Source organism: Bufo bufo, chromosome 3 (assembly GCF_905171765.1).
Source record: "Bufo bufo chromosome 3, aBufBuf1.1, whole genome shotgun sequence".
Taxonomy (NCBI): domain Eukaryota; kingdom Metazoa; phylum Chordata; class Amphibia; order Anura; family Bufonidae; genus Bufo; species Bufo bufo.
This window is the reverse complement of record NC_053391.1, coordinates 414,212,845-414,338,264: the sequence shown is the minus strand read 5'-3', so window position 1 is coordinate 414,338,264 and position 125,420 is coordinate 414,212,845. Positions and strand designations below refer to the sequence as shown.

Sequence of the window (125,420 nt, the reverse complement as noted above, 5' to 3'; positions counted from 1 at the left end):
AACTCACAGCATTATAAAGATTTATGATGCTGCGAGTTCCTGCCTGACCGTGGGTCTACTGAGCTATGCTCTTAGCATTATGTGACTACAGTTCAGTAGACCCACAGACAGGCTGGAACTCACTGCATCATTATAATGCTGCGAGTTCATGTCAGAGGAGCAGTGTTCAGTCTGGGAAATACAGCATGTTTCCTAGACTGAACATGCTCATGTGAAAATGGCCTTACGATGGATTCACACATAGCAAAACACTTTTTCAATGGGTGATAGGATTGTTCTGGCACCAAAATTCTTTTTGTGCTGTCTCAACACTCTGCTGCTGGCAAACCTCGGACAAGCAATGGCATTGACGATCGCTTCCCCCCATACCTTGGAGGAGATCGCTGCATGTAAATTTACTGACGAGCAGGAAAGAAAACTTCTTGGCAGCCCTAATGATCAGTTTCAAGGGAAGCCTGTCTCATTGAAAACGCAGTGCAAGCTGCATGCCGTATGTTATCGAGCAGAAGGAGCTGAGCAGATTGATATATAGTTTTGAGGGAAATGGGTCAGCAAAACTTGTTTTTTTTTTTTTCTTTTTTACATTTTTTTACACATTTTATTTAATAACTGTAACGGATCACCTCGTACACCGACCGGGTACCTCCGTTGAATGAATGCTCCTAGTGCTTTCCGAGGACTCCAAGCACTCCACTTGACGCCGTACGCACTGCAGACCCCACGAACCGCCGAAGCTTGGTTGAGGTCTCACCGTCTCCTACCCACCCTGGACCTACGACAAGGCTCCAGGCTCCAGTGGGTGGACCTCTCCTAAAACCAGAGATCAGGAACAGCCCTTAAAAGAGCTAGTAGTTATAGCCAGGGGAGTATACACGTATAGCAATCCCCACACACATGAGACGAGGCTCTATGTTGAAGGTGAAACAGGAACTGACTGTACTTCACGTACAGCCTCTTTTATTCACAAACCAAAAACATAGTACTGCCCACAGGGGTTTGAAATACAACCAATCAGTAATTAACAACACATACAATGCAACTACAGCAACCAATCGTTCACGCCCCCAGAGGACCAGAATGAAGACTGGGACATAGGACAACATATCCCCACAATGCATCATGGTCTCCTCCCCTCTGTCTGGAGACAACCTGAGGAGCAATCCAATTATCTCTCAGAACAAAGGGAGATCGCCAATACACATGTAGATACAACAGGACAGACATCACCATTTAAACACACAATGGGACAATGGCACAATAGAAACACACCCAGCATTTTCCTCCCAAGCTGACAAGTTACAATTATTATAGATTGTTACAACTTTGTGAGTTTACATTGGCCATACATATAACTTACATTAATTCAAACAGTATAACGTGGGGACAAACCTATCCAAAATTCACTTGAATCGGTTCAGGGGTTTAAAAGTTAGTATGGGCCATAATCCTGGGGCAAGAGGCCAGCAGCCAGTCCTCTCCAAAACCCAGTGGCGAGGTCGGTTTCGCCACACATCTCCCCCTCCCAGGGAAGACTAACCAGATACCTGACCTCACGGTCAGTACCTGAGTTAGTCTGGCAGTCCAACCACAACCCAATACTGGACCTGTTGAATCTTGGGGCCTGTTCTGTATGTCCCCAGCTGTTGAGTGGGCATCTGCTACTCCTCGCTTCCTTGTGGTTCTCCAGCTTGGAGCTGTAGGTACTTGGTGGGCAGAGGCCGACTGCGCTCTGCCCAGATGCCAGCTCTTCCGCTGGGGTAGCCTGTGGGAAGTCCGGCTCTGGAGAAGAGGATAGGGGAGGGCAGAGGCCGACTGCGCTCTGCCCAGATGCCAGCGCTTCCACTGGGGTAGCCTGTGGAAAGTCAGCCTCTGGAGAAGAGGATATAGGAGGGCAGAGGCCGACTGCGCTCTGCCCAGATGCCAGCTCTTCCGCTGGGATGTGGTCAGGGAATCCTATCCCGAGGACCTTGTTGCAGATCGGCTGTGGAGAGGAGGAATCGCTTACCTCCTCCTCCTGGCATTCCTGCAGGGTTGGTGGGGGATATGAACCAGCCGTCCAGCATCCCGGTAGGCCTGGTGCAGAGACCACGGTCCCATCTGCACCATCAGGGTTAGGGGTGCTGTCCCCCTGTGGTTGGGGAGAGAGATCAGTGGGTATCGCAGGCTCATCCCCTGCCCCCAGAACTCGGTTGGGAAGTACCTGGGAAGGGGAGGGCTCGCTTACCTCCTCCTCCTGGTATCCCTGCGGAGATGGCTGGAGATCTGGACCGACCGTCCAGCATCTCTGTAGGACTGGTAGAGAGACCTCGGTCCCATCTCCACCTGCCATCTGTGGATCCTTCCAGGACCAGTCTGTGAGGTCCCTCAACATTTGCGAGTAAGGACCACCTGCGTCCACACCTGGCAACTCCGGCTGCTGTTGAGGGTCTGGGCCAGCTGCCCAGCATCCCGGTGGAGAGACCTCGGTTCCGTCTCCACCTGCCTGTTGTGGTTCCTCACAGGACCAGTCTATGAGGACTCCTACCTCTGTAGCTGGTACTGAAGCAGGGGATACTTCAGTCGGGTCTTCCCAGCTGTAGGGTTTTAGGTCTGGGACTGCCACCCAGCTCTCTGGCAGTGTATATTGGGACCGAATTGAGCTGAAGAAGTATTGGTAGTCCTGCTCCAGCTCCCACTCCTTTGTCACTAGAGATGCCAGGTCTTGTCTCACCTCTCTCGCTGTAGCCCAATCATGCATAGCCTCCCTGTAGTCATAGATATCCCAGAACCGGGACCCTCTAGCATCTCCGAACTCCGGTTCTGCGAAGGCCTCAAACAACAGGCCAGGGCCATCATAATTCTCACCCTCGGGTCTGTCGTGCTCAGCCATCCAGGGGGAGTGCCGAATCACATACCACCAGAGTGCCTGGTAGGCGTCATCTAGCCAAAGCTCCTTCCATACCAGGCTCTCCAGTTTTGTCACCCACTCATTCAGGGGTTTCTCTCCCAGAAGGGGCATTCGCAGGGCCACTCGCATCCGCAACTGCTGTTCCTCACTGGGGAGACACTCGCCCCGCCGCCGCTGGGCATTTTCCAGGGCATCATACCAGACGCCTTTCCGGACTGCATCCCTCCAGTCCGGGTCATCCTCATCCTCGTAGTGGAACGCTGTTCGAAGACTAGCCGATTCCATCCTGCTGTAGCCAGGGGCGCTGTACGGATACTAGCGTTACCCTCAATTTAGTAAATCCACGAACGGTGTCTCCGAGCTGCTTCTCCTCACACTAGGACGCCATCCCACTGCTGCCACCAATGTAACGGATCACCTCGTACACCGACCGGGTACCTCCGTTGAATGAATGCTCCTAGTGCTTTCCGAGGACTCCAAGCACTCCACTTGACGCCGTACGCACTGCAGACCCCACGAACCGCCGAAGCTTGGTTGAGGTCTCACCGTCTCCTACCCACCCTGGACCTACGACAAGGCTCCAGGCTCCAGTGGGTGGACCTCTCCTAAAACCAGAGATCAGGAACAGCCCTTAAAAGAGCTAGTAGTTATAGCCAGGGGAGTATACACGTATAGCAATCCCCACACACATGAGACGAGGCTCTATGTTGAAGGTGAAACAGGAACTGACTGTACTTCACGTACAGCCTCTTTTATTCACAAACCAAAAACATAGTACTGCCCACAGGGGTTTGAAATACAACCAATCAGTAATTAACAACACATACAATGCAACTACAGCAACCAATCGTTCACGCCCCCAGAGGACCAGAATGAAGACTGGGACATAGGACAACATATCCCCACAATGCATCATGGTCTCCTCCCCTCTGTCTGGAGACAACCTGAGGAGCAATCCAATTATCTCTCAGAACAAAGGGAGATCGCCAATACACATGTAGATACAACAGGACAGACATCACCATTTAAACACACAATGGGACAATGGCACAATAGAAACACACCCAGCATTTTCCTCCCAAGCTGACAAGTTACAATTATTATAGATTGTTACAACTTTGTGAGTTTACATTGGCCATACATATAACTTACATTAATTCAAACAGTATAACGTGGGGACAAACCTATCCAAAATTCACTTGAATCGGTTCAGGGGTTTAAAAGTTAGTATGGGCCATAATCCTGGGGCAAGAGGCCAGCAGCCAGTCCTCTCCAAAACCCAGTGGCGAGGTCGGTTTCGCCACAATAACTATTTCCCCCCTTAGGGGCTAGAACCTGGGATTTTTTTCATCCCTTGTCCTCTTTACCCTAACAGAGCTCTATCAGGGTGAATAGGACTTTACACTGTCCCTGCTGCTCTGTGCACACAGCATCAGGGATGTTACCATGGCAGCCAGGGCTTCAGTAGCGTCCTGGCTGCCATGGTAACCGATCGGAGCCCCAGGATTACACAGCTGGGGCTCCGATCAGAAGCTGCCACTGCACCACCAATGAGGGGGAAGGGACCCTGTGGCCACTGCCACCAATGATTTTAATACTGGGGGGGGGGGGGTTCAGAGGGGTTGGCGCACTGTGCCACCAATGATTTTAATAGGGTGGGGGGAGAGGGCGCACTGCGCCACCAATGATAATTACCCTTTAATACAGGAGGCGGGTACTGGCAGATCAGCGGCAGTTAACGCACCTAAGGGGTTAACTGCCGCTGATCGCAGCTATGCGATTCTGCTGCCGGCACCTGCCTCCTGTATTATGTGTTAAAGACTACTTTTCCTGGGTCCAGACTTTAAGTATTAGGCTACACAGAGCGGCGCCCAGCGATGTCCCAGCACTCACCATTATTCCTGGGCGCCGCTCCGTTCATCCGCTGTGCCCCATTACTGTCTCCTCTCCTGCTCCATATGCTAATTACTATCGGAGCAATGGGGAGGAGACATCAGCTTCTCTAGTGGGCGTTCCTTCTCCCTGGCTGTGGCGCTGTCCAAACGCAGCTCAGCACAGGGGGGAGGGAGGACAGCTTCCTTCTCCACTGTGCTGCTCAGGGAACATGAGCGCGCTCATGTTCAGAGATACTAGACTGCGCAGCAGCGCAGCCCAGTATCGAAAAAATGGAAATCCCAGTATAGTATCAATACCGGGACAAAAGTATCGATTGGGTATCGAAATTTCGATACCCGCAACAACCCTATGTGCAAGAAATAAAAAGGGCACAGTTCAAGTTAGCTGCTAAATTCAGGTAAAGCAGAGGATGTCTAGTCTCTGGCTTATGTGGGTCAGAAGTTGCAAACCTATTTGCTTGAGGACAAACTGGGGTGCATGGCGTAAACTCCGATTTTCCATAGCATTATCCTTCCACAACTAATGTCCAAACTATTTGACCATTCATAGAGTACACCAATATTAAAGGGGTTCTTGTGGAAACTGTCCTAGAATGTGAGCAGGACTGGTTGCCTCCACTTGCAGAGCTGATCAGGCGGGTGAGGAGACAGGGCCTCACTGCACACTGGCATTTGCATATAGTAAACATTGCAGAGCGCTCCTGTCAGGCTGCTCAGCCATTAAACAAGGAGTTGACACCTGCATTCCATAGATAATTTTGGTGCCCGTGGAAGGCCAAAGCCACACCTGAAGAGAAAAAGTACCACGGCACTCCTTATGCGTCAAAGAATAGCTGTATTAATATACTGTATATTTGATCAGGTCCAGATGAATTGATTGTATTATATCAAGTAATGCTCATATATCACAGAATGTTTCAATCAACCTCTGACCTTCTTCAAGCATATGCATCTTAGAGAAGGAGCATGGATATATGAGGATTACTTGATCTGGATCTGATGAAACATACATGGATATATACATGAATAAATCTATTATTTGATGTATAAAGAGTACATAGGTACTTCCCTTTAAGGCTGCTCAGCTGTGATGGAATATCGTAGACAGGATCACATCATTATCATCTATTGTAGAGCAGTGTATTGTATAGTTAGGCCCTGCCCCTAGGCAGCTCCGCAAGTGATGGCAACGAGTCCTGCTCACATTCTAGGACAGGTTGCTGGTGGACATTTTAAATCATTCCTGGAGAACCCCATTAACCCTTATGATACCGGAACTTCGTTTTTGCATTTTCATTTTTCTTACCCATCTTCCTTGAGCCATAACTTTATTTTTCACATAGCTGTATGAGGGCTTATTTTCTGCGGGACAAGTTGTACTTTCTAATGACACAATTTAATATGGCATACAATGTAGTGGGAAGTGGAAAAAAAAATTACAAATGGGGTGGAAAAAAAAGGAATTCCTCCACCTTTTTATGGGTTTTGTTCCCACGGCATTCCAGTTTGCACCAAAACTGACTTTTGCCCTTCATTCTCTTGGTCAGTACGATTACAACGATACCACATATGTATAGTTTTTTTTTTTATGTCTAAATAATGTAAAAATAAATTTTAACTTTGAAAAAAACACCATATTCTGACCCCCATAACTTTTTTTATAGTTATATCTACTGAGCTGTGTGGGGGGCTCATTTTTTTGCGGGATTATCTGTAGTTTTAATTGATACCATTTTGGAGTGTGTGAGACTTTGTAATCACATTTTATGAAATCTTTTTGGGTAAGAGAAACAATGAAAAAATGGCAAATTGGCCATTTTGACCCTTTTTTTTTCGTCACGCCATTCGCTGTATAGGAAAAATATTTTATATTTTAATAGTACTGGCGTTTTTGGTCACGGTGATGCCCATGATGTTTATATTTTTTATTTATGTATTTTCTTTTTCTACGGAAAGGGTGGGTGATTTAAACTTTTATTTTTTTTGATCCTACAAAATCCATAATTTTTTTTAAATTCTGAACAATCATGGGTCTTTTAGACACATGACACATTATTTGAGCAGAATTGCTAATTTATGTTGGCCTGCCATCTGATGGCCAAAATAAAAATTGCAGCTTCAATACCCTGGGTCTCTTCAGAGAGACCCAGTGCATTGAAATCGATTACCGGTATCCTCATTGGCCGCAGAGGATGCCGGTAAGAAGCCCGGAATGCACCCTTTAGATGCCGTGATCTAAAGGCTTTAATGACCATCACGACAATAATACCGATCGCAGTCATTAGCCACGGGCCTCTGCTGTTTTAAACAGCGGTGACCCGCTGGCCATGACACCTGCTGCACTCACGAGCAGGCGCCATGTTTGCACTTCGCTCTAGCGCCGTACATGTATAGCAATGGTAGTAAAGGGGTTAGTAATAATAACCAAAAATAATGGTGGAGGTTTGCGCCTAAAAAGTGCAGTTAAAAAGTTTTTTTTAAATTGACGCATCTCCCACTTTTTCACCGTCCTCAACACTTTTTGGAAAGGGGGTGTGGCTAGCTGCCCTGACAAATTTATCTTCTTTTATGATAGTCTTGATAAATCCCCCCATGTCTGTTATGTTCATGAAATAAGCATTTCCATCTCTGAAATAATACATTTGAAGGCTATATAAAAACCACACAACAATCTGAAGGTCTGTTATACAGTTATTGAAACATTTTATTACCATTTCAAATAGTTTAAGAAATCTACACAGAGCTTGACTGGGAACAAAATAAGATCATCACAGCCGTATAAAACATTAGTTCATTGTGATTTAATAAATAGAAGTTCAATTTTGGAGCACAGCATTGGGATGGGTACATTATCAAACACACAATGCTTCAATGCAGCAAAGAGGTTCAATGCTTTTGGTCTCAGAACTGGAATTTATATCTAATGTTTGGAAAAAGAAGTGGATAAAAAAAAAAAAAAAAAATGAAGAAAAAAATATATATACTGGTCTGGGAATTTCTGGAACACTGCGTTTTATGGCACAACCACAGCACAAGTGACAAAGTTAAAAGCAAATTTAAAAAAAAGCAAAAAAATAAAAAACATTTACTGGAACACTGTATAATTTATAAAATATTTTTTATGCAGTCCAGACACCTATTTATTAATTTTTTAAAATCTAATCACAGGTTTACTACAGTACAGTTGATTTAAAGGATGAAATAATTGTGGGTGCGACACACATATGCAGACAAATCAATGATATAAGTGGTTTTATACACTAAAGCAAAATATTGCAACAGAGCAAAGAGGTTTTCTATTTTGGTATTCAAACGCTTATAAGGTGCAAACATTTCCCAGGAGGGATTTTAACTACACGTCTTGATGACACTGCTGTGAAGATGATCATGTGTATGGCAATATTGCGGTATTTCCATACAAGCCCTGTTTATTACAGTTTCCACAGAGCAGGAGTAACCATGGTGTCCCCCATACACGGGATAAAAACCCACAAGATGCATTGCGAGATCAGTTACGGGTTTGCAATCCTAGGAGAAATCGAAGGGTATGTCCATACAGGCTTTAAAATAGGTGGAAAGAAGATCTGCGAGGAATCTGCAGCAAAATACATGCAGTTACATGCAGATCTGCTACAGGTTTTACTCCAGATTTCACCTTATGCAAGGGTGAAATTCACAGTTAAAGGCCACAACATAAATTGAGATGTTGTAGATTTAAAGGGGTTGTCCCATGAATATTATTCTACAGTTTTCAAACCAGCACCCACGATCTGAATACTTTTGTAAATGCATGTCCTAAATTTTTTTATTATAGCTACTGAGTTATTCAATGAAATCTATCTGTATAGCGCCACCTGCTGCTTGCTCTTTTTCTAATTTCTCTGTCCAGCTCACTGAGCACATGCTCAGTTCCATCCGTCAACTAATGCTAGCTGCAGAAAGGACATGCTCCCTAAGATGCCAGCTTGAAATAAATCTAGAATAACAATTGGAGCAATGAATGGGGAGATCTCTGGATCCATGTGAGGTGCAGGGCTGGTACCAGCTTTGCTAGAAAGAGACTGGTCATGTACTAGATTACATATGATTTTCATGGGATAACCCCTTTAAAAGCTGCACCACAGATTTGTTTAAACAGGGTGTGAATGAGTTTTGGTAAAGCCATTTACTACTGTAATAAGCTGTGATCCACTTACTACTGTACTGTGGATTCAGACCCAAATCCAGATGGAAAATCTGCAGCGCATGTGCCCTGTGTGAACATACTCTTACAGTCTTGCCAGCTCTGGGATAAAATATTAGAGACTTGGATATGCTCTATTTATATACAAACATACAAATCAGGAAATGTTGGAGTGAAATGTTAAGAAGTTGTGCTAATATTTATTACCTGATTATACCAATGCCTTGTCTAAAGATTCAGTGCATTAGCGAACAGAACTACTGAAACTCACTTACTCAGAGCCATCAATGGCCAATATCTTAAAAACTAACTAAAGCTTTGCAGGATTTCTGCTACTTAGTGCCTAGAAGCTTAAAAATTAAGCAATATCTACAAAAGTTTCAAAAAACAGTCACTACACTACTCTAAGGGAAAGCCACTTAGGTTTAGTAACTCAGTAATTCACATATAAAATAGGATATTTTCTCTCCTGTTTTAAGAAAAAAGGTACCATAGTCATACAGAAATATCTAGAAGCAGTATTGAAATGTTACTTGGGGCAATCTGACAAAAATAGAGATATCTAAGGGAATCACGGGAAGGAGTATTTCATAACCATTGTTAATGTGCAGGACCAAAAATAAACTAATACAATTCTGAATTCCATCTTCTTTTAATTCCTGAAGTGCCATACCTCAAGTAATAACACACTGATCTAACACTTAGTGCCAAGTAGTAGTGCCGATGCTATGTTGGTTTAAAGCTGGCAGCTTCAAGCTGTTTTAACTGGTGTGCCACGTTTAAATATACTAGGTGGTGACGAGCAACATTGAAGTGTACTGCCAAAGACAAGTTTGCCATAAGAAACTTCTAACTGGTAGCAGAAGGGAGCGGGTGGTCTTGTTGCCTAGGCAACCACAAGATGTCGGAAACCTCTCCTGAAAAGACTTCTGGGGTCCTACAGTTGCCTTCTTCTTGGACATGCAGTCCAGTCTTTGTGTAGCATGTTATAGAACAAAAGGAGCTGAGCAGATTGATATATAGTTTTAAGGGAAAAGCTTCCGTAGGACTTCTAATTCATGGATTTAAACCCCTGCTCATTCTGGGCTTTGATGTCCAGTGGGCAGTCCTATTGGACACCGCTGTCACTCAGTGAATAGGACCACCCACTGGATGCCTAAGCTCAGAAAAAGCAGGGATTTTGATGAATGAGTTAGAAGATATAGTGAATATTTCCCCACAAAACGATATATCCGTCTTCTCAGCTCCTTCTGCTCTATAGCATGCTATCCAGAAATCGGACTGCATGTTCAATGTGAAAGACTCCCTTTAAAGTATAAAGAAAACCTGGTTAAACCAATATTACACAGATTGTTAAACACTGCATCGACATTGACCTCAACCTGATAAATGTAAATTTAAACTGGTTATACTAAGAGTAAATCAACCAAACAGAATACTTTGTGTGAAAAGTGCCCCCCTGGCAGTGCTATTTTGCTAGTACCCAGTCAGGTGTACAGCTGCTGTCATATGATCGGGATCTTGGAGCCAAGTTCCAGACACGATTCACATCTAATTATAGTTCCACATTTCAGCAACGGCATGACAGCTGCAATAGCTAAAAGCTAGGGACTAAACGAACGAAGAGCCATTCACCTGGGGGACACTGCGTTTAAGAAGATTTTCCTTCTGTGCAAGTTAATGATTTCCACTTTGCTGACCACACTATTGCATAAGACGACAGAATCCAGTAACTCCACCGTTAATCTAAGCTCAGGATCATCCTACATAGTTTTGAGGTACTGCTGAAAACCAACGAGCCAAACCCTAACCTTCTAAAGACAGCATGGAGTTGGAGGGCCACCTTCTGGACTATAGTAACATGACTAGAGGGTCTACTTAAAGCTAGGTATTTCATCGTCAGAAAAAAGGCAAACAAGTTATTGCTGTAACAGTACCCCCAAAGCTCAACATATCGGCATGGTACAGGTGAGAGGACAATGCTGGAATAAGGAAGCGGAGCTGTAAAAGGCTTTTCCTTAGAATATCTAGGCAGTGCTAGAACAATAAACTCAAATCTGGAAAACAACTTTATCAAGCAATTTTAGATACAGAAGACACTATTGTAGATTCCAATTTCAGTTGTGAAGTACATGATACAGTATATACATGACCACAATCTTTAAAATAATGGCTTTGTGTTGTCTAAACTAGGCTGAAGTGGGCTATCACATAAGAAAAGCCTTCTGTAACTGGAAGACATTCAGATGTCTGCTATAAAGTAACGTAGCTTTGGAGCCTTCATCCTTAATCTTATTGGGCTCTTCTAGCATATTAGGACCTTGCATAAATACCCCTTACTCTGTATTACACACAATAGAGACATAGAGGAGCATAGCACAATCACCTTCACCACAAGTGCCATATGAAGAAGCACTGGGCAAGGCCATGTAAAGAAGAAGACAACCCTACAGCTAGACGGGGCTGCACGACCCAGTGAGAGGAGCATAGGAGGGGGTAGAGGACTTGTCCTGACATGTCTGTTTCAGCAAAAAATTGCATTCTCCTCTTTGTTGTGGTGTTCCTCTATTATTCGTATCAGAAATTATGAATAAATGAACAGTTGGACATTACTATTCCTTATGTCAAAGGAGAATGTCCCTGGACAATGACAGTCTGTATAGGGACACATCCCAAAAACTGGTAACCTCCAGCTGTCAATTCATTCATATACCTCAAAGAGGATGAGCTCCAGCTTCCAAAAAAATGTTGCTTTTTTTTTGCCAAGTATGTAAAATCCAAATACAGAAGTCAAGCACCATCTACGCATTTAGAGTCACCACATTAGACCCTTACTCATGATGTATGCTGTATATGTCATGAGTAAGGATCTGATGTGGTGACCTGAAACACGTAGATGTTGCTTGTCTTATTTTATGGAAGCTGGAGTTCCTCTTTTTCACATGTTACCATATGCCTTTGGCCTCATGCACACGGTCGTTGCCCAGCCGTGGCCGTATTGCGGGGCACAAACAGCGGGTCCGCAATATGCAGGCACCGGCCGTGTGGTCCCCGTATCACGGATGCGGACGCATTTACTTGAATGGGTCTGCAATCCGGAGCTGTGGAGTGCTTCCGTGGTGTTTCTGTCTGTGCCTCCGCACCACAAAAAATAGAATATGTTCTATTTTTTTTAATGGTGCAGACGGATCACTGACCCATTCAAGTTGAATGAATTGCGGTCCCCAATCCACGGAACGGCCATGTGCATGAGACCTTAGCCTGATTCAAGCCAGTCCGTGCTTTAGTGTCTTTTGGTGAGCTGGACTGGTGCAGTTTATTATTTCAAAGAGGAAGAACACAATATAGGGTTATAAGAATAGGTTCCCCAGAATTTATATCATGGGAGCTACAATTACTTTGTAAAGCTGACAAGTCCGGAGAGGTGACAGTCCTGTTAGTAGAAACCATTATGGTATTCGTGTACAGTTACCAAACCTCCAGGCATGGCTAGGGCAGCTAGACAGAACCAGATTGTTTACTGCAGCCATCAGTAAGACACGCCAGTCCCTAAACTTCCTATGGGTTCCTATGGTAATTTTATATACGTTCACCACATGCAGTTCTTCAAAGCACATTGCTAAGGTGAGCCATACCGTGACATCTACATACCATAGTACAAGAAAGCTTTTTTGGGGTTTTCTGTATTTGTCACTACAACTCAACCTCTTGTTCTTTAAAGCCTTTTACAATGAAATTCATAGATGGAATGGAGAACACAAACTATAGACAAATACTGCTCCCCTTGTTACTTATGATGAGGCGCACATTCAGTGCTAGTGCATAGTTAAATGTGTTAGTGACCTGGCTAATAGGAATCCCTGATCTGGATGCACCGGTCATCACCCTATAGTACGGTACCAATTACCAGCGTGACTACTGAAATTGCATGACAGCTGCGTAATGCGCCGCAATCTTTAATACCGTCAGCTAGAAACAGCACACATAATAGCCATCAACTATTACGAAGGGTTAAAAACTCCAATTCAGTTTCAATATGCTTCGAAGTTGAAGGCTTAAAGTGACATGCACACCTATGTAAAACAGGAATTGGCAATGCTCACAAACATACATGTAAACCTTTCCTAATTTTACTACTGCCCCTTTGACGTAATGTCTACGTGCCACAGCCCGAGTAGTAAACTCTACTTACATGTATGTTTATGCTGGGATCCTATGTAAAATGCCGATTTGCATAGGATCACTTCATAGTTAGTTTTAGGACGCCTTCACATGTTCAAAGAAAGTTTTCTGCAACTGAAAGTCAGTTCCATTCACCTTCACCTGAACGGGGCTTGCAGAAATCCATGTGCTTGCCACAGCCCTGTTCAGATGAATGGTACTGATTTTCAGGTCTGCAAACTCTGTCGGATGTGAAGACACGCGTATTGTGTAGACAGACCTAATACTATCTATTAAGGCTTATCACTGGATGTGTGCATATGGGTGGCTGCTGTCAGTACATTATGGGTGGCATTTAGATGGCCTGTGTTTATGGCACGAGGATATGAAGCAGGGTCTATAGTCTACAGAAACCTAGAGAAGTGCAGAAGGCAAGGGTCGCAGACAAGACACACGGTACACCTGAGCCTACGGTTTATATCTTTTAAACTCAGTCTCAATATAAATGTAAGCATAAACTATTATATAAACCATTTTTTTGGAACGTAAATCTTCATTTACAAAAATGACCAAGCATGTCTATTATCTAGTGCAGTGCATCAGTATTTCATTTTTTTTCTTTTTTTAGTAACTATAATATGAAACTAGTATCACACTCTGCGTCACGGAGCTTCTCTATGGAGATAGAGCACTGACGGCTTCAGTCTTCATTCCATTGTTAGCCTCAGTAGAAAGCAGCAGTGAACCTAGCGCCATCTTTTTCCATCAGTAGGCCAAGAACAAGTTGAGCTTTAAGGATAAAACCCAAGCTTTCAGCTTCTGGCTTCAAGTGAAACTCTCATCTGCCCATCTCGTCCTCCATTTCATGGATAATTTTAGCCTTCCTAAGTAAGGCTCAAGGCTTTTCTTTAAATATGGAGTAAAATGTTGTCATAAAGTGAAGCTTCATTGGTCAGCGCAAGATATAAGCACAGCTGCCTGGGACATGTCTTTCTTCTGTCCATCTCTTGCATGGGTAGATCTAGGACTTCTGAAGAAAGATAAAAAAACATGCTCAGTGTACATCCCACGCATGTTCTGAACAGTACCCCAGCATGGTGCAACTGCTGCCAAGCCTTAAAGGGGTATTTCCATCACAGACAATGGGGGCATATCACTAGGATATGCCCCCCTTGTCTGATAGATGCGGGTCCCAGAGGTGGCCGAGAACGGAGCAGGGAGAGTGGTGGCTGGTGGAAGTGAATGGGGGCGCACCGCGCTTGCTCAGCCACCGCTCCCATTCATTTCTATGGGGCCGACGGAAAATTTTTCAGTGGCCCCATATAAATAAAATAGAGGGTAGCTGTACACGTGCAGTGTGCCCTCCACCACTTTCCCCGCTCCGTTCTCGGTGTAGGTCCCAGAGGTGGGACCCAAACCTTTCAGTCAATGGGGGCATATCCTAGCAATATGCCCCCATTGTCTGTAATGAGAATACCACTTTAAGTCCCTTTCTTTGCTGCCAGATACAAGCTGGACAGTTGCCAGGTTGGACAGTCTGGTTGCTAAAGTTTACTGCCTAAGGCCTCATAAACACATCCGTAAGCATTTTGCGGTCTGCAAATTGCTGATCTGCAAAATACGGAAGCGCTCCATGCGCCGTCTGCATTTTTTTATGGACTTAAATTGGTCTGCATCTTGCGGACAAGTATAGGACACATTCTATCTTTTGTGGAATGGACATACAGATGTGGAAAGCACAGTGATTGATTCTGTGTGCTTTCTACGTCTGTATGTCCACTCCGAAAAAGACTATACATGTCCTATAAATGCGGACCATGGAAGGCAATGGGTCTGCTAAAAAATATACGGACTGCACCTGCACAGCTTATGTATTTTGCTGCAGACTGCTAAATGTTTACGGATGAGTGCATGAGGCCTTATCACCAGTTGGGTCATCAGGCAGTGGGGTACATTTACTAAGATGGCTTTTTACTCCAGTCTTATTTTCCTCCTTGTGCTGCCATTAGATTGGTCTAATTAATGATAATTTAGATTTGAAATCCAAGACTTACTGGGGGAGATTTATCAAACTGGTGTAAAAGGAAAACTGGCTTACTTACCCATAGCAACCAATCACAATCCACCTTTCATTTTCCAGAGGAGCTCTCAAAAATGAAAGGTGGAAGCTGAATGGTTGCTATAGGGAATCTATTGTTTTCAATGGGACCCTACCCTTTTGTCTGTAGAGGTGCATTTTTTTCCATGTGGATTTAAAATCCATGTGAAGGAATGACGTCGCTTCATGACTCGGTTTAGGGTACGGCTATACGTGAACACTGGTGGTGCCACAGCTGTCGTGGCCAGGTTCACTGAGTAGTGGTGATCTCATAGAAATGAATGGGATCACCGCGGCCGTCACAAGAAATTCAGCAGTGTTTGAATCTTGCAACAGGCATGGGGATTCCATTCATTTCTATGGAATCACAGATACTCAGCAAACCTGGCCACAACGGCTGTGGCGTGACCAGCGTCACTGTGAAGCCGTACCCTTAGGCTCCATTCAGATGTCCGTAGTGCATTGCGGATCCGCAATACACCCGGCCAGCTCCATTGAATGGGACTAATCCCAGTGCAATCCCGCGGCAGTTCAAACTGCAACTCTGCAGCAGAAATACAAAGGTTGCTTTTAGATTTTTTGCCGTGGATTCTGCTTTGTATTTTTTCACATGTCGTGTAAACATAACTTTACTGCTGCTTCATGGATATTGTTGAAAGCGCATAGGAAAACATATGGAGACTGCAAAATTGAACTGCAGAGAAATAAAGAGAAAACTAACCTGTGAACATTTTCCATGGCTGCCACCTCAGCCAGAGCAGCCAGACTAAAGAAAGCAGACACAGTTGGTATGTCTTGGGTAATACTGCAGTTCTGGTCAACGCCTGCTTCCCCAGAGATTGTCAGCTCTGCTCTGCACGTTCCCTCCACACTGCAATTACTTTGATAACTATTTGGAGGATTATCATCTGGGAAGAAAACAGACATACTTATGAACATGTAAGACACACCGACCTGAAAAGGTAAACTTAATAGATAATATAACCTTTTTATTGCTTATATGCTTTTCATTCAATATGTAAAATATGCACGTGACTTCAGCTCGTTAATACATTTCTAATACATCCATTTGGGGTGCCTTCGCATGTGGCAGATTTTGTTGCAGAAATTTCTGTGACTGAAAGGCCCCTTGCAAACGACCATGTCCGGATGCGTTGCGAATGCATGCAGTGAAAAATGCGCAATTTGGCAGGCAAAGTCATTCAGTTTTGCCTGCGATCGCGTTCAGTTTTTGTCGCGCGGGTGCAATGCAATTTAATGCGTTTTGCACGCGCGTTCTAAAACACTGAAGGTATGCAAACAACATCTCCTAGCAACCATCCTTGAAAAACGCATCGCATCCGCACTTGCTTGTGATGCGATTTTCACGCAGCCCCATTCACTTCTATGGGGCCTGCATTGTGTGAAAATAGCTGAATATAGAACATGCTGCGATTTTCACGCAACGCACAAGTTATGTGTGAAAACCAATGCACATGTACACAGTCCCATTGTAATGAATGGGTCCAGATTCCGTGCGGGTGCAATGCATTCGCATCACGTATTGCACCCGCGTGGAATACTCGCTCATGTGAAAGGGGTCAACATCTGTTCCATACATCTGAATGGGGCTTGCAGAAACCCATGTGCTTCCCACCAAAACAAGTACATTTGAATGAATGGAACTGATTTACCATTGCAGAAGTTTCTGCAACAAAAAAAAATGAGCATTTGGAGGCTCCTTAACATACATTCAAGCCTTTATGAAATATAGTCTGCACCACACTGTGTGTGCACTGCAATAAACCTTTATTCTGTGCTGAAAGAGGAGGACCTGTCACGACAAAATGCAGTGCAATCTGCAGGCAGCGTGTCATAGGGTAAGAGAAGCAGAGCAGATTAATATACAGTTTTGTTGGAAAAGATTCAGTAAAACTTGTAATTTATACTTTTAACCCCTTAGTGACCACCCATAGGCCTTTTTACGGCAGCCCAGTCTAAGCGCTGAACAGGTCTCCCGTGCAGTGGGGACCCAGCTCTCACATGAGAGCCACAGACCTGCTCTAACGCTTGCAATGGCGCCCGCTGCATGTTCAACGCATGTTCAACGCTGACAGAGGGAGCAGACACCCTCTGTCTCCCATCGGCACCCGCAAATGCGATCGCGGGGTGCCGATGTGTGTAAAGGCAGGATGGGATCTTATGAAGGCCCCAACCCTCCGTTGAGTAGTTTCCAGCAGGCTGTGCCTCTCTGGTGCAGCCTGCTGGTCAATGTCAGTATAGCATTGACTTTAAAATGCAATGCACTATAGCACAGGTGGGGAAACTCCGGCCCGCAGGATCATTTCATTTCATGTGGCCCCCGGCCCTCTGCCAGAACATATTGTGAAAATGCTAATGACCGCTTCCATTATGGAAGCGGTCATTAGCATGCGGGAGGCACAGGAAGGTGAGATCAGCACATTGCTAGCTGTACTCACCTTCCCAGGTCGTCTTCCAGCCCCGCACTGTGTCCTGACATATACAGTGTGCTGTCAAGGAGACGTTATACTGTATGGGGGCAGCCACAAGGAGACGTTATACTGTATGGGGGCAGCTACAAGGAGACGTTATACTGTATGGGGGCAGCTACAAGGAGACGTTACACTGTATGGGGGCAGCCACAAGGAGACGTTATACTGTATGGGGGGCAGCCACAAGGAGACGTTACACTGTATGGGGGCAGCCACAAGGAGACGTTATACTGTATGGGGGCAGCCACAAGGAGACGTTGTGGCTGCCCCCATACAGTATAACGTCTCCTTGTGGCTGCCCCCATACAGTATAACGACTCCTTGTGGCTGCCCCCATACAGTATAACGTCTCCTTGTGGCTGCCCCCATACAGTATAACGTCTCCTTGTGGCTGCCCCCATTCAGTATAACGTCTCCTTGTGGCTGCCCCCATTCAGTATAACGTCTCCTTGTGGCTGCCCCCCATACAGTATAATGTCTCCTTGTGGCTGCCCCCATACAGTATAACGTCTCCTTGTGGCTGCCCCCATACAGTATAACGTCTCCTTGTGGCTGCCCCCATACAGTATAACGTCTCCTTGTGGCTGCCCCCATACAGTATAACGTCTCCTTGTGGCTGCCCCCATACAGTATAACGTCTCCTTGTGGCTGCCCCCATACAGTATAACGTCTCCTTGTGGCTGCCCCCATACAGTATAACGTCTCCTTGTGGCTGCCCCCATACAGTATAATGTCTCCTTGTGGCTGCCCCCCCATACAGTATAACGTCTCCTTGTGGCTGCCCCCCCATACAGTATAACGTCTCCTTGTGGCTGCCCCCATACAGTATAACGTCTCCTTGTGGCTGCCCCCCCATACAGTATAACGTCTCCTTGTGGCTGCCCCCATACAGTATAACGTCTCCTTGTGGCTGCCCCCCCATACAGTATAACGTCTCCTTGTGGCTGCCCCCCCATACAGTATAACGTCTCCTTGTGGCTGCCCCCATACAGTATAACGTCTCCTTGTGGCTGCCCCCCCATACAGTATAACGTCTCCTTGTGGCTGCCCCCCCCATACAGTATAACGTCTCCTTGTGGCTGCCCCCCCCATACAGTATAACGTCTCCTTGTGGCTGCCCCCCCATACAGTATAACGTCTCCTTGTGGCTGCCCCCATACAGTATAATGTCTCCTTGTGGCTGCCCCCATACAGTATAATCTCTCCTTCTGGCTTCCCCCATACAGTATAACGTCTCCTTGTGGCTGCCCCAAACAGTATAACATCTCCTTGTGGCTGCCCCATACAGTATAACCTCTTCTTGGGGCTGCCCCACACAGTATAACATCACGTCTCCTTGTGGCTGCCCCTATACAGTATAACGTCTCCTTGTGGCTGCCCCAAACAGTATAACATCTCCTTGTGGCTGCCCCATACAGTATAACCTCTTCTTTGGGCTGCCCCACACAGTATAACATCACGTCTCCTTGTGGCTGCCCCTGTCCCCATACAGTATAACGTCTCCTTGTGGCTGCTGCATACAGTATAATGTTTCCTTCTGGCTGCCCCCACACAGTATAATGTCAACTTGTGTTTTTTTTTTCTTTTAAAGGGGTCGTTGATCCAGGGAGTTATTCTGATTGCCTGATTGGAGTCGGGAAGGAATTTTTTATTCCCCTAAAGTGAGGAAAATTGGCTTCTACCTCACAGGTTTGCCTTCCTCTCGATCAACTTGCAGGATGACAGGTCGAACTGGATGGACAAATGTCTTTTTTCGGCCTTATGTACTATGTTACTATTTATCGTGATATAGATACAGTTATCGCGATAAATTTCTTAATATCGTTATCGTCTTAATATTTTTGATATCGCCCAACCCTAGTCTGATGGAGGTGTGATCTGAGGCAGGGGGGTCTGATGGGAGTCTGATGGAGGTGGGGGGGGGGGGGGAGATCTGTGGCTGAGCAAGGGACAAAGGCGGGGACAGTTATGAAGGAAGAGGCAGGGGCAGTGAAATCTGGCTGAACCCCTCTCTGGACCCCTCTGGGTTAAGCTTGGCTGCCATTAACCACTTCAGCCCCCCTAGCTTAAACACCCTTAATGACCAGACCACTTTTTACACTTCTGCACTACACTACTTTCACCATTTATTGCTTGGTCATGCAACTTACCACCCAAATGAATTTTACCTCCTTTTCTTCTCACTAATATAGCTTTCATTTGGTGGTATTTCATTGCTGCTGACATTTTTACTTTTTTTGTTATTAATCGAAATTTAACATTTTCACTTTCAGTTGTAAAATTTTGAAAAAAAAAAACGACATCCATATATAAATTTTTCTCTAAATTTATTGTTCTACATGTCTTTGATAAAAAAAAAAATGGTTTGGGTAAAAGTTATAGCGTTTACAAACTATGGTACAAAAATGTGAATTTCTGCTTTTTGAAGCAGCTCTGACTTTCTGAGCACCTGTCATGTTTCCTGAGGTTCTACAATGCCCAGACAGTACAAACACCCCACAAATGACCCCATTTCGGAAAGTAGATACCCTAAGGTATTCGCTGATGGGCATAGTGAGTTCATAGAACTTTTTATTTTTTGTCACAAGTTAGCGGAAAATGATGATTTCTTATTTTTTTTTTTTTCTTACAAAGTCTCATATTCCACAAACTTGTGACAAAAAATAAAAAATTCCATGAACTCACTATGCCCATCACGAAATACCTTGGGGTGTCTTCTTTCCAAAATAGTTTGAAATCAAAATCTGTAAGAAATGGCCGGTGAAATCCGAAAGGTGCTCTTTGGAATGTGGGCCCCTTTGCCCACCTAGGCTGGTATTGCCGTACTCAGGAGAAGTTGGGCAATGTGTTTTGGGGTGTCATTTTACATATACCCATGCTGGGTGAGATAAATATCTTGGTCAAATGCCAACTTTGTATAAAAAAAAATGGGAAAAGTTGTCTTTTGCCAAGATATTTATCTCACCCAGCATGGGTATATGTAAAATGACACCCCAAAACACATTGCCCAACTTCTCCTGAGTACGGCAATACCAGATGTGTGACACTTTTTTGCAGCCTAGGTGGGCAAAGGGGCCCACATTCCAAAGAGCACCTTTCGGATTTCACCGGCCATTTTTTACAGATTTTGATTTCAAACTACTCTGCACGCATTTGGGCCCCTAAAATGCCAGGGCAGTATAACTACCCCACAAGTGACCCCATTTTGGAAAGAAGACACCCCAAGGTATTTCGTGATGGGCATAGTGAGTTCATGGAAGTTTTTTTTTGTCACAAGTTAGTGGAATATGAGACTTTGTAAGAAAAAATAAATAAATAAATCATCATATTCCGCTAACTTGTGACAAAAAATAAAAAATTCTAGGAACTCGCCATGCCCCTCACGGAATACCTTGGGGTGTCTTCTTTCCAAAATGGGGTCACTTGTGGGGTAGTTATACTGCCCTGGCATTCTAGGGGCCCTAATGTGTGGTAAGTAGTTTGAAATCAAAATGTGTAAAAAATGACCTGTGAAATCCTAAAGGTGCTCTTTGGAATGTGGGCCCCTTTGCCCACCTAGGCTGCAAAAAAGTGTCACACATGTGGTATTGCCGTACTCAGGAGAAGTTGGGCAATGTGTTTTGGGGTGTCATTTTACATATACCCATGCTGGGTGAGATAAATATCTCGGCAAAAGACAACTTTTCCCATTTTTTTTATACAAAGTTGGCATTTGACCGAGATATTTCTCTCACCCAGCATGGGTATATGTAAAATGACACCCCAAAACACATTCCCCAACTTCTCCTGAGTACGGTGATACCAGATGTGTGACACTTTTTTGCAGCCTAGATGCGCAAAGGGGCCCACATTCCTTTTAGGAGGGCATTTTTAGACATTTGAATCCCAGGCTTCTTCTCACGCTTTAGGGCCCCTAAAATGCCAGGGCAGTATAAATACCCCACATGTGACCCCATTTTGGAAAGAAGACACCCAAAGGTATTCAATGAGGGGCATGGCGAGTTCATAGAAATTTTATTTTTTTTGCCACAAGTTAGCGGAAATTTATATTTTTTAGTTTTTTCTCACAAAGTCTCCCTTTCCGCTAACTTGGGACAAAAATTTCCATCTTTCATGGACTCAATATGCCCCTTAGCGAATACCTTGGGGTGTCTACTTTCCAAAATGGGGTCACATGTGGGGTATTTATACTGCCCTGGCATTTTTGGGGCCCTAAAGCGTGAGAAGAAGTCTGGAATATAAATGTCTAAAATTTTTTACGCATTTGGATTCCGTGAGGGGTATGGTGAGTTCATGTGAGATTTTATTTTTTGACACAAGTTAGTGGAATATGAGACTTTGTAAGAAAAATAAATACATTTTTGCTAACTTGGGCCAAAAAAATGTCTGAATGGAGCCTTACAGGGGGGTGATCAATGACAGGGGGGTGATCAGGGAGTCTATATGGGGTGATCACCCCCCTGTCATTGATCACCCCCCTGTAAGGCTCCATTCAGACGTCCGTATGTTTTTTACGGATCCACGGATACATGGATCGGATCCGCAAAACACATACGGACATCTGAATGGAGCCTTACAGGGGGGTGATCAATGACAAGGGGGTGATCACCCCATATAAACTCCCTGATCACCCCCCTGTCATTGATCACCCCCCTGTAAGGCTCCATTCAGATGTCCGTATGTTTTTTACGGATCCACGGATACATGGATCGGATCCGCAAAACACGTACGGACATCTGAATGGAGCCTTACAGGGGGGTGATCAATGACAGGGGGGTGATCACCCCCTTGTAAGGCTCCATTCAGATGTCCGTACGTGTTTTGCGGATCCGATCCATGTATCCGTGGATCCGTAAAAAACATACGGACATCTGAATGGAGCCTTACAGGGGGGTGATCAATGACAGGGGGGGTGATCAGGGAGTCTATATGGGGTGATCACCCCCGTCATTGATCACCCCCCCCTGTAAGGCTCCATTCAGACGTCCGTATGTGTTTTGCGGATCCGATCCATGTATCAGTGGATCCGTAAAAAACTTACGGATGTCTGAATGGAGCCTTACAAGCGGTTGATCAATGACAGGGGGGTGATCAGGGAGTCTATATGGGGTGATCAGGGGTGAATAAGGGGTTAATAAGTGACGGGGGGGTGTAGTGTAGTGCTTGGTGCTACTTATTACTGAGCTGCCTGTGTCCTCTGGTGGTCGATCCAAACAAAAGGGACCACCAGAGGACCAGGTAGCAGGTATATTAGACGCTGTTATCAAAACAGCGTCTAATATACCTGTTAGGGGTTAAAAAAATCGCATCTCCAGCCTGCCAGCGAACGATCGCCGCTGGCAGGCTGGAGATCCACTCGCTTACCTACCGATTCTGTGAACGCGCGCCTGTGTGCGCGCGCGTTCACAGGAAATCTCGCCTCTCGCGAGATGACGCGTATATGCGTCCACCCAGAATAGCAGGGCTGCCGCCAGGACGCAATCCTGCGTACGGCGGTCCTGAGGCGGTTAATGCCAAATAAAGAACTAAATATGTAATATTCTGAACTTCAAAATTAGACTGCTGTGTGTGGTCAAAATGGCACCTGTTTATAATATATAGTGCAGGCACCATTTTGTTCAGCAAAAATACAGCACTCTAGATTTTTTTTTTTATTATTAAAGCGCAATTTATGTAACTTACCCCTAAGACAGTTATATGTTTGACCAAATACAGCAGTCAAATGTTTAAAGGGTTTCTACCATCAGAATTACTGTTATGTAGCTGACTGACATTAGCGATGCGCCAATGTCAGCACTACATAACAGTATGTTTTTTACATTTCTTTTGCTAACGAGCCTCTATGTGCTATGTAGGCGTAAAATCAGCACCAAGAGGCTCCGTCTACTCACCCTTTATCCCGCCCAGGTCCCCTGTTCTGCCCGCCCCGCTCCTCTTGATTGATGTCACGCTTCGCTGACGAAATCCCGCGCCTTTGCCGTTCACTTCTGTATTCGGCGCAGGCTCAGTCAGTGAAGGCCGCTCTGCTGATGCCGGCTTCCCCGCTCTGAGAGATAGTCGGCGCACGTGCAGTGAGGAATCCGGCACCAGGAGCGCATCATTCACTCACTGCGTCGAATACAGAAGTGAACGGCGCAGGCGTGGGATTTAGTCAGCGAAGCTGTGAACCGTGACATCAATCAAGAGGAGCGGGGCGGGCCGAGTAGACGGAGCCTCTAGATGCTGATTTTTACGCCCACATAGCACCTAGAGGCTCATTAGCATATTATAAAAGTGCTTTTTTTTAATCAGAATGGCTGCAGGGAGAAATGTAAAAAACATACTGTTATGTAGTGCTGACAGCGCATCGCTAATGTCAGTGAGCTACATAACAGTATTTCTGGTGGTAAAAAGCCTTTAACCCCTTAAGGACTCAGCCCTATTTCACCTTAAGGACTTGGCCATTTTTTGCAATCCTGACCAGTGTCACTTTAAGTGCTGATAACTTTAAAACGCTTTGACTTATCCAGGCCATTCTGAGATAGTTTTTTCGTCACATATTGTACTTCATGACACTGGTAAAATGAAGTCCAAATTATAATTTTTTTAAAATAAAAAAATACCAAATTTACTAAAAATTAGTAAAAAATTGCAAATTTCCAAGTTTCAATTTCTCTACTTCTATAATACATAGTAATACCTCCAAAAATAGTTATTACTTTACATTCCCCATATGTCTACTTAATGTTTGGATCATTTTGGGAATGTTACAAGGCTTAGAAGTTTAGAAGCAAATCTTGAAATTTTTTAGAAATTTTGAAAAACCCAATTTTTAGGGTCCAGTTCAGGTCTGAAGTCACTTCGTGAGGTTTACATAATAGAAACCACCCAAAAATTACCCCATTCTAGAAACTACACTCCTCAAGGTATTCAAAACAGATTTTACAAACGTTGTTAACCCTTTAGGTGTTCCACAAGAATTAATGGAAAATAGAGATACAATTTCAAAATTTCACTTTTTTGGCAGATTTTCCATTTTAATAATTTTTTCCATTTACAAAGCAAAGGTTAACAGCCAAACTAAACTCAATATTTATGGCCCTGATTCTGTAGTTTACAGAAACACCCCATATGTGGTCGTAATCCGCTGTACGGGCACACGGCAGGGCGCAGAAGGAAAGGAATGCCATACGGTTTTTGGAAGGCAGGTTTTGCTGGACTGGTTTTCTTGACACCATGTCCCATTTGAAGCCCCCCTGATGCACCCCTAGAGTACAAACTCCAAAAAAGTGACCCCATTTTAGAAACTACGGGATAGGGTGGCAGTTTTGTTGGTACTAGTTTAGGGTACATATGATTTTTGGTTGCTCTATATTACACTTTTTGTGAGGCAAGGTAACAAGAAATAGCTGTTTTGGCACAGTTTTTTTTTTGTTATTTACAATATTCATCTGACAGGTTAGATCATGTGATATTTTCATAGACCAGGTTGTCACGGATGCGGCGATACCTAATATGTATAAGTTTTATTTATTTATGTAAGTTTTACACAATGATTTCATTTTTGAAACAAAAAAATAATCATATTTTAGTGTTTCCATAGTCTGAGAGCCATAATTTTTTCAGTTTTTGGGCGATTACTTTGGGTAGGGTATGATTTTTGCGGGATGAGATGGCGGTTTTATTGGCACTATTTTGGGGTGCATATGACTTTTTGATCGCTTGCTATTACACTTTTTGTGATGTAAGGTGACAAAAAATTGTTTATGTAGCACAGTTTTTATTTTTTATGGTGTTCATCTGAGGGGTTAGGTCATGAGATATGTTCATAGAGCCGGTCGATACGGACGCGGCGCTACCTAATATGTATACTTCCCCCCCCCCCTATTTTTTCCCAATTTTTTTTTATTTTATTTGGGGAAAATGAAGTTTTTGTTTATTTTTACTTGAAACTTTTAATTTTCTTTGGGGGGGGAAAACTTTATTTTTTACTTTATTTTTTGTCCCACTTTGGGACTTCAACTTTTGGGGGTCTAATCCCTTTTACAATGCATTCCAATACTTCTGTATTGGAATGCATTGGCTGTATGAGTAATACTGTGTGTATTACTCATACAGCTTCCAGCCTGTGAGAACCAGGGGGCTGGATCTCACAGGCTCGTCACCGGAAGGCAGCGCAGATGCCTAAGGAAGGCATTGCGCTGCCTTCCATGCCAATTGGGTCCCCCCTACAGCCGCATGGGGACCCGATGGCACCGCCGCCCGCCGGATAAGGTAAAAGCCACAAACCGCAGGTCTGAATTGACCTGCGGTTTGCGGCGATCGCCGACACGGATACCCGCTGAATACCCGACACGGATACCCGGTGTGACAGGATACCCGCTGAATTATTTCCGCGGACATCCTATTGCGATTAACCCCCGCCGCGCCGCAAATCGCGATATAAAGTTAGGACGTACCGGTACGCCCTGTGTCCTTAAGGGGTTAAATTGAGAATTTTGTATGGCCCGCTAATGATGCTACAAACATCCAAATGGCCCTTGGCATCAAAAAGGTTCCCCATCCCTGCAATATAGGGATAATGCACTGCATTTTAAAATCAATCAGAATATTGTCTGTTATATTCCGATTGTGGGACTGTTAAGTGGTAAAAAAAACAGTAAAAAAAACAAACACCTTTATTAAATAAAAATTAGCAGCGATAACAAGCAATCAAAAAGCGTAATTTGCTCCAAAATGATACCAATGAAAAATACAAGTCGTCCCGCAAAAATCAAGCCCTCACACAACTCCATAGAAAAAAAAAAAAAAAAGTTATAGGTCTTGGGATGTGGCAATAAAAAATAAATAATAAAAAATAAATAATAAAAGGTGTTTTATTGCAAGAAAGTAGTAAAACGCAAAAAAATATATGTATTTGGTATCATTGTAATCGTACTGACCCAGAAAATAAAGATAAGTTATTTATACCGGAAAATGAACGCCGCTAAATTTATAACATAAAAACGCAGGGTCAGTATTGCTGTTTTTCCCATTTCCCTTCCAGAAAGAGTTCATAAAAGTTAATCAGAAAGTTATGTGTACCCCAAAAGGGTGCCATTAAAAACTGCAACTTTTCCTGCAAACAAGCCTTCATACAGCTATATAGACTTTAAAATAAAAAAGTTATAGCTTTTGGAAGGCGAAGATGAAAAAAGGAAGAAAAACGCTTGGTCAGTAAGGCCCAAAACAGGCTGGTCACTAAGGGGTTAAATACATGTTATTCCTGGCTTCAGTTGTACACAGAGGAGGTGTTATCGGTGATTAATGGCATTCTCTGTGTAAGGGCTCATGTACACGGCCGTTCCTTGCATTGGGGACCAGAATTTGCGATACCCAATGCATGGGCAACATCCGTGCGGCTGCCGCAGATGGATCCAGACCCATTTAACTTGGATGGGTCCATGATCCATCCGCATTGCAAAAAATGTTATGTTCTATTTTATTGCCGTGTGGAGGCAAGGAGAGAAACCCCACCTAAGAACTCCTTAGTGATTCTGTGGGGTTCCGTGCCTTTGTTCCGCACCGCACCTTCTGGATTGTGGACCCATTCAAGTGAATGGGTCCACATCCGTGATGCAGTGCACAAACGGCTGGAACCAGTATATTGCGAACCCTCCGTTTGCCGGCCACAATACGGGCCCTGCCGGCACATGTTTGCGTGCATGAGCCCTAAGGGTGCATACATAGATAGCTGTTAGTCACTGATAGTTGTACACAGGGGAGGTGTTATCAGTGATTGATGGCATTCTCTGTGTAAGTGTAAATACACAGATAGCGGTCAGTCACTGATAGTTGTACACAGAGGAGGTGTTACCAGTGATTGATGGCATTCTGTGTGTATATACACAGATAGTTGTACATGGGGGAGGTGTTATCAGTGATTGATAGCATTCTCTGTGTAAGTGTGTATACATAGATAGCTGTCAGTCACTGATACCTGTACACGGGGTTGGTGTTACCAGTGATTGATAGTATTGTGTGTGTGTGTGTGTGTGTGTGTGTGTATGTATACGAAGATATCTGTACACAGGGGTGGTGTTATCAGTGATTGATAGAATTCTCTGTGTAAGGGTGTAAACATAGATAACCGTCAGTCACTGATAGTTGTACACAGAGGAGGTGTTACCAGTGATTGATAGTATTCTGTGTGTGTGTGTGTGTGTGTGTATACGAAGATAGCTGTACACAGGGGTGGTGTTATCACTGATTGATAGAATTCTCTGTGTAAGGGTGTAAACATAGATAGCTGTCAGTCACTGATAGTTGTACAGAGAGGAGGTGTTACCAGTGATTGATAGTATTCTGTGTGTGTGTGTGTGTGTATATATGAAGATAGCAGTACACAGGGGAGGAATTAGCAGTGATTGATAGCATTCTCTGTGTAAGTGTGTATACATAGATAGCCGTCAGTAACGGTTTGATGTACCCTGGGAAGGTGTTATCAATGACTGATAGCATTCTCTATGTAAGTGTGTATACACAGATAGCGGTCAGTTACTGTTAGATACATAGATAGCTGTCAGTCATTAATAGCTATACAAGGGGTGGTCTTAAGTTCAGAAAAGACATATACATTATCCCCACAGGATAGGGGATAAATATCAGATCAGTGGGGGTCCTGCCGCTGGGGCCCCGACCAATCACAAGAATTGGGGCCCCCATAACCTGTGGAGCCCCCCTGAAATGGATAGACAGGCCAGTCAGAAATGTGCACTGCCACTCCATTAATTTCTCTGGGAGTGCCGGAGATAGCCTAGTACAGCATAGAAATGAATGGAGCAGCGGTGCACATTTCTGACCAGCCGCTCTGTCCATTTCACGGGGCTCCACAGGGTATGGGACCCCGTTCTTATGATTTGTGGGGGTCCCAGTAACAGGACCGATCTGATAGTTATCCCTATCCTGTTGATAGGGGATAACTTGCTATAACCGGAATACATTTAACAAGAGCTCCACATGTTAGCTGAAGGTCTATTGGTAATATGAAGCTCAATTAGGTGGTGTTTTTGTCTTTCTTGCTACTTTTAATAGCATGCTGTAGCTCTTGCCCTTTCTTCAGGTGTTTTAACATCACCTTCTCTATAGAGAAAAACGCCATGAAGAAAGCGCTAGTGGTAAGACATTGTATGCAAAAATAAATAAAAAATCCACAAAAACGGCAGGTGGCCAGAAAATGTAAGTGATTATTCTCACATTTTTTTTTTTTCACTGGACTTTCAAATGTTTTTTTTTCCCTTTTACGGAGTTAAAATGTAAAAATAATAAAAATGATGGGCAATATTAGATAACACATACCTCTGCATACATACTATAATGAACTCTAGATGCATGTGATTTCTATGTACAATATATTAATGCTACAACTGGATAAAATACTGACAAAAAAAAACAATAAGTGTTTTATTCTTACCGAAACTTGGACTTAATGAAGAAGGCTGACAGTCCAAAGACCTAACTAGGTGTGTAATTTTAGTTTTTCTTGCTTTCCTCTTTTGACTTCCCACCAGAGGTTCCTGTGCGGCAGTGGGCTCTGGAATGGGAGGAACAGGATTTGAATTGCTCCTTGGTGGATTATCGGTGGTGTTCTGGTCTTCTACTATGGCTACACCAAAAACAAAATCCAAGTATTATGTAAAATAATATATCAACAGTACTATGATAACTCATAACTAAGGTGGTTGATGGATAAAAGCATAACGGTTATTCCATACATCTAGAAAAAGGTCATACATCTAGTAACTAGCAGCTATAGAGTCGTTCATAGCTGCTAACAATCATCACAGTGCTCCAGACTAAAAAAAATACCTAGTAGCCATTGGCTCCTGAACTGAAAAATTTAGGAGCCAAATCAAATTTTTAGTCGCCAAATCGAAACCGAATCAAAATTTTGATATCGTGACAACGCTACGCCGATCAGATCGGCGTAGGGTTGTTTTGATACCAAAATTTTGATTCGCTTTCGTCACCATAAAAAAAGTATTGCGATACTCAATACCGCGAAAAAAAAACACCAAAAAAAGCCGCGTGCATTTCGCATTTTATGAAACATTCGGCCCATAATAAAACAGTCCTATCCTATTTTTTGGGGCGACAAGGTGACTAAAAAATGGTGAATGCTCACCGCATAGGAGATATTTTTTAATAATTTAATCGTTTGGACAGCGCTATGTAATATGTTTATTTATTTATTGTTTATATATTTTATATGTAAATTTGGGAAAGGGGGGATTTAAACTTAATATTTTAGGGTACTTTCACACTAGCGTTATTCTTTTCCGGCATAGAGTTCCGTCCTAGGGGCTCTATACCAGAAAATAACTGATCAGGCATATCCCCATGCATTCTGAATGGAGAGCAATCCGTTCAGGATGCATCAGGATGTCTTCAGTTCAGTCATTTTAAATGATCAGGCAAAAGATAAAACCGCAGCATGCTACGGTTTTATCTCCGGCGAAAAAACTGAAGACTTGCCTGAATGCCGGATCCAGCATTTTTCCCCATAGGAACGTATTAGTGGCAGATCTGGCATTCAAAATACCGGAATGCACCCGCACTAAATCCGGACCCATTCGCTTCTATGGGGCTGTGCACATGAGCGGTGATTTTCACGCATCACTTGTGCGTTGCGTGAAAATCGCAGCATGCTCTATATTGTGCGTTTTTCACGCAACGCAGGCCCCATAGAAGTTAATGGGGCTGCGTGAAAATCGCAAGCAAGTGCGGATGCGGTGCGATTTTCACGCATGGTTGCTAGGATGAAAGTCTATTCACTGTATTATTTTCCCTTATAACATGGTTATAAGGGAAATAATAGCATTCTTAATACAGAATGCTTAGTAGAAGATCAATATAATAAACATTGGTGGCGCAGTGCACCCCCCCAACACCCCAGTATAATAAACATTGGTGGCGCAGTGCACCCCCCCCCAATATAATAAACATTGGTGGCGCAGTGCACCACCCCCAATATAATAAACATTGGTGGCACAGTGCGCCCCCCCAATATAATAAACATTGGTGGCACAGTGCACCCCCCCAACACCCCAGTATAATAAACATTGGTGGCGCAGTGCACCCCCCAACACCCCAGTATAATAAACATTGGTGGCGCAGTGCACCCCCCCAATATAATAAACATTGGTGGCGCAGTGCACCCCCCCAATATAATAAACATTGGTGGCGCAGTGCACCCCCCCAACACCCTAGTATAATAAACATTGGTGGCGCAGTGCACCCACCCAACACCCTAGTATAATAAACATTGGTGGTGCAGTGTGCCCCCCCCCCAATATAATAAACATTGGTGGCGCAGTGCGCCCCCCCAACACCCCAGTATAATAAACATTGGTGGCGCAGTGCGCCCCCCCAATATAATAAACATTGGTGGCGCAGTGCGCCCCCCAACACCCCAGTATAATAAACATTGGTGGCGCAGTGCGCCCCCCCAATATAATAAACATTGGTGGCGCAGTGCGCCCCCTCCCCACCTGACCTTTGTGACAGGGAGCTGCGATCAGCGACAGTTAACCCCTCAGGTACCGCACCTGAAGGGTTAACTCAACTGCAGCTGATCGCAGCTCCCTGTCACAAAGGTCGGGTGCCGGCTATTTGATTCCGGCACCCGCCTCCTGTATTTGTATTACAGGTCAGTTTTCTTCATTGGTGGCGCAGTGGCCACAGCCCCTCCCCTCCTCCTCCCGTCTCTCTTCTTATAGACAGCGGCGGCGGCAGCAGCACAGGGGGAGGGAGAGACTCCTTCTCCTCTGCGCTGCTGAGAAGAACATCGGCGGCGGGGCAGAGAACTATCATCACCTGTGCCCGCCGCTGTATTCAACTGCAGAGCTGCGGTGGCGGGTCTAGTCGCAAATGGCGACAAGACTAAAAAGTCTTGTCGCCATTTGTAAATTCTAAGTCGCATTGGCGACCATTTTGGTCGCCATCTGAAGCCCTGTCATATAAACAGAACATCTCCAAAGTAAGGCTACTTTCACATTAGCGTTTTTTGCGGATCCTTCATGAATCTGCAAAAACGCTTCCGTTACCATGATACAACCGTATGCATCCGTCATGAACGGATCCGGTTGTATTATGTCTTGTATAGCCAAGACGGATCCGTCATGAACACCATTGAAAGTCAATGGGGGACAGATGTGTTTTCTACTGTGCCAGATTGTGACATAGAAAATGGATCCGTCCCCATTGACTTTCTTGCAGCATTATTCTGTCCGCGATGGGTGCGCAACCAAACGGAACAGAATACATTTTGGTGCATTCCGTTTTGTTCAGTTCAGCTTTGTCCCCATTGACAATGAACGAAGACAAAACTGAAGCGTTTTGATCCAATATTGAGATTCTATGACGGATCTCAATAACGGAATTGAAACGCTAATGTGAAAACAATTACTCATATATAGTATAAATAATCACTAACTCCAAATAATTTTTAGGCAGTATTCCACATAAGTGTATTAAACACTGATACATACATGTGTTTTATTTGATTTTGTCAAGACAGATGACAGAAGTCCAGCAAAGAAGACCATAGTATAGCAAAAGACAGACAAGGTGGGACAGATTTATCAAATAATGCAATTGAAAACTGAATAAGTTGCCCATGGCATCTCATCATGTTGCGCCTTCAGTAAAATGCCTCTTAGGCTATGTTCACATCACCGTTCAGCCTTTCCGTTCTCCTTCTCCGTCTAGGAGCAGGAGAACGGAAAGGACGGAAAAGGCACATAACCGACACCAAACTGAGTCAAACGGAGCCCTTAGGACCCCATAGATTATAATGGGGTCCGTTATGTTTCCGCTCAGAAGATGATTTTTAAGCGGAGACAATAGTCCTGCATGCACAACTTTTGTCTCCGCTTAAAAATCATCTTCTGAGCGGAAACATAACGGACCCCATTATAGTCTATGGGGTCCTTAGGCTCCGTTTGACTCAGTTTGGCGTCAGTTATGTGCCTTTTCCGTCCTTTCCGTTCTCCTGCTCCTAGACGGAGCAGGAGAACGGAAAGCCAGAACGGTGATGTGAACGAAGCCTAAGGGATAAAATGGAATTGGTAGCTTTAGGAAGCGCCTCCAGTTTTTGTAAATAGTTTTTAAAAATCTTCCCCAGTGGTTGAAAGATATAGTAGTGGTCAATAAGATGACCTCAATACAGCTAGTGACGGTAACTGCAGATCACCCTTATGATGCAGGCCAAAAATGGACACCTAAAGGTGCCCATACACTTTCAAATAGCTGTTACTTGAATGCTCATTTGCTATAGGCTGTATTACACTTGCCGATATTTCAGCCGATAATCACCGTGTTGGTGTGAACGCTCGTTAGCGATCATCTTGCAGTGTAATACTGCCACCAATTCAGATTTTTAAGCATGCTTAAAACCACCACTAGACATTATGGGGACAAGTGATCGCTGCATGTAATAGCAGCAGTCTCCTCTGCTAGCTAGCAAGTTATTGCCAGGAGGGAACGCTTTCCTCCCGACAATTGCTTATTGATCTGCCTGTCTAATACAGGCTTTACTCTCCAGAATCCACTGGCTTATCTCCCGGGAAAACAAAGGGATCGGATTGTGACATTCAAGGCACCCAACTGTTCTCTCCTAGGACATTATCTGTTGAGGAGAGTCAGGAGCTTGCCAAAGGGCTCTTTCAGACGAGCGTGTCCCTTGTGGGAATCATGCTCCGTGTAAGAGAGGGATTGTGTGATTTGGACTACAAGACGAGTTACAAACTGGTACAGAAGGAGAGAGGTTCCTGCCCGTGAGGGCTTACAATCTACATGGTATGGGAGAAGGACACAGTAGGTGTGGGTGAAGTTGGTCATGGCGGTATAGAGGCAGCAGGGTCACTGGTTGTAGGCTTGTCTGAAGAGGTGGGTTTTTAGGTTTCTTTTGAAAGATTACACTGTAGGTGAGAGTCTGATATGTTGGGGTAGCGAGTTCCAGAGTATGGGGGATGCACGGGAGAAATCTTGGAGGCGATTGTGGGAAGAGGTGATAAGAGGAGAGAAGGAGGTCTTGTGAGGATCGGAGATTGCGTGTGGTGATGTATCGGGAAAGTAGTTCAGAGATGTAGGGAGAGGATAGGTTGTGGACAGCCTTGTATGTATTTGTTAGTATTTTAAACTGAATTCGCTGGGCAATGGGGAGCCAGTGAAAGGATTTGCAGAGGAGTAACAGGGTGAGAGGTGGATTAGTCGGGCAGCAGAGTTGAGGATGGATTGGACGGGTGCGAGAGTGCTAGATGGAAGGCCACAGAGGAGAATGTTGCAGTAGTCTACCCTGGAGATGATGAGGACATGTACAAGCATTTTCGCAGATTCAAAGTTGAGGAGAGCACAGATGCGGGAGATGTATTTGAGTTAGAGGCGGCAGGTGGTGGAAAGGGCTTGGATGTGAGGTCGGAAGAAGAGGGCAGAATCCAAGGTCACTCCAAGGCATCGGACTTGGTCGACCGGGGAGAGTGTGCAGCCATTGATTGTGATAGATAGGTCTGTTGGTTGGTTGAACAGGATGGGGGAAAGATGATGAATTCTGTTTTATCCATGTTAAGTTTTAGAAAGCGAGAGGAGAAGGAGGATATAGAAGATGGACATTGTGCGATTCTGGATAATAAGGTGGTGATGTAGATTTGTGTGTAGTCAGCATATAAGTGATACTGAAAGCCATGGGACTCTATGAGATGTCCCAGGCCGAAAGTATAAAATAGAGAAGAGCAGGGGTCCTAGGACAGAGCCTTGCGGGACACCAACAGAGAGGGAATGAGACAAGGAGGTTGTGTGAGAGTGGGAGACGCTAAACGTCCGGTCTGTGAGGTATGATGTGATCCAGAAGAGGGCCAGGCCGGTGATGCAAAGAGATGAGAGAGTTTGCAACAGAAGGGAGTGGTCGACAGTGTCAAAGGCAGAGGACAGGTCAAGGAGAAGGAGGACAGAGTAATGTTTTTTGGTTTTGGCTGTTAGTAGGTCATTGGTGACTTTGGTAAGGGCAGTCTCAGTCGAGTGGTGGGGTCAGAAGCCAGATTGTAGGCGGTCAAAGAGGGAGCAGGAGGAGAGGTGAGAGGACAGTTCAGAGTGGACATGTTGTTCAAGTAGCTTTGAGGCATACGGAGGAAGTGATATGGGGCGATAACTGGACAAAGAAGATGGGTTTTTGAGGATGTGTATAATGGTAGCATATTTAAAAGGGGAGGGGAAGACACCAGAGGTTAGTGATAGGTTGAAGAGATGAGTTAGGGCTGGCATAAACACTGTGGTGAGGTTAGGGATGAGGTGGGATGGGATTGGGTCAAGTGCACAGGTGGTGAGATGTGATCTGGAGAGTAGAGTGGAGAGTTTTTCTTCTGTAATGGTGGAGAAGCGGGTTTTGGAAGAAGAGGACTGAGCAGTTGTGTAGAGGGTCTGTGGGCACTGTGTAGTGAAGCTTTCTCTGATGTTGACTATCTTTTGTTTGAAGTATGTGGCAAAGTCCTTGGCTGAGAGGAGAGGAGAGGGTGGGGGCGCTGGGGGACGGAGAAGGGAGTTAAAAGTGTTAAAAAGTGGTTTAGGGCTGTGGGCCAGGGAAGATATGAGAGATGAGAAGTAGGCCTGTTTTGCATCATCGAGTGAGGATTTGAATATGAGGAGGGATTGCTTGTATGCGGGTGAAGTGATCTTTAGTCATTATCATGATTGATAATGCTGTGTGCCTCTTCCTGACCTTTCTGTAATTGAATCATACTGACAGCATACTGTCAGTATGATTCCATTACAGAAAGGTCAGGCAGAGGCACACAGCATTATCAATCATGAAAATGCTGTGCGCTTCTGTAGCCCAGACCACATAATCCCTCTCTTACACAGAGCATGATTCCCACAAGGGACACGCTCGTGTGAAAGAGCCCATACACATAAGGCTACTTTCACACTAGCGTTTATACTGGATCCGGCAGGGTTTATCAAAAAACGCTTCTGTTACTGATATTACAACCATCTGCATCCGTTATAAACGGATCCGGTTGTATTATCTTTAACATAGCCAAGACAGATCCGTCATGAACTCCACTGAAAGTCAATGGAGAACAGATCTGTTTTCTATTGTGGCAGATAAAACAGATCCGTCTCCATTGACTTGCATTGGGGGTCATGCCGGATCCATCTTGCTCCGCATCCCAGGACGGAAAGCAAACTACAACATGTTGCGGTTTGCTCTCTGATATGGGAACGCAACTCAACAGAACGGTTCGGTTCTGTTCAATTTTGTCCCCATTGACAATGAATGGGGACAAAACTGAAGCGTTTTTTTTTTTTTCTGGTATTGAGCCCCTATGACGGATCTCAATACCGGAAAACTAAAACGCTAGTGTGAAAGTACCCTTAGACTGCCAACTGGTAACACCACAAACGGCAGGTTTGTTTTTACTGAAGAAGGCATAGTGCTGGTACAAGCACCACAAACCTTTTAAACAGCGGATCACGAGAGTTTGACTCAATATTATGCCAATGGACAACCCCTTTAAGAAACTTGGTAATATCTAGTAGTCTGAAAGGAAGATAATTGTTAACTTCTCTCACAGTAATTAACATAAAATAAATCTAAGACCTCATGCAAACTACAGTATTTTTGGTCCGCGTCTGATCTGGAATTTTTGTGGATAGCACATAAACCCATTAATTTCTTTGCGGCTGCAAAAAAGGTCTGCATCCGGGTCACAAATGATAGAACATGTCCTATTTTTGTCTGTTTTATGGAGAAGAATAGGCATTTCTACAATTTCAACAAGCATACAGCTGGTTTCCGTATTTTGTGGATTCACGGTTTGCAGACCACAAAATGGATATGGAAGAGCAGCATGTTGTCTTTAGATGGTGGTTTAGAACATCTTCAACCACTTCATACCATTAGGGTGGTAAGGTGGGGGAGGGTGTTAAATAATTGAGGGCGCTTGTTCTAGAGATAGGTTTGGGTGCTACATCTATGGCATATCCTGCATACCTTTATCTGATGTGCTTTGTTTCTCCTTTTTTTGCTTGTATTTGCTTACAATTTTGTGAAACAGATTCTTCTTCTGTGACTGTAGAGCACCTGCTATACAAGGACGACATAAGATCACTGTTATAGTGTGCTTATCACTTCATCCAATGCTACATTCTATATGCTAGTGAAACTCATTATATTGGGTGCATTAGCTTTACAGTTTCTTCTACTTGGACTCAGCATTCACTTACAGTACATCATGTTGCCTGTAGCACTATTCCACCATGTGAAAATATTGTAAATCTGATGGACCTATTATAAGTGAGATCTGTGACAAAATGGGTCTATTTGATTTTAAAGGACATAGTGTGAAGAGAGCCTTACTGTGTACCCAGCAGCAGCCATGTGCGCCGCTCTGCACCTAGACAATGAATACCGCAGCAGCCCCTGCTGGGTTCACCTACATACTGCATGTGAGTATCTCAGCCCACTGGGATTCTAAATAAAGTGTAAAAAAGGAATCGATGCAAGTTATTCTCTGAAGAGGGAGCGGCACACTTCATAACCATGCTCGGGATATCAGAGGGGTCCTACAGGACACGCAAACAAGCTAGGGCCTATTCACACAAGTGATTCAGGTCTCTGTTCTGTCCGACTTTAGAACAGACAGCACATTATAATCAATGCGTCAATTCACATGTCCGGTTTTCTGCAGCATGTGCTATTTGGTCTGTTTCTTGAGCTAGACTCTCCCATTTCAAGTCAATAGGTCTGCAAAAAATGGACGGCACATGGACACCATCTGTGTGTGGTCTGTTTTTCAAAGATGAATGCTAGGAGATGGATGCAAAAAATAGATGACATACTGATGCCATATGGACAGAGAAAACAGATCCACAGTCAAGGCAATAGTGATTCCACATGGAAAATCATCAGATCCTAGTGGACATAACAGAGAAGATTTACAGCGCTCATCTGAATAAGCTGAAAACCAATTATTTACCATTCCTTCAGCTTCTAAACAGGCATTAATAACAGCTAAAAACATGACATTTCAGGTACCTTTGTTTGCTTTCTGTTCCTCCTCTTGCCCATTTTTGGGCTTCTTCTTCTTCCTCTGGAATGAAGCATTTTTGCGATCAAATGTAACGGGACTATACTGAGGAAGACTATTGAATTTCTTCTCAAATTCTTCTTCCAACTTTGCCAAGCTACAAAAGAAGCAAAGTGAGTCTCTAAAAGTTCAATCCAGATAAAGCATGTAGCGGGTGACCAGTTTATTATGATCAATAGGACACTATATAAAAACTAGTTATTATGCAGTGCAAGCCCGCAGCTGGAAAAGTACTGGAGGGAGTGTACGTGTAATTCAGATTTCCAACCTGGGTGAGACAGGAAAACCCAGGAAAGGTTCCTCAGTGAGCCTAGGTTTTGGCAAGTGACTTTTCTAGACTCGAAGATTACTTCTCTTCTAAGAGAAAGAAAGCTGTCTCTGTAGGGCCACCTAGTAAAGGTAGCTAACCTACAGTCAATGCCGACCCTTAAACACACCTTGCAACATGACTAAGTATATTAGCTAAATCAAGAGCCTTCTCCAAAAGGAGACTTATCTAGACACAACTGCTTTGAGGTTCCTGCCAGAACGCACATTTTCTCCATGTGGAGAGTGTCACAACAGGTGTAGGGAGAATTAGAGGCCAGGCAATGTTCCTGGGAAAAAGGATTTGCACATTAGCTCCACAACCGATGTTGGGGCAGAATTAGAGGCCAGGCAATGTTCCTGGGAAAGAGGATATGCAGATTTGCTCTTTTCCAAGAGAAAGACTAGTCTAAAGTCAATGTCTGACCCTATACCAGGACTTGCAATATGACTGGTATTAGCCCGATTAAGGGTTGGGCACTGACTACAGGGTAGCTATAATGGTATCTATTATTTTACCAGACAAAACAGTGCCTGCACAACTTTGATGGCACTTTTTATTTAGGACTAAATAAAGCAGAGTTTGGACTTTTAAACTCATGAAGACTGTGAATTAACATTTCCAAGCATGCCCCAACATGTACAGGTCCCTCAGACTTCCAAGAAGCATTCAGCAACCACCAGATTGTATTTAATTAGACATACTTGGTAAACGGTTTGATTGTACAAACTGAATGCAGCATGACGCGAGTGCATCTGTGAATAGCTGGAGAGCAGTAAATGAAGTGTGGACCATAGGACAGCAAGAAGGGACTGAACATGACAAGTGTGCTGCTACTGCGTGCTGGAGCTACCGGAGGATTATTAGACTCAAACGGAAACATCTATCAACTTCATATTCTCTTAATGAGGGGCCATGTCAGATCTCAACACTGGACATGAAGATGGGCACTTGGGCAGAAAGTGGAATTTAGTAGGTTTTCATAATAAACTGGGTATTGTCACGATACCAAAATTTTGATTCGATTTAGATACCATGAAAAAGTATTGCCATACTCGATACCATTCCATACCACACGAAAAAAAATAAATAAAAAATATGCGTGCATTCCGCATTTTTTGGAACGTCCGGCCCATAATAGAACAGTCCTATCCTATTTATTGGGAGGACAAGGCAACTTTAAAAAATGGTGAATCGCACAGTTTTTATTTTTCTTCTGTTACGGCATTCACTGCATAGATTTTTTTAAATATTTTAATAGTTCGGACTTTTCGGATGTGGCGATATGTCTGTAGTTTTATATTGTTTAGATATTTTCTATGTAAAATTGGGAAAGCGGTGGTTTTTTTTTTATGAACTTATTTAATAACTATTTCCCCCCTTAGGGGCTAGCACCTGGGATCTTTTCATCCCTTGTCCGATTCAACCTAATAGAGCTTTATTAGGGTGAATAGTACTTTACACTCTCCCTTCTGCCCTGTGCTTACCATGACAGCCAGGACTTCAGCAGTGTCCTGGCTGCCATGGTAACTGATCAGAGTCCCGCGATTACATTGCTGGGGATCTGATCAGAACTGCCACTGCACCACCAATGTAGAGGGCAGAGGGGACCCTGTGGCCACTGCCACCAATGATTATAATACTGGAATACTGGGGGGGTTGGGGGGGGGCACACTGCGCCACCAATGAAGAGGGCGGAGGGGACCCTGTGGCCACTGCCACCATCGATTATAAATCTTGGGGGGGTTGGCCACACTGCGCCACCAATGAAGATAATTAACGTTTAATACAGATACAGGAGGCAGGTGCCGCACCTGAGGGGTTAATGGACACTGATATCGCAGCTCCCTGTCATAGAGGCCGGGTGCCGGCTATGTGATTCTGCCGCTGGAACCCGCCTCCTGTATCTGTATTAAATGTTAATTTATCTTCATTGGTGGCGCAGTGGCCACAGCCCCTTCCCTCCTCTGCCCCTCTCTCCTCTCATTGGCAGCAGCGGCACAGGGGGGAGGGAAAGACTGCTTCCGCCTCCCCTGTGCTGCTGAGGGAACATGGCGTGTGCTAAGAGCAGTGCGTGCCATGTTCTGCGAGTATCGGTAAAAGGCAAATCCCGGTATCGAATCGATAACGGTACAAAAGTATCGATAATTCGATACCCGGTGCAACCCTACTGGGTACTAGGCATTAGTTTAAAAGTGTCCCTGCACTTTCCAAAAAGTTTTGACATTTGCACATATCAAATGTTTTGATTTGTGGGGGCCCGAGTGCTGAGATCCCCAATGATTGCTAGAATGAGGAGAAACAAACGCTCACACAGAGCACAGTCTCCTCACTGCTAAAGACAAGTTCAACAGAAAGTCTATTAGACTGGCTCCAGCCTGTCTTCTGCAGAGGGGAGAGACTGCGTTCTACATGAGCAGTGGGGATCTCAGCGCTTTTAGTGGCATACAAAGGTTTGGACACCCCTGGTCAAAATGACTGTTGCTATGAACAGTTAAACAAATTGAAGATGAAATGATCCCCAAATGCAGGATGACACACACTTTTCAACATTTTATTCAATATTAGTGTATTATTTTGGTTTTGTGCAATCTCAGAGTGAAAAAGAAAAGGAGTCACTTGCAAAAGTATGGGAACCCAAGGTGATATGGGCACTCAGATAACTTTGACTGAGGTCTCAGACTTTAGATAGCTTGTTAGGGTTAAGGCTTGTTCACAATCATTGTTAGAAAAGGCCAGGTGATGCAAATTTCAAAGCTTTAAAAATACTCAGACTCCAACTTTGTCCCAAAAAACAGCAGCCATGAGCTCTTCTAAACAGCTGCCTAACATGCCTGAAAATGGTTGAGGCCCACAAAGCAGGAGAAGGCCATAAGAAGATAGCAAAGCGTTTTCAGGTTGCCTTTTCCTCAGTTCGAAATGTAATTAAGAATTGGCAGATAACAGCAACAGGGTCAAGAGAAGGTCTGAAAGACCAAGAAAAATTTCAGAGACATTGCTAGAAAGGCAAATCTGAACCCCCGCTAGACTGCAAAAGACCTTCATGAAGCTTTAGCAGACTCTAGAGTTATGGTACATTGTTCAACTGTTCAGCGACACCTGCACGAATATGGCCTTCATGAAAGAGTTATTAGAAGAAAACCTCTCCTGCGTCCTCACCACAAAATTCAGCATTAGAAGTTTGCAAAAGAACATCTAAACAAGCCTGATGCATTTTGGAAATCCTGTGGATCGATGAGGTTAAAATAGAACTCTATGGCCACAGTGAGAAAAGGTATGTTTGGAGAAAAAAGGCACAGAATTTCATGAAAAGAACACCTATCCAACCATTAAGCATGGGGGTGGATCAATCATGCTTTGGGGTTGTGCTGCAGCCAATGGCACAGGGAACATTTCACGGGTGGAGAGAAATGTGGATTCAATGAAATTCCAGCAAATTCTGGAAGCAAACATAACATCAAGTGTAAAGCCGAAGTTAAAAAGGAGGATGGCATCTACAAATGGAGAATGATCCTAAACATAACTCAAAATCCACCATAGACTACCTGAAAAGGCTCAAGCTGAAGGTTTTTCCATGGCCCACACTGTCTCCTGATCTGAACATCATTGAAAATCTGTGGATAGACCTCAAAAGAGCAGTGCATGCAAGACTGCCCAGGAATCTCACAGAACTGGAAGACTCGTGCAAGGAAGAATGGATGAATTGAAAGACTCTTAGCTGGCTACAAAAAGCATTTACAAGCTGTGATACTTGCCAAAGGGGATGCTACTCGGTACTAACCATGCAGGGTGCCCAAATGTTTTGCTTTGGTCCTTTTCCTTTTTTGAAAATGTAAAAGATGAAAATAAAAAATTGTTTTTACAAAGGGAATGTGTCATCTTTAACTGTATGTCTTCTGGAGATCATTTCATCTTCAACTTGCTTAACTGTTTACAGTAAAAGTCATTTTGACCAGGAGTGCCAAAACTTTTGCATACCACTGTATATGTCTCTATGGCACATCACAAGTGATTTTTAAGTACAGGTACACTTTAAATGGGTGGGTCACTTTCTGGCTACTGTTGACCAATGTGTAAGTAATAGCAATATATGGCACTTACCAATATACCCTTTGTTGATATTCTGTGCCCTTTGCTATACTTCATAAGCAGTGTCCCCTCATTCGGCAAAACTTCGGTGCTGTTCACATACAGGTCCTGTCTGTAAGAAGGCCCCTGATGGAGACTCATGTGACCAGACATCACTCAGCCTCCCCCATTGTAACACTGCACCTGAACAAGAGGCAGATGCAGAGTATCTGAGTGGAGGAGACATCACATGGAGGTGATTTGTCTGGTCACATGACCCTCCATCAGCAGCCATTCTATGGACAAGGCCTCCATGTGCACAGCACAAAAGACTTGGCGAACAGGGAGGCATACCTTATGAAATATAGAAAATGCCACAGAATATCAGCAAAGGCTATAATGGCAAGTACCATATAATCATCTTACAAACACATAGGGGGATATTGATCAAACCTGGTTTAAAGGAAAGATTCCACCTTTCATTTTCTAAAGGAGCACTGAAAAATCAAAGGTGGAATCTGATTGGTTGCTATGGGCAACTACGCCAGTTTTCCTTTAAGCCAGGTTTGATAAATCTCCCCCACTGCTCAACAGTAGCAAGAAAATGGTCAACCCTTTAAGTATTAAAATCACACTATAAGGCCTCCTGCACACAAACGTATGGGCCCCCGTGGCCGTGCTGCGGCCCGCATTTTGCACGAACACTGACCGTGGGGCAGCCGCGGCAGATCATGGACCCATTCACTTTAATGGGTCCGCGATCAGGCCGACATGTTCTATCTTTTTGCGGAACGGAAGTACGGGACGAAACCCCATGTAGGGTTCCATTCCGTGCTTCCGTTCTGCATCATTCCGCATCCCTGGATTTGCGAAACCCATTGAAGTGAATGGGTCCGCATCAGTGATGTGGAATGCACACGGAATGGTGCCCGTGTATTGCGGATCCGCAAATGTGGTCCGCAATACGGCAACGGGACACCTATGTTCATGTGCAGGAGGCCTAAGGCTACATGCACACGAATGTTTGCTTCCGTGTCCGTTCCGTTTTTTTTGCGGATAGGATGCGGACCCATTCATTTCAATGGGTCCGCAAAAAATGCGGACAGCAGACCGTGTGCTGTCCGCATCAGTATGTCCGTTCCGTAGCCCCGCCAAAAAAATAGAACATATCCTATTCTTGTCCGTTTTAGGCATTGTTACAATGGATTCGCCCCAAAAAATGATTGCATACGGATGTCTAAGGCCTCATGCACACGACCGTTGGGTGTTTTGCAGTCCGCAAATTGCGGATCCGCAAAACACGGATGGAGTGTTTTGCGGCCCCAATGAAGTGAATGGGTCCGCATCCAATCAACAAATACTGCGACTCGGATGCGGACCAAAACAACGGTCGTGTGCATGAGGCCTAATACAGTGAAATAAAATGTGTAAGAACTACTGTTAGCTATTTTTATTATTATTAATTTTAATGATGATGAAACATTACAACAAGTAAATTAGTAAAACAATACACAGTCATCTTAATAGATGCAGAACACCTACAAATGTAGACTATATGAAACACAAAGATTGTCCTCTAGTTTTAAATGCAAATTCATGATATGGTGATCAGAAATAACTTACAAAAGGTAGAAGTCAGCATTAGCAATGTATGTGGTCTGGTTTATTTGAGTTTAAAGAGGACCTTTCATCAGGCTAGCTTTAGTCTAATTATTATCCTACCGCCCGGCAGTGTGTTATGATAAACAAAAGAGTCCGTGCCCTGCGCGATCTAGCGCAGGGCAAGGGAGAGCATCGGAGAATGAGCTGCTCCGATGCTAGCCTCAGGGGTGCTGCTTGGGTGAAAATAAGGTAAGTCTGGGTTCAGCTCTGAACCCGGACACCCCTTTAAGGGATATTGGATTTTTCAAAGCTTCAGTATAAAGTCAACTTGTCTAAGGCAAAACATTTCTATAAATTATAATCACAAAGTGTACATACCCAACATTTCCTTCCTCCTTTGTTTTTGTCTTCTTTAGTTTTTTATTATTTCCATTTTGACTAATGGTCCAGGTGTCATCATTCCAACTGCCTTCATGATCGGATGAACTACCTTTCCCTAGGTTCCTCTTCCCTAAAAAACGATTAGAGAAATTTAGAACAAATTTTACAAAAACAAAAACACGGTACTCAATGGTAGCTGATAGGGTTGTGTGTTCTAGGAACATTTTTCTGAATATTAAAGGAAATCTGTCACACTGAACTTGGTGTCTGAGCTGCAGGCAGCATGTTATAGAGCAGGAGGAGCTGAGCAGATTGATGTATAGTTTTATAGGAAATGATTCAGTAAAACGTGTATCTTATACATTTATATTCCTGCTCATTCTGGAGGCGGTCCTACCAGTGATTGACAGCTATCTCTGTATACGCAGTCATAGAGGGAAGGCTGTCAATCACTGATGGGACCGAATCCTTGTCTTCAAATCCCAGAATGAGCAGGAATTGAAATACAAGTTATACTGAACCTTATACCACAAAACTATCTGCTACCTGCAGATTATTTAGAATTTTCATGATGACAGGTTCCTTTTCATTGCATTTTTAGCTCTGCAAATCTATTTCATGTTTATAGCAAATGGAATCTCATATAACTTAACTCCAAACAACAGTTTAGACCAGGCATGCTCAACCTGCGGCCCTCCAGCTGTTGCAAAACTACAACTCCCAGCATGTCCGAACAGCCTACAGCAGGGCATTGTAGGAGTTGTGGTTTTAAAACAGCTGGAGGGCCGCAGGTTGAGCATGCCTGGTTTAGACCATGTGACGAAGTTAGTATACTTTTGGCTTCTTCTGGAGTGAAACTGTCTTTTTCTGATCTTTTAAGATATTTTGATTGATGAGCACAATTATCAAATTTTATATGACTAAGCACCGATCAAAAAAATGAGGGTATAGTTACAGAATATCGCATAGGCACCAATAAATAAATACTAACTCCTACAACAACAAAAAAATAAAGAAAAACAAACATACAGTACACTACGCATATAAAGTAATTAAATTTTTGACAATAAATACAGTAATAAAAAATAAAAAAAAACTGGCAAAGTTCATACACTGTGGCTAATCATACAAATGAACGGAAGAAAAAAAAAATCCATATTTTCTGTCAAATAAGACGCACCAAGGTTTTAGAGGAGGAAAATAAGAAAAAAGGAGATTTTTGGTGAAACTCACCTGTAAAATCTTTTTCTCGTCTTTTCCATTTGGGGACACAGACCATGGGTATAGCTTAGGTTATTACTAGGAGGAGACACTATGCAAATAGTAAAAAACAGCTCCTCCTCCACTGGCTATACCCCCATGCTCCAACAGGAGGACCTCAGTGCGTGCAGAAGCAGTAGGAGAAGGAGATCAGAAACCAAATATTAACCAAGAAAAACAGACCCAAGGAACACCGCCATCGGGCCACTAACCATAAGGTCCAACTAGAAGAGAACCAACCCCTCCTGCAACGGACAAGAATGGATGGGAGCTGTGTCCCCCAATGGAAAAGACGAGAAAAAGATTTTACAGGTGAGTTTCACAAAAAATCTCCTTTTCTCGCCCATTCCATTGGGGGACACAGACCATGGGACGTCCTAAAGCAGTCCATGGGGTGGGAAGACCAGCACCTCCAGAGGGAAAACGTCCAACGGTTAAACAGGAACCACAGACTGCAATATCTTGCGCCCTAGGGCAGCATCAGCAGACGCCAAAGAGTGCATCTGGAAGAACCTTGTAAAGGTATGCAAGGACGACCAGGTGGCCGCCTTACAAAGTTGTGACGTAGAGGCCCTATTGTGCCTTGCCCAGGAGGCCCCCACGTCAACCCCCGCTGGGGGAACCCTACCCCTGGACCGATGGCAATAGTCGACCGAATCCACCGAGCCACAGTGACCTTGGAGGCCGCCAGACCCTTACGAGGCCCCTCGGGAACCACAAAAAGGGAGTCCGAGCTCCGACAGGTACACCCGTAGAGCACATACAACATCCAGAGAATGGAGAGCGCGCTCCTTGGAGTTCGCCGGAGCGGGTCAAAAAGATGGCAGGACAATGTCCTCATTAAGGTGGAAGGCGGAAACCACCTTGGGCAAAAAGGAAGGGACAGGGCGCAGTACCACCTTGTCCTTGTGGAAGACCAAAAAGGGCTCTTTTGAGGAAAGGGCGGCCAGCTCCGATACCCTCCTGATATAGGTGATGGCCACCAAAAAGGCCACCTTCCAGAAGGCCACCGGACCTAGCAGAGCCAGAGAGCGCTGAAAGAAAATGGCCAGAGCGGAGACCTGACCCTTCAGAGAGCTCAGCGACATTCCCATCTCCAGACCCGACTGGAGAAAGGAGAGGACCACCGAAACGGAGAAATGAAGAGGAAAAACGTCTATCTTCTCACAAAAGGCAAGAAAGGCCTTCCAGGTACGATAGTATATCCGGGAGGAAGCTGGCTTCCTGGCTTTGATCATGGTCTTCACGACAGAGTCCGAGAAGCCCCTCTTCTTCAAGATGGAGGTCTCAACAGCCACGCCGTTAAACTAAGTGGTTGTAAATTCTGGTGGAAGAGAGGTCCTTGAGACAGCAGGTCCTCCCTGAGAGGAAGAACCAGATGCGGCGAGGCCAACCTGGGGCGATGAGGATGGTCGGGATCCCTTCTGCCACGACCCTGCGAAGAACCTTTGGGAGCAGAGGCAGTGGTGGGAAGACAGAGGAGTGCGAAGTCTTGCCACGGAGACACCAGAGCGTCCACTCCGTACGCTTCCGGATTCCGAGCTTGGGCCAGGAATGTGGGAACCTTGTTGTTGAGCCTGGACGCCATCAAGTCCACGTCCGGGCGGCCCCAACGGCGACAGACGTCCTCGAATACGTCCGGAAGCAGAGACCACTCTCCCGGATCCACCCTGTAGCGGCTGAGAAAGTCCGCTGTCCAGTTTTCGACCCCTGGGATGTACACTGCAGACAATATCGGAACGTGAGTCTCCGCCCACTGGAGGATCCTCTTCACCTCCTGCATCACCGGCCAGCTGCGGGTTCCGCCCTGATGATTGATGTAGGCCACGGCTGTGGCATTGTCCGACTGGATCCTTATCGGGAGCCCCGTTAGGAGGGGGGTCCAATGAGACAGAGAGGAAAATTGCTCTGAGCTCCAATATGTTGATCGGAAGGCGGGCTTCCACTTCTGACCACACCCCCTGAACCGTCTGAGCCCAGAGAACGCCGCCCAACCCAGAAGACTGGCATCGGTGGTGACAACTGTCCAGGAGATTGGGAGGAAGGATTTCCCCGAAGTCAGATTCTGAGGTGACAGCCACCACTGAAGGTCCATGCGAACCCGAGGAGGAAGGAGGATCCTAGAGTCCAAACCCCTCGATGTCCTGTCCCAGAAGGACAAGATCGCCTGCTGCAGAGGTCGAGTGTGAAACTGGGCAAAGGGGACTGCCTCGAAGGAGGATACCATAAGCCCCAGAACCTGCATGTACTCCCGGATGGAGAGACACTGGGAATGCAGAAGGCGAGACACAGACTCCCGTATCAGAGAGAACTTGCAATCCGGGAGGAATATCTGGGCTGCAGTCGTGTCCATAACCATCCCCAGGAAGGTCACCCTCTGGGAAGGTAGGAGAGAGGACTTCGGGAAGTTGATCAGCCAGCCGAACTGTTGCAGAGTCTGAACAGTGATCCTGACGCTGACTTTGGCCTGGGAACGAGAGGGAGCCTTTATCAGAATGTCGTCCAGGTAAGGCAGCAGAGATATGCCCCTGGTACGGAGAAGCGCCATGATTGGCACCAAGATCTTCGTGAATACCCGCGGGGCCGTCGCTAGCCCAAAGGGAAGGGCGACGAACTGATAATGGCGGTCGCCAATGGCGAAGCGCAGGAACCTGTGGTGAGATTCTGCGATAGGGACATGCAGATAGGCGTCCCGGATGTCCACTGATGCGAGGAACTCCCCTGGAAGAAGAGAAGCAATAACTGAGTGGAGGGATTCCATCCGGAACCTCCGCACCCGCAGGGACTTGTTTAACGGCTTCAGGTCTAGGACCGGACGTACTGATCCCTCCTTCTTTGGCACCACAAAGAGATTAGAGTAGAAACCTGCCCCTTGGTCCTTCAGAGGAACTGGGACAACTACTCCCCTGACCAGAAGGGAAGACACTGCTTGTAAAAGGGCCGAGGCTCTGGCTGGATCCCCTGGAACACGAGACTGAAAGAAACGTTCCGGAGGTCTGGAAACTAATTCTATCTTGTAACCAGAACTCACAATTTCCAGGGCCCATGCGTCTTGAACATGAGCTCTCCAGACATGCTGAAAAAAGAGCAGACGGCCCCCCACCGCACCGCAAGCCCCTTCAGGCGGAGGACTGCTTGGGAACCGCGGGGTGGGCAGAACACCCCTGGAACTGTGCTCGCGGGCGCCAGGATGGTTGCGGCTTAAAGGAAGTCTTCTTGCGGGAGTCCTGAGAGCCGCCGGAGGAGGGGGCTGTCGCAGACCTGGAGGAAGAGAAGCGCCGAAAGGACTGGTTTCTAGAGCCAGCGGGGCGAGCTCTGAAGGCGCGCTTGGATCTAGATTGGGGCAGGTGTGTACGCTTGCCCCCCGTAGCGTCAGAGATAATCTCATCCACCTTAGCACTGAAGAGCCCGTAAAGGGGAGGTTGGTGAGGGAGCGCTTGGATGAAGAGTCGGCGTCCCAGATCTTAAACCAGACCTCCCTGCGCTGCGTGACAGAGAGGCCCGAAATCCGCGCAAAGAGGGTGCTGACGTCCAATGAGGCCTCATAGAGGAATGTTGTCGCCTGGGACATTTGGAGGATGAAGCTTAGGGTGTCCGCAGAGGCGTCCTGCTCCGCGAGGTCCTGATGATGGCGCTGCAACCACACTGAAAGCGCCCTGGCTACCCACGCTGAGGCGAACGCGGGCCGCAGACCTGTGCCCGCCACAGTAAAGATGGCTTTGGAAAGAGAGTCCAAACGCCTGTCAACCGAGTCCTGTAGGGAGGACCCATCCAAAAATCGCGGGAAAAATCCCGCGAAAAAAATAGTGCAAAAAAAAAAATCACGAAAATTCGCACGCGGGAGACCCCAGCTCCGAAAGGATTGCGCCCACAGCCAGGATGCAGGGGACAAGAAGGACATCCTCCACTCTCTCAACCAGTCCCCCCCCCCCCCCCCCCCCCCCCAGATTCACAGGTAAGCCCTTAAAGAACCGTGTCACAGTGTGAGCACGGGGGGAGGGGGAGTTTGCAGGAGAACCGATGTTACTTATCTGAATCCTGCAGTCTTCACCCTCCGTTCCGGACCAGCATGGGGTCACCTCTTCAGTCGTCTGGCACAAGGAGTGGCAGTGCACTGGATAGAGGGCAGGAGTAGGTGACCCCGGATCTGGTAGGCCACCGCCGCTGCAGGTCGAGCCCGGTTCCACTTCTCTTCTGGGGGGGAAAGGGAGGTAGCCGGGGACGGCCATTCGACCCCGGCGCTCGCTCCACTGAGAGACCAGGGACGCACCATGCAACCCTGCGTCCTCTATTGAGAAAAACAAACAAACAGGAGAAGCGAAAAATTACAGGGACAACCCTGCAGTAGCAGGAGTGTCACCTCCTTATCAGACACTAAGCTAAAACTGAGGTCCTCCTGTTGGAGCATGGGGGTATAGCCAGTGGAGGAGGAGCTGTTTTTTACTATTTGCATAGTGTCTCCTCCTAGTAATAACCTAAGCTATACCCATGGTCTGTGTCCCCCAGTGGAATGGGCGAGAAAATATTTTTACATCAGACACCCAATGTTAATCTGACCTCAGCTCACAGCGCAATCAGACCATCAATTAGGGATGAGCGAATCAACTTCGGATGAAACATCCAAAGTCGATTTGCATAAAACTTTGTTTCAATACTGTAGGGTGTGAGAATCCGAGTTTGGGAAATGTTTTTTTTACAGTATAAATCAATTTCTGAAGTTATTATGTGAAGTCTCGAGAGACGTCGCAAAGTAATAACTTCGGCTCATCGGACCCAATACATTCTAAGGCCGAATGCACACGGCCGTGTTCCGCAGGGCTGGATTCCTGTTCAGAGCAGGAGCGCACGGCGTCATTGGTTGCTATGACGCAGTGCGCTTCATGCAGTCGCTGCTGTACAGTAATACACTCCTATAGATCATACGAGTATTACTATAGTGCAGCGGCGGCATGAAGCGCATGACGTCATAGCAACCAATGACGCCATGCGCTCCTGCTCTGAACAGGAATCCAGCCTGGCATACCACGGACCGCTCTCGGCCGCGGAACACGGCCGTGTGCATTCGGCCTAATACTGTATGGAGTGCTCACTCCTATTCTTGTCCGCAGACACGGACAAGAAAAGGCATTTCTATTAAAGTGCCGGCCATGTGCGGTCCATACATGGCCTGTGTCAGTGTTTTGCGGATTCGCAATTTGCGGACCACAAAACACTTGCGGATGTGTGAATGGACCCTTATGGGAAGGGGATCTGCCGCTGACACAATGTAATGTTGTGGGGGGGGGAAAATCGGGGGATCTGCAGTTGACAAGGTTATGGGGGTAATCTGCTGCTGACACAATGTTATGAGCGGATCTGCCGCTGACACAATGTTATAGGGGGGATCTGCCGCTGACACAATGTTATAGGGGGGATCTGCCGCTGACACAATGTTATAGGGGGGGGATCTGCCACTGACACAATGTTATAGGGGGGGTCTGCCACTGACACAATGTTATAGGGGGGGGATCTGCCACTGACACAATATTATGGGGGGGATCTGCCACTGACACAATGTTATGGGGGGGATCTGCCACTGACACAATGTTATGGGGGGGATCTGCCACTGACACAATGTTATGGGGGGGATCTGCCACTGACACTGTTTTGGGGTAATCTTCTGCTGACACACTTATTGGGGGGGGGGGGGGGATATCCAGTGACACTGACACTTTAATAAGGGGTCACTTTATTAGGAGTACCTTTTGGAGAAGTTTTCTGGAACAGCACAACACGGCTTACAGGCCACGTACACAAAAGCAGGCATGTGTGACAGAAAAGCCTGCTCCACCCATCATCTGCCTGCTCCAGCGCACCCGCCCATGGTCTCCCTGCTAAGAATGCATCTTCCGGCCGGCCAGTCACTATCACCCGCCGCAGCTGGCCGGTCCCTATCACCCAGCACCCGCCAGGCTCTCCCTCTTCAGGTAACACATGTGGATAGATGTCGGTTACATCTCAGGCTGCTGTTCCTATGCAGCACAGCCTCCGATGTACCGACAACAAACAATGGACCGAACATTTTTTTTTTTCTGTACTTACCCCATAAGACGCACTAACGTCCCCCCACCCCCATTTTAGTATGAAAAAGAAAAAAAAAAAAAAGAAAAAAGAGTCTTTTTCATAGAAAAAAAAAAAGGGATATGTGTTACTATCTTTTTAACTGCCAGATATTTTTTTTTCTTTAACAGTGTGTCACACAACAAGAACCACTGTGGCACCACAATTAATTTGGACCAGTACATACCTACTCTGGGTGAAGTTAGAAGTCTCTCAGCTCGACAGAAGATGAGACTGTTTCACACTGACACTGAGTTGCGAGACTCTTTTTTTTGTAGTTTTTGTGCTTCTTTTTAAGCCAGCTCTGTTTGTGCTCTTTGTCTTCTATGTTGCTAAGTAATTTGTACAAGCATCAATAGTTGTATTGCTTTTATTGTGGTGGTTTTAAGGTTCTTTTATATGTATAAATGCTTGTTCCCGATAATCTGTCAATGTCAAGGTGCCACATGTTGATCGGGTCTTTTGATGGCCATAAAAAAAAAATATGGATTTTTTGTGACTTACCTGCAAAATGCTTTTTTCGCTACGTTCATTGGGGGAGGGGAGGTTGGCAGAAGAACATGGGTGCAGCTGCTGCCACAAGAAGGCAACACCAAAAGAACAAAAAGTGTTAGTTCCTCCCACCAGATATACCCCTCCTGAAAACACTGAGCTAATCAGTTTGTACACAAGCAGTAGGAGCAGCCGGGAGAAGCTAAAGAAGATAAACCATAAAACTGTAGATGGGTCAGAACCACGAACAGTGGGACCCATCCTAAAATCCACCCATACAACTGGGAGGGCACTGTCTACCCCAATGAACACAGAGAGAAAAAGTTTTTTTACAGGTTACTGACAAAAAAAAAATCCTACTTATTTGCTTGTGTCATTGGGGGACACAGGAGACTGTGGTATGTTCCAAAGCAGTCCAAGAGTGGGGAAACAAAACACTTTGGCACAACTATTAAAGCTGGTTGCAGAGCTCAGCAGCTGGGGTGATGCCAAGTGGGGCATTCAATAAAAAAGGACAGACAGTGGTCTGACAACAGCAGAGCAACCCTGGACCCTGCATGGAAAGAGGGAGGAAGAGTCATACTGGCTGAAGAAGGCTGAGAGACCAAGAGGTCAGGGCGGAGAACAAACAGAACTCAGAGCATGCCCTAAGCTGAGAGTCAAACAGACTGCCCTCACAGGAACCTGCTGAATGGAGGAGACCAAACAAACAGGCCACCAACCAGAGAAAGGAGCGGAGTGACTGCAAGGTGACCCAGATGGTCTAGCCCTCAGGGAAGAATCCACTTGCCAGAGAGGAACTCTCAGTACAGATTCCAGGACCAACCCCTGCTGAAGAAAAATATAAACTTGGAATTGAAATAACAAGAGCAGAAAGACCATGCACACCAACAGAATATGCTCAGGTGAGGCTTGACAGTCTTGTCAGGGATAAATCTGCTAACCCCGAGTAGGAGGAAAGATGATGACCCAGCCACCCAGGTGCTGTTTAGAAGTCTGGAAATCTCAGCCTGTATTTCCATAAAATGCCTGCTCCAAAAGGCTATACCTGAAATTTTAACAATGTCAGTATCAAATCAAACTGGTTATCAAAGAATCGAAAAAGTGTTGATATTCTGAGAATTTGCAAGATATTCTGAGGTTAGAAAAAAACTGCTTCTGGGGTCTCAGAGAACTCTGTGAAGCCTGTGACCCAGGTGCAGAAGGAATACAGAGGGGGTGGTGAAATCTCTGGGCATCTAACAGTGGGGCAACTGTTCAACTGCTGGATGAGGCTGGCCATGAAAATGGGTAGAGAAAGACATAAACAGCCCTACAATCTACACTACACTATTTGTGCTTTTCTCCTCTTGAGCACTGCAGTCTGGAAATCAGACAGGACACAGCACATCACCCATCTATGCAGTCTGGAGGATCAGCATTCCAACTGGCAGTTTACTGAGGAGGAATCGTGACAGTTCTGGCAATGTGCCAGGGGACTCCATTCTTGGTGATCCATTGGGTAGTGGTGAGCTGCTAGTAGCCATGTGCTCATACTAAATGGAAGTGGAACGTGATTGCTGTGGGGATTGCGATTTTATGGTGATTAGGTGTGACTAGGGAGGTAGTGGATTACTCAGTTTTTCCCACATTTCTCCATTTTCACTAGCAGATTTGGTGCTGTTCGTTCTTTAATCCTTATCCTGTAAATGGAGTAATACAGCTGCCGGGGGCACATCAGAACTGCGTAGGCTATCCAATATCACAGAAAGCGATAGTACAAGTACTCAAACTCTGGAAAGGAGAGATGAAGCTGGCTGGTACATCTGAACTGCTGACAAAACTCTCGTCTTCAAGACTTCTCAGCTGCACCAAGTCTCTGGAATATATCTACCCCAAGCAATTAGGTTAATTCATAACTTCCACAGTTTTAGGAACTCCCTAAAAACACATCTTTTTAGAATAGCCTATCATATTGCCTAATCCAACTCTTCTCCATTCATCCCTCCTTAATCATCATTCTTCTGAACCTGATCCATCGTAAAATATCCACACACACCTAGCACTCCGAAGCATTACAGATGCAGATTATATATATGGCCGAGGGCTGATTATATATATGGCCGAGGGCTGATTATACATATGGCCGAGGGCCGATTATACATATGGCCGAGGGCCGATTATACATATGGCCGAGGGCAGATATGAGGCATGGGGGTCTGATCTGAGGTCTAATTGGGGCTGCCAGCTGAGGTCTGACCTGATGTGTAATGAGAAATATTTTTTCCCTATTGTCTCACTCTAAAATTATGAAATGAAAAATCATTGCATTGAAATATAAATTTTCATAAAAATTACATAAAAGTTGGTAGTGGGTAAAAGTATAACCCAAGCAAAAAATTATATAGACCACATGTCCAAAAAAAAAAAAAGATAAAAAAAGATCAAAATGGAGTTCACATACAACTTAGGCCTAAGGGGTTATATATATCACACATACATACATACCTACCTACATACATACATACACACTAGCAGAAGGACCCGGCTTCGCACGGGTAAATTTCATTTATTGTTTGTGTGTGTCGTTAAAAGATATCGACTGTTTCCCCCATAACAGTGAATTCTACAGCACCCCGCCCCTTTAACACTGACCCCCCCCCACAGTGCCCCGCCAATTTAAAATGGGACCTCCACAGCAGCCTATTCCCTTAACTTTGACCTTCACAGCAGCCAGCCCCTTTAACAGTGAGTTTCACAGCACCCTACTCCCTTGACAGTGACCTCCTCAGGGGCCCGCCCCCTTAAAAGTGACCTTCAGAGTGCCCACCCCTTTAACAGTGACCTCCACAGTATTTGCCCCTTTAACAGTGACCTCCACAGCGCCCTGCGCCTTTAATGCTAGGGCTACACGACGACATGTACATGTGGCATGCAAATTTTGTCAGCAGCGTACTTGTGCCCTATGTCTCGTGCGACTTATTGTCGTCCTGTAGCCCTAGCCTAAAGCTGACCTACAGCAGTGAAGAAAAATGGCTGGGTTGTTATGGAAACCTGGAGTAAAACTGTGTGTATGGCAGTTGGGATTTGAAGAGAAAGACTTGCAGGCTTATATTGGCTAATGAAGTAGAGCTGAGACCCGGTCTAAAACCTTCCCGGACACCTGATGTACCGGTGTGCCAAATTTGGTGACGATCCGTCCAGTCGTTTGGTCGAGCATAGAGAACAGACAGACGTCCAGACAGACAGAAACTAATAATATATATATATATATATATATATATATATATATATATATATATATATATATATAAAAACGAAAGTTCAGGGCAGCACACCTTGTAATAGATGATTGGGTGCCAGCGATGAAAACACCTTACCAAGGTGTATATTACAAAACAAATGAAGACACCGCAGCACATCCGTTGGTGAAAAAGAAAGTGAAAGTGTGAACCTTTATTCACCCATGCGACGTTTCAGTCCACTTGCTGGGACTTTTCTCAAGCCGAGGTTCACACTTTCTTTTTCACCAACGGATGTGCTGCGGTGTCTTCATTTCTTATATATATATATATTTTATACAGGTGAAACTCGAAAAATTTAAATATCGTGCAAAAGTCCATTTATTTCAGTAATGCAACTTAAAAGGAATTGCATTAATGCAGCTTAAAATAAGAATATTGTGAAAAGGTTCAATATTCTAGGCTCAAAGTGTCACACTCTAGTCAGCTAATTAATCCATATCCCCTGAGCAAAGGGGACCTGAGATTGTGACTTTGGGGTTTTCATAAGCTGTAAGCCATTATCATCCAAATTATAACAAATAAAGGCTTGAAATATCTCGCTTTGCATGTAATGAGTCTATCTCATGTTAGTTTCACCTTTTAAGTTGCACGATATTCATTTTTCGAGTTTCACCTGTATATCACTCAATTAGAGGTCATACAATATTTCTCATCCACAAATGTGCAGTCACCTTCATACAACTTTTCAGCAAACACTGGTTATATCAGAAATTGGATAAAAATTAAAAATTTGCAACTAAAATGCAAAGAAAATATAGGGGGTCACTTTTCAAACTGATGTAAAGTAGAACTGGCTTAGTTGCCAATAGCAACCAATCAGCTTCCACCTTTCATTTTGGACAGCTCCTTTGGAAAATGAAAGGAGGAATCTGATTGGTTGCTACGGGCAACTAAGCCAGCTCTATTTTATATCAGTTTAATAAATGACTCCCATAGTCTGCAAAAAAACTAAGTTGAGGATTTAAGACCTACCACACGTGTCTACATTCAATGATACGTGTTAAAGAAATGCAAAAAACACAGGAATGCAACAACCAATGTTGCATGCAAATACTGGGAATTATGTAGAATATAATTTCCAATAGTAAGAAAAAAAAGCCCCCAGTTTTTATTTACTTAGGCGGCAGCGCTGGTATGAATGACCTATTTATATTGAGAATATGATTTCCCTCCCCTTATACAAACTGTAATCGTTATTAATAAATAATGCATGAACCAAGTCCTCTTTCAGATACTTTATTACTCCAGTATTATGGACCAAACACCTGAACCTCCTGTAGTTAATCAGAAAATGACCTCTGGTTCTGATGAACTACAGGAGGTGCAGGTGTTTATGGGCCCTTGGTTTACAAACTACAGTACTTGAAAGCAATTATTTATGGTGACAGCCAATGAGTTAAAATGTATTTTCTGGCTGATGAAAATCTCTTCCATCTGTCAGAAATATATGAGATATTCCTCCCTAGTGACGGTGGGTATCGCTATTACTGCATTGTGTAACAGGTATCGCTAATTAGGCAGAGAGGGGTCATTAGATGAGTAAGTTCTCATGTTCATACTCCTTTTCTAGGATGGGAAAAAAGTCAGTCTCCCCCAATATGTGGCAATCAGAGACTGATGGGGGAAAGGGAATCGATAACATTCACAAATAATCCATGTTATTCTCCCTGGGAAAATGTACAGTTACATAGGGTGACAGAAGGTGCTATGTCTCTCTGTCTCCTCTGTGCAGCCAGTCAGCAGGTCCCCAACTTTCCAGCCTTCCTTTCCTCAACACTGGATGACATCTCAGCCAGCTGAAGGGTCAGAGTGCTGTTTAGCAAGGAATATCTCAGGCTGTAAATCATGAGAATTTCTGGAGAAACCGACTTTAGAGTTATTCCTGATATCCCATGCAGGAAGGGAGTAAGGTATCCATTGTCTAATGATATCAATCACCATAGCCCATGATGTATCCCACGTTGTGGGCAGGGGGAAACGTGTTGGGCTTTAATCTGTATAGTCTTTGCATCGGGCCACTGGATGGTGGTGTATACAGTATGTAATTATCTGACACAGTATTGTAGACTGACAGTATATTGTTGCTTTTGTCTCTCCTAAAATATATCTAGGGTCATGTAGGGTTAGATCTGGAGAGAGAGTGGGATCACCCTTGTCAGGGCAGGAGTTCTGCTTTAGGCAGTGGCACCGAGAGACAAATTAGGTTATGGGCCATTAATAGGGCGTCTTTGACGTGTACACTCCTGAAACTTTTTATTGATCTTTTTAAAAGTTTTAGGGAGATTTCTCTTTTTTTTCTTTCCCTCTACTGTGACCCTGGCTTCCTGAGATCCCCCCATTTTTCTGACTGGAAAACATCTAAAACTTATGTATGTATGTTGATTAGATATTTCCATTAAAAACCATATGTATGTAAGATGAGTAAGTGCGGGTTAGGCTCCATTCACACGTCCGCAAAATGGGTCCGCATCCTTTCCGCAATTTTGCGTAATGGGTGCGGACCCATTCATTCTCTATGGGGACGGAATGGATGCGGACAGCACACAGTGTGCTGTCTGCAGCCGCAATTGCGGAGCGCGGCCCCGATTTTGGGTCCGCAGCTCCGCAAAAAGATAGAGCATGTCCTATTCTTGTCCGCAGCTTGCGGACAAGAATAGGCATTTCAATGGGGGTGCCGGGCTGGTGTGTTGCGGGTCCGCAACACACCACGGACGTGTGAATGCAGCCTTAGGCCGAGTTCACATCTGTGGAGGAGGCCTGCAGATAGGTCAAATTTGATGGAAACAACGGTGCTGCATGCAGCTTTATTTTTTCCAGCAAAATGACAGACATCATGATGGAACCCAACTTACTCAATTATTAAAGGATAACCGTCATATTTTTTTATTTTTATTTGTCAGTTTATTAGAGCTAGGCATGTATACCTGAGTTAGTCTGTCAATAATTCCCAAAAGATCTGTAATTACCTTATAATAACAGCTTTCATTAATGTCCTCTGTCCCTTTCCACTACTCCCTTAAAAGACTGTTGCTATGGCTCATCTGTCTCCGGCTAAGAAAACAGAGGGGCGGTCCTTCACACTGCATGCCTGCATTAGGCTTTAGAGTGAGGAGGCGTGTCTCACAGTAATCCAATCTGATTGGTTGGCAGGAAGCTGCTGGCTACAGCAAGTATGTATGAGACCTGGTGGAATGCAGTTTTGGCCTCAGAGAACTGGCAGAGGAGTCATCTTGAGAAGATCCTCATAATGTAGGATTCAAGACAGCCGTAACTAAGGGGAAAACTCAAGGAAAACAGTGGTAAGTGAAGAAACTAAAGATTGCTTTATGCATAATGCTGCTGCAGCAGTAACATAAGCTAAAATAGATTTTTTTATGAAAATATGACAGTTATCCTTTAAGTCAATGGGATCAGTTGGTTGCCATTGGTGTCTGTGTGATGGATCAGGCACTGCATCATGATTTCTGTTTTTAATGGAAACCATGAGATAGAGGTGAACAGAAACTGTAAGACACATACAGTACAGACCAAAAGTTTGGACACACCTTCTCATTCAAAGAGTTTTCTTTATTTTCATGACTATGAAGGCATCAAAACTATGAATTAACACATGTGGAATTATATACATAACAAACAAGTGTGAAACAACTGAAAATATGTCATATTCTAGGTTCTTCAAAGTAGCCACCTTTTGCTTTGATTACTGCTTTGCACACTCTTGATGAGCTTCAAGAGTAATCAAAGCAAAAGGTGGCTACTTTGAAGAACCTAGAATATGACATATTTTCAGTTGTTTCACACTTGTTTGTTATGTATATAATTCCACATGTGTTAATTCATAGTTTTGATGCCTTCAGTGTGAATCTACAATTTTCATAGTCATGAAAATAAAGAAAATTCTTTGAATGAGAAGGTCTGTCCAAACTTTTGGTCTGTACTGTATATTATATACAGAGGTTGAGATGCAGTAGAACAGTTTCTATCAATATATAAGGAAGAACACTGACTCATATGGCTTACCTCTGTCAACATTCGCTCGCAAAGTAGTCAACATTCCCTCAGAGACTAGCGTTTTATACAGAGCACCTTTGCAGGAGCGTTCTGACTTTCTTGATCCGCAGGCCTCAGGCTTTTTGCTACTCTCACAGTCCTCAAACTTCAGCTCTTCTGGTAGTTGTGACTGGAGAACATCCTCTGTAGGAGATAGTGGTTCATCTTTTATGTCGTCTTCTTGCAGTTCAGACTCTGTGGCATGTGTGAAAATCATGGCCTCTGGCTCCATCAGTTCTTTGGTGGACTCGGTAGTTTTCTCTTTCTTCTCTTTAGATTTCACTTTTTTCTTTGTTGGCTTTAACTCTGAGAAGTTATGTTTTGGACTAGCAGCAGAACGGTCTTTTTTGCATGGGGAAGATGATGGCGTTTCAATGCTCCAGTCTCCCTTTGCAACGGCTTCTATAGTGTACATGACACTTTCAATGTCGGATTCTGATGACTGTCTCTTTTTACAGCTCTTCTTTGGAGACCCTTTCTCAGCAGCATCATGGTCAGTTTTGTTTTTCTTCTTTCTCTTTTTAATTTTGTCCCGTTTCAGGAATCCTACAAAGTGTGCCCCTACATGCTCTGTGGAAGGTGACCCGTGTGTTTTAATTGTAACATTACTAAGTCCTTCCTCTTTACAAACAGTAGAACATTCTTTCTGGCTGTTGCATATGACAACTTCATCAGTCTTTTCAACATTCAATGCTTTCAGTTGTGCTGGATTTATATTTCCTGAAATTTCGATTTTCACTGCTTCTGAGGCCACACACATCTACAAAGGAATGGACAAACATGAGATATAATGATGGAAACAATCTCAGGAGAATCTACTCCTGATGAACAGATCACATCAATTAAAAGGCATGTTTCACACAGCAGTATTTATCCGGCCGAATCCCGACATATTAGGGCTCATTCACATCACCGTCTGCATTTCCGTTCTATTCATGAGTAAAACGCAAATAAACAGATCGGTTGTAAATCCCATTCCCTTCTATGGAGGTGATAAAGTGTCAGTTAGACTCAGTTTGGCTCCTTTCCGTCAGCTTTACGTTATTTTAGACCGAAAAAAAGAAATCCTACATGCGGGACTTTTGCTCCCGTCTAAAATAACAGATTTGAGACGGATCCGTTTTGTTTTGCATTAGTCAATGAGTGACGGATTGTAACGGATTGCTTTGTATATGATCCATTATGCAATCCCTTTTTCTGTTCCGTTTTTTTTTCTGAGCATGCTCAAATAAAAAATAAAAAAGATCTGTTTAAAAAGCATGAATAACAGAACATAACGGAAAGCAAACGGATGCATTGTGTCCGATTTTTAAACGGATCAGTTTCGTCTTTCCGTGTCTGTTGGCTTTCTGTTATTTATTTACTTTCCGTTATTTTGAACGGATTACAAATATAATGGAAAAACCTAGCGGTGATGTGAACGAAGCCTTATAGTCAATGGGGCCAGCGGGCCTAGCGGTAACATCCGGCAATGCCGGATCAAGATAGCTCCAGCAGGCTGTTCTCGGCCCGAACTAATACCGGCAGTGTGAAACAGGCCTAGTGGAGCTGCAGATACAGGGTCCCTTGCTGTCACATACTGTAGAATGGTGCCTAGCTTTGTAAGCACACGTTTTTATGGGAAAAATAATAAACTCCTTCTCTCTCTGTGTATTTGGGCCTTAATGACCAAAGCAAAATAAGCTGTTTTGCTGTGTCTTTATTTAACATGTTATATCTTTGAGGGAATTTTATGTATATCTATGAATTGGGTATGGGTTTTTTCAGGAGAAACATAGCTTTTATTTAGTGGTATATATTATGGGTATTATCTTTTTTTTTTTTTTTTTTTAATCTTACAAAGGCAAAAATGATGGAAAAAATGCAGTTTACTTGGATTTCACGTGTAACATTTTATCTTGATTTGTTATTTTTTTGACTGGTATATAATTTAAAATGAGATTTTTATAGTATTTTAGATTTAAAAAGGAATATATATTTTCAAAAATGGTTTATGTCCTGATATGACTTTGTTGACCAAAGCATAAAAGCACAAAGATAAACCTCCCTAAAGCACACTATTTGCATTAGGGTCCATTCACACGTCTGTTTTTTCTTTCCTGATCTGTTCCGTTTTTTCAGGAACAGATCTGGACCAGATCTGGACCCATTCATTTTCAATGGGTCCTGGAAAAAAACGGACAGCTCAATGTCTGATTTTTTTCAGGACCCATTGAAAATGAATGGGTCCAGATCTGGTCCAGATCTGTTCCTGAAAAAACGGAACAGATCAGGAAAGAAAAAACGGACGTGTAAATGGACCCTAACGTTAAGTAAAAAATATATATTTGCACCATGTTGGCTAATTTGTTAAAAGGTATCAACCACTGAGAAATCTCAATCTTTTTTCATGTTCTATTTGCATTACTACATTCAAATGTACACACCAATGGGTATAGTTTGCCATTTGGCCCTCTAGCTTTTTTTCTGATTTTTGCTGTACTCTGATACAAATTGCAAAAAAAAAATAAAAAATAAAAATATAAGATTTCAAGCAATCTTATGTTGCATAGAGCAGAATTCACTGGACAAAGTAAGTACTTTCACATCAGCGTTTTCCTTTCTGGTATTGAGATCCGTCATAGGATCTCAAAACTGGAGGAAAACGCTTCACTTTTGACCCTATTCATTGTAAAATGGGGACAAAACTGAACTGAAGGCAGGGCTCCAGACTAAAAAAAAAATATCAAGGAGCCTTTGGCTCCTAACCTGAAAAATTTAGGAGCCAAATGAAATTTTTAGTCGCCAAATTTAAAATACATAATATAGCTGGGATGCTTAGGAGCATGGGGTTTTCTAAGCTACAGCCCACGCAGTTTAAGGAGTTGTACACTCATTTCCATGACCTGTCAGACTAGCCAGATTCGCGTTGATAATCCCTAGGTGCTGGGTCCCGGCTCATTCGCTTCCCGGCCTCCGCTGCTTGTCTTGGGTTTCTCCATGAAAACGTTTGGCTGCAGTGGCATCAAGACAATCTCTGGCCACGGTGGAGATCTGCTCCCCTTGCATCACATGACCATTTAACATAATGCATGGGAAGTAGGGATCGACCGATATAGATTTTTTAGGGCCGATACCGATAATTTGTGAACTTTCAGGCCGATAGCCGATAATTTATACCGATATTCTGGGAATTTTCATTTTTGAGAAAAAAAAAAATTCCTACACAAATCTGCTGAAAATTAATGTTTATTGTTAATGTGTATTTTTTGGTTTATTGTTAATGTGTATTTTTTTTTTATAAGTCTTTTTCATTTATACTTAATATTTTTGTGTTTTTTTTTTTTACTAACTTTTAGCCCCCTTAGGGACTAGAACCCTTGTCCTATTCCCCCTGATAGATCTCTATCAGGGTGAATAGGATCTCACACTGTCCCTGCTGCTCTGTGCTTTGTGCACACAGCAGCAGGGAGCTGAACATAGCAGCCAGGGCTTCAATAGCGTCCTGGCTGCCATGGTAACCGATCGGAGCCCCAGGCTTACACAGCTGGGGCTCCGATCGGAGGAGCAGGGGAGAGGGGATCCTGTGGCCACTGCCACCAATGAGTAATACTGGGGGGGGGGGGGGGGGGGGGGGGTTGATGGGGCGCACTGCACCACCAATGTTTTTACTATTGGCCGGGATTGGGGTGGGGGGCGCACTGCGCCACCAATGATTAATACTGGGGGGCTTGGGGCGGGGGCGCACTGCGCCACCAATGAAGATAAGTCTCTCAATCATTCATATACAGGAGGCGGGAGCTGGCTGCAGAATCACATAGCCGGCTCCCGACCTCTATGAGCGGTAGCATGCGATCCGCGGCACCTGAGGAGTTAACTACCGCGGATCGCAGCTTCCGCTCATAGAGGTCGGGAGCCGGCTATGTGATTCTGCAGCCAGCTCCCGCCTCCTGTATATGAATGAATGAAAGGCTTATCTTCATTGGTGGCGCAGCGGCCACAGCCCCTCCCCTCCTCTTGTCTTCTCTTCTGTTATTGGCGGCAGCGGCAGCAGCAGCACAGGGGAAGGAGACACTGCTTCCTTCTCCCCTGTGCTGCGGAGGGAACACAGAACGCGCTGAGAGCAGCGCGTTCTGTGTTCCCAATACGTTATCGGTATATCGGCAAAATAGATTCCGATACCGATAACGTTCAAAATCCTCAATATCGGCCAAACCGATAATCGGTCGATCCCTAATGGGAAGCAGTGGTCAGTCATTGGCTGTAACACCGTCAAATACGAGGTTTTCATGAAGGGACTCAAGACAATCAACAAAGGCTGGGGACTTTAGCATCTAAAAAAAAAAAGAAGCAGCATCTATCTTGGGGCAGAATCAACGCTGATTTTCTCATTCAAATTATTAAAAAGCAGAAAAAAACGCATCATTTGAGATGTGCACATACGCGCGTAAGTGTGCCAAAAAACGGTTGTGGGGATAGTGCTATAGAATTTAATAAAGTAAAAAATCTGCCTGAAAAACGCTTTACAAAAAACGCATGTATTTTTGAGGCGTAAAAATCTGCTTTGATTCAGTGCTGATATTTTACACGTATATTTTGAAAATCAGCCATGTGAACTGACCCATACTCTCACAAACTTTGTATAATCTAACACCATACCTGGCTCTCTTTGATGGAATATACTGTCTAAACGACAGTCGCCCCCTTAACCCTTAGATGACTGCCACCATATATACGGTGCCCACTCGTGAGTTCAGCAGGTGCTATAACAGCAGGGTTTCTGCTGTTTCAAATAGCAGAAGCCCGGAGCTAATGCCAATAACGCTGACTGCATAAATTTAACCTCTCAGATGCCGTGGTCAAATGTGACCATGGCATTCGAGTGCTGAAAACCCAGAAACACTGCACTTCCAGGCCTGAACCGGCTCCCCTACGCGGCAATGGGGAGAACCTCTCGGTCGTTCTGATGCACTTGGTCTCTCTGAGGATAGGTCATCAATATTAGTTCCAGGATAACCCCTTTAACCCCTTAAGGATATGGGGCGTACAGGTACGCCCTTGTGCCCTGGTACTTAAGGACACAGGGCATACATGTACGCCCTGTGTATTTTCGATCACTGCCGTGCGGCTGGCAGTGATCGGAACCCGGTGCCTGCTCAAATCATTGAGCAGGCACCTAGGCTAAATGCGCAGGGGGGTCCCGTGACCCCCCCCCATGTCGGCGATCGCGGCAAACCGCAGGTCAATTCAGACCTGCGGTTTGCTGCGATTTCTGCAGTTTCTGATCCCCGCGGTCCCTGACCGCGGGGATCAGAAACTTTATTATTCCTAAAATATATCTGTATCGCCCCCCCTGCACCCCTGAGTGATTTTAGCCCGGTGGGAGGTGCAGGGGGAGGGTTACGGGCGGTGCGGCAGGCGGGATCGCGATCCCCCGCCCGCCTCCCCTTGAATAATCGTTGGCGTCTAGTGGTTATACCAGGGTGCCAGCACATTGCTGGCACCCTGGTATAAACGGCTGACATCTGTACTGCGATGTCAGCCGTTTAACCCTTTCCATACCGCGGGCCGTACAGACCGCTGTATGGAAAAGGTTAACAGCGCAGGGAGCTCCCGCCCTCTCCCATCGGGGGGCTGCTGTGCCTTTGCAGCCCCCCGATGGAGAGGGAGAGAGCCCCCAGACAGCCCCGTCCTTACCCGTCCCCGTCTGCGAAGTTCTGACCACTACTGAGGAGACGGGGAAGGTTCCCATGGCAACAGGACGTTTTCTCAGGCGTCCTGCTGTCCATGGTGCGGAACAGATCTGTGCTAAAAGGCATAGATCTGTTCAGACAAAGTGTAAAATACAGTACAGTACAATATACACTGCGTGCAGAATTATTAGGCAAATGAGTATTTTGACCACATCATCCTCTTTATGCATGTTGTCTTACTCCAAGCTGTATAGGCTCGAAAGCCTACTACCAATTAAGCATATTAGGTGATGTGCATCTCTGTAATGAGAAGGGGTGTGGTCTAATGACATCAACACCCTATATTAGGTGTGCATAATTATTAGGCAACTTCCTTTCCTTTGGCAAAATGGGTCAAAAGAAGGACTTGACAGGCTCAGAAAAGTCAAAAATAGTGAGATATCTTGCAGAGGGATGCAGCACTCTTAAAATTGCAAAGCTTCTGAAGCGTGATCATCGAACAATCAAGCGTTTCATTCAAAATAGTCAACAGGGTCGCAAGAAGCGTGTGGAAAAACCAAGGCGCAAAAACGAGATTTTTGTATAACTTACCAGTAAAATCTCTTTCTCGCTCTTTCCTTGGGGGACACAGAAGACCTTGGGTATAGCTCATCTCCCTAGGAGGCGTGACACTAAGTGAAGACTGTTAAGCCCCTCCTCCACAGCTATACCCTCAGCCTGGAGAGAGAGACTGCCAGTTGCGTGTCCAAGTAGTGAGAAAAGGCAAAGTCCAAAAAGTGGAACCAACAAGCCAACTACCCAAAGGGTAAAACAAACTCGGAAACAGTCAGAGAAGAACAAAGAATGGGTGGGTGCTGTGTCCCCCAAGGAAAGAGCGAGAAAGAGATTTTACTGGTAAGTTATACAAAAATCTCGTTTTCTCGCCCAGTTTCCTTGGGGGACACAGAAGACCTTGGGACGTTCAAAAGCAGTCCAAAGGGGGAGGGACCACAGCACCAAGGCGAAGCACCCGAAGGCAACAAAAAACCGCCGCCTGCAGACCAGGCGGCCCAAGGCAGCATACGCCGAAGGCCGAGTATGCACCCTGTAGAACTCGGTAAGGTGTGCAAGGAAGACCAGTGACCACCTTACAAATGCATGGCCGAAGCCTAATGCCTCCGGCCCAGGAAAAACCGACAGCTCTGGCAAAATGAATGGTGACACCAAAAGCAGAACCCTGCCCTTGGTGCGACAACCACAGCAAGAGCCACACTGAGAAAGCGGAGGAAAGCCACCCTGGAGGCCCTCAACCCCTGCGCGGACCTCCTGGGAACACAAGAGACCGAACGTCGACAAGAGTCGGAGATCTCCAAGTAAAAAACTGCAAGGCCCAAACAACGTCCAAATCGGTGAAGTGTCCGTTCCCGGGGGTGGGAAGGGGAGGACGACTGCCTCAATGAAATGAAGGACAAACACCACCTTCAGAAGGAAGGAAGAGACGGAATGGAGAACAGCCCTGTCCTGGGGGAAGACAGAAGGCTCGGAACAAGAAGGGCCGCCACTCAGGCACCAGTCAGAGACACGATGGCTACAGAAACCCAACCGTACAGGACAGAAGGAGTAGAGAGGACTTCTGTAACGGCTCCAAGGAAAAATTGGAGCGCCAAGAGCCCAGTATGTGGTTCCCAGGACGGTAACGGAGGGCAGTACAAAGGAACCCAAGAGCCGCTCCATGGAAGAAGTTCCTGACAGGCCCAGAGGGTCGGGGAACGCTGAAAGAGGAAGGACAGGAACGACACTTGATACCTCAAGCAACGGAGTCCCAGCCCCAGGTCCAGGCCGGGCTGGAGAAAGACAGAACCATGGAGAGAGAAAGGCAGAGTGGGGGAACGCCCAGCTTCCCACAGAACCCCAGGTAAAGTCCTAAGTCCTACCACAGATCCTGGACGAAAACTCGGCTAGAAGCGAACACTAGCGAGCTCACTAGAGTCGCCTGGGCAAGCGGGCGAAAACCCAATGATCAGTAACACGGGCAGAACGGTCGGTAGAACGGGTCCCGTCGGCCCCGAACAATTTTGTCCCGTATCCACCCGGAGTGGGGGAGCAGACGGACAGGAACCGAAGGGTCCGCCCAGCAACCGCCCGATGCCAGGATAAGACAGGCTAAAGCCCAAGCCGATGTAGCCACCACAGGAAGACGGACTAAATGGTAGTCCTCCCAAGTTACCGAGAAGGTAAATCCATAGCAGAAACATTGCCTAGAATGGAAAAAACGCAATCTGCACCCAGCGGGAGGACAGAACGCGGTAGACCCGTTAGATAGGTACACAGCTAGTACAGTCAGTGTGGACAAGACACCAGAACCATCCACCTGAACAACCATGCTCTTCCCAGAGGGGAGGGCAGAGAAGGAACATCCTCTGAAGCGTGGCCGGAACAGAAGCCACATCGGAGAGATCCGTACTGAGTGGGAGCCAAACAGAACCGGCGAGAAAAGGCAGTCGAGACAGAGGCCGGGATAACACCCTCCAAAAGAAAGGAGGAGTGGGCATAGAGAAGCCATAGGACAGCTCAAAAGCAGAACCCCGCTACACTGAGACGCCCGGTTCACCGCTTCGCAGAAGGCGAATATCCTGAAGAACTCAAGGTGGATGTCCTCCAGACCTGGGTAAGCGAGCACCCAAGAGAAGTTGGGTGACCTTTCCCAAGAAGAGCGGCCCGAACCTGGTAGAAGGAAATAGTAGTAGGCGAGGGGACCGTAGTCCCGCCAGAGCCAACATAGAATGCGAAGGGCGCTGCAGACAGCACTCTCGACCATGTGACCACTAGCGCAGGGAAACAATGCTGCGGGAAGACGAATGGGTACGTGTCTAGGAACCACGAACACTCCCCGGCGGAAGGGCCAACGAAATGAATGAGCACCGCCCAGCTCTGAGCAGTAGCGAGCAGGTAGAGGCCGTCTACTTATATATAAGGCATTCATTTATTGTTTGTTGGACAACACCTTAGGCTTACACAGGTGGACAGAATGATCTCTTTAGAGAATAGTGCAAGGCTTGCTGCAAACACCGTCTCCCAAGAGAAAAAAATATGTCGCAGGAGGAAAGGAGGGATACGTACGAGTAGCCCCGTAAGCAGTGAGAAGGCCAACCCATCTACGGGACGAGAAGGTATACACGGCCCAAACAACGCACAAAAACGTCCACTCACTGCCAAAATATCACTCAGCGAAGGCCAGCCAGAGTGCCACAGTATCTACGGAAGTGCAAAGTGCAAACTGAAAAGGAGTTATGCACAAGACTAGTATGGTATGCGATGGAACGCAAAACTGACCGCCCCGAAAGGGGGGAAATGTACCTGGCAAATTGCAGTCGGCAAGGGTGCAAAAGCCCGCCCCAAAAAAAGGGGGGAATGCCCAAGGCCGTACCTACGTCAGAGAAGTAGGGCATACCATACTTCGCCCCGAAGGGCGCCATGCACATAGCCACACAGTATCCAGCAGGAATGCAGGAGGTCCACCTAGTGAAAGGGGGACATGCACAGGGCTATCCTAGCATTAAGTGAGTGTGCAACAACTCACCCAACACCGAAACTTCGTGAGAGTGTAACTACTCCCAATGAAGGGGAACATGTGCAAGTCCAATACGGCACATACAAGGACAGCCTTGGATCTCGTGAGCGTGCAAAATTCCGCCCATGGAATGAGGGGTGGTCACGCACAAGGCCAGCACGGTATCCAATGGGAGCGCAAGCGTTCCACCCATGTTAGAGGGCCATGCTCAAGGCCAGCAACGTATCCGGTGAGAGTGTAGTATGCCGCCCAGAAAAGAGGGGGGGGGGTCATGCACACGGTCAGCATCGCATCCAGGGAGAGTGCGATCAGTCGGTGAGAATGTGTGCATGTCACCTGAAGGAGGCGTGCCCATGGCCGGCAGCGAATCCAGTGAGAGTGCGTACACCGCCCACGGAAGAGGGGTCATGCATATGGCCGGCAGCGGATCCAGTGAGAGTGCAAGCACCCCGCCATGTATGGGGTTCATGCACATGGCCAACAACGTACCGGCGAGAGAACATCACCGACCGAGGGAGTGTATGTATGCCGCCACAGGGAAAATCCAATGAGAGTGCATCATACCACCTATGGAAAGTGGTCATGCACATGGCTGGCAGTGAATCCAGTGAGAGTGCCAAATGCCGTCCACGGAAGGGAGTCATGCCTATGGGCGTCAGCGAAATCAGAGAGTGCAGCATTCCGCCTATGGAAGGGGGTCACGCACATGATCGGCAACGAATCCAGTGAGAGTGCAGCGTTCCACCAATGGAAAGGGATCGTGCACATGGCCAGCACCGTATCTGGTGAGAGTGCAGTATTCCGCCTAAGAAAAAAAGGGGTCATGCACAGATCGCAACGAATCTAGTGAGAGTGTAGCGTTCCGCCTATGGAAGGAGGTCGTGCACATGGCCAGCACCGTATCCGGTGAAACTGCAGTAGTCCGCCAATGAAAGGGGGATCATGCACAAGGCCAAACCGTAGCCAGGGAGAGTACAGTATCCCGCCCAGAAGGGGGGTCCCGCACATGGCAGTACCATAACTGAAGAGGGTGACGAATGCTGCCTACAGAAAGGGCCGCATGCACTTGACCAGCGCCGTATCGTGAGAGAGGGCTAGGAGGGTAAAATGACCCTGGCAGCGCCGCAGCCGGGGAGTGCGACATGCCGCCTAGGGAAGGGGGGCATGTACTGACATGAGGCTGCAGCGTCCTGCGCAGCCCACAAGTTATATATATAAAAAAATTTTTATTTTTTTATATATATATATATATATATATATATATATATATATATATATATATATATATATATATATATATATATAACAGAAAGGGGAGCCACCTACAGGAGCACTGGGGGGTTCCATACAGGCCCATCTGAAGCCGGCCTGTACCCAAAGGGTTAAACAGGGATCCGGCCAGGAGGGCGGCGCTGCGATCTCCTGGGGGCAGCCATACAGGCCCATCTGAAGCCGGCCTGTACCCAAAGGGTTAACAGGGATCCGGCCTGGAGGGCGGCGCTGCGATCCCCTGGGGGCACCCATACAGGCCATCTGAAGCCGGCCTGTACCCAAAGGGTTAACAGGGATCCGGCCTGGAGGGCGGCGCTGCGATCCCCTGGGGGCGGGGGAACCTCCCGGCGGGAAGAATTCCCGCCTGGAGAAGTTCCAGCCCCCTCCAACAGAGGCCGGAATTTTGCGGCCTAGTAATTGTAGGCCGTGAAGCCGGGGCCTAAATTATTAGCGGCGCCCGGCTGACCGGGGCCGCACAGTATTCAAGTACCGGCCGGGGAACGAAGCGGCGCATGCACATGCCGGCCGCGGGTGCCCACCCCGCGGGCCGGAAGAGCCGGGGACCCGGATAGAGCGCCGGGATCGCGGCCGTAAAGCCTGCGGTGCCCGGCCGACCGGAATGTTCCGACGGTCGGCCTGGGGCTGTTGAAGCATAGCGCTCATATTGCAGGCCGCGGGTGCCCACCCCGCTGCCCAGAAGCGAGGACCCTGCGCTCGGCAGCCATTTTACCCATGGAGCGGGCCCTGGCTTATAACAGCGCACCATGTGGCCAACAGCCACAACCACCTTGCCCTTGGGCCGGTGCCCGTGAGGGCAGAGGAGGGTCAGGAGCAGCAAGGCTCTGGCCCTGAAGCAGTAGCCGGTAAGAGGGAGGGGGACCCTGAGACCGGGTGCCTGTGAGGGTGGGATGCCTGCATAACCCCTCCGTCAGGGGCAGCTAGTTGCGGACCACTGCAGCTCCCCAGGCATTCTTCTTGTAGGGAGAAGGGTGCCAATGACCTATGGAGGCCAGGAGAGAGGGAGCAGAATGTCGCCCTGCGGCAGCCCAGGGGCCAGCCTAGGTCTAGCAGGGACAGAAGGGTCCATAGGCCCAGTATAGGGTCAGGCACGCAGGAGACCGGGGGGGACGGGGACGTTGGGCTGGAGCAGCCAATCTCTCACCATAGACGTCTTCACCCTCGGTCCGTTCCAGCAGGGTCGCCCCTTCAGCTACTGGCACCGTAGTGGCAGGACGCTGGAAGGGGGACTTGGCGTGCGGGCGACCCTTGCGCTGGCGGGATGTAGGGGAGCTGGGCTGCCCTGATCCACCTTGCCTTCTGTGGGCGAGGCAGCCGTGCGGGTGACCGGCACTGGCGCAGCTCAACCCCGGGAGAAACAGAGAGGTCTAGTGCGTCTCTGTTGTCCCTGATGATCTGGAACAAAAAGAAAAGAAAAAAGTAAAAATCTAAAATTTAAACAAGGAGAAACCAGCCCTGCAGAGCAGGGAGTGTCTTGCCTCCTTGGACACTAAGCAAAAACTGGCAGTCTCTCTCTCCAGGCTGAGGGTATAGCTGTGGAGGAGGGGCTTAACAGTCTTCACTTAGTGTCACGCCTCCTAGGGAGATGAGCTATACCCAAGGTCTTCTGTGTCCCCCAAGGAAACTGGGCGAGAAATAACTGCCCATGAACTGAGAAAAGTCAAGCGTGCAGCTGCCAAGATGCCACTTGCCACCAGTTTGGCCATATTTCAGAGCTGCAACATCACTGGAGTGCCCAAAAGCACAAGGTGTGCAATACTCAGAGACATGGCCAAGGTAAGAAAGGCTGAAAGATGACCACCACTGAACAAGACACACAAGCTGAAACGTCAAGACTGGGCCAAGAAATATCTGAAGACTGATTTTTCTAAGGTTTTATGGACTGATGAAATGAGAGTGAGTCTTGATGGGCCAGATGGATGGGCCCGTGGCTGGATTGGTAAAGGGCAGAGAGCTCCAGTCCGACTCAGACGCCAGCAAGGTGGAGGTGGAGTACTGGTTTGGGCTGGTATCATCAAAGATGAGCTTGTGGGGCCTTTTCGGGTTGAGGATGGAGTCAAGCTCAACTCCCAGTCCTACTGCCCGTTTCTGGAAGACACCTTCTTCAAGCAGTGGTACAGGAAGAAGTCTGCATCCTTCAAGAAAAACATGATTTTCATGCAGGACAATGCTCCATCACACGCGTCCAAGTACTCCACAGCGTGGCTGGCAAGAAAGGGTATAAAAGAAGAAAATCTAATGACATGGCCTCCTTGTTCACCTGATCTGAACCCCATTGAGAACCTGTGGTCCATCCTCAAATGTGAGATTTACAAGGAGGGAAAACAGTACACCTCTCTGAACAGTGTCTGGGAGGCTGTGGTTGCTGCTGCACGCAATGTTGATGGTGAACAGATCAAAACACTGACAGAATCCATGGATGGCAGGCTTTTGAGTGTCCTTGCAAAGAAAGGTGGCTATATTGGTCACTGATTTGTTTTTGTTTTTGAATGTCAGAAATGTATATTTGTGAATGTTGAGATGTTATATTGGTTTCACTGGTAAAAATAAATAATTGAAATGGGTATATATTTGTTTTTTGTTAAGTTGCCTAATAATTATGCACAGTAATAGTCACCTGCACACACAGATATCCCCCTAAAATAGCTAAAACTAAAAACAAACTAAAAACTACTTCCAAAAATATTCAGCTTTGATATTAATGAGTTTTTTGGGTTCATTGAGAACATGGTTGTTCAATAATAAAATTAATCCTCAAAAATACAACTTGCCTAATAATTCTGCACTCCCTGTATATTGTACTGTACTGTATTATACAGACATCAGACCCACTGGATCTTCAAGAACCAAGTGGGTCTGGGTCAAAAAGAAAGTGAAAAAAAGTGAAAATAAAGTAAAAATAAAAAAACACATTTATCACTGATTAAAAATGAAAAAAATAAAATTCCCTACACATGTTTGGTATCGCCGCGTCCGTAACGACCTGATCTATAAAACGGTCATGTTACTTTACCCGAACAGTGAACGCCATAAAATAAAATAAATAAAAAACTATGATGAAATTGAAATTTTGCCCACCTTACTTCCCAAAAAAGGTAATAAAAGTGATCAAAAAGGTCGTATGTACGCCAAAATTGTAACAATCAAACCGTCATCTCATCCCGCAAAAATCATACCCTACCCAAGATAATCGCCCCAAAACTGAAAAAACTATGGCTCTTAGACTATGGAAACACTAAAACATGATTATTTTTTGTTTCAAAAATGAAATCATTGTGTAAAACTTACATAAATAAATAAAAAGTATACATATTAGGTATCGCTGCGTCCATATAGACCGGCTCTATAAAAATATCACATGACCTAACCCCTCAGATGACCACCGTAAAAAAAAAAAAAAAACGGTGTAAAAAAAAGCAATTTTTTGTCATCTTACGTCACAAAAAGTGTAATAGCAAGCGTTAAAAAAAGTCATATGCACCCCAAAATATTGCCAATAAAACAGTCATCTCATCCCGCAAAAAATGAGACCCTACTTAAGATAATCGCCCAAAAACTGAAAAAACTATGGCTCTTAGACTATGGAGACACTAAAACTTTTTTTTGTTTTAAAAATTAATTCACTGTGTAAAACTTACATAAATAAAAAAAAATGTATACATATTAGGTATTGCCGCGTCCGTGACAACCAGCTCTATAAAAATACCACATGATCTAACCTGTCAGATGAATGTTGTAAATAACAAAAAAAAATAAACTGTGCCAAAAAAGCTATTTCTTGTTACCTTGCCGCACAAAAAGTGTAATATAGAGCAACCAAAAATCATATGTACCCTAAACTAGTACCAACAAAACTGCCACCCTATCCCGTAGTTTCTAAAATGGGGTCACTTTTTTGGAGTTTCTACTCTAGGGGTGCATCAGGGGGGCTTCAAATGGGACATGGTGTCAAAAAAACCAGTCCAGCAAAATCTGCCTTCCAAAAAACCGTATGGCATTCCTTTCCTTCTGCGCCCTGCCGTGTGCCCGTACAGCAGTTTACGACCACATATGGGGTGTTTCTGTAAACTACAGAATCAGGGCCATAAATATTGAGTTTTGTTTGGCTGTTAACCCTTGCTTTGTAACTGGGAAAAAAAATATTAAAATGGAAAATCTGCCAAAAAGTGAAATTTTGAAATTGTATCTCTATTTTCCATTAAATCTTGTGCAACACCTAAAGGGTTAACGACGTTTGTAAAATCAGTTTTGAATACCTTGAGGGGTGTAGTTTCTTAGATGGGGTCACTTTTATGGAGTTTCTACTCTAGGGTTGCATCAGGGGGGCTTCAAATGGGACATGGTGCCAAAAAACCAGTCCAGCAAAACCTGCCTTCCAAAAACCATATGGTGCACCATTCACTCTACGCCCCGCTGTGTGGCCGTACAGTAGTTTACGGCCACATATGGGGTGTTTCTGTAAACGGCAGAGTCAGGGCAATAAAGATACAGTATTGTTTGGCTGTTAACCCTTGCTTTGTTAGTGGAAAAAATGGGTTAAAATGGAAAATTAGGCAAAAAAATGAAATTCTCAAATTTCATCCCCATTTGCCAATAACTCTTGTGCAACACCTAAAGGGTTAACGAAGTTTGTAAAATCAGTTTTGAATACCTTGAGGGGTGTAGTTTATAGAATGGGGTCATTTTTGGGTGGTTTCTATTATGTAAGCCTCGCAAAGTGACTTCAGAGCTGTAGAGGTCCCTAAAAATTGGGTTTTTGTAAATTTCTGAAAAATTTCAAGATTTGCTTCTAAACTTCTAAGCCTTGTAACATCCCCAAAAAATAAAATATCATTCCCAAAATAATTCAAACATGAAGTAGACATATGGGGAATGTAAAGTCATCACAATTTTTAGGGGTATTACTATGTATTACAGGAGTAGAGAAACTAAAACTTAGACATTTGCAAATTTTTCCAAATTTTAGTTAAATTAGGTATTTTTTGGTGCAAAAAAAAAAATTTTTTAGACTTCATTTTACCAGTGTCATGAAGTACAATATGTGACGAAAAAACTATCTCAGAACGGCTTGGATAAGTCAAAGCGTTTTAAAGTTATCAGCACTTAAAGTGACACTGGTCAGATTTGCAAAAAATGGCCTGGTCCCAAGGTGTAATAAGGCTGTGTCCTTAAAGGGTTAAATCCTTAAAGGGATTCTGTCACCAGGTTTCACCCCCTCCAGATAGAAATATGGTTATGTTCAGGGAGCTTTCACGATTCCTAATGTGGTCTTATAAATGTAATATGTAGGCTTATTTTGCTAAAAAAACCGCTATTACTAACCTGTCATTCAACAAAATAAGGTGCCCAAGGGGATGTAAATGGATCCAAGCTGCCGCCCGCACCTGCTGCCGTTCGTGCCCAGCTCCGCCTTTCCCGATCTCAGCGCCGCCTCATAATCCTGTGTGACGCCTCCGGCTCTCCCTCCCTCCCCCCTCCTTCTGCTCTAACATCTCGCGCGTTCGCACAGGGCTCTGCCAGTGTGCAGGTCATCGAGAGGTTGAGCGAAGTGCCGGCGCATGCGCACTTCGCTCTATGAAGTCGAACGGAGAAGTCCGCACGGGCGCATCAGGCAGAGCCCTGTGCGCACGCGCGAGATGTTAGAGCAGAAGGTGGGGGGAGGGAGGGAGAGCCGGAGGCGTCACACAGGATTATGAGGCGGCGCTGAGGTCGGGAAAGGCGGAGCTGGGCACGAACGGCGGCGGGTGCGGGCAGCAGCTTGGATCCATTTACATCCCCTTGGGCACCTTATTTTGTTGAATGACAGGTTAGTAATAGCGTTTTTTTTTAGCAAAATGAGCCTACAGATTACATTTATAAGACCACATTAGGAATCGTGAAAGCTCCCTGAACATAACCATATTTTTATCTGGAGGGGGTGAAACCTGGTGACAGAATCCCTTTAATTTTAAAAATATATGCTTAATGCAAAAAATTATTTCAAAATAGATATGATTTTGAAAATACATTCTTTTAAAAGTGTGCTTGTCAAATGAATACTAAAAACAGATGGCAAAGTGGCAAATTTAAGTCAAGGGGATCTAAAATAAAGGAGCGCTCAGTTTGGACAACCCTTCTCAGATATATATAGTTCTCTCTTTAAATGACCACTAACTTTTTACACAGCTCTACATAAATCAATAGTTCAAGGGACCATGAGAAACTTTGTAAATATATCTTATCAGAAAAAAATGTCTAGCTCTCCTGTTATCAGCTGTTTACCCACCCCCCTTGCTAAAAACTTTTCTCTTTGAAATTTCTCTTAAAGCTGTCTAGCACAGACCATAGCACTGAAAGATCAGATTACATATGAAAATACAAGTCAATATAGAGGGGAAGAGTGAGCAAAAACTGAGTGAGACCGGAAACCCCAAGAGACTGCTGCAGCTACATAGGAAGTTTTATCTCAGCCCAAGTGCTTTAATCACAACCATACAGGTCAGTACTCTGTAATGAACTCCCTGATCCTGGTGCTGCTTCTGAGTGAGTGTGCAAATGTTGTAAAGTAGATTCTCCTTTACTTTCTGTGTGCAGGGGGTGGGAGCTAATCTGCACCCACCAGATCTAAGTAAACTAAGTTGCATAGTGGCTAGAAATATTCTTATTCCTCATGTACACACACTGTACTATTTATTAATGCAAAGTTTGTTGAAAGGTTATGTACGCTTTAACATTCTGACTGTGAGGAGTCTCCTGAGAGACTCAGGAATCAGGTTATCAATAGCAGAAATACAGTGTAGATGTTTCCCCACAGATTACATTTGATTGCTGGGAGTTCCAGCAGGGCGACACTTTATGACCTGATTACTTTCAAGGGAACCTTCTAACCAGTAGGGATTGTCCAAAGCGGAGGACTTCTCTAATGTCAGCTCTGCAGGGTTTAGCAATTTCCTTCCAATACATAGTCAACGCCAAATGTTAGATTTTTTTGTAGGATAAATATAGACAGTAAGCAATAGTTATGATTTAGTACTCCTCTTTTGCAGTTGTTACCTCTGCCAGTTGAAACAATGCTGATGTCCCACACTGCTTTGCGGATACAGATGAATCGGAATGTGATGAGCTTGAGGAAATCTACACTCAAAACCAACAAACACATCAGTCACACAATGACGAAAACAAAAGTAGTGAGGTGTATTAATAAAATGGCTAACAAAAAGCGATGGAGCAAAACTGACTGGCAAAGTGATCTCATTACCGCTGCTGTTTAGTGGAATCGAGGATAGGAATTGAGCTGTCCAGGAACAGTACGATTTGCCACCAATATGGCAAGCTTTTACCCACCCCACTGTATTAGTAATGAGTAGCAAGAACCCAATAAACACTAGAAACTAATTGTATGTATCTTATCAGAGGGTAGCATAAACTGGTGACAGTAACCCAGATTGAAATGCTTATTTTTGGCCCAGTTATTTTCTTAAAGTCCTAAGTGATAAGCTCCAGCGGGACTTGAGCACCGCAGCCCTGATATTCATGAGCTTCAGGTGCCTCCCCCAACTCTGTGGATGGTTGACAACTCTCTTCCTATACTGTCTATGGATAGGGAGAGTCAGGAGCTCATGAATAAGAACACTCCTGAGCTTGTGGATTGCACTGAGTGGACTCTACAGTGGCGATCAAAATTAGAGAACACCACACAATTTCCGTAATGTCAAGGTCGTAGTGGAGACCTATGTGAATATATCCTAATATGAGTAAAATAGCAGTATTTTAAGATTAATTCATAAATTGTATTTATTTTAAAGCACAGAATAAAAATGTAAATGTGATAATTGAAAAAGAACACTGATCAAAATTAGAGAACACTTTCAGATACCTGCAAATTATTGGATTTAATCTGGCAACTGGTGCTAATTTCCTTAATGATCTGACAAACCCTATTTAACTGGCAGCCTAACTTTTTAGTTTTCACTAACCAAAATGGTGTGCCGTTCCAAAGTGACTGAAACCCTCCGGGAGCAGGTTGTCCAGATGAAGGCTAAAGGGGTGACCCTATCAGCCATAGCAATAGAAGTTAGCCGTTCCAAGTCTGTGATTTCTAGAACATTGCATCTCTACAACATCACAAACTCATTCAAGTCCCCCAAGAAGGCTGGTCGCCCTCGAAAGACAAATGCAAGAGAGGACAGGATAATGCAGAGAATCTCCATGGGTTATCGTTTCAACACTGCAGCTGGAATTGCTCGCCAGTTCAGCACTAAATAGGGTAAGGATCTGTCTCGTCATACAGTGTCTCGACGTTTAAGAGCATTTGGACTGAAAGTCCACTCTGCAGTGACCAAACCTCTCATTAGCAGAAAGAATCAAAAGGCTAGACTCACCTTTGCTGAGGAGCATGTTGTGTGGACAAAGAAGAAGTGGTCCAGAGTTCATTTTAGTGATGAAAGCAAGTTTAATTTATTTGGGTCTGATGGGAAACATTATGTTCGTCGACAAACTGGGGAAAGACTGAACCCAAAGTGTGTAAAAAAAGTCAGTTTTATTTATAATTCATTAAAAAAGGACCAATAAGGGGCTTCAAGATACTAAAGATACTCAATATGGTTACAACAATTATAAGTCTAAATATCAGCATTCGGGTACGTGACAATAATGGCGGGGAAGGGGAAAATAAGAGTCCCTACACTTTCCCTCTTAGAGCCTCAGCCCAGGGAAGGACCCCTGATGGTGGAGACCCCCTGTCCACGTTCCTAGGCCAATATAAGCCCTGCATATCCCTAAGGGCCTAGGGTATTGATGGGGCACAATATGCCCCCAAAATAATGCAGGGATATATATTCACAGACTCTGGATGCTATAAAAAAGGTGAATTATACATATACACATATAGTCAGGGTCAACTGTCCGGTCAACCGCCCAAACAAACCGTGTTTCTTTAGTATCTTGAAGGCCCTTATTGGTCCCTTTTTAATGAATTATAAATAAAACTGTGATTTTAGGGGTTACTCTGCTGGAACTTACATGAATTTTCAACCCCATTATATATTTTGTGACAAAATTAAGCTGGAACATACTGTGTAAAGAAGTCAGTGAAAGGTGGAGGAGGAAGTGTCATGGTTTTGGTAAAGTTTTCTGCAGCGCGAGTTGGACCTCTCATACAGCTATATGGCAGAATGACTGCAAGTGTGTATCAGAACTTTCTTCAAGAACACATGGTTCCTTCCTTGCGTTCATCACTCAATCAGTCAGCAATTTTCATGCAGGACAATGCTCCCTGTCACAGGGCAAAACGGGTAAAGCAGTTCCTTGAAAGGGAAAACATTGAAACAATGAAATGGCCAGGAACAGGCCAGAGTCCTGATCTAAACCCAATAGAAAACCTCTGGGAAATCCTTGGTGACAAAGTTATGGTCAAGAAACCCACAACAGTCACAGAACTGTTGAAGAGATTGGAAGAAGAGTGGACCAAAATACCACCAGAGCAATGTGAGAGACTAGTGATGTCCTGTGGCCGCAGATGTGCTGAAGTCATTCAAAGCAAGGGCCTGTACACTTCTACTGATTGGTGACTGTTGTAACCTCCAGAAAATTCAGTTTGAAACTTTCTCTGTGTTCTCTAATTTTCATCGCCACTGTAGACCTCAGGACTGCTGGAGATGCTCAATATGGATTTTAACTGACTCGGTCAAACAAAAGTAAGAGATCCTGCATTTCAATAAGGTTGGTTGTAAACATATGTGCTGCCCTCACATAAGCCAGTATAAATCTGGTGACAAATGCCCTTTGAGAGTAATGATACGGTCCCACCGTTGTTTACCTCATCATGTCCGTGGGATTGTACCTCGGTTTGTGGTCACAATATGTCAGGTAGCCTAATAGATGAATTGCCAGTAACATTTCGTACATACTGGCTAGTAACAGTTACTTGAATTTGTAAAATATAGACCCTGTATAGGTTCATTTATATAAAAATGTAAATTTAGGGCTTGTTCACATTTGCGTCAGAGGTTCTAGTAGGAGCCTTCATTGCAGATTCCTCTAAAAAACACCAGACAAAAAGTCCTGCATGCTGTAGGGTTCTGTCCACTGAAATGCCAGACTCCTGAATGGAAACCAGATGGACCCCATTACAGTCAATGAGGTCCTTCTGGGGCCTTTGTCTCAGTTTTTTGTGTAGCAGCTCTTAATTCCATTATTTTCAGTGCTCTGCTCCTATAACGCAGCAGAACAACGAAAATCATTAGCAACAATGTGAACAAGCCCTAAATACAATATACTGAAAACAGAATCTAATCTTCACATACTCTCAGAAAAACACTGATTTTATTTTATATATGAATATATATTATAAATATGAATCTTCTGCAATCATTTAAAAACACACACATTAAAAACTATCACAGGCAATATTGCGTTACCTCTGCTAAATGGAAAAGTGCTGACTTTCCACAACGTTTTGTAGGTTCAGGACTGTTAATTTGCAAGGTACTTGAAGAGATCTATGCATAATAAAAATATATTAATATTATATATTCTCAACATATGTAGACATACCACCAATGGCATATAATGGTTATGTATGAAAAATACTGCAAACATAAAGAAAGCTATTGTCCAGGTTAGAATTAAAGGTAATGTCTCATGAGAAAAGGACCTGCTGTTTAACCCACTTTCTTATGTTTAACTTATTTTTAAAGATTTTAGGATGATGTTTTTAATTTTCCATGTATTCCATATATTAAAACAAAAAAGATAAAATCCTGCAGTTTTTGCACTGGCCACTATGTCTAATAATTGGCGCCACTTCTTGGTTTATACAGATCACTTTACTGCAGTTAACTCATTCTAATCCTGCCTGTAATGATATCACCTCTGTGTTCAGATAAGACGGAATCCACCATTTACAAGAGGTGATTGACAAATCTTATCTACAGGTGAAACTCGAAAAATTTGAATATTGTGCAAAAGTCCATTTATTTCAGTAGTGCAAATTAAAAGGAATTGCATTAATGCAGCTTAAAATTAGAATTTTGTGAAAAGGTTCAATATTCTAGGCTCAAAGTGTCACACTCTAGTCAGCTAATTAATCCATACCCCCTGAGCAAAGGGGACCTTAGATTGTGACTTTGGGGTTAAATAAGCTGTAACCCATAATCATCCAGATTATAACAAATAACGGCTTGAAATATCTCGCTTTGCATCTAATGAGTCTATCTCATATGTTAGTTTCACCTTTTAAGTTGCATTACTGAAATAAATGAACTTGGCACAATATTCAAATTTTTTAAGTTTTACCTGTATTTCTTCCATGTACATTGACCTCTGCACAGGTCACAGAGCATGCCTAGAAGACTCTCCAATAGAAATCAATGAGATCCCCTCCTGACCATTGTGTCTATGGACCATGGGGCTGCCATAAAGCAATTTTGTTAATGCTTTCTAAGCAAGATGGCCGGCCCCATAATCCTGTTCAGAAAAAAATTATTAGAAAATCAACAATCAGAAAATAAAAACAGTTTGGAAAAAAGGATAACATTTTTGGTGTCACATTTCCTTTAAGACCCTTGCCTCAATTTTGTGCAACTTTTAGTTACACTATTACCTGCCTTTGCATTATTATTTTATCCATATTCACCTTTATGTAGGTCTTTGTTTTTTTAAGGAATAAATACAAGTTCAATAAGGAATCATTACGCTGATCACAGTAGGGTTGTTTCAATACCATAAAAAAGTATTGTGATACTCTATACCACGCGAAAAACTAAAACAAAAAAGCTGCGTGCATTCCGCATTTTATGGAACGTCCGGACCATAATAGAACAGTTTTATCCTATTTTTTTTTTTGGGGGGGGGGGGGGGGCAAGGTGACAAAAAAAAAATTGCGAATCGTGCGGTTTTTATTAAATTTTTATCTGTTATGGCGTTCACCGCATAGGAGTTTTTCTAAATATTTTATTAGTTTGGACTTTTTAGACATGGAGATATGTAATATGTTTATTTATTGTTTATATATTTTATATGTAAAATTTATACTTAATAATTTGGTGTTTTTTATTTTATTTATTTAATAACTATTGCCCTTAGGGGCTAGATCTTTTAATCCCTTGTCCTATTCACCCTAATAGATCTCTATTAGGGTTAATAGGACTTTACACTGTCCCTGCTGCCCTGTGCATAGTACACACAGCAGCAGATTACCATGGCAGCCAGGGCTTTAGTAGCATCCTGGCTGCCATGGTAACCGTTCGGAGCCCCAGGATTACACTGCTGGGGCTCCGATCACAAGCTGCCACTGCCACCAATGAAGAGGAGAATGATAATTAACCTTTAATACAGATACAGGAGGTGGGTACCGCCGCCACCCGCCTCCTGTATTTGTATTAAAGGTTAATTATCATTGGTGGCACAGTGGCCAGGCACCTGCTATGCTGGCTGCTTGACTCTGGGGAGGACACTCAGGAGGAGGAGGCTGCTGCCGTTCGCCGAGGTCACTTGCTAAGACGGCGCAGCAGTGTATTCCCTCCCCGTCCTGCTTCCTGCTTTAATTAATAGCGGCACATTCATTAGTGGCAGTGGTGCAGGCAGCTTCAGAGCCCGCTCACTTCATTGGGCTCAGCACGGCCGCGTCATTGGAGGGAGGAACTCCCTCCCTCCTTCTCAACTGTCTGCGCGTGCGCCGAGCGCCATAAGAGGAGGGGCTAGTATCGAAAAAATGAACATCCTGATACCGAACAGATACTGGCATAAAAGTATCGATTGGGTATCGAAAGTTCGATACCTGATAAAACCCTAGATCACAGATAATCAATATGGTGATAACTTTCTTTGAAACCCCTTTTACTGCAATAGTATACCGCCACGTCCACTACACAGTGAAAAGAGCCTTCTGCTTCTGGCTGCATCCACGGTTTAGTTTCCGATGCCAGTGGCGGCTGAAAACAGCTGATCTGCGGTGATGCCGGGAGTCAGACCTCCAAGATCTGATATTGATAACCTATCCGGAGGATAGGTCATCAATATCTAAAAGCTGCAAAACCCCTTTAAAGGGTTTCTATCACTTGGTATCACATATTTAGCTGTCAGACACTAGCGATCCGCTAGTGTCTGCTCTGGCCAACCATCCTAATATGATAAAATAACAACTTATATCTATATGCTAATGAGCCTCTAGGTGCTATGGGGGCGTCATTAGCACCTAGAGGCTCTGTCTACCTTCCTAAACTGCCGCCGCCCAGCGCGTCCCTCCAGCCCGCCCATCTCCTGCTGAATGCGATCCTCTCCGTGCGCGTCTCTGTTCTGCGCATGCGCAGTGAATGTCTGACCGCTTCTCTGCTCAGACATCTCCACTGCGCCTGCGCCGATGACATCATAGTGCTCCGAGGAACAGGCGCAGTGGAGATGTCTGAGCAGGGAAGCGGTCAGACATTCACTGCGCATGCGCAGAACAGAGACGCGCACGGAGAGGATCGCATTCAGCAGGAGATGGGCGGGCTGGAGGGACGCGCTGGGCGGCGGCAGTTTAGGAAGGTAGACGGAGCCTCTAGGTGCTAATGACGCCCCCATAGCACCTAGAGGCTCATTAGCATATAGATATAAGTTGTTATTTTAGCAAAACGGCTGCCCCAAAACCTATCATATTAGGATGGTTTGTTAGAGCAGACACTAGCGGATCGCTGGTGTCTGACACCTAAATATGTGATACCAAGTGATAGAAACCCTTTAAAAACACAGTCATGCTATTGAAAGGGTTGTTCCACGAAAAATATTCTACAGTTTTCAAACCAGCACCTAGATCTGAATGCTTTTGTAATTGCATGAAATTAAACACTTAGTATAGCCACTGAGTTATTCACTAAAATGTATAGGTATAGCACCACCTGCTTATTTCTTTCTTATTTCTTTGTCTTACTTACTGAGAAGGCCGCACATGCTCAGTTTCATCCTTTAACTGCCTCCTGAGCTGTGATAGGGAGAGAGCTCCAGCAGCAAAGACACGCCCCCTGAGAACAACACTCCCCTTGAGCTGCCTGCTTGATATACACTGTAAATCTAGCAGAGCAATGGATGGGGTGATACCCATGTGAGGTACAGGGCTGGTTCTAGCTTTGTTAGGAAGAGATTGTCATGTACTATATACTGTCTGATTTTAATTTTTTACATTAATCATGGCATTAAATATGCAGACTGCTGCTACCTAGAGGAATACAAAAGTCAGCTACAAATGCCCTACTAATGTAACCTCAGTAACTGTACTGCGAGTTCCAAATTTCCTCTATTTAAGTCTATGTACATGTACAGGCATGTACAGAAGTTTATCATACACTTTCACAGTCTCCATTTCTATAGGTTAAAGCTTTGGGCTGGGGCTGGTTGGTGACTTTGACCTTGACATGTGCAGCCAATGATCTCGGCATCACCATGCTACTGTACATCGCAAAATAAGGCTACATGCACACGACCGTTGTTTTGGTCTGCATCCGAGCCGCAGTTTTTGCGGCTTGGATGCGGACCCATTCACTTCAATGGGGCCGTAAAAGATTCAGCGGCACTCCGCAAATTGCGTAACGCACACGGACGCCATCTGTGTTTTGTGGATCCGCAATTTGCAGACCGCAAAACACACAACGGTCATGTGCATGTAGCCTAAAGCGAATGGGTCTTGCTAACACTTGTAAGTTGCCATGACCCGACAGCTGTAAGAAATTCAGACCTGCAACATGACCTCATTCACTTTCATTATGTTGCAATATACATTACAGTAGCATCGGGATGCTGCAATCTTGTAATTTGTATTGCAGCCAAAGTTGCCATGTAACCCCAGAAACATACTTAAATGCAGTGTGGGGGCAAGGGGTGTTTGGTCCGGGAGCCAAACAGCAGGGGAAGTCAGGCAGCAGAGTGGAGTCTTGTAAAGCAGTTCACTGCGGGGCATGAGAGCCTATGGCTCCCATTCCCACAGTTCGGCCACTAGGCCTGAAACCTGGAGTAGAACGGTGCAGGCTGGAGCATTGCTTGGCATGTAGATCAGGGGCCTGGGCTCTGGTTTTCAAGCAAATTCCTCTAAACCTGTATCAGGCAACTTTATGTCTTCACTGCTCTGTGGGCATGCGGGGAGCTCATTAAACTTGCAGGCAGCAGCTCCCTTGTGCACCCAGCCGAAATTTAATAAAACCAGCCCGGAGCCCCTGCAGTATGAGAGCACGAAGCAGGACTTGTGCTTAGTCCCACCCATCAGCCAGGCCTAGCAGGCGAGGATCACATACCAGTACATACTAATGGTGTCCATAATGCCTCTAGCTCGCATCAGGACATTCTGTGAAGGCTCTGCCTCCTCTCTCTAGCAGCGCTGCTGCTGTGTCTCGCTGGAAGAGGAGAAGGACACTTCAGGTGACATTTGCTTCATTATCTGTACTGTGTTATGTGTGGTGTTACATAAGAATGCAGGTAGGTAAAAAGGGGCGAGTCCACAGGTTAGAGGGGGGCTGCAATACTTTGCTTGCTCCAGGAGCTGGCAACCCACACTACACCACTACCTAAATAGATCTTTTAGTTTTACTACTTACTTCTGCAAACTGGAAGAGTGCAGACTTTTCACATCGCTTAGCAGGTGAAATGACATCTGAGTCGGACGTGTTGGAAGAAATCTGAATAGAAAATACATTAATACATATATTATCCATAACCCGGTCATTTTCAGAAGCATTTAAAACATAAAAGTACATGAGAAATGTAGTGATATATTTAATAAGAAGCTTTGAAAACTCTTTGAAAAAATCTTGCTTTGAACCCCTTAAAAAAAAAAAAAAAAAAAAAAAAAAAAAGGGGGCAGAATCGCTTTAAAAAAAAAAAATGAAAAGAAATTACTGTACCAATCTGCCACTAGTCCTGTTCTGATGCTTCTAACAACCGATCCCCTAGTTGTCTATAGTTCCTGGTCCCTTTCAACACAGCAAATGTGGGTGCTCCGTGCACTGGCCACAGCAGTCACATTTACGTGTCGAGAGACCAAAAAGTAGAGACCAGTGAGGCACCATTGAGGAAACATTGGAACAGGAGTTGCAGGGACTGGTAAGCGGAGAAAAAAAATGTTAAGCTGTAATGCGCCTTTTTAAAATTATCCTGGCCAGGCCGTGGCTGTATTGCATCGGCCATGTGCTCATCGCATCACAGATGCGGACCCATTCACTTGAATGGATACACAATCCAGAGCTGCGGTGCGGAACAGAGATACAGAACCCCACGGAAGCAGTGTTTCTGTCTGTGCCTCTGCACCACAAAAAAAATAGAACATGTTTTTTTTTTTTGCGGTGAGGATGGAACACGGACCCATTCAAGTTGAATGGGTCTCAATCCAACCCGGCTACCGCACGGACGTTGCCCGTGCATTGGAGACCGCAAATTGCAACGGCCGTGTGCATGAGGCCTAAAGGACAGGCAGTTGTAGAAAACAAATTGTTGCTTGTAACAATAAATATCAGTACATAAATATCAGTACATAAATATCAGTATTGCCATTCACTAGTATGTAAGAACCTCATTGATCGCACACATTTAACCACTCAGATGCCGTGGTCAAATGTGACCATAACGTCTGTGAAGATAGAAACTGGGAGCACTCACTCCCGACCATGCACCAGCTCCCCCTAGCAAGGATCGGGGGAGCTGGATGGTGTGGTCGATAGCCTTGGTCCTCCTGAATGATCCAACCCTGCTGCACATTAGTTCCTACGGACACCCTGCCTGTGGCAGGTCTTTATAGCAACGCTAATGCATTGGAGTCTATGAGAAAAGCAATTAATGATTGATTGCTTGTTCAAGTTGCCTAGGGGAACTATTAAAAAGTGTAAAAAAAAAAAAGTTTTTAAAAATTCAAATAATTTCCCCAAAATAAAAATACATAAACAATTAAAAATATGAACATCATGGGCATCGCCACTTGTGAAAACATCTGTAGTATTAAAATATTATAATAATATTTATCCCATATGGCAAACGGCAAAAAGGGGAAAAAAGTAAAAATGGACGAATCAGTTTTTTTTTTTGTCACCTCCCACAATTTTTTTGATAAAAAGCGATCAAAAAGTTATACACACCATTAGTTTTTTTTCAGTATTAAAAAACAAGAAAAACGAGATTTTTGTGAAACTCACCTGTAAAATCTCTTTCTCGCGGGGTTCATTGGGGGACACAGGACCGTGGGTATAGCTTGCTGCTGCCACTAGGAGGCGACACTAGGCTGAAAAGTGATAACTCCTCCCCTGCAGGCTATACCCCCTCCAGCCTGGAGAGAGCATATCAGTTTGTGCCCAAGCAATAGGAGTAGGAGAAAAAAAAAAAAACAACCAACAACTGGTCAACGCCAGTCGATCAAACCAGAACTGGGGCCATACTGGCTCCGCAACCAACAACAATCACGGCAAACAGAAATTACTGGGTGGGAGCTGTGTCCCCCAATGAACCCCGCGAGAAAGAGATTTTACAGGTGAGTTTCACAAAAATCTCGTTTTCTCGCTGGTATCATTGGGGGACACAGGACCGTGGGACGTCCTAAAGCAGTCCACGGGGAGGAAACAAATCACATGCCCATGGAGTAAAACGCCTTCGAGGATGCGTAACTCGCTACCGCCTGCAGACTTTGCTGCCTGGAACGGTATCCGCCGGTGCCTAGGAAGTCACTCGGTAAGACTTGACGAACGTGTGCCCAGAAGATCAAGACATTGCCTTCCCCACTGGGAAGCTACTGCATGAAGGAGATGGACCCGAGAAGCACCGACCGCTGGTCGGGTGGGCCAAGACTCAGCCGGGCGTTGCCTTACCCGGAGGGCGGAATGCCTGAGCAACTGTCTAACGGATCTATCTGGAAAACATCCTTTGGAGGCCGTCAGCCTTGACAATGACCCCAGGATAAAAATTGGTAGAAGTCCGTACGGCTGTAAGCGCTAGTCAAGGACAAGGAAGCTCAGAGGCCAAATCACATGGCTGATGGAGAGCTCGGTCTGTGTAATGCGAGGGAGAAAGAAGAGAAGCCCATGTCTGTGAGGGCGTGGAAAGACAACCACCTTCTGCGAAAAAAGAGGATCCTGGACGGAACACTGCCCTATGTCCATACTTAACGAAAAAAAGTACGTACCAGAAGGCGTACAAACTCTGAGAAAAAAATAAAAATAAAAAATTAACGCCACAAAATAGCTGACTCCTGGCCGTAGCTGTGGAAGTAGAACTAAAAAGGCCAAGTCCGCAGGATTCACCTCTGGTCAAGAGAACGCCCCCTAGGGAGCGGAATATCGGTAGACCAACACCCTTATAGCCGTAGAGGCTTGTGGAGAGATTTCTAGTGAGAGAGGCTGCCCGAGAATCACGAAGAAACAAACGCCTGAGCCAGGCGTGCCCCACTGCCGGCCAAAGCATCAACACCACGCGAGAAAGGTAAAGTAAAGCCAATGTGAGCACCACCTGTGATGGGAAGCCCCGTCAGTGACCGAATTTTAACCAAGCGGCAACGCTGTCTGGAAGAGTAGATGAGTGGAACAAAGATGAGAGAAATACTCTTGCCGGGTGAAGTTTGATTACAACGTCCAACGCATCCAAAATAGCGATGGGCTTCCAGAGCCGTACAACCCATGGCTACTGGTCCGCTAGACAGAAGGATGAGGAGATCCGTTATCCAACTCGAGGAGAGATCGGAAACGAAAAAAGTGTGATCCATTCCAGGGACAAAACCCCTACTAGCGGGGGACGTCGTAACAGGCACCCGCTCTACCCGTCTTGGGAAGGCTCTCAGTCCACCCCTGGAATGAGCAGTGAAAGAACAACCACCACTGGCCTGCGGTGACTTAAACATTACTGATATCTGAAGAGAGGTAGCACCAATGGCGTTACGGTATGACTACTAGAATCCAAGTCCCGCTTCGAACGGCAATCTAGTGTTGACGAGTGCCGTAGGGACTGAGCTACCCAGTAGAACGCACTCAAAGGTAGGTGCTGATCAGCCATGGTAACTACACCATCGCCACGCCCGAGCCGACGACAGAACGACAACATTTGTCAGAGCCACGGACCCTTATTGGTAGTAAACCAGAAAGAGGCCAGAACTAAAGCCCATTCCCATGTGAGACTGGCGCTCTACAGAATCTAGTGGTAATGCGATACTCCGCCTGAAGGGAGGCCATACAAGCCCCAAGAGTAATGCTCACGCCATACTCCAGCTGAGGATTAGTCCATACCGTAGAGGTCACTGAATTCTCGTGTTAGAGGAATCCGTTGCCTGACGAAGAACTATGCAGTAGGAACCTTAGCATGTAATGGTGACTCCAACACCCCTCGTGCGGTAGGGGCTACCGCATGCTCCGCCAGCGTGGACATGAGGGGAAGGTCTGAGGACATCCAGTAGAAGTCCTGGTATCAAGCTGGCCCAGTTCGTAGAGCTAACCTTAAACCCTCCACCTGAAAAGAGCGCTGAACAGGAGCAACTGCCAAATTAGTACCAGGGTAGAACCCCTACCTGAGGGGGGCTGTCCCGCTACAGCGATTAGGAGCATCTAGCCCTAGCGTGAAGACTACCCTGCAAAGGAGAAGACTTGTAGTAGTCACTGCGGAGTGCCAGCATAACACCCTCACCTAGATAAGGATGAGTGGTGGACGAAGCATCCGGAGTCGGTGGAATATTCTGCTTGCTGGATCTTGATCACAGCACTCTGTGCAGTGTGACTGACCTGAACGGTGGAGGCTCATGGGGATGGGGAGTCTCTAGGACACATAAGGCTGGATGACTCCCCTGAGAGCACAAAAGGCCGACATTTTTGTGTCTTCAATAAGTGCATGAAGAAAAGAGGGATACAATATGGGAGTATCCCTAGTATCCAGTGTCAGTATCCATATACCACTAGATGGAGAATATCAGGCACCAGCGGTACCGACTGTTGCCAAGGACCACCTGTGAAGGCAGCCGAGTCATCTAGAGACGTGGCGTAGTTGAAATACCGCATGCAGAGATGCATAGTGATTCCCCCGTTAATCGATCGTTTGTAGCGGGTAATGCCATAGGAAGTATGTGATGGCAATGAGAGATGGAATAGCACCAATGGTAGCGCAAACCCCCGGTTAGGGAAGGTTAATAGTCAGAACCGCAATCTACGGAAGTGTAATTACCCACTAAATGCAGGGGGAAAAACCTACGGTAAGCACTGCGCCCAGTGGCAGTGCAAACACTTTACCTATGGTCGGGAGTAACATATCCAGTAAGTACTGTAACCCGAGGTAGTGCAAATACATCACACCTCGAAGGGGGTAACGCACCTAGCAGGAACTTGTCATAGGACGTGTTCTGTACTCTGTGGGAAGTGCCATTATCCCAGCCCAGTAAGGAGGTAATGCGTACGCAAAACTGCGACAGCAGTGAGAATGCCACCTATACAAAAGGTTAATGTATGCTGACGATACTGAGCCCAGTGGAACTTCAATTTCGCCACTCACAGAACGAGGGGCACCTATGGCTGGCATTGAGACCAATGCTAGTGCGGTCAGTCCACCTCAGGAAGGAGGTAATACCCAATTAAGCACTTAATGCATACACCAAAAACCGGCTAGCACGGACGTAATCTTGGAAAAATGATCCGGATTCATGTCAGAGTCCGAATAACTGTCCTGCTTCGGCCCGCTCGAGCGCAGTTCCACCTCTCAGCCTCTAGCCCATGGCTGTTGCAGGCTGTGGCGGTGTTGACATAAGAACCAAACTACCCGTAGGTGGAATGGAACTGCCACTTCAACCTGACCCTGAGGCTTTTCAGGTGTCGAATAAATTTAATGATGATGAACGTGCCTGCCTTGCATTTCTCACTGGCGCGGATGCCTTTGAGAGACCTGCCACTAATCTCTTTGGGGATCCATTCACTGGTGGAGTTAGATCCACCTTTTGCCCGCCCATGCCCGCTGGGAGCAGCATTGATATCTTCCAGTACCAAGTTATTAGGGATATTAGAGCTGTGGTGTATTCCACTGCCCCACCCAATGTCAGCGTGGAGGAACAAAAAGCCTTACAGTGGCTTCGTTCCCAGGAGGATATAGTGGTGAAACCAGCGGACAAGGGCGGCAATGTCGTCCTTATGTCTAGGGAGTTCTATATCAATGAAGCACTCAGACAACTGGGTGATACTTCCGTGTATGAAAGGACACGGGGTGACCCCTTGCCTAATACCCAGCAGTCATTACAATCTCTCGTCAAAAAATACGTGGATGCTGGCTTCCTAGCCAAAAACATGTTGGACAAACTTGTTCCTCTATCTCCGGCTAAGCCATCTTGGTATTTTCTTCCAAAGGTCCATAAGTCGCTGAGCCATCCCCCGGGACGCCCCATCGTCGCAGGGATTGGCTCAGTGACTGAGCCTTTATCCAAGTATTTGGAATGGCTTTTGAAACCAGCACTTTGCAGTGCTCCTGCCTATCTCAGGGACACTAATGACTTTTTGTTGGCCCTGAAGGAAATTTACTGGCAGAAGGATTACCAGCTCGTATCACTCGATGTGGAGAGCCTCTACACCCGCATCCCTCATGATGCGGGTGTCGAGGCGATCCTCGACATCGTGGCGAACGTGGGTAGGAGCCCTGTTTACTGTGAGTTTGTTGGAGAGGCGTTGAGGTTCATTTTGATGAACAACTTTTTCCAATTTGGTGACGACTGGTTTAGGCAGAGACTTGGTACGGCAATGGGGACCCCCGTCTCCTGTACCTTTGCCAATATGTACCTCGCCAGACTTGAAGACAGGTACATCTATTCTGTTACTAATCCTTTTCTTTCTAAATTAAAAGTTTATCTACGTTATGTAGACAATGTCTTCATAGTCTGGGAGGGCACAGAAAAAGAATGCAAAGAATTCGTAGATTATATGAACAAAAACGACATGGGCATGACCTTCACCATGAATTTTGGTGGCAGTAGGCTCGAATTCCTGGATGTGGCTGTCCTGGTGGAAGGCGACGAGTTGGTCACGGAGGGCTTTCGCAAGCCGACGGCGACCAACTCCTTGCTCCACCACGACAGCTTCCACCCACGGAGTGTCAAAAAGGCCGTACCGTATGGGCAGTTCATCAGGTTGAGACGGATCAATAGCAGAAATGGTGGATACCATAGACAGGCTGAGGACCTCAGACAACGCTTAATTAAGAGGGGTTACCCTGAGGAAACAATAAGCAGGGATATGAAAAGAGTTGAGGATAACTTCTCACAGGAAGACCTTTTGAACAGCGCCAACAGAAAGAAGGATGGGGACATTGGTCTAGCTAAGGGTGCTAGATTTGCGTTCTCCTTCAGATACAGTCCAATGGCAGATCGTATCCGGTCTGTCATATTCAAGAACTGGGACGTTCTGAGGAGGGACGCAACTCTTAATGAGTTAACAGGACAGAGACCCCTCATTTCCTTTAGAAGGAGTCACACCATTAAGGACAAGCTTGTCAGGAGTAGGTTACAAAAAGAGAGGAGCAGGAATTGGCTTAAAAGCAACTTGCCAAAAGGCAATTACAGGTGTGGAAGCTGCTCACTATGCACCAATAATTCACAGAAAAAGAGTGTTGAATTTGCTGGCATCAGGCACACTATCAATACCTTTATTAACTGTCGCAGTACTTACCTGGTGTATTTATTGTTGTGCACATGTGGGCGCTTCTACATCGGTAAAACCATCAGATGCCTGTTCGAACGTGTAAGAGAACACTTCAACTCTATTAAGACAGGGAAAGGTTGTCCCAGATTTATAGAGCACATTAGAAGTGCCCACAATAGTGATACTAGTTGTGTGTCTTTTTCTGGCCTTGAAACTGTGTCTGCCCCTGTGCAGGGAGGAGACAGACATCGCCTCCTCCTGCAGAGAGAGGCTAAATGGATTCTACGAACACAAGCCCTAGGGGAGTTAGGACTAAATGATAGGAATGATCTAAGTCCGTTCCTGTGAATGTCTCAATGTGCCGAGTTTTTCGTTGTGCAATTCTATGCATGTTTCTTTGTTTAGAAGCAGGGTTGGGCGTCACTCAATATCGGGCATCAAATAGACAAGGACAAAATTAATGTCTGAAAGTTATCTTATATTTGCAACAAATCAATGTCCTTGAAAGTTCATGTAGCGTTCATCTTACATGAACTTTCAAGGACATTGATACATTATGGACTCTGGCAACTTATATAGTGGTTCAGTATAGCGATCGCCAGGAGGTTATATGAGTGATTCCCAGGAGGCTATATGTGTGTTTTAGAGTATTTTATGTATTTTATGTGCAATTTTATACAATTTGTTGCAAATATAAGATAACTTTCAGACATTAATTTTGTCCTTGTCTATTTGATGCCCGATATTGAGTGACGCCCAACCCTGCTTCTATACCGTTCACTCTATCAGCAACAGGGAGTGCTGAGTGGCAGTGCACCTATTCCATAAGTAATTAGTGAGTGAGCCACCAAACTTTACTACTGATGTTTCTTTGTTTGTTGCATATACATTGTTTTTACACTGTGTCTATAATGTATTCTCTCATTTAGCATATCACCTGGATGCTGACGTAGCCTGATCTGTCGATTGCTGACAGCTGTCTGCGCCAGCATTTAAGAGGAGTGATATGTGGACACGCATTGACGCACAGCCAGAAGAAGCGCATTTCGCGCGAAACGGCCGCCGCTGATCAATGCGTGTGTATTGAATTGTCCGCCCCCTGCCTGATGTAGCTCTTGAATAATAAAGTCGCTGGTTTTACTCCACACGGGTGAGTGCCGCTATTTCATTTTTCTACATTACCGTGAACTAAAGGTCTGCTGACCGGATTGCGCAGACGGTGCTCTATTAACCAAACGACCCAGGAGGGTGGATTGGGAACTTCCAGAGGTCCTCCGCTGTGTTGCGCAGGAGGAGAAACATCAAACAGACGCCACCGAAGGGTGGATGGGAAGTTTCAGTTGTCCTCAACTGGATTTGCGCAGTTGGATATTTGTGCAGTTGTAGTATTATCAACCAACCGGCCTCAGAGGACAGATTGGGATCCTTCAGATGAACCCCACTGGATTTACACAAGTGGAGCATTATCAACCAAACGGTTTCAGCGGGTGGAATGGGGATCCTTCGGATGCACTCCACCGGATTTACGCAGTTGGAGTATTATCAACCAAACGGCCCGGAGGGCGGATTGGGAATCCTGCAGATGTACTCCACTGGATTTGCGCAGTTGGAGCATAATCAACCAACATGCCTCAGCGGGCGGATTAGGGATCCTTCGGATGTACTCCACTGGATTTACGCAGTTGGAGCATTATCAACCAAACGGCCCAGAGGGCGGAATGGGAATCCTCAGGTGTTCTCCACTGGATTTACGCAGTTGGAGCATTATCAACCAAACGGCCCCGGAGGGCGGAATGGGAATCCTCAGATGTACTCCACTGGCTTTGCCCAGGTGGAGCACCATCAATCAAACTGCCCGTAAGGAGGATTGGGAATCCTTTAGATGTACTCCACTGGATTTTGCGCAGTTGGAGCATTATCAACCAAACGGCCCCGGAGGGCGGATTGGGAAGGAGGGCAGGCCTGTATGGGCGCACTTCTTTATTTAAAAAATAAAATAAAATTAAAAAAAATATATATATATTTTTTTTTATTATTTAACCGGGTGAGGACCTAACCTCAAATGGACAAGGGGCAGGAAAGGCTGCATACTGCAATATTAAGGCACATCGTGCCTGCAGATAGAGACCCAGGGTAATTGTAATCTGGTCACTGGATTAGGAAGGGTTAAACTGTCCAAGGACCGGGGCGGAGCCAGCTGGATCCAGAGGAGAATTCGTGCCAGAAAATGGATCCGCCCCTCCATACTTGAGGGTGGAAGTTGCGGCCTAGAAGGCCGCAAAGCCGGGAACTAGAGTTTTATGCAGGCCGACCGAAACGCACCGCCAGCCGAACACAACGGTACCTGAATCGGTGCAAGAATGAGGCTGCAAGAAGACAACAGCGTGGCCGCAAGAAACCGGAAGGCCCGAATGAAGCCGGGGCCTAGATTTGTGGTGCCCGGCCGACTGGGATCTCCGCCCGCCGTATCCGCCGGTGTTTCCGGATCCGGAACGGCACTAACAGGCGCCAAGATTATACCTGCCAAAAGTATGGTGTTTGACCGGCCGGGAGCCCGCCCGGTCGGTCTGAGAACAAGGGGCACGAATGGAGCGCAGCGGCGCCAGTTTCTGAGTGTCCCCTGCCCGATATGAGCCACGTTAGATCGGAGGGGGTGTAGAGGGAAAATCTAAAATGCCGCCGCCGGGTTTGGGATTAACCCCTTCATTACCTCAATGAGATGATATGCGGCGACTGGTGGAGGATTCTCAGCCTCCTTAATAAAGGGCCATGGTGTGAGGGGGACAGGGAGGGACAGTAATACTCACCTGTCTTCATCTGTGGTCTTCACCCTTAGTCTTGTCCAGCAGGGCCACCCCTCGACCGCTGGCACCAGGCATCAGGGGTCCGGGCAGAGAAGGGCTGGAGAGGAGATGGCCCTCTTGCTGGCGGGAAGCAGGGGAGCGAGGCTGCCCTGGTCCGCTTTGTCTTCTTGGGGGAGGCAGGGCGGTGGAACAAGCAACACCGGCCAGCCTCCCAGGGAGACAGGGACGCAAGCGTGCCTGTGCCCCATCCAGGAAATCTGTGCAAAATAACAAAATTAAGAAAATCAAAAAAGGCCACCCTGCTAAGCAGGGAGGTCTGCCTCCTACGACACTAAGCTAAAAACTGATATGCTCTCTCCAGGCTGGAGGGGGTATAGCCTGCAGGGGAGGAGTTATCACTTTTCAGCCTAGTGTCGCCTCCTAGTGGCAGCAGCAAGCTATACCCACGGTCCTGTGTCCCCCAATGATACCAGCGAGAAAACTACACATATGTGGTATTGTTGTAATCGTACTGACCTGGAGAATAAAAGTAACAGGTCTGTTTTACTGCATAGGAAACGCTGTAAAAACAAAACCCATAAAACCCAGAATTGTGTTGTTTTTTTTTATAAATCCACCCCATTTGGAATTTTTTTCCCCACTTTCCACTACATTGCATGCAACCATATGATGCCATTAGAAAGAACAACTTGTCTTACAAAAAAACAAGCCCTCATACAGCTATGTGAATGGAAAAATAAAAAAAGTTATGGCTTTGGGAAGGCTGAGTGTAAAAAAAACGAAAAAAAAAAACAGAAAAAAAAAATGGAAAATCACTTGGTCATTAAGGCATTAAGACATTTTTCAAAGTAAAAGAGGAGGTGCAGAGAGGTAAACAGCTGATAATATGAGAGCTAGACAGTTTCACTGATAAGACATATTACAAAGTTTCTTGTTGTCACTTGTACTACTGATTTATGCAAAGTTGTGTGAAAAATGTTGATATAGCAAGATTAAATAAACATAATTAAATCTTTGATATATCTAGTCTGCAATATCTGGTATAAGCTAGATGTAGACTTCTCATGTATCGAGCTGGTGCCATCTGAGACACACCACGTCCTTTAACCCATTAAGGACCAACGTCGTACATGTACGGCGGGCTGATCGGGCGGGTGCAGGAGCTGCGCCAGCCCGATCAGCGGCAGGGGTCCGGCAGTTACTGATGTATGCGGACCCCTGCTGTATGCGCCGGCATCGGTGAAAACAAACCGGCGCATTAAAAAATACATAAACAATTAAAAATATGAACATCATAGGCATCGCCACTTGTGAAAACATCTGTAGTATTAAAATATTATAATATTTATCCCATATGGCAAACGGCACGTGCGGGATCCTGCTGGGTGCGGGGTGGCCATCGGGTCCCCGTGCTGCTGTGATGGGGACCCAATGGCAGGGAAGGCAGTCCGAGGCCTTCCTTAGGCATCGTGGCTGCCTTCTGTGACAGCCTGTGAGATCCAGCCCCCTGGATCTCACAGGCAAGCAGGCTGAAGTGTATTACACAGTGTAATACACTTACAGCCAATGCATCACAATAAAGTAGTATTGTAATGCATTGTAAAGGGGATTAGACCCCCAAAAGTTGAAGTCCCAGAGTGGGACAAAAAAAAAAGTTTTACAAAAAAATTAAAAGTTTCAAGTAAAAAAAAAAAAAGTCCTTTTCCCAAAATAAAGTAAAATTATCACATGACCTAACCCCTCAGATGAACACTGTCAAAAAAAACTAAAAGACTGTGCTAAAAACATCACTAAAAGTGCAACACCAAGCGATCAAAAAAGGAGTATGCCCCCCAAAATGGTACCAATCTAACAGCCACCTTATCCCACAAAAAATGAGCCCCTACTTAAAGACAATCGCCCAAAAAATATGGCTCTCAGACTATGGAGACACTAAAACATTTTTTTTGTTTCAAAAATGCTTTTTTTTTTTTTTTACATTTAACACAATAAAAGCATTTTTGAAACAAAAAAAATGGTTTTAGTGTCTCCATAGTCTGAGAGCCATATTTTTTGGGCGATTGTCTTTAAGTAGGGGCTCATTTTTTGTGGGATAAGGTGACTGTTAGATTGGTACCATTTTGGGGGTCATACTCCTTTTTTGATCGCTTGTTATTACACTTTTTGTGATGTAAGGTGACAAAAAATAGCTTTTTTGACCGTTTTTATTTTAGCTTTATTATGGTGTTCACCTGAGGGGTTAGGTCATGTGGTATTTTTATAGAGCAGGTTGTTACGGACGCAGCAATACATAACATGTTTACTTTTTTTTTTTTTTTTTACATTTAACACAATAAAAGTAAACATGTTATGTATCGCTGCGTCCGTAACAACCTGCTCTATAAAAATACCACATGACCTAACCCCTCAGGTGAACACCATAATAAAGCTAAATAAAAACGGTTAAAAAAGCTATTTTTTGTCACCTTACATCACAAAAAGTGTAATAACAAGCGATCAAAAAGTTATACGCACTCCAAAATCATACCAATCAGTCATCTCATCCCGCAAAAAAAATTAGACCCTACGTAGGACAATTGCCCAAAAAATATAAATAAACTATGGCTCTCAGAATATGGAGACACTAAAACATTATTTTTTTTTTGTTTCAAAAATTATATTATTGTGTAAAACCTAAATAAATAGTATACATTTCAGGTATTGCCTGGTCTGTAAGAATCTGCTGTATAAAAATATCACATGACCTAAACACCTCAGGTGAACACCTTAAAAAAAAAAAAAAAATACGTGTCAAAAAAGCTATTTTTTGTCACCTTACAAAATTGCGGAACGAATGCAGACCCATTCATACGGTCGTGTGAATGTAGCCTTACACTGACAGTGTGCCGATGAGACCCAGCCTGGGAGCTTATCCTCATAGGCCTCCACAGCTGATAGAAAGGAAGAGTTCCAGCACTTGTATGTAAAGAAATTATATACATATATATAAAAATATACAGATCCCATCAGGATAACAGATGTATTTCATAAAGTCAAATGTTACATTAATTGTGACACCAGTGGTGTCGTTTATGTGATTTAGTGCGTCCAGTGTGATCTTACCTATGTGGGCAGCACCTCCATGAAATTTAAGACAAGACTCCTGGAGCATTTGAATTACATTACGAACCCACTGGTGACTGGCATCTCCAATGTAGCCAGCCACTTCATCGCAGAGTTGGTGGCTTCTGCACATTTGCCATTGAGAAAGTGACAGTTCCCATTCGAGGTGGTAATAAAAAAAAAGCATCCTACAAAAAGGGAGGCATATTGGATGTTCCGATTGAACACCAGATGCCCCCTAGGTCTGAATAAAAGAAAATAACTTATGTTTATTTATTAATAAGCCTAAGGCTACTTTCACACTAGCGTTCGGGGCTCCGCTTGTGAGCTCCGTTTGAATGCATTGAATGCATTCTGAGTGGAGGCGGATCCGCTGAGAATGCATCAGTCTGGCTCCGTTTGTCCTCCGCTCAGCAGGCGGACACCTGAACGCTGCTTGCAGCGTTCGGGTGTCCGCCTGGCCGTGCGGAGGCAAACGGATCCGTCCAGACTTACAATGTAAGTCAATGGGGACGGATCCGTTTGAAAATTGAGCCATACTGTGTCATCTTCAAACGGATCCGTCCCCCATTGACTTTCAATGTAAAGTCAAAACGGATCCGTTTGCATTATCATGAACAAAAAAAATAAAAAAATTTTTTTTTTTTGTTCATGGTTATGCAAACGGATCCGTTCTGAACGGATGCAAGCGTTTGCATTATAGGAGCGGATCCGTCTGTGTAGACACCAGACGGATCCGCTCCTAACGCAAGTGTGAAAGTAGCCTTATGTGGCCTTATATAAAGTAGCCTTATATAATTTCTTTATTTTGGTATGTATATTCTTTTTTATATGCATGTGGTAAGAACAGGGTGTGGGCCCGCTGGTGCTTCTGGGGGAAGGTTGGTTTGTTCCTTCCCTCCCTCCCCCCCCGGGAGGGTGGGGGGGGGTCATACTCGCCATATTTAAACCAAAGCGCCAGGGGCCACACACGGTTATGACTAAGAACGTCTAAGTTTGAAACGCGTCAACTGAGCAGGAGTGTGTGAACTGGTCCTTATTTGTGAAGCTGTTTTTGGAAAATAAAGATATCGCAACAAAACTACATACAAGTGCTGGAACTCTTCCTTCCTATCGTTTGAACTGTGGAATCTACTTGATTCGTTCTGTGCACGCGGATCAGATTAAGGGTGAGCTGGACTTTCATATATACTTGCCTCCACAGCTGGCAGGCACAAAGACTTGTACAAAGCTTGGGACTGCCTCAGCAGCCTCAGCCCCTTGTATTGTAGTTCCTCTGCAAACCCCTTATATGCGGCAGTCTGTATTGCCAGCCCATTTTTTCCAACCATTAAAAAAATGGGTCCTATTATAGTCAATAGATTTCATGGAGAAATGGAGACTTTGATGCAAATATGAACAGATCCATATATTATCTTGCCATTATAATGCTTCATGGAGGTAACACAAACATACAGAAAGCCAAGAATAAAAATGTGGGTTGTTCTTGTCAAGATATAAATGGTGGAGTTTCATACCTCTGCTACTTCAAGGAATGCAGACTTCTTAGTGGGCTGAAAGCAGTCTGACTCCTTTGACTCCGTAGGACTTGAAGATACCTGTGTATAAAAGACAAGTTTAGTACACATGAAAATAAAAAGCAGAAAAGTCACAAAAGCACTTTGTGATCAGCATATTGTCAAGGAACCCTTCTAATAAGTAGGGGTATCCATTTAGATAGCAAAGATAAATGGTATATACTAGGGAAACAGGTCTAGCACACCATCTGCCAGGAGTCATGTGTTCTCTGGTGTGGCTCAGACACATACTGTAACTTGACTGTTTATGTGACTCCCCATAGAATTTAAAGGGTTTTTACTATCGATGACTTATCCCCAGGAGAGTTCATCGATATCAGATTGGAGGGTCTACTCTCGGCACACCCGCTGATCAGCTGTTTGAAGAGCACTCAGCACTCATATGAGCGCTGCCTTTTCTTCTCCATTTACCTGCTCACTGCAACAATTTCAGCGGCGAGTAGTGTAATTACAACTATGTGATGGCTTCTTCCTATTCACTTGAACAGATGGGAGCCGTAGCATAGAAGTGAATGGGGACGCCAGGCAAACAGGTGATTCGCGGGGGCACCAAAAAGACTTATCCTGAGGATAGATCGTCAACAGTAAACGCGGAGAACTCCTTTAATGGAGAATTCCATATTTGCATTCCTTGCTGGGTTCTGCTGATCTCAATGACAACAGGGGACACAGGAAAGTGGCCCTTGTTTAACATTTAAAGCGTTTCTCCAGGCTCCTGAAACTGATGACCTATCCTCAGGATAGGTTGTTAATATCCAATCAGAGAGGGTCTGACACCCCCACCAATCAGCTGTTCCTTGCAGCCTATGGAACTAGCACTTTCAATGGACCTTGACACACAGCTCCATTTAGAGAGTAGTGGCCATGCCATGTTACTGCAGCTCAGCTCCCATTCACTTCAGTGAGAGTAAGCTGCAGTAACCCAGCATGGCCACTGCACTGTGAATGGAGCTGTGCTACCTGTGCTATTCAAAGAGCACTGGAAGCTGCAGGGAACAGCCGATTGGTGGGGGGTGGGGCATGTCAGACCATCATTGATCGGATATTAATGTATGTACTGTACAAAAATAACAAAATATATATGGTGCATGGGTCACACGGGCCCTATTAGGTTTTGGAATTGTTAGGTCCGGGGTCTGCTATAACAACCATGGAGACACCAACAATCACATTTGGGGTGGGGTGTAGGGTTCTTGGGGAAGCAATGTGGTGAAACAAGAAGTCTCCTACCTCAGCATACTAAAATGCAGAGATTGGAGTTCTCTCTGATCCTGGCAGTTAGGGCGGCTGCCAGCTGTATACGCCAGAAATGTTTTCCTGCAGTGACCTGATATTATGGTGCATGGCAAGACGAGTTAACACATTCAACGGTGTCCCTTGTGTCATTATGGATTCCCCTTGCTCAATTTTATCCACATGGACAAATAGGCTTTACACCAGAATAGATATTTCTTTTTACATACAATTCTCATTACAGTAGATCAGATCAATGTCATGTCCAAACTTGTATATTGTAAAAGAATACATAGGTAAAAAAAAAAAAAACACTAAAATGTTCAAACAGATTTAGACTATAAGTGGACAAAGCTATGAATAATTCAGAACAAAGTGCTACAAAGCCATTATCTTATATTTCTAGTGCACCGGACACTGTCATTTCTAGTTATTACAAACCTCTGGCTCTTCGTTGTCTATGTCAGCAGCCATTGCTTGGTCCCTGTGTGCAGTCAAGGCATGTTCCCCAGCAAGAAGCAGCAGACTCAGGCCTCCCATTTGTGTGGGATCTTATGGAAACACAAGTACAAAACTTACTAGATAACAGGGATAGAAGGTAGACATACATCATAGAGCACTGGAGCCATTTCTATTATTTTTAAAGTGATACAGAAGAAAACAATCCAGCTATATTGGTACTCCTTCAGTGATATGTCATATGGAAGCCTTGTAATGCATTCACAATGGGGTGGCCCCCACATGTTCCCTTGTAGGCTTCAAACAGCTTTGTGGGATTCCAGAGGTTAAGTATTACACGAGCTGTGCCCCTTCAGGTCCTTGAGTCATCTCCCTCCTTTTCTAGGAATGCTTATCACTGGAATTAGAATCTATCTAGCAAGAAGAGCATTAGTGAGTAAGGGTATGGTTGGTATTTTAGGTCAACCTGGATGGGGTGGAGGTCAGAGAATTCTACCCCATCAAACATGGCGGAATTTCACAGGGCACAGTCATGCTGAAACAGGTGGGAACCTTAACCAAACTGCTTCCACAAAGTATACAAATTCTCTAGAATGCCAATATATGGTATAATACGAATAAAGAGGTTTTCTAGGATTTAAATATTAATGGCCTATTACCAAAGACAGGTTAACAATAATTTGACCAATGGGGTTCAGTACAAAGAAGGGGCCATGACAGAACTCTTGTACCTGGGGTTGGGGATTAAAGGAGTTCTCCAGATTACAAAAGCCAATTTTCCTATACTCCTATACTTGATTGCCGCTCTGGAAGCCCTGTTCTGTCCTGCATTTCACAGACAAGGGGAACTCTGTAATATCTAATTTGCCCTGTGGTGGCGCTGCAGGGAAAATGAACACAGGTTTCCTCACAGATTACAGCTGGTTGCTGGGGCACTTGCACTTTGCGATCAGCTTATTATGAAGGGACCCATTTAATAATTAGGGATTGTCCAAACAGGGATTGTTAAACCTGTTTATAACAGGGTGTGCCCACGGGATAAACACTGGAGGTCACGGACACAAGGTCAGGGATGTGTGTATGTAATGGGCTGCTAACAGAAGGTGGAGCGGCTGGGACTGGACATTACAGTTAGGCCTCATACATCTGACAGAAAATATCAGGCATATACCAGTAGATTCTACCTGATCCAAAAACTGAAAACAGGGTGGTGTGGCTTACTAATGGCATCAGTCTTATAGCAATAACTGGGATCTAATAGACTATCTCCGTGCCCTTTCAACTAAAAAGAGGACGTGGGGAAATCGGTTTCCAGGCATGAGCAGACTTACAAATCGGAGATGGAGATATTTAAGGGGGGGAAATACAGCATTTGGGTCACCCACATGGAGGCAGCTGAAAAAACTCAGGATCCTATAAAAATCCATGACCGATTAAATAGGGCCTTGGGACCTTGTCTGGAAGATACAGCCAGATCCAGAGACATTATATGCAGAGTCCACTTTTTCAAGCAAAAAGAGGCCATTTTGAGGGCCACAAGACAATGTGACAACATGGAGGGACAGCCAATGGCCGAATTCTCCCAGATATATAGCAGAGAATACTTTATCTATGTAGAGTTGTCCCCCCAATCATCACACTAAGAGGAAAAAGAAATCTTGTAAAGATGGGGATATCCTCTGCAGATCTCCACCAGGAAAGAGGGCAGAATCTTAATCTTCCGTGACCCAGGAGACATACTCAAACTTTTACAGACATTTGAACTTTCCATGACTGTAATCCTTGAGTGGCCCATCCTTCTTGCTCTCATCTCTTCTCCAACTAGACAGCATGGACAAAAGTCTCCCCTCAAACCTGACGAAGACCACATGAGGCCCCCCACCGGGTATGCGGGGGCCCTACACTGTGAATTTTCCTCAGAAGGAAGGTGATTGGCGACACCAAGTTTTGGAGGGACTAATGTCTGAACTTGTGTTAGGTTTGCCTTTCTGTAGTTTCTTATGTTATCCTTGCAATGTTTATAATGCCCTTGTGGTTCCCCTCCAAGGTTTCTTGGGTTCTGGACCCAGTGAGATGTCTCATTTGTGCCACAAGAGACTTGGCTCTCATTTCTCTGATTCTTGTAGGTCTGTTTGACAGGTTAATTCACTTATTGGACCGGTAATCTATTTTTTGTCTGGGGAGAGGTGTTATCTCACCCCTAATGAGGCTTTCACTCTCAATTACAATGATGGTTGGCTATTTTCCAGCTGTCTTCCCTAACTGTTTGATTGTTCTTCTTTTCTATTTTTCTTACATGGCTGTTTCACTTTTTATGTTCCCTTCTGTGTGTGCCACCTTTTGTGCCTATCTTCCTGATCGCTAACGTATATTTTCCTATCCAGGATCAAATTTGCCCCTTTCCTTGTTCGCAGCTTTGGAGGACATTACAGATGGCCTGCTGATCATCTTAGGTGCCGACTTAAATTTTCTTCCGGATATTTCATTGGATATCTCCACTGGTAATTCCTTTCTTTCTCTTGGGGCAGTTTGTGGATTTCGAAGACACCTTTATTCCCTCCGGTTAGTGGACACTTGGCAAAGTCTATCCTTATGAACCAAGTGGGTGTCACGGATATTAAATTGGAGATTGCTGCATTCAGACAGGTCCATGCCGGCGACCCTACTGTCCCAACAATCCAAAGAGAAGCAATAAAACGTGTATTGAGAGACAGTTTCATCTCACGCATCCAGAATAAAAAAGATGCAGATATGCTAACCCTCCTGGAGAAAATCTCGGACCTGGAGATGCACCATAAGCATTCTCTCTCTTCTGAGGTTTACCTGGAGTTGTGTGACATGGGGAATGCCTTCAGCAAACTGATTGATCAAAAATATATACATGCTAGGGACAAGTTAAAATGCATCGTATATGACCAAATGAATAAGTGTGGCAGATTATTAGCTTGAATGTTGAGACCTAAACAAGCCACCACATATACTGCGTTTTATACCTTCATTGATAGGTATAGGAGGGAGTATGCTTGGCAGCTCATGCTAAGCTCTTTAAAACACCTCTTGCCTCCCATTGATCATCGCCTTGCCCTCTCTCATTTAGAAGGGCCTTGGGTGCAGTTCTACATACGGGCATCCTCGATCTGCCCAGCAAATTTTTCCAGTGGAGGGGGATTGGTTGCAATATGCTCAACTCTGTAGTTTTCTCTCATTTCTGAGCCCACTCATTTGTCTAGGGATCTCACAGTATTTGTTTGTAGTTTTCACCTCCTGCACATATGGTGTTTCTGGTCTACAGGTTAATCCTGGGAGAGGTTGGATCTCCTTTCCCCTTATGCATCACTGGGAGAGGGAATTGAACCATTCCTTTTCTCCTGAGCAATGGTCCAAGGCATTCAGTTGGGGCATAAGTGTTCTATAAGCTGTATGCTGCAAGATTGGGAAGAGCACCATATTTAGTGGCAGTGTAACAGGGTCAAACCTTTCCGGAGATCCATCAATGTCTTATATGATAAAATGCATGTCTCGTCCTCTAGATGAACACTTGAGATAGCTGTCTTGACCATGCTCTCTGGTTCTTTTCCATCTCCAGAACACGTTTTGTCATTCTTAGTAGGGGTGCACCGAAATTTCGGCAGCCGAAAATATCGGCCGAAAATGTACCTAATCCATTTCGGCCGATATTGTTACATATCGGCCGAAAATATGGGGTGTGGGATTTGTCACCCACCATCTGCGGGCGGGCGGTTTACTGCATCTTTATTTTACCTTACAATCGTGACGCTCCAGTAAGAACTCTGCAGGCAGAGTGGAGGGCGGCGTAACGTCACTTACTCACGTGACACGCCTGCTCCGCCTCCTTCATTCATAAAGTGGGCGGAGCAGGTGCGTCACGTGAGTAAGTGACGTTACGCCGCCCTCCGCTCTGCCTGCAGAGTTCTTACTGGAGCGTCACGATTGTAAAGGTAAAATAAAGATGCAGTGAGTGATGCTGTGAGCAGCAGGGCCGGGGCTGTTATGGGTAGGGGGATCGGTCTATGGCACTGCTATGGGGAGGGGGGATCTGTGCACTGTTATGGGGAAAGGGATCTGTGCACTGTTATGGGGAAAGGGATCTGTGCACTGTTATGGGGAAAGGGATCTGTGCACTGTTATGCCCATAACAGTGCACATATCCCCCCTCTCCATAACAGCGCCACCCACAGATCCCCCTCTCCATAACAGCGCCACCCACAGATCCCCCTCTCCATAACAGCGCCACCCACAGATCCTCCTCTCCATAACAGCGCCACCCACAGATCCCCCTCTCCATAACAGCGCCACCCACAGATCCCCCTCTCCATAACAGCGCCACCCACAGATCCCCCTCTCCATAACAGCGCCACCCACAGATCCCCCTCTCCATAACAGCGCCACCCACAGATCCCCCTCTCCATAACAGCGCCACCCACAGATCCCCCTCTCCATAACAGCGCCACCCACAGATCCCCCTCTCCATAACAGCGCCACCCACAGATCCCCCTCTCCATAACAGCGCCACCCACAGATCCCCCTCTCCATAACAGCGCCACCCACAGATCCCCCTCTCCATAACAGCGCCACCCACAGATCCCCCTCTCCATAACAGCGCCACCCACAGATCCCCCTCTCCATAACAGAGCCACCCACAGATCCCCCTCTCCATAACAGAGCCACCCACAGATCCCCCTCTCCATAACAGCGCCAATCATTAAAAAAAAAGTATTTTAAAAGTATTTGGGCAAAAAGGCAGTTTCGGTTTCGGTTTTCGGTCAAGGGCATCCTGAATTTTCGGTTTCGGACCAGAATTTTCATTTCGGTGCACCCCTAATTCTTAGTATTGGAAATCCCCTATCATTCCCCCCCATTAGGGAATGGTTCAATACTCTCAAGAAGATTAGGCAAATGGAGGAGATGACTTCTTAAGATCTGGGGTAGATCGACAAGTTTCTTAAGGCTTGGCAACCTTGGATTCTGTGCAAAGAATATTCGGTATTTTGGGACTGATCAGATTCCAGGGACAATTGGGAGGATTCTGGGCTCATTCCCTTGTCCTAACCTTATCTCATTGGTCCACTAGTAGGTTGTCACTTCTTTCCCTTTTTTATCTCCCTCTCTCGATCCTCCGGTTATGCCTTGTACATTTTAGGTTGTCCGTCATGTTTGATTTATGATCTTTTACCATTATTGTATGCAGCCTTTGATGCTTCACATTTTATCGTTTTCTCAAATACTAACAGTTGCCAACGCTGTATACTTTATTCCTTTTTGATATGTATACCTTTGTTGATAATTAGTGATTCTGCAATAAAAGTTACTGAACAACAAAAAACTGAAAGCAGAAGTGTTGAACACAAACAACTGAACTTGCATGAGAAGTAAGCCCATGATGGAGTCTAACATATTGAAGAGTTTTGGTAAAGGTGTTGGTGCTTACCTGCTATGCCAAAATTGAGCTGTGGCATTTCTTCTTCCTTTGAGACTATCTTGGAGCTTGCTATTTCTTTGACTGGCTCTTGAGGGTAAGGCCAAAGCTTTTTCCTTGTTGCGACAGTGGTAGGTGCTTTTACTGGTTTATTAGTTGTTGGGCACCATTTATAACCGGGATGTGCTTTCATAAATGCATCCTTGTACTGGGCATTAAAAAAAATAGACACAGACAAAAAAAGTGAATTTAATGCAAATACCCACAGACTAAACAGGAAAGCATAATTACTATAATACTGAAAAGGTAAAACTAAATATAGTCAAGAATCTGACAGGCTGGTTTACAAGGTAAGGCTGGATTCATATGACGCTTTTCCCATCCATTTAAAGTATACAAAAAGCATCCATTCACCATAGAGTTCCATTGTAAAAAAAAAACAAAAAAAAAACAACAGGCCTCAGGAGAAGCCATTTAATCTTCCCCTATATCATTATAGAGAGAAAACTAGGAAACAATTTTTTTTCTTTTCTTACAGATTCATCCCCGTTTTTACAAAAAAGATTTTTTTTAATAAAAAAATGGTATATTATAAAATTATCTTTATTACTAGATTACAAACAATTTGCTAACCCTTTGATTATCTTTCATGTTCCTTAGATGCTTGATTACACGGTATTATTATCTCTCTCTCTGCCTGTCTATCTATAAATCAATCTCTATTTACATACGATATACAATATCATTAAAGACCCCTTTAGTTACATCATTTCTTTACATTTTGCCCACCCACATTAAGCATTGTGAAAACTGGATACCTCATTATTAAAAATCATGAATTAAATAAACACATTAGGCTACTTTCACACCTGCGTTAGGTGCGGATCCGTCTGGTATCTGCACAGACTGATCCGCACCTATAAATGCAAACGATGGTATCCGTTCAGTACAGATCCGTCTGCATAACTAATAAAAAAAAAAATCTAAGTGTAAGTCAAACGGATCCGTCCTGACTTACATTGAAAGTCAATGGGGGATGGGTCCGTTTACAATTACACCAATATTGTGTCAATGTAAACGGATCCGTCCCCATTGACTTACATTGTGTGTCAGGACGGATCCGTTTGGCTCAGTTTCATCAGACGGACACCAAAAACGTTGCAAGCAGAGTTTTGGTGTCCACCTCCAGAGCGGAATGGAGGCTGAACGGAGGCAAACTGATGCATTCTGAACGGATCCTTATCCATTCAGAATGCATTGGGGCTAAACTGATCCGTTTGGGGCCGCTTGTGAGAGCCTTGAAACGGATCTCACAAGCGGACCCAGAAACGGCAGTGTGAAAGTAGCCCAAGTCCTTTCATTACTTATACACCCACCGTCCGATATCCTAATTTCTACAATCAGGCTGCACGTAGAGGCTCAGGGGTAACCACTGTCAGGGCCTACAGATCAATAATCAATATGAACAGCACTCCCAGTGTGTAGAAGAAAAATAATCAATGCGATTGTCCCCTATGTACAATCCAAAGCAAGAAAAGGGGAGGCTGCACATGTATCCAAAAAGTGGTGGCCAGATATAGCCTTTGTCATGGCCTACAGATCAATGCAGTAGTAGTGGACACCTCCAAGCCCCAGCAGCCTGCAGCATAACTGAAGAAATGAAGAGATCCACCATGGAGTGCCACTATCGAAACTTCACAGTACAGGGGGGGGGGGGGGTAACCCTTGGGCATATCCTTTGTAGATTACAGCTTCTCTTTATAACCAACATACATATGCAAATGCATGGGGCTGAGCTATCGTACAAGGCACAGCCACACGTACGGATGAGCCATTTTGCTAGTGTCATGAAACCTTTAAATCTCACAAAATCTCCTTCATCGGGTTCATGTTTCTGCCTATCAAACCAGATGCACAGGCTACACAGACAATTCATGCAATATTAATAGACCAGAGTCAACATGCATATCTGCTATTGTGACGTGAGCAAAGATAATCTTCGGATAATGCAGCAGGCACCATTATTTGTACAACTATACCTTATGGCCTGGAAAGGGTGACCACATTCAAGCCTGCCGACAAGGAGAGAGCTGTGAGCACGGTACAGTGTGATACAGAGCTTCTTTCACACGGAGATGTCACACTGCACTCTGCCATAAGCAAACGCTAGTTCCCGATTCGGACACATTTACATTTACTTCCCTTACAAGATAAGTCACTGAAGTCAAGGCACTTACATTCTGAACAATAATGGGGTTAGCATACAAATAAGGAAGCCTACGAACCTCGGCCTTTTGCTACGATAAGCCATCAAGTTTCTCTTTCTGCTTCTGTGAGAGAAAAAAAAAGCCTCCGCCTGAAGACAGGGCTCACATGTTCTCATAGCGCCACCTAGTGTTCAACTAGTCAAAGTCTCACTGCCAACATTTTTGCTCATTTTAGTAAACTTGGGGAACGGCTTTCCAAGAAGCAAAGTTAGCTAAAAAAAAAAGAAAGGCTAAACACTAATAATAGAAAAAGTCAAGGAGTTTTTTTTATGGTTTTAGGAGTAAATGATTTTTAATCCTTTTTCAACTGGACCCCAAAGTGTAAGAAATAAAAAGGAAGTAAAGTAAAATGACTCATAATGCCGGCAATATAGATGTAACGGATGTCAATAGCCATCTCTCCAATAAGTAGACATGAGTGGATTGGAGAGGTGGGATATGCAGGTGCCAGACGCAATGGAATCACTTCTATCCTGGGGAGCAAAGGTTGGGGCATTGTGAAATCAAACATCCCATATTCTTGATTCCTCCAGCGGTAGGAGTTGGTGGACAGTGGGTTCAACATCTTATGTGCTGGGTATAGGTTCTCCTGACTAGACGTCACCATTCACACACACCAGACGAGCATGCAATTATTGAAAAGAGGCCATTTCTTCCCAATAACTGGCCACTTATCAGTGGAGCAAAGAGTTACATGCAGCAATCTCCTCCACTATACGGGGGCGAGCTAAGGCTATTCCAATCATTTGTCCTCATACAGATTCCTTTTTTTCTGGGCAACCGATCTCTGTTCACAGAGCACCATCTGCTTCCCAGAAACTATGATTGAGGTCTCCTCATGGACCATCATTTCCCTCGATGAACGAGCATTTTGCTTGTCCATCAGTTGATCTACGGCACTTTTACACAGGCCTATAATCAGAGAGGGGCGTTCATACCAATGTTCATTCTCCATAATCGGCCACCAATTGCCACAAATAAACTGTGATTATCCCAGGAGAAAGCTTCATGTAGTCAATCATTTACCAACCATATAAAAAGGGCTGTCCAATAAGGACAAGCAGCTCTGTCACGTGTCCTACACCACCATATGTAGGGGCTGCACAGGATAGAAGGGGAGACACTGAAGTCGGGGATATAGCTTCACCATGAGCCTTGGCAGCAGCTGCCTCAGAAAGATTTCATGAGCAATGTTATTAAGGACCAGTCCAAGGGCTATGCATTCAAATGAGAAAGACTATACCTATTTCTCTTCTGCACACTCCTCTTACCAGAGGTTAGACTACATCTTCCTTAGTACTCAAGCACTCCAATATTGTGCATCGTCCAGGATTGGGAGTATTCTTCTGTCAGACCATGCCCCAGTCCTCCTCACGTGTTCTATTCCCAATATGCCCAAAACGGAATATAGATGGAGGTTAAATGAAACGTTGCTGAATAGCTCTAATATCCCTAAATTAGCAGGTCTGTTAGAGGAATATTTCACCTTGAATGATTCAGCTAATATATCTCCAGCGGTGTTGTGGGACGCCCACAAGACTGTTATGAGAGGCCACTTGATTGCCTTAGGTGCGCATATCAAAAAAATGAAAATAAAGAAAATAGAGGAACTCACTTCAGATATCTCCAAGCTGGAGACTCAACATAGGCGTTCTTTGAACGAAAATACTTTGGCACACCTGGACACCCTCAGATCAGAATTAAAAAATATATTAAACGCCAATACTGCAAAACTGTTTCTGTCCACTCAATATAAAAATTATGCGCACGGAAACAAAGCCACCAAGGTCCTCATGTCTCAAGTTAAAAAACGGAAAATTGCATCATATATTTCCCATATAAAACCTCAGAACTCACAAGCTGTCTATAAAACTGAATTAATTGCTGAACAGTTCTGCAAATATTACAGCCAACTATATAATCTACATACAAATCCAAATACGTCCCAAATTAGTGAGAAAAAATATGGTGGAGCTGCTCTAAAATTGCTTCTTACTGGCAAAAGATATGTAAAGTCATTTCAGATGTGTGCAAAGTTAGTTTTCCGATCTCTGCAAAAATGTGCCTTTTCGGGGTGTTCGGGGGTCTCGGATGCTCTAGAGACACACAAAAACTGGGTCAAATTTTATTGGCAGCAGCCAGATTACTCATTGCTGTATACTGGAAAAAAGTGGAGACACCCCCACTAAAACATTGGATTCAAAGATGTGACCAATTGTTTCGCCTTGAACAGATGGCACACTGGGAGGCCCGAACACCACACAGATTTGAGGCAATTTGGAGACCTTGGAAAGATTTTAGGGGATTTACGAAATGATAACTTTAAATATATTGTTCGTGAACACGTTTGATAGTGTCTAATTAATTATCCATACCCTAGAAAGAGCATTTTGCATCAAAAATGGTGCCATTACCCCCTCCCCTTCTCTCCCTCCGACCTTCCTTCCTCCCTCCCCCTTTTCCTTTATTACTTTAAATCTAATAATTTTTTATAATTTGACTGTTACCAGCCTGATTGTACGGTATCAACTGTATTTTCCTCATTGGCGCCCTCTTAGGGCATATCAATAATTGTATGATCTTTATGTTGTAAAAACAATAAAAACAATTTTAAAACAAAACAATAAGGACCAGTCCAAAATAAAAAGATTTTTTTTTTACAGAGGTATTCTGATGACAGGTAGTTTAAAGGGGTTGTCCGGATTCAGAGCTGAACCCGGACATACCCTTATTTTCACCCAGGCAGCACCCCTGAGGCTAGCATCAGTGTATCTCATGCTCCGATGCGCTCCCTTGCACTGCGCTAAATAGCGCAGGGTACGGGCTCTTTTGTTTATCATAACACACTGTCGGGGGGCTGCCAGGGTAAAAATGGAGGTATGTCCGGGTTCAGCTCTGAACCCAGACAACCCCTTTAAGACATGTCATAATTGTCTGCACTCTGGGCAAGTAGTCGTCTGCAATATATTACAGTTAGAGAGGAGCGAATTTCATGTTATGAAATTCGTTCACACTTCGTTTGGTGGTAAAAGGTGAATTGCGTTATGGATTTCGTTACCACGGACCATAACGCAATTCTATGACTGAATGCATAACGGAATGCCTTTAGAGGCATTCCGTTATTCATTCCGTCATAATAGAAGTCTACGGCCTGCATAACGGATTTGTCCTGTTTCCATTATGCAGGGGAGTCCTCTCCTGCATAACGGAAACGGGATGGATCCTTTATATAGGCCATAGACTTCTATTATGACGGAATGCATTCAGTCATAGAATTGCGTTATGGTCCGTGGTAACTGAATCCATAACGCAATTCTGCTTTTACCACCAAACGAAGCGTGAACGAATTTCAAAATATGAAATTTGCTCATCTCTAATTACAGTATTTACATTCTACATTACAAAGGAAAGAAAAATATAAAATATTTGGAGTTCGCTAAAAACAAACAACTAAGAACCATAAGTGTATTCCACTCCCCAACACTGAAATTGCAACACCAAGAAGGGAAAATCGTGGAAATACGGAAATCACAGGATTGATAGGCATGCTAATGGTATGCAAATTATAAAAAATGGAAACAAAGTATTCAAAACATCTTGATTTATTCAGTATCAAGTAGGAGCACCACACACAGAAATACATGTGCTTACATGCCTTGGCATGCTATCGATGAGGTTATTGATGGCTGTCTGTCTGAATGCACTCGGAAGCGCAAATCATCAAGATCCACTGCAGGCAGCTCCCTTTGCAATTGCCAACTAATAACGTTCCAGATGTGCAAGATGGAAGACAAGTACAGAGAAACTGCAAGCCATGGTGACACGTTTAGGCTATGCTACTTGTCCACAGTAGCACAAGCAACATGAGGCCTGGCATTGTCCTTTTGAAAAACGGACCCTGGGACACTTTGTGAAATGGCTGAACCACTGGTTTCACGACCAAATCAATGTTACACCCAACTGTTAGTGTAGACAGGTCCAGCTACTTACTGTGCATTATGCCACTCCACACCAGAATCCCGGGAGAAGGACCAGTGTGATGTTCCCTTGTGGAGTCCTCTTCATGGCATTGCCCACCTGGTCTCCAGACCAATTTCGGTCTATCATTGTGTCCGAGACAAAAGCAGGACTCATCGCTGAGGAGGATGGAGATTGGGCTTGTAGCCCAATGGCATGAAAATGCCTTCTGATGGTTTGTATTAGGGTTGTCACGATACCAAAATTTTGATTCGGTTTCGATACCATAAAAAAAGTATTGTGATATTGTGATACTAGATACCACGCCCCAAAAAAAAAAAAAAAAAAAAAAAAAAAAAAAAGAATCCCACCAAAAAAGCAAATTGCAGATCCGTTTGAAATCCGTTTTTTTTTTTTTTTTTGCGGATCCATTGTAACAATGCCTAAAACGGAAAAGAATAGGACATGTTCTATTCTTTTTTGCAGGGCTACGGAACGGACACACATAGTGTCATGTCCGCATTTTTTGCGGACCCATTGAAATTAATGGGTCCGCATCCTATCTGCAAAAAAACGCAATGGACACGGAAAAACAACGGCGTTCACCGCATAGGAGATTTTTTTCATTATATTTTAATAGTTTGGACTTTCCGGACGTGGCAATATGTAATATGTTTATTTATTTATGGTTTATATATAAAATTGGGAGGGGGGTGATTTATACTTAATATTTTGGTGGGTTTTTTTTCCGTTTTTTTTTTTACTTTTTATTTACCATTTCTCCCCTTAGGGGCTAGAACCCTTGTCTTATTCACCCTAATAGATCTCTATTAGGCTGAATAGGATCTCAATCCATTAAAAAGGTGATTGCGCCGCCTTCCACAGACTCCAGCCTCTAAGGCTGGTTTCACACGGGCGTCGCGGGAATAGGTGCAGGTGCAAAACATTGTAATGCCTTTTGCACGCGCGTGAGAAAAATCGCGCATGTTTGGTACCCAAACCCGAACTTCTTCACAGAAGTTCGGGCTTGGGTTAGGTGTTCTGTAGATTGTATTATTTTCCCTTATAACCATGTTATAAAGGGGAAATAATACATTCTGACTACAGAATGCATAGTAAAATAGGGCTGGAGGGGTTAAAAAAAATAAATGCACTAGTCACTTTAATAATCATGACCATTATGCGGTTTTTGCACATATTTGTACATTGTATGTATGTATTACTTTTAATGCATCAATTATGTTGTTTGATTGTATGTATTTGACACACCTTTATATACCTGCTATTTACTGTTCACCAATGCTTGAGAAAGGCTCATGCTTGAGCCGAAACGTCGCTTTTGCCACCAAATGGGTGAATAAAACACATTTTCTGAAGAGTCGCTTGGAGTGCAGTCCGATTTTTGTTATATATATATATATATATATATATATATATATATATATATATATATATATATATATATATATATATATTTTTTTTTTTTTTTTTTAACTCACCTTAATCCACTTGTTCGCGCAGCCGGCATCTCTTCTGTCTTTAACTGTGAGCAATAGGACCTTTGATAACGTCACTGCGTTCATCACATGGTCCATCACCATGGTGATGGATCATGTGATGAGCGTAGTGACATCAAAGGTCCTATTGCTCACAGTTAAAGACAGAAGAGATGCCGGCTGCGCGAACAAGTGGATTAAGGGGAGTTAAATATTTTTTTATTTTTTTTTAACCCCTCCAGCCCTATTGTACTATGCATTCTGTATTCAGAATGCTATTACTTTCCCTTATAACCATGTTATAAGGGGAAATAATAATGATCGGGTCCCCATCCCGAGCGTCACCTAGCAACCGTGCGCCACCAATGTTTTTAATACTGGGGGAAGGAATGCACTGAGCCACCAATGAAGATAACTAACCTTTTAATACAAATACAGGAGGCGGAACCTGAGGGGTTAACTGCCGCAGATCGCAGCGCCTTGTCATAGAGGTCGGGTGCCGGCACCCGCCTCCTGTATTTGTATTAATGAGTTACTTATCTTCATTGGTGGCGCAGTGGCCACAGCCCCCTCCCATCCTCCGCCCCTCTGTCTTCTCATTGGTGGCAGCGGCACAGTGGGGAGGGACTCCTTCTCCCCAGTGCTGCTGAGGAGAACAGGGAGAGCGCTGAGAATGGACCACTATACGCCATTCTTCTAATCAAATGATCTGTCAGTGTAGAAGTTTGCCTCTGTGTACCTCTTGCTGTCATTCCAACCACTGGGACACACAAGGCTGAACAGTGCTGACATCACGACGCTGTCGTGTTGCAGTGACACCATAGACTAACATTATAAAATATGTCATGCAGTGTAGTTGTACCCCATGTAGCCCTAGCCTTATTCTGTGCAAGTAAAACATCAGCGGTACATGGGAAGGTAACCTAATGGCAGCAGCTGTTCCACATAGAACCATGCTTCTTCTGAAGACAGCTGTTACCTGCTCCCTTATGTTACCCGCACTTCCCAACTACCACTAGTGTTTACCTTCACAGAATAAAGGCTAGGTTTTAAGAAATCACCTTCATTCTCCCAAAACCTATTAAAGAGGACCTTTCACCTATTATGACACTATGAACTAACTATACAGACATGTAGAGCGGCGCCCGGGGATCTCACTGCACTTACTATTATCCCCGGGTGCCGCTCCGTTCTCCTGATATGCCCTCCGCTATCTCCGTTCCCTAAGTTATGGTAGGCGGAGTCTGCCCTTGTGCTGCTGTAGGGCTGGCCAATCGCATTGCAGAGCTCACAGCCTGGGAGAAAATAACCTCCCAGGCTGTGAGCTCTGCGCTGCGATTGGCCAGCGCTAGGGCAGACTCCGCCTACCATAACTTAGGGACTGGTATCTCCGCCTACTATAACTTAGTGAGCGGAGATACCGGAGGGCATAGCGGGAGAACGGAGCGGCGCCCAGGGATAATAGTAAGTGCAGTGAGATCCCCGGGCACCGCTCTCCATGTCTGTATAGTTAGTTCATAGTGTAATAATCGGTGAAAGGTCCTCTTTAACCTTCTGGAGGATTTCTTCAGAACAGCATTTTTAGAGCATTTTTTTTTTACTATTGTTTTACAAAGCTGAACTTTGATTTAGGGATAAATTAGCCTAGTAGGAGAGAGAAGATCTGGAGAATGAGCCATCAGAACAGCTCTCTGATGGATTTATTCTGCAGCTGCTATGTACTGTGAAATATGGAAACTGCATAAACCAAATGGCACAACATTTTTAATAAAAACCTACTGCTTTCAGTGATTGGCTGAGCTGGCCTATCCTGTGAATTCACGAAGTGTAGATCATCGGGGACCAGAACAACGGCAGAATGAAGAGTAATGATTCTTTGCTATTTTTATAATAGTCTGGTCCCTTTAACAACTACCCAACATCTTTTGACGGCAGGAGGTGCAAGATCTGAATCTGCAGCAATTTATTATGGCGTAGCTCAGAAATGCTCCTGCGCGTGCGGACCGTGATGAGAAGACGGAAGAGGTTCACATTTACATAGGGCTCAATGAGAGGAAGCAGCTATGCAGCAGCCTCTCTCGGACCTGGTGTAAAGGAATACTGGTTTAGTTGCCCATAGCAACCAATCAGATTCCACCTTTTATTTTTCAGAGCTCCTTTGGAAAATTAAAGACAGAAACTAAATGCTATGGACAACTAAGCCAGTTTTCCTTTACACCAGTTCTGATAAATCTCCCCCTATGGTGTTTTTCATGCAGAGAAATGCTGCTGGGTCTTAGCAGACTCAGATCAGCTCTGCCTGTGTAAAAGTCACCCAGGGACAGTTTTCCCTTTCACTGGGGCTCCTACAAATAGGTAATGGACACCATTAGAGGGTATTTTATCCAAATAAGTCTTGATCCCTTTCATCCTGAAGCCGTACACGTTTCTCAGGTAACAGAGTTATAGGCTAGTTGAACAAACTAGAATGGCATTGCTGACATAGAACCACGCATAAACATCTGTTAACAAACCTCCTTCGCCATGTCTGTGTACTTCTGCTTCTCATTGGGATCCAGATAGGCCCACCAATCGGCCAATATTTTTGTAGCACCACGGTTATCCAGACGAGGATGCTCTTGGCGCACAAGAGAACGATGGCGCTTACAGAATAAAAGGAAAGCATTCATGGGTCTCCGGGCTCTCTGTTCAGGGGACTCGTCTTCTGCTTCATCCACTTCATGTTCTAGTCCATCAGCATCAAGGAGCTGAACCTGCAATTCAAATTATACCAAATATTAGAATCATTTTATATGAACTTGGCCGCATTCAGACGGATGCATTTTAGCACCCAAAAGAAATTACCCCTATGTTCGTATGAATTGAATTTAGATCACCATAGAACCTTATAGTTCACACTCTCAGGTGTGGTATGGGCACTAAACTGAAGCCTTAGGACTCATGAACATGGCCGTTGCCGTATTGCGGCCCACATACAGCAGGTCCGCAATTCACGGGCACCGGCCGTATGCTACCCGCATAACGGATGTGGATCCATTGACTTGAATGGGTCCGCATTCCAAGAGATGCGGTGCGTAACGGAGGCACAAGTCTGTCCGTCTGGGTTTTCTGTCTGTGCCTACGCACCACAAAAAAGTAGTGCGGATTGGCGGGAGCGGATAGCGAACCCCATTCAAGTGAATAAGTCTGCGCTCCGCAAGCGGTGGCCCCATGGCTGGTGCCCATGCAGCACGGGCACGGCCAGCACATGGTCGTATGCATGAGCCCTTATGATGACTGTGTGAAAAAGCCCGGCTAATCTCTCCTTCCTGGGATCTCTCCAAAGTTAACCAGTTATAAACAGGCTTGGTGTTTCGCTCGTTTATCAGCTGATCGGCAGCACATTTACATGGGCAGATTGTCGGGAACGTCCATTAGCAGGAACAGTCGTTCGCGATAATCTAGACGATTATTGGCTCGTGTAATTGCAGCTTAAGGTGCTGGCAGATACCTCTGGTAGCGGCTTATCTCCCCGAGAACAAAAGGATTGGGCATGTTGAAATCCAAGTAATCTCACCCCACCACCTGGCATCAGAGGACTGCTGAGAAGCCTCCTTACAAATGAGATGGGGGGAGTCCCCTAACATTCCTTTAGGGTATGTTCACACATGGCATATGTGCTCATTTCCTGCAGTGGAACGTGGAAAATGAAGATTTTAGCAGATCTCATCCACATGCTGCAGAAAAAAGGGGCAACATATTTTGACCTGTGGGGCAGATTTTAAATCTCCACGGTGAAGGTCACCCTGGTAAAAGCATAGTGTAACATCTGCAGCAAGGGTAGTGACAAACCTGATTCTGATGCAGAATCACTAGAAATTCTGCCCTCTTAATCCAGCATTAAAGGGCATCTGTCAGCAGCTTTGCATCTATGAACTGGCTGACCTGTTACATGTGCGCTCTGGTGCTGAAGTCATCTGTGTTGGTCCCATGTTCATATATGTGTCTGCACTGCTGAGAATTATGGTTTAATATATGCAAATGAGCCTCTAGGAGCAACGGGGGTGTTACCAAATCTCTCCAGTATCCGTTTTCTCTGCAGGGTACCTTCAATACTTTACTATGAAGTACCATCAGCAGAGCTTCTGACTGCAAACCGCAGTGTGTGAATCCATCCTTCTGGTGCATGTCACACTGAAGTCCATGAGATACCATAAAACCCTATTCACACAGAATGCCCTATTTGTGACATTTCCGTGTCAATGTGTTGCATGTCTATCACATGGTCCGTGGTGATGGACCATGTGATCTGACGTCACCACAGGTCCTTTAGTCCACAGCTCATCATTAAAGAAGTGAAGAAGAGACCGGGAACTACGCGATCAAGAGGAGAAGGTGAGTTAATTATTTTATTTTTTTTAACCCTCAATTGATCACCTACTAAGCATTCTGTATTCAGAATGCTATTATTTTCCCTTATAACCATGTTATAAGGGAAAATAATACAATCTACTCTACAACTAACCCAAACCCGAACTTCTGTGAAGAAGTTCGGGTCTGGGTACCACAGTCGGTTTTTTATCACGCGCGTGCAAAACACATTACACACGCCCGATAAAAACTGTACATCGGAACGCAATCGCAGTCAAAACTGACTGCAATTGCGTTCCTACTCGCGCAGGTTTGGCGCAATACACCGGGACGCATCCGGACACGCTCGTGTGAACCCAGCCTAAGGCCTCTTTAACACGCGCGTGACGGATTAGGTCCAGATGTGTTCAGTGAAACTCGCACCATTTTGCAAGCAAATTCAGTCCGTTTTGTCTGCGATTGCGTTCAGTTTTTTCCCCGCGGGTGCAATGCGTTTTGATGCGTTTTTCACGTGCGTGATAAAAAAACTGAAGGTTTACAAACAACATCTCCTAGCAACCATCAGTGAAAAACGCATCGCACCCGCACTTACTTCCGGATGCAATGCGTTTCTCACAGAAGCCCCATTCACTTCTATGGAGCCAGAGCTGCGTGAAAAACGCTGAATATAGAGCATGCTGCAATTTTCACGCAACGCACAAGTGATGCGTGAAAATCACCGCTCATCTGAACAGCCCCATTGAAGTGAATGGGTCCAGATTCAGAGCACGGAATTCTCGTCCATGTGAAAAGGGCATAAGTCTGCAGGTTCCATCAGGCACCGTTGGTAAGGAGAAGTCAATTACCACCCTGTGTGAATGTACTCCGTTTTCTAAGAGTTAGGGCTCATGCACTACTTTTTTGCGGTGCGGACCGTGGACCACACATGCGGTCCGCAGCATGAGCCCTTAGGGTATGTTCACATGGGGCAAATACCTTACGGATGCTGCACCACAGAACTGCAGCTATGAAATCCACAGCGTATTGCAGCAAATACCAGCAAAATGGAAGAGATTTTACCAAGAATCCTCACACTTCATAAAATCCACATGGAAATGAACCTACTGTGCACATTTCAAATCCGCACCGTGGTCATATATGATTTCACCACGTGTAACTGATCGTGGCTGAATTCCACAGCAAATCCGCACCGTGGTAATATAGGATTTCACCACGTGTAACTGATCGTGGCTGAATTCCACAGCAAATCCGCACTGTGGTAATATAGGATTTCACCACGTGTAACTGATCGTGGCTGAATTCCACAGCAAATCCACAAGCTACATGTAGAGTCTGATAAAAATCCACAACAGGTAATCCTCTGTGGAAAATATTTCCATTGGAATTACCCTGGGAATACTGAGGGGCTTCCAGCTCTCTCATGGATGGTCACCCAGCTTTCCTGGTCTCCTGAGGAGAACATATCTCAGTACGGGAACATATAGAGAGGTTATCAGATGATTTACCCATTCAGGAGTCTTATGGCAGCTCCTAGGAGAACTGTGTGGTATACAGCCTGTCACCCAGCTTTCCTGGAGACCTGTGTGGTATACAGCCTGTCACCCAGCTTTCCTGGAGACCTGTGTGGTATACAGCCTGTCACCCAGCTTTCCTGAGGAGAATATATCTCACTACGGGAACATATAGATAACTTATCAGATTATTTAGCCATTCAGGAGTCTTATGGCAGCTCCTAGGAGAACTGTGTGGTATACAGCCTGTCACCCAGCTTTCCTGGAGACCTGTGTGGTATACAGCCTGTCACCCAGCTTTCCTGGAGACCTGTGTGGTATACAGCCTGTCACCCAGCTTTCCTGAGGAGAATATATCTCACTACGGGAACATATAGATAACTTATCAGATTATTTAGCCATTCAGGAGTCTTATGGCAGCTCCTAGGAGAACTGTGTGGTATACAGCCTGTCACCCAGCTTTCCTGGAGACCTGTGTGGTATACAGCCTGTCACCCAGCTTTCCTGGAGACCTGTGTGGTATACAGCCTGTCACCCAGCTTTCCTGAGGAGAATATATCTCACTACGGGAACATATAGATAACTTATCAGATTATTTAGCCATTCAGGAGTCTTAGGAAGCCAGGTGGCAGCTCCTAGGAGACCTGAGTGGTATACAGGCTGTCACCCAGCTTTCCTGGAGACCTGTGTGCTATGCAGGCTGTCACCCAGCTTTCCTGGAGACCTGTGTGGTATAGTGCAGGGACGGAGCACGGTGCAGGAGCTCCGGCCTAATGACGGCAGCAGGTATGCAGCTCCCCGCCGGGTTCATGGCCGTGCTCGAGGCCAACTTGGCAGCAGCAGGCAGACATTACAAACTTTGGCGGCTGAGTGCAGAGCGCATCATGTACCGCCGCAGAGCCGGCCGTGCAGGGACCTGGCAGCACTCGGTGCCCGCAGCCCCATCATGTCCCCAGCTGTGTACAGCAGGAGGATGATGGGCTGATTGTCCTCGAGTGCAGCGCCGCTGCCTGTGCTCCCGCTCTGCCTCCCCCGCACTAACTCCTCTCCCCCCGCCGAGGCTCTCTCACCGGGACACGGGCTCTGATGTCTGCCGGACAGTTGTCACATAAGTACCGTCCGGGCTCCGGTAAAGGCTCCGCCATTTTCCGCTGCCCTGGAGATGACGCACGGCGACATCAGCACGCTGCGACCGATAGACGGCGAGAGAGAGTGGCCAAACCACGAGATGTAGCCGAGAGCTGAGGGGTCCGGGCAGGGTGACAGGGCTGCTCATGGAGCGCTAATCCTATAGAGGAAGTCCTTGCTGCTGCATTCCGGGGATTCACACGGGTTATTACTGCCCTCAGCCATGGACGCGGGAACCGTCCTCCCTGACAGGGCAGTCATGTGCAGGAAACTGGTGGGCACCTCTCATAAAGCTGCCCAAGTAACACTGCCCTACCTGCATGAGCTCCACAAACTGCCAATCATACAGTGCGGTGAGGTGTTGTGCGCCATTTCATTTAACCCCTTCCCGACCAGCTGTGCCCGCCCGATCAGCGCCAGGCTGTTCCTGTCAGGCATCGGTGAAAATACCCTCACTATGCCATGTGTGGAGGGAAAGAGCAGGGGGACCCCATGGCAGGGAAGGCAGCCCGAAACTGATGGCATTTTTCATATGGATGAGGATCCTGATTCGTCTTGCATTGAAATGCCGGATCAGTCTCTCCGGTGTCATCCGGAAAAACGGATCCGGCGTTTATTTATTCACATTTTTTTGCGGTCTGAGCATGCGCAGACCGCAATGCCGGATCTGGCATTAATGTGTGTCCGGATCCGGAATCCCGGCAAGTGTTCCGGAATTTTGGCCGGAGATAAAACGGCAGCATGCTGTGGTATTATCTCCGTCCTGAAAAGTCAAAAAGACTGAACTGAAGACAACCTGATGCATCCTGAACGGAATGCTCTCCATTCAGAATGCATGGGGATAAAACTGATCAGTTCTTTTCCGGTATTGAGCCCCTAGGACGGAACTCAATGCCGGAAAAGAAAAACGCTAGTGTGAAAAACAGTGTAAGGGTACTTTCACACTAGTGTTATTCTTTTCCGGCATAGAGTTCCGTCCTAGGGGCTCAATACCGGAAAAGAACTGATCCCTTTTCCCCCATGCATTCTGAATGGAGAGAAATCCGTTCAGGATGCAATCAGTTCAGTCACTGAACTGTGGTATTATCTCCATCCAAAATTCCAGATCAGTTGCCGGATATGGCATTAATTTACATTGAAATGTATTAGTGCCGGATCCGGCATTAAAAATACTGCAATGCCGGATCCGTCCTTGCGCAGAGTGGTAAAAATGTGAAAAGAATATATAACGGATCCGGAGAGACGGATCTGTTCTTGCAATGCATTTGTAAGACGGCTCCGCATCCGGATCAGTCTACAAATGCTATCCGTTTGCATGCAGATTGCCTGATCCGGCAGGCAGTTCCGGCGACGGAACTGCCTGCCGGATCACTCTGCCACAAGTGTGAAAGTAGCCTAATACACTTACAGCCAATGCATCACAATTCAGTAGTATTGTAATGCATTGTAAACGGGATCAGACCCCCAAAAGTTGAAGTCCCAGAGTGGAACTAAAAATAAAGTGAAAAAAATAAAGTTTTACAAAAAAATTCAAAGTTTAAAGTAAAAGAAAAAAAGTCCTTTTCCAAAAATAAAGTGAAAAAAATTGTAATAAAATAGGGAAAAAAAAGAAAAGGAGACATTAGGTATCGCCGCGTTCGTATTTACCGGATCTATAAAAATGTCACATGACAACCCCTCAGGTGAACAGTCAAAAAATTCAAAACCGTGCTAAAAAAAACTTTTTTTTGTCACCTTACATCACTAAAAATGCAACACCAAGCAATCAAAAAGGCGTATGCCCCCCATAATAGTACCAATCTAGCAGTCACCTCATCCCGCAAAAAATGAGATCCTACCTAAGACAATCGCCCCAAAAAAAACAAAAAACTATGGCTCTCAGACAATGGAGACACTAAAACATGATTTTCAATTTTTTTTATGCTTTTATTATGTAATTGTAAAAATAAAATAAAAAAGTAGACATATTAGGTATCGCCGCGTCTGTAAAAACCTGCTCTATAAAAATATCACATGCCCTAACCCCCTCAGGTGAACACTGTTAAAAAAAAACTGTCAAAAAAGCTATTTTTTGTCACCTTACATCACAAAGTGTAATAGCAAGCGTCATCTCATCCCGCAAATATGATACCCTGCCTAAGGCCTCCTGCACACGACTGTATGGCTTTTTCAGTGTTTTGCGGTCCGTTTTTCACGGATCCGTTGTTCGGTTTTTTGTTTCCATTGTGTTTCCATTTCTGTTACGTTTTTCCGTATGGCATATACAGTATACAGTAATTACATAGATAAAATTGGGCTGGGCATAACATTTTCAATAGATGGTTCCGCAAAAAACGGAACGGAAATGGAAGACATACGGATGCATTTCCGTATGTGTTCCTTTTTTTGTGGACCCATTGACTTGAATGGAGCCACGGAACGTGATTTGCGGGCAATAATAGGACATGTTCTATCTTTAAACGGAACGGGGAAACGGAATGCACACGGAGTACATTCCGTTTTTTTTGCGGAACCATTGAAATGAATGGTTCCGTATACGGAACGCAAAAAACGGCCAGTAAACGGGGGGAAAAAACAGTCGTGTGCAGGAGGGCTAAGACAACCGGCCAAAAAATAAAAAAAAATATGGCTCTCAGACTTTGGAGACACTAAAACATGATTTTATTCTGTTCAAAAATGATTTCACGGTGTTGTCAGGTCCGTGACAACCTGCTCTATAAAAATATCACAAAATGCCAAAACAGCCATTTGTTTCACCTTGCTTCACAAAAAGTTTAATACCAAGGGATCAAAAAGTCTTATGTACCCAAAATGGTACCAAACAAACCGAAAAAATCAAAACCAATGGCGCCCATAAACCAATCCATCAAAATCTGCACTGTAAAAGCCATATGGCGCTCCTTCCGTTCTGAGTCCTGCTGAGTGCCCCCACAGCAGTTCACCACCACATATGGGGTGTTGCTGTATTCAGGATAAAATGGGTAACAAATTATGGGGTGATTTTTCTCCTGTTACCCCTTGTGAAAATAAAAAAATTGGGGCTAAAGCAACATTTTATTGGAAGAAATAAAACTTTTCATTTTCACAGCCAAGTGTTTTCAAATTCCGTAAAACGCTTAGTGGGGTCAAAGTGCTCAGTACCCCCCTTAAGATATTCTTTAAGGGGTGTAGTTTCCGAAATGGGATAACTTTTTGAGGGTTTCCAATGTAGGGGTACGTCAGGGTCTCTTCAAATACAAAATGGTGCCTAAAATCCATTCTAGCAAAATCTGCCTCCAAAATCCATATGGCGCTCCTTTCCTTCTGACCACTGCCACGTGCCCATAGAGCAGTTTATATTTAAACACACAGCCTTATTTGGCTTATAATCACTCTTGTCCTAGACACTAAAACTTAGCCTTTAATCGATTTAGTTAAAATGTACTGACATTGAAAACGTGAGCAAGCTGAAAGGGTTAAAACTATCTGATACCCTATGAGTGCTGTTATACAGGGAAATACCTGCACAGATAAGGGCGGGGGTGCACTACCTGTCCTAATTATTGTGTTAACAGTACATTGTTTCAAACAGTCACCTACTGCTATAAAGTAATACTTGTGAAGCAACACTATCCTCAGTAAGACTGTGTTAGAACCGCTGTAATAGCTT

At 44.9% G+C, this 125,420-nt stretch overlaps 1 protein-coding gene across 6 annotated transcripts; it reads right to left on the bottom strand.

Annotated features, from left to right (window-relative positions):
• Positions 1-13,099: 13,099 nt before the first annotated feature.
• On the bottom strand, positions 13,100-121,980 carry BBX (BBX high mobility group box domain containing). Of its 6 annotated transcripts, none has more exons than XM_040424894.1 (15): positions 121,714-121,980; positions 117,296-117,535; positions 107,075-107,270; positions 101,608-101,717; positions 99,874-99,954; positions 85,416-85,496; positions 80,271-80,351; positions 76,906-76,986; positions 59,332-60,121; positions 44,174-44,306; positions 37,767-37,915; positions 36,723-36,812; positions 29,148-29,339; positions 15,946-16,132; positions 13,100-14,156 (listed from the first exon to the last, which is right to left on the bottom strand). In XM_040424894.1, the coding sequence occupies exons 1-15, from the start codon at positions 121,786-121,788 to the stop codon at positions 14,072-14,074; spliced, it is 2,571 nt and encodes an 856-aa protein (XP_040280828.1). In that variant the 5' UTR covers positions 121,789-121,980; the 3' UTR covers positions 13,100-14,071. The 6 variants fall into 6 exon arrangements, with proteins under 6 accessions (XP_040280828.1, XP_040280827.1, XP_040280829.1 ...); XM_040424893.1 differs by having other exon boundaries at positions 36,723-36,815; positions 121,714-121,979; XM_040424895.1 differs by lacking the exon at positions 36,723-36,812.
• Between the last annotated feature and the right edge of the window lie 3,440 nt (positions 121,981-125,420).

Bases quoted from the DNA above. Each gene is read 5' to 3' on its own strand.
- BBX (XM_040424893.1), bottom strand. From the start codon at position 121,788: ATGGCGGAGCCTTTACCGGAGCCCGGACGGTACTTATGTGACAACTGT. The intron at 60,122-76,905 runs GTAACAACTGCA...ATTCCTTTGTAG, and splicing joins CATTGTTTCAACTGGCAGAG to ATGTGTGTGGCCTCAGAAGC. The intron at 44,307-59,331 runs GTAAGCCATATG...ATCGTTTTTTAG, and splicing joins GCGAGCGAATGTTGACAGAG to GGAAGAGGAACCTAGGGAAA.